The sequence below is a fragment of the Dasypus novemcinctus genome, unplaced genomic scaffold (assembly GCF_030445035.2).
Source record: "Dasypus novemcinctus isolate mDasNov1 unplaced genomic scaffold, mDasNov1.1.hap2 H_4, whole genome shotgun sequence".
NCBI classification, from domain to species: Eukaryota; Metazoa; Chordata; class Mammalia; order Cingulata; family Dasypodidae; genus Dasypus; species Dasypus novemcinctus.
This window is the reverse complement of record NW_026688141.1, coordinates 75,552-219,730: the sequence shown is the minus strand read 5'-3', so window position 1 is coordinate 219,730 and position 144,179 is coordinate 75,552. Positions and strand designations below refer to the sequence as shown.

The following is a 144,179-nucleotide window of genomic DNA, read 5'->3' as shown; positions in this document are numbered from 1 at the left end:
GGAGAACTGCATTCCATTTTATAGCTGTACAGTTCTCTGTTGCCTATATATACCATTTAGTTTATTCATTCATTGATGGACATTGGAGTTGCTTTCACTTTTGGATATGGCAAATAAAGACACTAAAATAATTCCTGGATAACGTTTTGTTTGAATACCTATTTTGACCTTTCAGTATAAAAGTAGGAGTGTAACTGCTAGGTCGTATGGAAATTCTGTGGCTAACTAATTGAGGCATCAACAAACTGGAATCCAAGGTGGCTTCACCATTTTAACTTTCTCTCTGCTATGTGTGACAGTTTTGATTACGCTACATCTACTTCAGTAGTTATCCAACATTTTTGTTTTAAGATTTTATTTATTTATTTATTTCTCTCCCCTTCCCCCCCACCCCGGTTCTCTGTTCTCTGTGTCTATTTGCTGCCTCTTCTTTGTCCATGTCATCTTGTGTCATTTCTCCGTGTGGACTGTGCCATTCCTGGGCAGGCTGCACTTTCTTTCATGCTGGGTGGCTCTCCTTAGGGGACGCACTCCTTGTCCGTGGGACTCCCCTACACAGGGGACACCCCTGAGTGGCAGGGCACTCCTTGTGCGCATCAGCACTGCACACGGGCCAGCTGTACACGGATCAAGGAGGCCCAGGGTTTGAACCGCGGACCTCCCATGTGGTAGACGAATGCCCTTACCACTGGGCCAAGTCCGCCACCCTATCCAACATTTTTAAAGAAGCGGTAGCACTTCCTTTGTTATTTGTATTTCCCTGTTGTCTCAGGATGTTTAGTACCTTCTCATATGCTTATTTCTCATTAGTATATCTTCTTTGGAAAAGGTCCAGTCACCTGCCCCTATTTTAATGGTGGTATTTCTCCTTTTATTCTTGACTTTCAGTAGCTTATAGACTTGGCATATTAAACTCCCATCACACAGATGATGTTCAAGTGTTTTGGCCCTACTTCAGGAAATTTTCTTTTTCCTTTCTTAATAATGGACTTTCATGCAGAAAAGTTTTTAAATCTGATGAGTCTTTTCTTCTGATTTAGGGAAAAGTCTTTCCTTCTTGAGCAGGTCTTTTCATCTTAACAGCTGGTTTTTCATCAATACCCTTTATCATATGGACGAAGATGCCATCTCCTCCTACCTGAATGTTTCCTTAACATGAACTGGTGTGGGAATTTTTCAAAAGCATTTTCTGAGTCAATTGAGGGGATCATGTGGCTTGTATCTTTCATTCTATAAATGTGGTCAGTGCCATACTTGATTTTTTCCTTTTAATTGTGGAAAAACATTCATAGCATAAAAATCATTTTAATCATTGTAAGTGGGACACATGGTGACATTGATTGAGTTCATTGACAATATTTAGTAGCTTTCACCACTATATTCAGACCCTTTCCATCATCCCAACCAGACTTCATGCCCCTTTAGCAATAACTCCCAACTCCCTTCCTTTACAACTCCTCTTCTGAATGAGGCTGTTATGAATAATAGCATAGATGTATTTGGTTGAGACCCTACTTTCATTCCTTTGGTGTGTATACTTAGGAGTGGAATTGCCAGCTGCTATGGTAATTCTGTGTTTAACTTTTAGGCATCAGCATTTTAAATTCCCATTCATAGTGTTTAAGGGTTCCATTTTCCACAGCTTTTCAACCATTTTTTTCCCTAACAACAGCTTTCAAGAGTGTGTGTAGAAAGTAGTGCCTCATTTTTATCTTTGGTATCTTATTTGTATTTCTCTAATGGCTAATGATGTTGAGCATCTGTTTATGTACTTTTCAGTCATTTGTATGTATTCTAGGCAGATATGTCTATTCAGGTCCTTTTCCCATTTATTGCTGTGGCTCTTTGTGCTTTGGTAGAGTTACAGTAATTCTCCTTGTGTTCTATACATTACGCTATTAGCAGAAATAGGGATTCCAAATATTTTCTTTCTGTTTTTGGTTTTCTTTTTTACTTTATTTGAAAAGTAGTATAGTAGTAATATGTCACTAAGTAGAGATGAGGGTTCATGATTCAGGATTAGGTCCTTTTTCTGGTCCAGTGCTTACATTTCAGGTTCAAGCCACCTTCTCCCTCTGTGGTCCCCAGGAGCTTGCCTAAGAGGGTCAAGGTTGTGAGAGGAGCTGAAAATGAAAGAGTGGCAGGGCTGCTGGGGAAAAGCAGGGTTGCAGACTTGTCCAATGTCCTGTTGCTGGGGAGAGCTTGGATGTCTTGCTCAGGATGAAGTGCTCCCCCAAAGTGCTCTCACTCATAGAGCTCTTCCCCCCCTGGGAACACTGGACCCTTCTGGCAGAAGGCCTGGCCTTTTGGGAAGTTCTCTATGACCTACATCACTTCAGGTGGCAATCTGCAGACTAATTTTCAGCCAAAGTGCAAGAAGAGGCATGTGTAGGGAGGTCCCATCTGAATCCAACTCCATCACCTTCAGGAGTACATATTCCAAAGTAGGGCCCACTGGCAGGGCACTGAAGCTCAGAACCACCTGCCATCAATGTAGACCTGTGTGTCCCCACAGCCTTCAGGAGCACCTGTACCTGGGGCTTTATCTATTCAGCCGCTCGTCGGTGAGAAGGTAGTCTGCTTTAGTTTGGAAATCTTGGCAATATACATGTTGAATCGCCTACTATGGTGGCTTTGAACAACAAGCAGTAGGAAAATCACCTGGTTGCATTGCATGCTCTGGCCAAGCAAAATGTGCTTCCGGTTTTTATTTTATTTTATTTTTTCAGAAACTGATCATTATTACTCAAGTCAATGCCAAAGCAACACATACAACCACTTTTGACGGTCATGATGGCTTCTTATAATGTACCTTGTACACGGAACACAAGGACCTGTAATCCCACTTGACCGTAGTGACTCAAGTGAGCAGAAATTATTTCCACTGAAAAGTCTCACAACCAGATGTAAACAGCTTCGTTTTGGGTCCCCCAAACCTGGAGAAAAGAAAAATGTTCATTAATACTGTACCAAAAAGCAGGGTGAGAAGAGAAAAGGCAGGCTCATTTCTAACAGTCAGATAGGTCCTCAGGGGCCCCTCTCATCCCAGGAAAGAAACACAGAGAAAGAGAGGTAATTGACAAGGAACAGGAAAGTCCTGAGCCTCTCCTCTCTGGGGGACAGGCCTCTGGGGGTGGGGGTCAGGGTGGGGGGGGGTGGGGAGGGGCTGGCTGGCAGGGAGCCAAGGCAGGAGCCCTCAGGCAACCAGTGGAAAAGGCCAGGTTTTCAGTTAAAAAAGATGGAGGTGATACAATTGGAGACAGCATGTCTGTGACCATTGCCATGGGAGAGACCTGCAGGGCAATGCCAGCCCTAGGTAGGCCCATTTGACCAGGCCTTGGAACTTTGGTTGGCAAGGAATCCCCCTCTGAAAAGTGACCTGGCAGCCTGGCCCAACCCAGACTCTTGGCTTGGACCAGGTGAGCTATCTGATGGAGAGAGGTTCTCACATCAGTCACAGATCTGGCTCAGGGGTCCCCTACTGCCCCTTCTGCAAGGGTCCTTGCCCCTCTTCCTGCCTTCAAATCCAGCCCCTGCCCTCCAGGAAGTGTGAGGAAGGAACATTTCTTATCCAACGTGGCACCTAGTGGTGGCATTTGGCTCTGGCTTTCTGCAATGGAGTAGCTTTCTTGTTCATGTTTCTTCTTCTGTCTCTTTTGTTTCCATGATACATAGATTAGAAAACAACAGTACAAGACACAATAGAAGAGGTTCTCTTCAACCCCAGGCTCTACTCAACAGACTCCTTCCACGTCAGTGATCTCTTTTATCACTGTGGGGCCTACTCATGGCATGTGGTGAGTACATTTTGGAACACTGCTCCCCTGCAATGCATTAGTTTCCATGGCACTTGACACATTCCCCAGTCCATTCAGTGGGTTTCAGCAGGATGTATAATGGCCACATCTGTCCTAGAACTATCATGGGGGACAAGTCCAAGTCGAGAAAGCGCCCCCACATCGCAACTGTCTTGGCACTCCCTGCTGTAGGCAATGCCTGTGGCCAATGTTTCCAAAGCAAGGAGGTGGGATAGGGGTGGGGCAACTCTGATGTGTGCAGGGGCATGGAGGCCTACATGCCAGGGAGGAGGTGGGTACAGCCACCCCAGCTTGTGGGGCACTGGTGGCTTGGTCCAGGCTTGGCAGGCACCAGAGTGAAGGATAGCAGGAATGAGAGGAATTAATAGAACCAGTTCCTTTAAGTGAGTTCCAAGTCAGTGTCCTTTATCTGTGATTTGCTTGCAAATGTGCATTTCCAAATGCTGGCTTGGAGACTCAGATAAGAGGAATGTTCATGGGACCCTATCCTTCTTTAATACATGAGAGGTTTAAAGAGTTCGCTCCAATACCGTCTTGTGAATAATGGGATAAAAAAGCTGTAGGTGTTAAATGACTTACATTTCCAGGAGCCACCTGCATTGTCTGAATCTCTTTTGGCTGCCTGTCACAACTTTTCCACAATCAGAGCTGTCCCATATGAGCAGATTCCACTTCAGGTATTCCCAAGTTAGTGTTTTATCCATATCTTTCAATATATTCTTACCTGTCTTGCAGTAATCTTTGTAATACCTTCTGTGCAATCTATGCATAGAGGGTGATTTTCCACCTGTTTGACCTTGGCAGGAAGCCCCGAGCTCTTCTTTGATAAGCTCAACTGAGCAGTCTGTCCTTAACAGGAGCAAGCCCCTTATAATCTGTTGCCTTCATTTCCCTCCACTTGAACCAATTTTCATTATATGTAGAAGTTCGTTATTGTGATGAATTCCAAAAACCGATATCAGAATGTGTTTGCCATCTGATCCGAACCTGGGAAAGGCTAAGGTATGAGGAGGGCTTTGATTGGGCCACATCACTAGGACATGGAGGCCCCATCCTGTGGGCAGTGGTGACTGGCAGAGAAAAGACATGGCAAAGGACAGAGTTAAAGTTGGAGTTTGATACTGAAGCCTTAGCTGGAATCCCGGGAAGTCAGCTCAGAGAGGAAAGAGAAGCAAGCCTCAGGAAGACAGGACTTGAGGCAGGGGAAGAACACAGAGGAATAGAAACAGCTCCTTCGACGTGCCAGAATCCCCGCGGTGAGCGAGAAGCAGAGCCCTTCACCTGATTGTTTTCAGCTGACCTTGTGCAGCCAGGCAATGCCTAGAGAACCTCATAGCCTACAGCTGCCCTTGTGGAGCAAACAGGTGCTTAGCCCAGAGAGAAGCAAGACCTGGGAAGAGAGGAAGCCAGGAAGCCTGTGCCCTGGCTGATGTTGCCAGTCCTCTTGCTCCAACACGTGGGAGCAGACTTTGTCAAGGGAAGTATCTTAGGCATTACGGCCTGGTATCTGTAACCTCCTACTGGATATCAATACCCCTTGTGGGAACTAGCAGGCTTGTGGAATTGTGCATCAGCACCCCTTTGGCTGACTAGTACAGCACACAACACTGTCATCTTGTTAACTTTCACAATGCTGTGCTCTTTTCCCCTTCCACCATTACCAGACATGTCCCATCATGCAAAACGGAAATCCTTTACTGCCTGTCGCCTGTCCCAAGTCCGTGTGGTCATCGATATTTTGTCTTTGTGGAGTTCACCATTTACCCAGCTGCTTTCTGTGCAGTTCTGCAGTGCTTTTCCTTGCGCTTACTTCAGTTCGCACAGCGCTTTCACGGTTCGTCCATATTTCAGCTCTTTACAGAACTGCCTTCCTTTTTACAGCTCTAGAGTTCTCTGTTGCCTCTTCATACCATTTAGTTGATTCATTCTTTGATGGACATTTGAGTTGCTTCCACGTTTGACTATTGTGAGTAAAGACACTGACATCATTCTTGGGTAATATTTGGTTTGAATACCTCTTTTGATCTTTCCGTGTAAAAGTCGGAGTGCAACTGCTAAGTCCTGTGGAAATTCTATGTTTAACTAATTGAGGCATCACCAACTTGGAGTCCATGGTGGCTTCACCGTCGTTTCATCTTTCTCTCTGCAATGTGTGAGGGTTTTGATGACTCTTTATCCACTTCAGTGGTTATCCAACATGTTTTAAGGAAGCGGTAGCACTTCCTTTGTTATTTGTATTTCCCTGATGTCTCGGGATGTTTAGCACCTTCTCGGGTGCTTCTTTCTCAGTAGTGTATCTCCTTTGGAAAAGGTCCAGTCACCTGCCCCTATTTTTAATGGCAGCATTTCTCCTTTTATTTGTGACTTTCAGTAGCCTACAGGCTTGCCCTATTAAACTCTTACCACACACCTGATGATCAAGTGTTTTGTCCCTTCTTCAGGAAATTCCCTCTCTCCTTTCTTATAATGGACTTTCCTGCAGAAAAGCTGTTAGGTCTGCTGAGCCTGTTCTTGTGATCTCAGGGAAAAGTCTTTCCTTCTTGAGCATGTCTTTTCATCTTGACAGCTGGGGATCATGTGGCTTGTATCTTTCATTCTATAAATGTTGTCATGACCATACTTGATTTTTCCTTCCAATTGTGGAAAACATTCCTAGCATAAAAATCATTTTAATCCTTATGAGTGGGACACGTGGTGACATCATTTGAGTTCATTGAAAATATTGGGTAGCTTTGACTGCTCTATTCGGACTCCTTTCATCGTCCCACCCAGACCTCATGCCCCTTTAGCAATAACTCCCAGTTTCTTCCCTTTGCAACTCCTCTCCTGAATGATGCTGTCATGAATATTGGCATACAGATAGCTGGTTGAGGACCTGCCTTCAGTCTTTGGTGTGTATACCTAGGGGTGGAATTGCCAGCTCCCATGGTAATTCTGTGTGTAACTTTCTGGCTGCAGCATTTTAATTTCCCCACCTGTAGTGGCCAAGGGGCCCGTTTTTCCACACCTTCTCAGTCATTTTTCCCCTGACAGCAGCGTTCAAGCATGTGTGTAGTAAGTAGCACCTCATCTTTATCTTTGGTATCTTATTTGCATTTCTCTCATGGCTAATGATGGTGGGCATCTGTGTAAGTGCTTTTCAGTCATTTGTATGTGTTCTTGGCAGCTTTGTCTATTCAAGCCCTTTTCCCATTTATGGCTGCGGCTGTTTGTGCTTTCATGGAGTTACAGTCGTTCTCTTCATGGCCTGTACATTATGCTCTTAGCAGAAATAGGGTCTCCAAATACCTTCTTTCCCTCTTCAGTTTTCTTTTTCTACTTTATTGGAAAAGTAGTGTAGAAGTAACTTGTCATTAGGTAGAGATGAGGGTTCACGATTGGGGCTTAGGTCCTTTTTCTGGGCTAGGGCTTTTGTTTCAGAATAGAGCCACCTTCTGGCTCTGCGGTCACCATGAGCTTGCCTAAGAGGGTCCAGGTTGTGGGAGGAGCTGACAGTGAAGGGGTGGCGGGGTGTTGGGGAAGAGCGGGGTTGCAGACTTCTCCATGTCCTCTTGCTGGGCAGAGCATGGATGCCGTGCTCAAGATGGAGTGCTCCCACACAGTGCTTTTCATCGGAGAGCTCTTCCCCTCCTGGTGGAAGGCGTGGCCTTTTGGGAAGTGCTCTAGGCCTTTTCGTGGCTTCAGCTGGCAATCTGCTGATGAGGCCCCGGGAAACTTCTGTCACACTTCGAAAGCCATGACCTTCCAACCAGGTGGACTTTCCCATGCGATGTAGCCCAGTCCCCTTTTCTGTGGCCCTCAGCTGAGGGCATATGATACTGCCTGACATTTTCTAATGTTCACGTTGACTGATGGAAAATGCTCCAGTCTGGCCTGTTCTTCCCCGAGCTGGGCGGCAGGCCTTGTAGGGATTTTGGTTGCTGCTCCTTGGTTTTATGAACACCGCAGAACAAGGTCAAATCTTCTCAGTGCCTCAGGCTCTTAGCAACACGCCCAGAGCCTGGGGCAAGACATCCAGGTTTGCGTATGGGGAATTCCTGGGGTTGCTGGGTAGATTGCCTTTTGCAAGTTGTTAAAGTCCTGATCCAGTCACCTGGAACAGGCCCAGGGAACAGAAGGGGCAGGTGGAGGCCTTTCCAGGCACGGGCCTATGCTCCCTTTTCAGTGTGCCCTTGGGAAATGGCAGCAGCCCTTGGCAGGCAGGGAGGTGTAGCTAGGAGGGTCTTCTGGTCGCCAGCTGCTCATGACCCAGAAAACGGTGTCCTCACAGTTTCCCTCCTGCAGGTAGGTGAAATGGCTCACTTCAGTGCCCGGCATCTCGGTGAAGCTACCGTGAGAGGGGAATGGGCCGGGGGGCACGTAGACTCTGCATGTAGGAGGTTGTCGGCAGGGTGACAGTGCTCAGTGGACCTTTCCCAGGCCTCTGGGCTGTAGCAGACCCTGCAGAAGCTGGTGAGGAGGCCTTGCCCCCTTGGCTGTCCAGGCTTGGAGGAGATTCCTCCTCAGCAGCACACCCCTGGCTGGGTCAGTCTAGGGCAGGTGGTCCTGCACCATGTTGGCGAGGCCCTCCTGGGCTGCTCCCACCTCTTTGCAGGCAGCAACTCTTCTTCAGCCTCTTCTTACTACTTCCCCTCTGTCTGCGCAGGCCTCCCTTGTTCTAAGGGCTGTTGGCAAGGACAGCCAGCCTGAAGTGGTCACAGCATGTATGGGCTTGGTTGGAGCCCATCGGAAGGCCTGGCACTTGGGGCCGAAGGGCTGAACAGTGAGGAGCACAGGTCATCCAGCCGCTGACCTGCTGGGAGTTGGTAACCACGGAGTCTATTGGTGGGCTGAGGGACGGGGGTGACTGCTGTGCCAAAGGGAGAGAGAGGTTTAGTGCCCAGTGGCTGCAGGTGCTGGTGGTGCTTGCAGCCTCGGGGAATTATGGGAAGCCACTGTCGTGCTGCCCTGCTGCCCTGAGTGCTGAAGGGCTGACTGAGACAGAGCTGCCCCCATTTCTCTGGCAGTATCTGCCCTGAGGCCCAGGTCAGCCCAAGGTGTGCCCCGAGGCCTCCCACCTCACAAGGTGGAGCCTCCACACCTCTCCTCATCCTCATTGTTCTCCTTAGCCCCAGGCTGCTCCAGCCTGTCTGAGGGAGAGGGTTGGAGGTTTGGTGCCCTGAGGAGGCAGGTTCCAGGAACACTGGGACATGGAAGCAGGTGGGCAGCAGTGGTGCCAAGTGAACAGTTGGGAAGGTGGGGCTGCAGCACCGCCCTGGCAGTCACCACCGTGTGGCTCACCCACCGAGGCTGAGGGACTTGGCTGATGGGGAGAGACAGAGCTCCCCTGGTTTCCCTGGCCATGGCCACCTGAGCATGCATAACAATGCAAGGCGGGGCCCTCCAGCCTCCCTGTTTATCAGTCAGATATCCATCCCTGACACCTCACATTCAGCATCTCTGTGCTTTCTCTCTGGATGCTTTCCTACCTTCGAATATACTCAGGATCCTGCCGCGTCCACCTGGGTCCAAGCCTCAGCTCTTTTTAGGTTATACCATCCTTTGAGTAGATGGCACACGGTGCCGAGTATTCAAATGTCAGCATTTTCAAAAAATATGATTTTGCCAGCAGGTACTACGTGAAATTAAAACATGAACCACAACATTTTTATTGACAAAAACTCAGATCTAATCATGAGAGCTGAGTATAATCCTTTGTATGACTGCGCTTATAATGGCAGGAGTGGATACCCGCCATTGCGCCCGAGCAAGCTTCTGAGTCAGTGTTCTTTATCTGCAAATTGCTTGCAAATATGCATCACCTAATGCTGGTTTGTTGCCTCAGAGGGCCAAATGGTCCTTTGTTTTAGTGCTCAATAAGTTTGTATTAATATATATCTTCCACATCTTAGATAAGCTTTTAGCATGGACTTCAAACTTTCCTGGTAAGCTTTTAGCACATAATGTTTTCATTTTCCCTGTATATTTAAAGTTTGTAGAGGTTGCATTGCTAAAATGTTTTTTGGACTACAGTTGTCAGTGTTTCCAAGGGTAGGGCTGCAGTTTTCATTGTCCCAAATCCATAGCTCAAGACACATACAACAGAGATTATATGTGAAGACATGAATAGACCCCCCCATTCATAGCCTACATCAGTATGAGTAAAAAGTTCATGTAAATACTTAAAGAGTGTATAGAATTCCTGCAAATTTAATAGTGTTTTACCATATTAGATAAAATTATAATGTGGTTAGTTATCATTTTAATTATTATTAAAAATAGTATGTGTCACCAAGCAACCTCTTATCATAAATTAAATAATACCACTGCTGTATGCCACAGCCCCAAATATTGTTAGTTTGTTTGAAGAAATTAATATTCACTTATATTATTATTACTTTTTTAAAAAACTTACTAATATCTTCTTAGGGAAATCAAGTCAGCCCACATTCTCCTATCTGCAGAAAAGTCAACAATGGTCTTTTGCAGTGCCTCCCCAAGGCTGTGTGCATAGCTCAACCATCTGTCCTGGCCTGGTAACAAAAAAACCTGAGAAGAGGCAAAGTGGTTCCACCAAAAAAGTGAACATCATGAGTACCAAACCTTCTGGTGCCTAGCCCAGCAGTTCCTATTGCCTGTTTCCTACCAACAACTCATAAACATAATCCATGAGTGTTCTTCATGCTCACTTCAGTGACTATGACGTTGGTTCCCTCCTGGTCTTGAAAGGGATGAGCCCTCAGCAGCATGCTACAAACCCTCTGGGGAATAATACAACAAGAAACCACCCAAGCTATATTCAGTACTTTGCAAAACCAAAGAGGGGGAAATATGTAGTTATGGTTGGAGGTTAAAATACTTCATTGAGAACTGTGGCAATTGGTAGCTGCCACACATCATATTATTCTCATTACAGATCCTGGAACTGCAAACTAGCAGTTTGAGCCTACTTACAGACTTCAGGCCTGTGTGCCTCCTTATGTTATTATAGAAGGAACTGTTAATATTACTGTTGGAGAAAAATGGCATTCACTGGGACATGGAGACTGATTGACCACAGGCAGAAAAATAATTTATTGAGAAGCTCTCCCAATGGAGGGGGTCTGAAAAACAGACTTCAGCCGCCCCCGACCAACATGGTGGGGGTCTGAAGAGAGGCTTCAGTGCAATTCTGGAAGGGGGGGGGACTTGAATTTATACAGAACTTTCCTAGGAGGGGAATTGATAGTTCATGGGAGGGGGATTGAGGGTCTAAGTGCAGTAGTGGGAAAGGGTTGAGGGAGTTTACGGCTTTTTGGAATGCTGCAGGAGCAGATTTTTTTTTTCATCTGTAGGGATTAAAAGATATGTAAATATTGAAGACTTCCATCTCCCTCTCCCTCTGATATGCAGGTAGAGATAGTAAAGATCTCCATCTACCTCTGATTTGCAGATGGTGAAGATCTCTATCTCCCTTTATTCCTGTCTCTATGAGATTTCTTTAACCTGTGGGAAAGTGCCATGCTATGCCCTCAGACCCAGGGGAGGGGGTTTGCCTTTTCCCAATGCATATCAGGGGAAATTGAGCTACAGCTTGTTAATTATTGCAAATCTCTAACATTCCTAATTCTTTGTTTATATATATATATGTTGTTATATATATATGGGAAGGATCAGAGGGTGAGGGGATTTGGGGTGTTGGTTCTGTCTGGCTACTTCCTGCTGTCAAGGGGCAGAGAAAAGAAGTTCTCATCCATCCTGTATAGTAGGCTGTGGTTTTAGGGCGCATAGGCATTGATATTGTTGTTCATGTAGCAGAGAGACACCATTTACATATTCCTGGGTTATTGACTGTATGATTTGGTGTATGAATTGGACAAGAAGCTGTAAGAGACAAGGATCAAAAAGAAGCAGCAGGGAAACGGACTTGGCCCAGTGTTTAGGGCGTCTGTCTAACACATGGGAGGTCCGCGGTTCAAACCCCAGGCCTCCTTGACTCATGTGGAGCTGGCCCATATGCAGTGCTAATGCACGCAAGAAGTGCCGCACCACGCAGGGGTGTACCCCACATAGGGGAGCCCCACGCGCAAGGAGTGCACCGGTAAGGAGAGCCGCCCAGCGTGAAAGAAAGTGCAGCCTGTCCAGGAATGGCACCACCCACACTTCCTGTGCCGCACACAACAACAGAAGTGGACAAAGAAACAAGACGCAGCAAATAGACACAGAGAACAGACAACCGGGGGAGGGGGGTGGAATTAAATAAAGAAAATAAATTAATTAAAAAAAAATCAGCAGCAGCAATACTGTTAATAATGATGTTATAAGGGTAAAAGGGTTGATTTTATGGGTGAAGAAAAATAAAAAAGGAATGAGGATAGCCGTGATTGATTTTCATAGTTATTATTTTGGGTTTTCTGAATGATTTCTATATTTTTCTTAGGATTTTAAGATTTTCTTTTACCTGACCAGTTCTGTTAATGTAAAAACAACAAGTTTCATTTATGATTGCACAGATACTAGTATATCCTGTTGAATCAAGGGCAGGGTGGGTGTTTGTTGTCATCTGTTATCTGTTTGGTATTGGGGCAGGGGAGGCCTGAAAATTACAAAAGTAGAAGGGTATTTTTATGTATACTGTTTGCATTGTAATTTAACTAATGTGTTATTACTGGTAATAAGAATGATGATCTTTTGATAGCTCATCAGCCTACTTTTGTTATGCCTCCTGCACACTTAATCAACCCTTGACTAAATGCTTTAGAGGAAACTGTTATCTCCCTGGATGGGAGGAGGTCATGGTCATTTGATCCTGAAGGCTGTTGCAAGCTCTAGACACTCCAGCTTGTAAAATTCTTCTTTAGTCTATTCTGAATCGTTCCTTTAATATATCATGTGTCAATTTAGTAACATTTATCTGGAATTTCAAGGGGAAATAAACAATGTCTTTATGAAAAACAAAAAAAGGAAAGCAATGAAAAGCACAAAGCAGTAAACATCCTTTAAAACACCAAAAACTGAAAACCAGAAACTTCCATCGCTAGAGTCACAGTAGTTCTATAGTAGAATACCAGTAAGTCCACTCTAACATATAATTTATTCCTCCATCCTGTGGACCCTGGGTTGATTATGTCCACTCCAAGTCTCAGTGAAGAGGGGGCTTTGACCCCACATGGTTGGGGGGTGTCATTCTCCTGCTTGCAGGTATAGATACTCTCACTTCCCTGGTGTGGTGGGTGACCATCTTCATCTTCCTCTTAGCTCACCTGAGTAAGTCCAATGAACTGGAGAGTAGGTTTTGTAACTCTGCTGAGGCTCAGGACCCAGCTGTCACATGGGCAGTCCAGAGATTCAAGACTCCTGAGTATACACAAACCCCAGTGCCAAACACAGCTTCAGTCAAAGTGACAGAAGAGGCATGTGTAGAAAGTCACATCTGAGTCCAACTCCATCACACTCAGGAGCACAAATTCCAAAGTAGGACCCACTGGCAGGGCACTGAAATCTGGAGTCATCAGATGTGAACATAGACTGTGTGTCTCCTTAGCACTCAGGAGTACCAGTACCTGTGGTTGTACCTACTCAGCTGGTCCTTGGCAAGAAGGTGTAGTAGCAGAGAAGTCAGGTGTATGCAGTATCAAAGGCCAGGACATGAGAACTCTGGGAAGCAAGGTGGTTTATTTCAACCAGCTGGACTTGGCAGACTCCTGTGCTACTAAAAACTGAATGCCTAGTAGAATTTTGGGTTCCTTTTATACAGAAGAAATAAGAGTGGGGGTCTAATGGTGGTTGTATGCAAAAGGACTTTTTGTTAGTTTCTTCAAGTGTTTTACATGAGTATTAGATAGGTTATTTCTTCCAGGTAAGCTTGATTTAACACATATCCCCCACATTCAGGTAGGCTTGCCACATTTGGCTTGCATCCTTTCTGAATATCCAAAGCTTATAGAATTTATACTTCTCAATTGGTTTTCTAGACATATTTGGATATGAAATAAGTTTGAATCTATGCACAGGCAATATTATTTCCCTCTTTTGATGCCTGCTTAAGGTTATTAAGCTTTGGCATCACTATTGTCAGAGTCTCTCTGGACTGACTGGTATGTATATACTGCCATGAGATGGGCAGCTGTCTGCCTGTTTACTATATCTTTTATTAGGGTGCACATTCTGTTTATGATGAAACGGAGGAGGCAAGGAAGTATGGTGCATCCTCCTATGATGAAGGCAATTATTCCCAGTAGAAACTTGAAATTGTTTACTATTGGCTTCCAGCTTCCAATGGGATTACTTAAATTCCACCCATTCCAGCTCTGGACTGGAACATGAACAATTTTTACCATTTTGCTTGTAATTTCATCAATAACCTTTCCAGTGCTGTCTAGTTCAATGTAGCAGTTAGAGAGATTGAATTTTCCACAAACTCCCCCTTTAGCTGCCAGGAGATAGTCTAGGGTGAGATGGTTTTGACAGATAGCATTTCTGAATTTAGTTTGCTGTTGGGCTAGTAGGTTTAGAGCATGGGCAGTTTCATTAGTTATTATTTCCACCATGGCTTGCAAGTGGATGTTTCAGTTTAGCATATAGATAAGGGTTCAATAAATTCACATGTCATCCTCTGCCTGAGATGCTGGCCCACATAGTACCAGATTACACATTCATGGGGCCATTCTTCACCTCTCCAGGTGACGACAGCCCTTTCTTATATTTTGATACACTGGCTGGCTTAGCTCTTTCCCTTCCATTAAGGGAATGAGGAAGAAGGAGGGTTTTATTGTACTGAGCATACAAGTACCACACCAGTTTTGGGGAAGTTCTCAGAATGCAACTTTCCCACAAATCCAGTACAGACCATTTGGGGCATTAAAGGGGCCTTTTGCAGTGGAGTTCCACACTGATTAATTTGGCCAAAGTACAATTTATGAGAGTGAGGTCAGATTCATTCCACGTTCCCCAAGGCTCTGTTGTATTGGTGGTATAATTTTGGAATTCTCCCCTGTACATGTTAGGTTTCCAACAGATAAAGAAGAGTTTAGGCAGGCCCTTGAAGCACAATATTTTCCTATGACAGAAGTTTACAAGGGCCACATGCTATCTCAGGGGACAGCTGAGAGGCCAGTTTCATTATATCTTTGGCTGTAATTGTGTTCTCTAGTTTCCCAGGGCCGTTCGTCTTCCATATTAGTACCTCTACATACATAGCACAAGGAGACATTTAAGCTGCCCCTACTACTTCAGCTAGGCTTATGAAGAGGTTTCTCACTCCTTGTAGAATGGAAAAGGGCTTTTCCATTTCTTCATAGAAGGAGTGGAACACAGAATGGGCTTTACTTGTGAGTGGGTATTCCCAATACGCAACCCAGATGTAGTCTCCTGGGTCTATTCCTCTACCATCAATGCAGAGACTCGTTTGGACTCCCTGAGTCTGTCGGGATTCAGGTTTAAGGATGGTGAGGTTTAAGTGGTTACAATGACAGCATAAATGGCCAGGGCCATTCCTTTGGTGAGGATGGCTGTTTAGTTGCATCTGTGTTCCATGTGGCCCAGGTGACACAGGACCAGTAGGGGCAGTAGTATGCACCTATGCATTTACACCAGAAGTCCCCCCTTGGACTGCACTTTTCACTTCTGGACCACACATATACTTATTGTATGAGTATATTTTTGCTCCCTGCTAAGCCCTCCACAATTGGTGTTCCATGGTATCCCAGAGTCTATAACTTGGCAAGCATCAAATAGGAGGGACACTCATTGGTTCTGACTAGTGGCTGGGGTAGAGCTAAGTAGCTCCCCATTTTGATTAAGCACCCTTATTTCCCATTTACAGGAAATTGTTGGAGGTTTGGGGTCATAGCAGATTATTTGACCAGATATGTTACAGACACTATAGGAGATTCCTTGAAACTGGCAGGCAGCTATATGGCCCTTGCAGGTGTAATGGTTATGATATATTAATGTGGTATTGACATGGGCCCCCATTCACACCTTTTGGATAATGGCTCACACTCTGTGATGCCAACCTGGGACCAGGGGAGGGTCAGGGCTAGGAGTAGGGAGAATAATCAAAGGGGCATTGTAACTGGGATTAAACTATTCTTTATCTGTACATAGACCTATCAGTTTCTGGGGTGTGATTGGAGCAGAGCTCGGTGTCCCATCCTCAACCTTCAGCCATGCACGGACCAGTCAGATTCTGGGGTGTGACTGGAGCAGGGCTTGGTGTTTTGTTCTTTTGCAAGATGAGTTTGGTTGAGTTGTGGGCATCTGGAATACAGGTCCAGGACTCTGGGGCAGCTTGCTTGACCCGGGTATGGTGTATCCATGGGGTGCTTTCAGCTACTTTAATTGCACTGGGGGTGGATAAAATGACAAGATAGCATCCCCACCATAGAGGGATTAGTGGAGCTGATTTCCAGTCTTTGACACAGACTGCATCTCCTGGCTTCACCAGGTGTATATAGTTGCTTAAGCTAATGGGGGCCCTTTCTTGGACCTAGTGTTGCAGATTTTGTAAGGTTTTTCATAAGCTGATCATTTGCTGAGCTATTGGTAAGTTTCCTCTTTCTCTGAGATCCCCTTCTATATTTTGGATTAAGGGGGTGGTTTCTGAAAGAGGATTTCAAAAGAGGTTAGGCTTGGCTTTCAGCTTGGGCTTGCCCAAACTTGGATAAGAGGACTCAGAAGTACTTGCACCCATTTTGGCCCAGTTTCTTGGCAAATCTTGGCAATATAAGTCTTTATTGTATGGTTCATTCACTCTACTTTCCTGAGCTTTGAGGATGGGAAGAGGTGTGCAGTTTCCATCAGATGCTCAGTGCTTTGGCAATTTTTGAGTGATTTCAGAGACGAAGGTGGGTCCATTGTCAGAGCCAATTGAGAGGGGTAGCCCATATCTAGGAATAATTTCCCTGAGAACTTTGGTTACTTCTTCAGCTCTTTATGTTCAAGTGGGAAAGGCTTCCACCCAGCCAGAAAAGGTGCAAACAAGGACTAGGAGATATTTATAACTTCCAGAGTGTGGCATTTCAGTGAAATCAACTACTAGATCTTCAAGAGGCATATTGTCAATTCTTTGGACTCCTGGGACTTCCATAGGCCCCCTGCCAAAGGTTTTATTTTTGCACTTGTGATGCACTACTGGCATATGGCATGGGTGATAGCAGCCAGACTTGGGATGTAGAAGAATCTTACTTTTTTTTTAAAAAAATTATTATTTATTTATTTCCCCTCCCCCATCCCACCCCGGTTGTCTGTTCTCTGTGTCTATTTGCTGCATCTTCTTTGTCCGCTTCTGTTGTTGTCAGCAGCACAGGAATCTGTGTTTCTTTTGGTTGTATCATCTTGTTGTGTCAGCTCTCCGTGTGGGCAGCACCATTCTTAGGCAGGCTGTACTTTCTTTCGCACTGGGTGGCTCTCCTTACTGGTTACATTCCTTGCACGTGGGGCTCCCTTATGCGGGGGACACCCCTGCATGGTAGGGCACTCCTTGCACGCATTAGCACTGTGCATCGGCCAACTGCACACGGGTGAAGGAGGCCCGGGGTTTGAACCACAGACCTCCCATGTGGTAGACGGATGCCCTCACCACTGGGCCAAGTCTGCCACCTGAAGAATCTTTCTAAAACTTCTTTAAGATGGGTTTTTCCCAAGAGTGTCTTCTCATGGTAGTGTTGAACTAATGTTGTGGCTAATATTTGTGGCACAACTATTGTGTGATCGGGCAATGTCCACCATCCATTTTCTCCTTATATCCCACCCTCAGAGAGTATCCACTCTCTCGGCTTGAGTGTATTGCAGCTCTTGTTGATTCAGAGGCTGTGGCAGGCAGTGTATACTGGAGTTTCTGATAATTAAAAAGGTTGAGGAATGAGAGCAGTGACCAGGTTTTTAGACAGGGATCCTTCCCATGCCACTCTTTTTGCTTCAGCATCTGCCCTCTGATTTCCCTGGGTGACAGGGCTGTGGCTTGTCTGGTGTCCCTTGCAGTGCATTACAGCCACTTTGGTAGGTTTCCAAACTGCTTCTAGTAGTTCCAGAATCTGTGTGCCATATTTAATGCTCTTTCCTCCTGAGTTAATGAGTTCTTTTTGTTTGTATAAGGCTCAGTGCATATGCTGGGTAAAGAAGGCATATTTGGAGCCTGTGTAGATATTAACCTTTGCTCCAGCTGCAAGTTGTAGGGCTTGGGTGAGGACAATGAGTTTGACTTTCTGTGCTGATTTGCTATCCAGGAGGCTCTGGGCCTCCTGATACCACAGCATATCCCACTCACTGATTGCTGTCCTGCATAAAGCTACTCCCATCCATGAAGAACTCCATGTCAGAATTTGCCAGTGGCTGGTCTTGGAGGTCTGGCCTGCTGGAATATACTTCTTGTGATGTTTTCAGGCAGTTATGGGCTAGAATCCCCAGCTCCACGGGTAGTAGAGTGGCAGGATTTAGGGTTTTTACAAGTTCCGGTTGAAGGGAAACCACATAATGGGGTTCGATATTTAACCAGGCAGCTGTTAGTTAGCTGGTGTGTTCCTTTGGCTTTGAAGACTATGATTACTGCATGCAGAACCAAGTTTATAGCTTCTAGTGTAAAAATGACTGCAGCTGCTACAGCTTGCAGACATGAGAGCCTGTCTTTGGGCTAGTGTCCAGTTGCTTGAATAGATAGCTATGGGTCTTTGCCAGGAACCGAGGTATTGAGTGAGTGCCCCTACTGTGATCCTTTGGCAGTTGTGAACATAGAGGTAGAATGGTTTACTGAGATCTGTGGCTCAGTGCTTCCATTAGAGCTTGTTTGAGAGCAATGAAAGCATTTTTCTGTGGGCTTTCCCAGAGCAGGGAATCATAATCTTTCCCCTTTGTGACTTCATATAAAGGGCACATGAGGACCCCAAAATTGGGGCTCCAACTGTGGCAGAATCCTGCCGCACTGAGGAACTGGCAGCTTCTGGTGGCTGTTGGGCTCAGGGAGACTACAGATTGCTTTCTTTCTTTCAAGTCCCAATTCACGGTGCCCCTGCATTATTTTTATAATCTAGATATTTGACCTGAGGCAGGCATATTTCGGCTTTTTTCTTAGACACTCGATAGCCTTTTTGCTGTAGATGCTTTAAATGACAGGTGATATATGACTGACAGGGAGCTGTACAGAACATATGTCCAGGGTGCATGGTAATGTTTGGATATACTCATAGTGGCAACAATTAAAAACCACAGTAGGGGGGGTACTGGGTTCCTGGCCAGTGGTGCTCTGTCGTGGTCCCTAGGGGAGCAGCGACAGTCTCCCAGGTACAGTGGTGGGGACCGGGAGGGAGTGAGGGTTCAACAGTGAGCCCCTGATACTAATGACTATGCTTGTGAGCTGATAAACCCAAAATAAGAACAAGGCCTAGAGCAACTTTGTGCCTGGGAATTTCCTTCTGTCAGCCTTCATGTTACTCAAATGTGGCCAGTCTCGAAGCCAAACTCAGCATGTAAATGCAATGCCTTCCCCCCAGCGTGGGACATGACACCCGGGGATGAGCCTCCCTGGCAACGAGGGACCACTATCAACTACCAACTGATGATGCAACTGGAAAATGACCTTATACGGAAGGTTCAATGCGGATCAGCAGAATATCCATGTCTACATAAAATACCATGACTTTAAAATGCTGTTTGACCTAAAGTAAGGGGGAAATGGAAAGGAGAAATGAGTTTATATGGCTACGAGTTTCTAAAAAAGAGTCTGGAGGCTGGCAGAAGGTTTGCCCTCATGCACAACTGAGCAGAGTCAGAGAGACAGATAAAGCAGATACAACCCCCAGATATTGGTTCCTTTGAGGGCTAAAGAGACCCATGGGAGTTATGGTCATGGCCGATGGGGTTAACTACCAGGGCAGATGGCCCCTCTTTGGAAATGGTGTTTATGTGTGATGAATCTGGACTCAGATGGGATCTCCCTTCATAAGACTTTCATGCTAATGTGCTGGAGGTGCAGTTAATGTTGGGGTTTAAGATATATTTAGGGGATTTGAATCTCTGGACTGACAATGTGATAGCCAGATCCTGAGCCTCAACAGACTCCAGCACCTACAATCTGATTTATTGGACTTACCACACTCAGCTAAGATGGAGGTGAAGAAGGACAACCACCACACCATGGAGCCTAGAGTGATTACAACTGAAAATGGGAGGATTGCATCCAGCATCCAGGTGGAATCTGAGCCTCCTCTTGAAATAAAGGTGCAATGGACACAACCAATCCAGTGTCCACATAGAAGAGGTGGCATTGGATTGGGAAAAGTGGACATAATGGACAAAGGGTATGGGGAAAGGCAGGAAGAGATGAGAGGTGGAGGCGTCTTCGGGACATGGAGCTGCCCTGGATGGTGCTTCAGAGGTAATCACCGGACATTGTAAATCCTCACAGGGCCTACATGATGGAATAGAGGAGAGTATGGGCCATGATGTGAACCAATGTATATGAGGTGCAGAGGTGCCCAAAGATGTACTTACCAAATCCAATGGATGTGTCATGATGATGGGAACGAGTGTTGTTGGGGGGGCGGAGAGGGGGGGTGGGGGGGGTGGGGTTGAATGGGACCTCACATATATATTTTTAATGTAATATTATTACAAAGTCAATAAAAAATAAAAAAATTATAAAAAAAAAAAAAAAGAGCATGGGTTCCACCGGCGCAGTCTTGGTAGGTGGGACTTCTGAGAATGAGGACATCTACATAATGGAGGAGAAAACAGTTATGGCTTTCTGGTTTAAAGGATTTGAGATCACTAGCCAGACCTTGTCCAAAAATAGTGGGGGCATTTTTAAACCCCTGAGGCAGTTGCGTCCATGTTAGCTTCTGCTTTTCATCTGGGTTCAGATTGTCCCACCTAAAAGTGGAAATTGGCTGGCTGCAGGGCACTACCCAAATGCAGAAGAAGGCATCCTTAAGATCTAGGCATGAAAACTAGATTGCCAATGAGGGTATTAAGCTGAGAAAAGTATATGGATTAGAAACTGCAGAATGAAGGGTTATTACTGCCGAATTAACTGCTAGTAAGTCCTGGACTGGGCGGTAATCCCCATCAGCTTTTTTAACTGGAAAGAGTGCGGTGTTCCATGGAGACTGGCATGGCTCAATATGCTTTCATTCAGTAATCTCTGAATAAGTAGCTGGACATTTGCTTGTGCTTCACGTGGTACTGGATATTGCTTTATGCTTATTGGACTGTCTGTGGCCTTTATTTCAATAATAATTGGAGGAATGTCATGTGCCATCCCCATTGGGTTACCCTCTGCCCATACTTCAGGTGCATCTTCAAAAGGGAGCTGCATGGGCATGGACTGGCCGGTTTCACTGAGGCAAAACAGTCTCCATTCCTCCTGCAGAGGAAGGGTTAGCACTATTCTCAGAGGGTCCTGTGGCCCCAGTGTCAGTGTGGATTGCCCCATGACATCAAAGGTAATTTGAGCTGCAGTTTAGACAGCAGGTCGCAACCCAGGAGGGGGACTGGGCACTCTGAAGATAAAGGAATTTGTGAGTGACCTCTTTTCTCCCAATGTTGCAGGTCCTGGCTTGCAGGAAGGGCCATTGGGTACTTTTGCCAGTTGCACCTATGACAGTGGCCTGTCTTTTTGAGAGAGGCCCAATTGGCTTGGTCATTAAAGAATGTTGAGCCCCAGCATCAACCATCATATGTATGGTGTGGCCCCCAATTTGGACTCTGACCATAGGCTCTGCAGGGCCGGGAGAATAGGAACCCAGTCTGTCCTAATAATCTCCATCAGAGTCCTCTATTCCTGCCAGCCCAATTATCTGATTTGCAGGGGTTTTTTCCTGAACTTTTTTGGACCCAGGTTTTGGTTTGTGATGCCCCACTAGCTTTCCTGGTTAATGTTTTAACTGCAGTGGCAGGGTTGAGTGGCCAGCTGGGACACTCTTGCTTCCAATGCCCATCTTCTTTGCAGTACACACACTAATTTTGCCCTAGCATAGGCCCTTCCCTCTCCTTGGGGCAGGGGATTCCAAGTTTACTCTCCTTGAGACAGGAATGGATTTTTCCATGATTGCCAGTCAGAAGATCTGCCTTCTTCTTCATCTTCTGACTTTCTTCCCTCCTTGTTTCTACATCATGGTTGGCATAGACTTTAGTAGCTACTTCCATGAGCTGAGAGATATTCATTCCAGCAAACCCATCCAACTTCTGCAGTTTTCTTTGGGTGTCAGCTTGTGATTGGGAAACGAATGCTGCGTTGACCATTGTTTGGCTCTCAGGAGCATCTGGGTTTGAAGGGTGTGCATACACAAAACATGCTGCACAGCCTCTCATAGAATTGAGCTGGACTCTCATCCAGAGCCTGTAGAATTTGAGTAGTTTTTGCCATATTTACTGTCTTGTGGCTCCCCACCATGAATCATTCAACTAAGGCCCTATGGAAAGTTTCTAGTCAGTTGAGCCTGGTTGTGCTCTTTGGATCCCACAGGGGTTCCTCCTCTGGGGACTGCAAGTAGGCACATTGGTCACTCTCCAAACTTTCCTCAGGTGGGTGCTAAGCCAGGTTACAGCTCCCTGCATGACACACATTCTTTCTTCAAAGTTTAATAAAGTCATTATAAATTGTTTACAATCAACCCAGGTGGGTTTGTGGGTCTGTATGATGGACTGGAAAATGTCCATCATGGCTTGAGGCTTCTCTGAGAATGGTGAGGTATGGCTTTTCCAGTTAAAAAGGTCCGTTGTGGTAAAGGGCTGATAGATGAATGTCCAGGTCCCCCCCAAACCTAGCCATGTGCATCATAAAAAATTGGGGTCCAGCCTTCATGGAAAGGTAGCTGGTAGGCAGGCTTTTTCTCTGCTTCCTCTGCCCCTAGGGGTTCCTGTGGTTTAAGTTGCTACCTCTCAGCATCTCCACCCTGACTGATTGGCAGCACTGCAGCAGCATTGCCAGGGGCAATGGGCTGTAAAAGCTGCAGATCTGTATTTTCCATTGCAGAAGGTATCAAAGACCACTGAGGAGATGGTAAAAGCTGCTACAGGGATGGCATAGGGCTCTCTGGTTCGATAAAGGCAACTGCAGGGATGGTATAGGTGCCCTCTCAGATGGTGATAAAATCAGTGGTGGGGGTGGTATGGGTGTCTCTTCCCTGTGTGGATGATGATAATGGGGCACTGCTTAGAGAGACTAGCTCATTTTCATTCCTTAGTATTTCTGGGGCAGGAGTCATTGCATACAGTGACAGAAATTCATGTTTGTATGGCCCTTCTAAAATGGGCAGATTGGCACTGGACTCAGGGTACACTTTCTCTGGGCCCTTTGCATGGTGATTGTTTGGTATGGTCCCTGGGACAGCACTCCTAGGTTTCTGTATTAGGCAAGTTCTAGCTTCCATATTCATACTCTACCCTAACCAAGGTGGATTTTGGCTTACAGCATTTTCCCAAGGATCAATGTAGGGGAATTGGGTGTCCTGGGTTTCCAGTTACTGCATCATGGACTTTATGGATGATCCAGGGATCTAAAATGCCATACTGGGGCCAGCCCATGCCAAAAGTTGGCCATTCTAATTCACAAAGCATCCTAAGCTTTCCTGGTTGGAACCTTATGCTGTATACATCTTCATGGAATGCATGGGGGAAGTTTTTCAGCATACAACTGAAGAGGATCCTACTTTGTGTGTTTCCCATGTTTCCACCCTGTGCTGATGGTACACAACAGTCACTCAAGCCATACACTTAGTCCATCTCTGGTCGCAACCCTCACGGAAACTTTCAGCACCTCTTAACCTTAGCAGATCTGTATAAGCCCCTGACTTGGAAGAGGGTCCCTTTGCAGGGACCCCCCAGACTGCCCTTGATCATATGAGGTCACCACAGAACCACAGATCAGGACTCTGCACTTGCCACACAGAAGTGACTTTCTGCATCTCACCCAGTTGCCACAATCACATGCACACAACCACCCCCCTTTCCTTTTCTCGGACCTGAAGAGGAGGTACCTTCCTCCTGTATTCTCAGGTGTACTGGGGCCTCCCCTTTTAGAGAGCTGATCAGTCTCCCTCCTTATTTTAGAATTAGGCTTTTCCTGCACTATGCCCCTGGGGGTCTTACCCATCTGATGTGTTGTGCTCCTTGCTTCATTCTCATTGTCTCTCAAATGCACTGGTGCTCTGGTTCTTCCAGGAGGGCTCTGGTGAAGACCACAACCTCTTTCTGGACTAAAAGGGGAGTCCAGGGGCACCCAGGGCTGGGTTTAACCTGGGCCCTCCCAGCCTCCTCAGAGACATCCAAAAGGGGCAAACAATTGTTGCCACCTCTGATCTTCTCAGCGCAATCCTGGACAAGCCCCCAGAATTGTAGTAGCAGAGAAGTCAGGTGTATGTGGTGTTGAAGGCCAGGACACAAGAACTCTGAGAAGGAATTTGACTTATTATTTTTTTAAAGATTTATTTATTTATTTATTTCTCTCCCCTCCCCCCACCCCAGTTGTCTGTTCTCTGTCTATTTGTTGCATCTTCTTTGTCCACTTCTGTTGTTGTCAGTGGCATGGGAATCTGTGTTTCTTTTTATTGCATCATCTTGTTGTGTCAGATCTCTGTGTGTGCAGCACCATTCCTGGGCAGGCTGCACTTCCTTTTGTGCTGGGTGGCTCTTCTTACAGGGTGTGCTCCTTTGTGTGGGGCTCCCCTATGTGGAGGACACCCCTGCATCGCACGGCACTCCTTGTGCACATCAGCACTGCACATGGGCCAGCTCCACATGGTCAAGGAGGCCCTGGGTTTGAACTGCAGACCTCCTATGTGGTAGGTGGACACCCTAACCACTGGGCCAAGTCCACCACCTGGAAGTTGATTTATTTAGACCAGCCAGAATTGTTGGACTCCTGTCATAATAAAAACTGAGCCCCAAATAGAATTTTTTGGGTCCCTTTTGTACAGAGGAAATAAGAGTGGGAAGAAAAATTGTGCTTGTATGTATGCAAAAATATTTTTGTTAGTTTCTTCAAGTGTTTTGTCTGAGTATTGGATTGGTTATTTCCCCCAGGTAAGCTTGAATTAATGCATATCCCCCACATTCCAAGTCAGCGTTTAGCACTAACCCCCCCCCCACATTCCAGCTTATATCCTCCCTGAATATCCAAAGCCTACAGAGTTTATACTTCTCAATTGGCTTTCTAGGCATATTTGGAAATAAGTTTGGATTTGTGCACAGGTTATATTACATCTGCTGCTTTCAGCCCTCCATTTATAAAGGACTCCAGCAAGAGGACCGATACCCACCCTAGACTTACTGAAGCAATCCAATCAAAGACCCCAAATTGAATCCATTTCAAGTTCTCAAGCCCACAGGAATGAATTAGCTCCAAGAATATGTGATCTTTCCTGGGCTCCACATAAAGTTTCAAAGTGCCCCAACATGAAGGTCAGTTTCTTTCTCTTGCCTATAGTATTTTTGTTGATTGGCTTTATATTAAAACTCTTCTCTGACACTTAGAATTGGCTGTATTTAATTGATCAAATTTTCCCAGTTCTTCATCTCATTCTAGCCCTGGATATTTGGTATAATTTTTAAGATTGTACTATGTGTGTAATTGTTTTACCCTAAGAAAAAAGATTCTTTCCTAGTTCTCTGAGAATATTGATCTGTTCTGGTGTTTTGTTTTTTTTTTTGTTTTTTTTTTACACACTCCTTTCATTGCCTCTAGCTGTTTTACATGATATGCAAAATCTTGGAGGATGGTCACCTCAGAAAGGACTTTCTGAAGTCAGTATTTCCAGTCAAATGAGGACCAGAGACTCACAAAAAGGGCTCAGACCAGCCCCAATGAGCCCTGGAGAAAGGTACAGGTAAGACACCAGAAGCCTTTTTCACAACTCGGTGAAGCTTGAATTCCTGGCCTGCCAAAAATAGGCACCCTTTAGAAAACTGTTCCCTGCAACCCTAAGGGGGTATTGTGCCTTTAAGCTTTAACTGCCTTCCTCCATGTCAGCAGTGGGGTTGAGTCAATGGCAGTGGCTGTCCTTGTCTGGGTTAGCTAAAACAGCAGTTCAGAACTGGAACTCAGTAATCAAAACTTGCTGATCAAAAGATATGCTCAACCCCACCATTCTCGGGGTAGACTTCCATGTTCCTCTCCACCCACAACAGCCAGCCAGGGACTAGATCCTAAGATAGCCCATATCATGAATGGGGGATGGGTGCCAGCTGTAAGTATAGACTGAGCTACGCAGTATTTTTTAAACTTGATAAAAATTGTAATTAGACTGTGTAGTGTTCTTTTTTAACAAATCAATTTTATTTATACATATTAATAAAGCTTACAATTCACACAAAGTAAAAAAACAGTGGAATTTGGTATGATCACATAGTTGTGCATGCTTCACTTCAATCATTATTGGAGTATTTCTATTATTTCAGTAATAATAAAAAACAAACAGGAAAATTGCTCACCTCTCAACCTCTCTATGATTCCCCTGCTGTTCGTAGTTGCTATTTCTGGCTACTCTTGCAAAATTATTTATTAGTTCATTAAGTTGTTTTTTTGAGATGTATTCACATACGCTATGATCTATCCAAAGTGTATAATCAATGGCTTTTATTATAATCATAATGTTGTACACACAGTTTTTAGCACAATTTCTCAGCCTTTTCTATACACCATTCTCTGGATGCTGTATAACGCTCCTTTGGCTTCCTGAGCTCCAGAACAGCTGTTACAGACAGTTTCTGACTCTTCACTAGCTCTTTTGGAAGAGAAGTGAGTCCTGAATCTCCCTGCTCTGCCATCTTCCTGGAAATTCCCTTGCTAGTGTAAATATCTTTGGTATACATGGAACAAGATAACCTAGTACACATCTTCCTGACCAAACATGGAGAAAAGTTTTATATATTTTCCCACATGGAAAATAAGCAATCCAATATGATCTAAAGTTAGGTTAAGATTAGATCCAGAAAACCATCTTGAGTGTCTCTCTATTTGTATTTTTTTACCCTTTAAGGAGGTCATATAAGCATCAGCACATTGCCATTTTACAAGAGTCCATTAGTCTGAGAAAGAAGAAAGCATTCCTATTTAAATGATGTAACAAATCATGTATATTACTCCCAATTAAGTATGTTGAGTTTCCATTTTAAATATAACCTGAATATTGACTAAATCATGTTATATAAGTTTATCGTATTGGGGAAAGAGATAATGCAGGCATTACACATGCAAGTGGGATACTTGTCATTGAATGAATATCTAATTTAGTGATTTTCTTTGTTACATCAGTAAAAGTATCATTATTGGAGTCACTTTTAAGCTCTCAGTCTTTGACTATGGGAGTCCCATCTCTATTGTCTGAATCTAACCTGATTGATTGGTTATATACAACCAATATATACAACCAGTCTTGTATACAGCCAATTTTGGCCCTGTCTTATTACAGTTTTCTTGCATAAAGAAGAGTTTATAGCCACCAAATTATAAGTTGTGAAAATGTAGTTAAAGCTTCAAATAAAGTGTCCCAATGCCAAATACATTTAACTTACTGATCTGTAACAAGGGCTGACTAATTTTTAACAGGATACCAAATCTTTTTATTAAACATTTACCTCTTTTTTTGGCCAGTGATCACTTTTGCCTGAATGGAACACTATTTTAGGTCCATATTTTTTTTTAAATGAAAATAAGCTTTATTACATCAAGTAATAAATACATACAAAGATGCAAACAGTTTCAGTCATTTTTTCCCAGACATTTTGATCAACTTACAGGAAACACAAAACTGAAAACTACACAGTCTCAGTATGAAAATTTTTGGGGATCCTTGTTCGGTATGATAGATTGCTCTTCTGTATTTATAACTTGTGCACTTTTTATTTGACTTCAAAGCACTAATAGTCATGCAAATGCTTAAGCAAAAAGTTATATTAAGCAGAATCTACACTGTATTGCCAAACTGGGACTGGCTACTAAGAAAAGCGTGCTGTCAGTATTTGCTAAAAACAGAATCCTTAGAGTTGTATTAGCTTATGAAAATAACAACTTAGGTAACATAAATATATTCAAGAGAAGATTAAAGTGAGATACTGGTATCTTGGAGGCAAACTATAGTTTGATGTAAGATAGGTAACTTTTCCATGTATTATTTTTTTAATCAATGCTTAAAAAAATACCCGGGTACTTCCTAACTACTTAAAACACAAATCCTAATCAACTGCAAAATCTTTTCTCAATCTTAGTCGGTAGGTTCAGAGCCTAATGAACCATGAAAACAAACTGTTAACATTTTGAAAACAAAAGAGTTACATCTGAACAGGTAGATGAACTGTAACTTCTCATCTTGTAAAGATGGAAAGCCTTCAAAACTAACGAGGTGGCTAGGATCTGGCATTCTGTTCTGTTTTGGCCAAGCACTCCCGAACCAGTCCTCTAGCATGAATGATGCCTCGTTTCAATCTCTTCATGGCGCTCTTGCTCCCTGCGTAGGTGGGTCTGATCTCTTTCCCCAGCTCTTTGATGATGGCCAGCAGCTCAGCATATTTGCTTTGGGGCACCTGGCTCTTCCCAGTTCCCTGGGTGTAGCCAAGGGATGGCTGCCATAGTCACTCAGCAGCTGGTGGTACTGCGAGGATGTCGCATACTGGTAGAAGGAGAGTGGACACTTCCAGCCGCGTTGAGGGAGGCGGCGGGCATGTGCGCATTCAAGTTCAGTTTGTAAGGCATCCCCGCGGGTGGCGGGGCGCAGGGCGTGCGGGGCCGGCCCGCGGTGGTGGCTGTGGCAGCAGTAAGGCGGTGAGGGGGCGCTGCGCCCGTGGCCCCTGCACCCTCTGTGCGCCCGCTGGGCTCCCGCGCACTTTTTGTTGGCAGCGGCTTGGGCCGCACCGGCAAATATCTAGGTCTGTCTTTATCATCTAGATTTTGGAAAACCCAGCAATCAGTTAAATTTATAATGCTAGAAACCCTATAAATAACTGGAGTTGAGCTAGATCTAACCTTAGGGAAGTAGCAGTGATTAATAGTGATATAGCCTGTGCATAAATTCAAAATTGTTTCCCAGTGTACCTGGTCCCCAAAATAGCCAAATAAGTAATATAGGCCCTACAGTCTTTGAATGATCAGATACGATGTGAGACTAAATGTGTATTTAGGGCTGCCTCCAGATGAGATATGGAAGATACGCTAATCCAAGCTGCCTTGGATGTGGAGAATATGTAACTCGCCTGGAGGAAATAACCTATCTGATACTAAGATCAAACACTGAAGAACCTAACCAGAGGTCTGTTTGCCATCACTGTTAGTCTCCCTAATCCTATATCCTCTGTATAAAAGGGTCTGAAAAAAGCTATTCGGGCCTCGGTTTTTATTAGGACAAGAGTCCACTGAGCCCAGCCGGTTGAAATAAACCAACTTCCTTCTCGGTACTCTCGTGTCCTGGCCTTCGATACCTCGCACACCTGATTTCTCTACAACAATAGCATTGCTTTTTAAATTTTTAAAATCACTTAATAAGTTGTTTCTTTGTAAATCAATCAATAATATTTTACACCATGCTTTAAAATTTAGGTAATCAAGACCACATTAATAATCCATAGGCATTTAGAATGAGATTCCATTTGCTCAGTTTTGCATTGTAAGCAGCATAATCACTGCAAAGATATACTCTGAATGTATATTTAATTATCTCATTTATACTAACTCTTCTAAGAAAGGATGTATTCTGTTTAGCTCTAGCTGGAGGTATCAAATTAAAAATTAATTAAGCTTTACTGTATTTGAGAATAGCTTTGGCTTAATTACCAATACCTTCAGCCATTTGTTTTATATTTACATACGTATACATGGGTAAGTCATATGTGGATGTGTTTATTGTTTTTATGAAGTCTATCTATAACAATCTACTGCTAATAACAGACACACTATTGACCCGACCCGCGGATCAGTAGAACCAAGACCTGAGGGAGGGATTGGGAATGAAAAGGGACAAGAGACACAAAGAATGGAGACAAGACAGGATTCTGATCAAGTCTTGTTTATTGAGGGTCAATCAGGGGTATTTATAGCTAGGGATGAATGAGGTGGTACATACTGATGACAACACATGTGTCAGTAAGTGATTGATTAACTAGATTTTGATTCTCCTGCCACACGCATGTGCAGATGGTTATTTGGCAACGTCAGCGGAAAGACTTTCGTGCTCTTTAGGGAGTGCCCAATTGGAGCCCGGGGGAGTGGTGTAAGAACAGAAACTTAATTGCTTCAGCGAGGGTGGGGAAATGGAAACTTAACCCAGTTAGTATCTAAAAATAGCACTTAGCAACAAGATGGCCAATACAACACCTGTGCCAGAGGCAGCTTCCCACACACTATGTTGCTGTTTAAAATTGGCCCTCAGTTCTGTTCTAAACTCATAGTTCAGTTTATTTTATTGCCCTCAACCTGTCATAACCAGAAGCAAAACACTGGAACTTTAAATTAAAACTCAACTCCACTTATCTAAAGGTTTGTTTATTCATACTATTTTGCTGAAGGACTCATACATATATATAAATCAATAAGTTAATCTATGCAGTTTGACAGCAATATTAGAATCCCATGACCCTGTAATTAATTCTTGAAGTGATGTATATTTTCTGGATAATTTAGAGAAATGTTGACCTTTCCAGCTATTTTTTAAAAAATGAACAGTTCTTCCTTTTAACTAATTTATGGATTAATCCTTCTGAATTCACTTGTTTCTGAAACTGGTCTTAAGTAAAGTTCTGATGTCTAGGCAATTAATAGAGACTGTGTAATCCTGTCTAAGAAGACACTTCAAAGTGAATTAAACTGGTTTTCACTTGAGAGAAACAAACAATTCCCACCAAATCCTGAAAATGTCACATTGGACCTCCCAGGACAACTCCGCATTTTACTGCAGAGCTTTAAAAAAGTTGTATTGGCTCTTCTGAAAGACTCTCAATGGACAATATCATCACCACCTATACCTGGAGAACAAGTAGTACATTTTTTACTTCAGTAGCAGAGAATATAACTACCAATTTCTATTTATCTGTAAAGAATATCTTTTAAAGATTTTTTTCTCTGCCCTTCCCGCCCCCCGCCCCCAGTCATTTGTTCTCTGTGTCCATTTGCTGTGTTCTTGTTTTTGTCTGCTTCTGTTGTCAGCGGCTTGGGAATCTGTGTCTCTTTTTGTTGCATCATCTTGCTGCATCAGCTCTCCATGTGTGTGATGCCATCCCTGGGCAGGCTGCACATTCTTTCACGCTGGGCAGCTCTCCTTATGGGGCACACTCCTTGCACATGGGGCTCCCCTACACAGGGGACACTCCTGTGTGGCACAGCACTCCTTGTGCACATCAGCACTGCACGTGGGCCAGCTCCACACAGGTCAAGGAGGTCCGGGGTTTGAACTGTGGACCTCCCATGTGGTAGACAGACACCCTAGCCACTGGGCCAAGTCTGCTTCCCTGTAAAGAATATTTTAAGAGACTCTGAAAGAGCAGAGTAAGGATGAGAAGATGTAAGAGTATCTAAAATTTAAATAATAAATCTCTCTCACAAAATTTATCTCCTTAAAAGAAATGTACTAAATAATGTATATGTGAATACCCTACTTATATTTTGAAAAATCAGTTATTTTTATTTAAGTGAAGGTAGAAATGAATTAAAATATGAAGGATAGAGTTAAAAAACCAGCTATATAACCAATTCAAATTACATTAAAACCCAAACATGAACTATAAACAGAAGTGAAATTTTCTTAAAAGTAAGTGAATATTCACTAAACCCATCCCCTGCCCTAGTAGGTAAATTATATTGAGAAGAATTCTACATGAACTGAGATACTTTTAAGCTTAAATATGTATGAAAACATAAAAATAAATTTAATGTTGCCAAAATAACAAGCTATATAGCCAATTCAAATTACATTAAAACCCAAATATGAACTATAAAGAGAAGTGAAATTTTCCTAAAATGAAATGAATATTCACTAAACCATATCCCCTCCCCAAGTAGGTAAATTACATTAAGGCGAAGAATTCTACATGGACTGAGATACTTTTACACTTCAATATGTATAAAAACATAAAAATAAATTTAATGTTGCAAAAATAACTATCTGAGTTTTTAGAGTTACATAGTTAGAAATATATAATTCTACTCTTACAAACAAGTCAATTAGGAGAAATAAGTTAGCATAATCATTTGAACTAGCTGCCTACATATTGGGCAGGCCTTATTTTGTTTTTTGTGGGTTTTTTTTTAGCTTTTTTGAACATGTAAAACAAGCCATAAGATGTCCTTTTTTGTCATGGATGATACAGTCAATTTTAGGTCACAAGGTTCAATGGCACAAAGATGGAAACTAGATTCCATGCATTTTTCTTTATCTTGTGATTCATTCCTCTCAAACTCTTGGACAGCTTTAATTTTTTTTAATTTTTAAAGAAGCTTTAGATTATATAAATGTTTAATAAAAAATATAGGGGATTCCCATATTCCCCAACCCCTCACCCTAACCCTCCCACACTTTCCCACATTGACATCTTTCATTAGTGTGGTAAATTTGCTACAATTGATAAACACATATTGAAGCATTGTTATTAACAATGTACTATAGTTTCTATTATAGCTTACACTCTGCCTTACCCAATTTTATAGGTTATGACCAAATGTAATGGCCTATACCTGTCATTGCAATGTCATGCAGGACAATTCCAATGCCCCAAATGTCCCCATATTATATCTATTCTTCCCTCTCCCTCACCTCAGAACCTCTGGTGGCCACTACCTTTACATCAATGATAAAAGTTCTTCCATTGCTAGAATAATATTAAATCTATAATAGAATAATACTAAGTCTACTTTAGTCCATTGTTCACTCCCCAGTCTTGAGAATTTCAGGATGGTGATCCCACTGCTTCTACTTGAGAGGGGGCTTAAATCCCAATGGGCAGATGGCTGACATCTTCTTACTGGTATAAATGTTGCTACTAGAAATTGATGGCTGAGAATAGCCCTCATTTTCTTGGGATTGGGAGGCTTGTGTGATTTTATTCTTTTCCTCTATGTCATTTTTCTGAAATCAGGAACATTAAAGTCCTCTTCTACATGTGTTGAGTTTTCTAGTATGGCTTTCCCAGGTATTTTCCCTTTATCATTTCCTTTATCTTCAGGAAGCCAATTCTCACATCTGTTGTAATGCATTTCCACAAGGGGAGGATACATTTCATTGCATGAAGTACATTTCCCACAGAGAGCTAAGGAAATTTCAGGATCTTCTTCAGATGAGTCTGTATCACTCTCCCCTGCTTGATATACAGTAACTTGATAAACCTGATCATCTTCATATGAGAGTTCTTGTCCTTCTTCACTAATCTTCTGAATCAAGAGATTCAACTTCAAATTATACACTGAATTGATCTGAAACTGAATCCTGATTCAACCAATCACCAGAATGTTCACTTAAACCAGTATCAACATCCAGATTTGATAGTCTCCATTGATTCACTCCTACAGAATCTTTTACACCTTATCTTCCTTATTATAGAGCAAGACTTTCATCAGAGGAAAGGTAAATGCTAGCAGATTTGTGGTGCTTTCTCTGTTGTCCACCAGCTAAGTCTTCTGAATTTTCTGTCTCACTAATTACTCTCCTTTTAGATGAAGGTCTAAAAATCAAATTTGAGGATGAAGGTTTCTCCTCCTACACCTCTTGCACAGGGTCCCTTTGATGGCTGCCATCTTTTTTTTTTAAGATTTATTTTATTTATTTCTCTCCCCTTCCCCCTCCCCTGCCCCAGTTGTCTGTTCTCTGTGTCCATTTGCTGTGTGTTCTTTGTCTGCATCTGTTGTTTTCAGTGGCATGGGAATCTGTGTCTCTTTTTTGTTGCATCATCTTGTTGTGTCAGCTCTCCGTGCATGTGGCACCATTACTGGGCAGGCTGAACTTTCACACTGGTCGGCTTTCCTTATGGGGTGCTCTCCTTGTGATGGGGCTCCCCTATGCAGGGGCACCCCTGCGTGGGGCAGCACTCCTTGTGTGCATCAGTGCTGCACATGGGCCAGCTCCACATGGGTCAAGGAGGCCCGGGGTTTGAACCGCAGACCTCCCATGTGGTAGACGGACACCCTATCCACTGGACCAAGTCTGCTTCCTGATGGTTGCCATCTTGAAGGTGACGCCTGTTTTCACTTAGAGATGCACCTGAATCTGATGGTTCCTGCTGGTTGACTACTACCAACTTTCTGTAGACATTTTCCTGTGTTCTTTCACAGAGGAGCTTGGCACTACAAACAACTCCCCTAGAAGATAATTTAAACAATATATAATATATTATTGTTTCTCATCACTTGGTCATAATATAGTGACCAAGATAAAATATAATGTCTTTCATTGTGTGTGTTTTTGTGCACCAACAGACTTTAGCAACTTCAGTAATGATTGTTTTGTTCTAACCAGGGTCTCTGGTTCTGAAACAGGAATCTGTGAGGTGCTCATAGCATACCAGTAGATAGATAATTGTTGATATTGCACATTTGCCATGCAGGGTTTTTCATGCTTACAGTGGGATCTTTTGAGGCTCCCCAGTTCTGTTCATGGGGCACATGGAAGCCTGCGTGCCAATTTCACACCACTATTGTATTCCAACACATTAGGTTGGGAATAGGAGATCCCTTGAGGCAAAAGCATCAGAACCTGAGTCAGAGGCTCTGACCAGAAAAAGGCTCAGCTTCTTGCTCCATCCCCCTTCCAGTCACACAGGGCAACACAAGCCCCAAACAAAAGGAACAAAGGTTGCTAATAGCCATGCTCCCCCCTCTTCCCATCTGTCCTTTTGATAGTGGGAGGCCACTGGGGCTGGGAAGATAAGTATGGAGGCCCCCCCAAACTCCTGAGAGCCCATATGGATCAGAGCATTCTGCTTTGATGCCTTGAGAGACATGCTTGTTGTCTCTGCTAACTAAAAGGGAAGAAGATTAGAGCTCTTCTGTTTTACTTAAGCTCTTAGATGCTCTTATCTTTTTAAACAAAAGAAGCAGCATTTGGAAATGTACACACTCATCTTGTCTATTCTCCTGTATGTAGCCAGAAATGAAGCAGTTGCTTACAGATAATAAACTGCTTCTCAGTTTTACTACTGTGTGGTTAGACTGGTAAGAGGATGTGTCTGTCCCCTTGAAGCTGGCACATGGTCTGTATGAATGCCCAGAGCCTGGAGAAGCCCTGGGCTCCCACCCAGCTCTTCAGGATGACAGTGGCCCTCCATCCTGCCATCCTCCCCAGCCCAAGGCTGTGCTACTTATATGTCACCAGGTCCTTGTCTGGTCAGCACCAATGTGAAACACCCTTCTCCATTCTAAAAGATTCTAAAAAGGAATCTTGTGGCTCTTTTAATACTATTACTATGTAGCAAAAGTTTTCTCTTCCTTTCTAGCATGGTACTTTTTGTTTGGGTTTTGTTTTTGTGCTGAAATGACAGTTCTCTTTCTTGCTCAGTCAGCCTCACATCTGTTCTGTATAATATACCATGGCCAGACTCGGTACAGGCTCAGCACACCAGTGTCTTCCCAGCTCATGCCCATGATAAAACAGCCCACTCCCCTAATTGGCTGACAACCTTGTGGGTTTAAATTATGTGACACAGACAATTTTTCCAAATTGAGTACATTCAGTTGTTCATATGACCCTCATGGTATTCACGATATATGTAGGTTCACAACAGAAGATGATACATTATCAATATGATACCTAAATCATAGACTGCATATGTCATCATTTATAACAATGTAACTTCATCAAGAACTTCCCTCTGAAAGTTCTTTTTATCAGATTTGTGCTAACATGGGGTCAGGGACTGATTCCACAGGCATCATGTAGACCTCAGACAAGGTTGTTTTCAAGTACCATTTTTTAAAAGAAAATATTTATTTTGCCCCATAATGATAGCAATGTATGTAATCTCAGCCCAAGTTTAAATATTTTTAAGGTACTATGAACTTAGGGCAGCACTGGGCAGTTTAGCACTTGCTGAAATGTGTTCAGTGTTCAATTATATTTGTGCACATTTCTTTACTGTACAATAAGGAAAACAACATTTAATTTTCTAATTATCCAGAGAAAGTAATGTAAAACAACATTTTACTGAGAAATAAGACATTTTTCTTGTTGTTTTTCAGGGGGTTAGGATTGTTTTCTTTGCTCTATTTATTTTTAAAGTTCTTTTGCATTCTCCTTTTCATATATTTCCTTCATTTTACTGAAAGTTGTCCTTTATTCTTTAACCTTGATCTTTTTGTCTTCTAAAAATGCCATATTTGCTTAATGAAACCTCAGGGAAATGATAATGCCTCATACACACTGGATGTGTCACTTGTCTTTATTTTATTTGGTCATTAAATTTTTGTTTGGGGGAAGAGACATGCATGACAACTGCATGGCATATTCCACTTACTAGCTGCCTTCTCCACAAGTATGTCTGAAACATTTCTATAATTGTACAGAAGATGCAAGGAGTACATAGCTTCATTTATATCACAAAATCAAAGATTGGGTTATTTTTCTTTTAATGTTTACAACCTATTTTCTCCATTTATGGAGTGCTGCTTCAAGAACTATGTGGTATTACAGAAAAAGTTGGAGATTAGTTTGAGGACTGTTTATTGTTATACTCCTTGTCAATCCCCCACTGATTGAAAGAAAAATTGTTCCAGATAGCTTATCTTATCTTAGGATGTGGTCTTAGTTGGTATTTAAGAAAACCAGTCCATTCTTAGCTTTAAGCTTTCAATTTTATGAATAAATGCATACAGCAGGAATTTAGAAACTTAAATATGTGCTTAACTTATTGCAGTCATAGTTTCCTCATAAATTCTTTATCAGCTATTTCATGTGCATTAGAAATAACAAGCTGGGCTCCAGTCTTGTGAAGCTGCTGCTGGTTATAGAAGGATGTGCAGATGCTACCAAGTGTGGCATCTGGACTTCACACTGTCATGAAGCCTGAGACAGGGGAAAGGAACTGAAATAAAATCATTGCCTTTGTAAACATGGGAACCTTTACTCAGCCTTATAAGGTGGGAAGGGAAAGCTAATATTAAAAATCAGCCTTGAAGGGTGGGTGCAACACCATGTGCTTTGTTAGGTGGTTTGGTGAACATTTTTGCATGTGGGTCTTTCTCTTTTTACAGAGTAGATCAAGGTCCAGCCAAGTTGACTATAAAGGAAGTTAGATATCCCATTAAATTGCTATGAATTAGGAATGTCACATTGGAGATCGCATCCACCCTACATTATTCAGAGCAGCAGCAGCTGTTTGCTGAGGGAGAAGGTTCTGTGGTGTCCTCATCACCTGCCACCTTGAAAGGCTGCTGCCTGCTCCTCTTTCGACAAAACTGCCACATCCAGCCCTTCCATTCCTCCCCAGTGTGCTTTGCTTTTAGAGTAGAAATTCACAGAATGAATTCCAGCTCTTCATTTGCATGGTTGTGGCATTGACTGAGCCTCAACTTCAGGGTCACAGTGGTCAGGAGGCACTGGTGGCTGTCCTGAGTGCAGTGGCCCTCACTGAGCACCTGCCATCCAGTCTTCAGTCCCTAAGTGTTGCTGCTGGTGAACCAGAGCTGAGTCTAAGCACTTCACTCATCACACTGCATAGGACAGACACAGGATTTGAGTCCACATCTGGGAGCCCAGTGTCTGGAATTTCCCTTCCTGGGTGTTTCTCAGTCAGCTAATTAAAGTATTTAGAGCAAGCATGCCTATTTTAAATAAGCAGCATTTCTAATATTCATTGTGCTCTTCTAGTATACATAGTATTAACTATAGTCCTTTGAGAAACATGTATCTGCTGTTCACATCTTTTTACAGCTACTTAAAAAGATAATCAGCTGTGCCAAAAATAGGGTGTTTTTGCTTTCACTTATTTTTTTTAGAAGTTTAGGTATTGTTTGTTTAGTTTTTTAGTCAAAAGTGTATTCAAATCAAGTTCTGGAAATATAAAATTACTGCCTTATATTACCTAATATAAAGGCATTCCATGAAGTTTGAAACAAGCTAAAAGGACACTGAAGTTCTTCCTTATAAAACTTCAATAATTTTCCTGATGAAATTAAAGAGTGTGGTTGAAAACAGTTGTTCATCCAACTTTTTCTTTCTGGGGAAATGTGGTCTCTTCCCTTTACACGTTTAGAAAAAGGGTCATATTTAAGTAGGTTGGTAACGTTGTGGCTGTGGTTAGGAGACACCAGTGCATGAGCCTGCCTGTCAGCCTGCAATAAACATAGCCTTGCTCCTTTCTGAGTGATTTAAACTACACAGAAGTCCATTAGAAGGCTCTCTGCAACCACTGGGCTTCTGCCTTCTCTTCTAAAACTGCATGACCCTGTATAAATAGCACTTATTTTGTTTGTCACTGACATAAGGGAGGTTGAATGGGAGGCTGGGTCATGACAAGACTGGGAATCTTAGGGCACAGAATATGCAGAGAGCTTTGTGGTGATCATGGTGTTTGTATGTCAGGGGCACTGTGGACCTCTGTTTAGGCAAGAGGTTCCTGGGAACCTGAGTCCTGCACCCTCTCCCCCATCACTTCCACCTGCACACACATCTGTGGCTCAGTGACACCCCGCAAGTGGGGTCTGGGGTTGGTGTGCTGCTCTGCCAGCTACTTCAGGGGTAACTCCTCTCCTGTCTGCCTCTCCTTCACACAGAGAACCTGCAATTTTGGAGGATTTGACCTGACAAACCATTCTCTGCACATGGGCAGTAGTAATGCCTCCCCAGTGGTGAGTGCAGTCAGAAAGAGACCATTGGTTTATACCGGAGGGATGTGGTTCGCAAGGGCTTGAGCTTGGTGCTTAGAGAATAGAGGCCCTGTGAGCAGGTGGTCCTTTATGGCCCTCAGGCTCTTCCCTGCTCCATGGGGGAAAATGAGAGCTCCCCCAGCCTGGTCTTCTCCCTGGAGGCAGCCACTTCCCCAGGTGCTTTTATCACTCTCCTTACACAGTGGATCCAGGTGCCTTTGGTTTGTGCAGAGAACACCAAATGGAGCATGGCTGAATGGAGACTGAGATTTCCCACCAAGTCTCTGGGCTCCTGTGGCCTCTCTGCTGCCTTTATGGTCCAGTCCCCACTCACAGGGGGTTCTGCTTCTGGACCTCAGCCCCAGAGGCTGCTGGGTGCCCAGCTTGCTCCCTAAAGGCCACTCTCTCAGGGCCCAAGTGTTTAGGTGAGCTTTCTGTGCAGCTTTGGAAAAACATGCATTTTGTCACAAAACTGAAATTTAGATTACCTGCTTTATATTTGTTAGCATCATATATGACACAAGAAGAGTTTGAGAAATTCCTGGGAGAAAAACTATTTTATTTGGATGTCAAATTTTATTACTTTGTAAACCCATAATTTTATGTAGTGATGCTTTTAAAAAATGAGAGAAAGTATGATTTTTTGTTCCTTTCTCAGGAGAAAGTTTTTTTTTAAAGGAAAACAAAATGAGTGCTGAACACAGTCTGCCTTTTCAGACTAGGAAATTCAAACCTAGAAGAGCCAATACCCTTGGTCACCTGATGCTGGCTTTGCTGACTTGCTTTTTGTTCTCCTAGGAAGGGTTACCTGGATATTATTCCATATAAACCACTGTTTATATGACTGATGAAGTGCAGTCCCCTTGGGATTTTTGTTGTTGTTTTTGTTGTCTGTTTGAGGTACCAAGGCCAGGGTTTGAACCAGAGACCTCATATGTGGGAAGCTGGAGCTCAAACATTGAGCCACATAGGCTTCACTGAATTGATTTTTTCTTTTGTTTTTCTTGTTTGTTTTTCTTAATTTTTTAGGAGGCATGAGGCAACTGAATCCAGGATCTCCAATGTGAGAAGTGGACACTCAACCACCTGAGCCACATCTGCTCCTAATAGTGTTATTTAAACTAAGGGTTTTATCTTGATGTCTAGAGAAAGTATGGAAAATCGGCTTTTGAGGAAGATAACAAAAGCATAAAAACAAAATTGTAAATATAGATAAAAGCACAAGGGTGTCAATTAAACAAAGGAATTTTGGTGTAATGAAATAAATTATTTTGACACATCTTCACCTTGTCCTGACTTAGTCATTTTGAGCAACCACCTGAGTTAACACTTCCCTGGGTATAACCACAACTAGCAACACCTGCACCTTCACAGGTATGGATGATAAGAGCTAACCTCAGCTTCTATGATCAGCCTCTGCCACTTCTTTTGAATTGCCCCCTTGCCACTGCAGCTCTTTCCTGCTGCATAATTTATTTGCAAGACATCAATTTCCATATGGCTTGGATGATAAGAAGCTGCTCCCAGCTTCTCCACATGGCCTTAGTCACATCTGCTTTTTGTACCATATATTGTGAAACTGCCAGGCCCAGGATCCATTGGATCCTTCCCATCTGGGTCACAGTAAAGACAAGTGCCTGGAATAAACATGTGCTCCAACCTGCCTTACCATGAACCCTCACAGGAACCTAGGCTAGGTAAGCTGGGACCTGCCATGCCAAGATTCTCCATTCTCCCCCTCCAGATTCTTTGATGTTATGAACCTCTCATTTCATGCAATCTTGCTGGGTATCTGTGTTTGTACCTCATCACTGAAAAAACTTCCCCATAATCTACAAAACACTTGGCTGAATGGGTTCTTGTTCCATGATCTTGGCAGTACCTGTCCACATCAGATACACACACAGTGTCAACTGCTTCTGGATTATTTTGGTTAATTTTAATTTTGAATCATGTACCATTTCATATACCCACCTTGGAAGTGACATTAGTTTTAGCTGCATGTGTTGTACTCAAGTCTCATTTCCTTCTAATTTGACAGCTATATGTGAAGTTATTAACACCTGATAAGTTTATTTCAAGTAGGTCAGAGATTGGTTTTTCATTGTTTTCTTTTCCAGAATATAATGTCATCAGTTTGCAGGTGGTGGGATGTTGTCGTTAGGTGGTAGAGGGTCAGTAAATCTTCAGTAACTTAAAAAAAAAAATCCCTGAGGATATTCCACTGATTTCCTACAATACTGAAAAAACCTCAATTCACTATCATTGGATCCTGTTTTAGTTAACCGAGGCTGATGAAAACAGTATTTCCCCAAATGAGTTGGCTTTTCCAAAGGGAGTTTATTGACTTGCAAGCTTACAGTTGTGAAGCTGAAAAAAGAGTCCAAATCAAGACATCTTCTGGCAATGCTCTCTCCTCAAAGATCAGCTGTGGGTGATCCTGGACTCTTCTGTCATATGGTAGATGGTGTCATCTGTCAGTCTCTGCTTTCTCCTCTGAACTCTGTTGCTTTCAGTTTCTGGTTTCTCTCTTAGCTTCTGAGCATTTCACTCTGAGCACCTGTGTCTGTCTCTTTCCATATGGACTCTAGTAAGAGGATTAAGTCCCACCCTGGGGCATGCCTTACAGAAGTAATCTAATCAAAGAGTCCCATTTACAATAGGTCCACTCCCACAGGAATGGATTGGCTCTAAGGACATGATTCTCTGGGCTCCATCCAGCATCAAACTGTTACAGATCCTCTCTAGTGAACTGTTCGCCATACATGGGCTGCCCTATAATTACCTCTTGTGGGATCAGTGGTGTTGCCTGATGGCATAGACCTCAGAGCCATGAGGACCAAAGGGAATGTTTTGGCCAAGACAGAACCAGTGAGTCAATATTTAAGCTTTAATTTGTATATCTCATGGATTTATTCTACCTTACCATAGGTGTTGGATGGTATGGGCAGTGGGTGATTTGCTGGATGGGAACCACTTGACACAAACTTTAAATATATATATATACATTTTTAAAAAGATACTTAGATTACATAAATGTTTATTGACACACTTTTTTATAACCTTTCCAGTGAAGTGAGTTTGAAGCTTGCTTGAGAGTTCAAAGGGTACTCCCTGCTTTGGAAAACCATTTTCTTTTTTTCCCCTACAGTTAAAGCATTCTTATTTTGACAAGAGAATGCCTCAACCCATTCTTAATACCTGTAAGCCATAAACTATATATAATTAAAATCCATTGAAAGAACTGGCTGGTAAAGCCCTTCAGCTGATGTTCAAATAGTCCAGGTGTGGGGGTTAAGGTTATGGAGATACATACATTAATAAATTTTGCCTAGTTTACAAGCCTGTCATGTATGAATCTGGTTACAGATTTTTTAAAGTACCTTATCAAAGACTGCCCACCAATATATTTCCTTGTCCTTTTTCATTTTTTGCATTCTGTAATGGGTAATTTCATGGAGTGCTCACATGTAGTTTCTTCTAGGGACTCTAGGGCAAACAGGGCACCATCCAGCACTTCCTAGATTCTATCCCCAGAATTTAATTGGTGACCCTACTGACTCTATTTTTCTTTTTCAAATACAAAAACACTTTCCTAACTGTGAGCTAACTCATTTGGAGAGGGCTTATGAGGGACATTGTATAAGGAAACTGTTTTGTTGTCTCCACATATTGTTGAGCTGCTAGGTTGGCATTTTTCTTCTAAGTTTTGTGAGTGTGAGCTTCCACTTTTATCACAGCATTTTTTCTTTGTTTTACCTTTTCCTTAGGTGATAGAAATACATCTATTATTTCAGATATTTACCATTTTTTATTTGTTTCCTAATGGCTTCAGGGAGTCCATTTGTTTTCATAAACTTCCCAAATCATGAATTACTCCAAACACATACCTACGGTCAGTATAAATATTGTGATTTCCTTTTAGCTAAATGACTGCCTCTATTTAAAAGTTTTACCACAGCTCACTAGGGCATGGTGAGGCTAGGGGCTTGTTGACCAGTAATTGCTTCTACTGTAGTGGTTACTTCATAGTCTGCCTCATAATTATCTGTTTCTGTTTATGGTAAGACACATCTTAAAATTTGATCTAACCCAGGTTTAGCAAGGATTTTTATGTTGTTGTTTGTTTTGTTTTGTGTGTGTGTGTTTTGCTTTGTTTTGCCTTATTTTTGGTAAATCTGGCCCTGGGGATAATAATTGAGAAACAGGAACCTCACAATCTTGAGAATCATCTTTTTCAGGCATGGACAACAGAGTACTGGATTTAAAGTATCACAGTAGAGGATTTGGATATTTTAAGGAGTGAGCAGTATGATTTCAAAAAAGGTCAGTCTGTGAGTTGACATATGCTAGGTTTTTCTTGAGATTAGCAACCAGCAAATCATGAGCTCTATTAACTAAAAAGTACGCCCCCTGCCCAAGTCAGCTGACACCTCATGTAATGTTGCAACCGCAGCTACTATCCTTTCATGGCTGAGTATGGTATAACTTCTGCATCCAATTACAGACTGGAATATTTTATAGCTTTTTCCCTTTGGAAACTGTGGCACAGAGGTCTCACAAGGAGAGACATACTCTTTCCATGGCTATGCTTGCAACCGAAGGAATGTGGTAATAAAGAGTTCCCAGTAAACAGGAGGAAGCTGTTAAAGACTAAAAGAAAAGATGAGCACATACGTTTTGTAGTAAATTGAACACTTAGACTTTGTACCTTGAGATAAGATTTTTTTAAGTTCCTTAGACTATGAGTAATGCTGATAGTTAACTGCATGTTGCTGCTTGTTCTCATGTAGACGGGTATATATAGAGTGTCTTGTAAACAAAAAGTTGTCTGATGAGTCTCTACTCACAGACCCCCTGATCCCAGCTCTCTCTCTCTTTCTTTCATTCTTCTTTTTCTCTTTCTTTCATTCCCAATAACATTCAGGCCCAAATCTCCAACAAATGGTGCCCAATGCAGAGCCCAAAGAAGTGAGTCTTCCAAAACAGTATTGGGACCCACGGAAAGGACTCCTATGAGGGTTGTAAATGACGTCCAAAGCAGTGTGACTCAAGTCTTCTTTTAGGTAAGTAACATTTCCACGAAGTCATCAGGGTAATGGGTATTCAAATGGGAAGTGTGGAAGAATATTTGCAAGTGTTAAAAACTTTGTTGAAAGCTAGTGGGGTGTCTGTAAAAAGTTGTGAGTTAATTGAATTGTTTGCTTTAATACAAAAGCATTGTGGTTGGTTTCAGCCTCAGGGGCATAATGTTTTAAATTTGAAACAGTGGAGATGTGTAATGAAAGCTTTACAGAGAGCATATCAAAGAGGGGAATCCATTCCTTTTATCTGTGTGAGCTTTGTGCCAGCAAATTACTGCCACCTTAGATCCTTTACAATCAGAGGAAGATGACAAAGAAGAAATTACTATATTTTCAAAACCCATAGACAAACAGAAAGTGGAGGGCCATTTGAAAGAAAGAAATTCTGAGCCAAAAGGCAGAGGAGAGTCTCCTGGCTTTATGCCTAGTCCTAGTACTAACCCTTTTATAGTTAAGAAAATACCTGTCTACTCTAATGAAATATGCAGTCTCCATATATCATCCAGGTCTTTATCCTAGCTTATATCCAGTTCAACCTAATGCACCTGTTGAGCCAGCAATTATGGCTGCCCCAGCATCAACACCTGGAATCTTTTCAGATATGGCAGATGCTTTACCCTATGTTAAAAAGATAGTTGTGGGTAGGAGGCAAGATGGTGTCTGAGTGAGTGCACCTTATAATCTCTCCTGCAAAGAAGCGGCTGAGTAGGGTTGGAGTCCTGCTAGACCAGGCTGTTTTGGGTGTTTGAAGGGAAGGAGGTGTCTGGATGTTGATTTGGTGGGATGGTGACAGAGGAGATTCTTGGAAGAGGTAGAATTTTGGGTCTCTTTCACGGAGGTTGCGGTTGTGAGTGGGACCCTTCCCCCTGGGGCTGGCTGCCCGGTGGTGGTGATTCCTGGAGGCTTTGCTTTGCTGGGGAGTTCCCAAGCCCTGAGCAGGCTGTTTTGGGGGCTTTCAGGGTGGGAGGTGTCTGGAAGTTGATTTGGTGAGACAGTGATGGAGGAGATTCTTGCAAGAGGTGGAATTTTGGGTTTCCGATTCAGAGGTCAGATGTTCTGGCTGGAGCCCCTCCCCCTAGGGCTGGCGGCTGGGCCATGGTGATCCCTGGGATCTTTGTTGTGTGGGGTGTTCCTAAACCTGAGCAGGCTGTTTCGGGGGCTTGCAGGGCAGGAGGTGACTGGATGTCAATTTGGTGAGACAGTGACAGAAGAGATTCTTGCAAGAGGTGGAACTTGCAGTTTCTGACATGGAGGTCAGAAGTTTTAGGAGGAACCCTTTCACCTAGGGCTGGCAGCCTGTCTGGGGTGGTCCCTGAACTCTTTGTAGTGCAGCAGCACACCCAGCAGGCTGTTTCAGGGGCTTGCAGGGCAGGAGGTGTCTGGATGTCGATTTGGTGAGACAGTAACAGAAGAGATTCTTGTAAGAGGTGGAATTTTGGATTTCTGACACAGAGGTCAGAGTTTGCAGGTGGGGCCCCTCTCCCTAGGGCTGTGCCCAGCTGCAGGGATCCCTGAAGGCTGTGTTGCACTGCAGTGCTCCCAGGCCCCCTGTTAACTGGATGCATGGTTCCCAGGTCTGTGTCCCCTAAACCCTGGTGGCCCACACTCCAGAGACTCACACACCTTAAGTCTGCAATATCACAGACTTCCCATCCCTGAATCCACCATGCAATGAGGTCCACTGAGGTCTTTGATTATCCTAGCCCTCAGCGTTTCTGTTTTTTTTCTTTTTCTTTTTTCTTCTTTTTTTGTCTTGGTTGCTAATATTGCATTATCTCCTGGTCTTTTCTCCCATTTTATCCCCCAAGGTCCTTTTTTGTTTATTTAGTTTTTTTTCTCCTTTTCTTTTTCTTGCTTGTTTCCCTCCCTTTTCTTTGCCCACCCTCTTTTTTCTTCTCTTTTTTTTCTTTTCTCTCTTTTTCTTCTTATTTTATTATATTTAATTTATATAATAGGAGCTGCAGGGAGCGCTTCACATTTGCTGTGTTTCCTCATCCTCCATTTCCTCTTTTCTGTGTGAATTGATTTTGGCCACCTACACTATCCCCTTTCCCCCACATCTTGTTATTCTCCATCATCTACTGTCTCCCTTACTTTACACCTCCCTTTCTTTGGCCCCCAAATTGCCTGACTTTTAATTTCTAATACCTTTGTTCTGTTTTCTGTCTTTTATCCACTCTTGATATTATTGTCTTTCTTTTCTCTTTCCCTCTCTCATTAAAACACTGCTTTTTAATTCATACTCTATTTCTCCAATATTCAGTTGACTGTCTCATTATAGGTACTCTATTTACTGCTATAACTCAACACAACTTACGTGAGTCTAATATCCATTCTCCCAGATCTCACATTTTTGCTCTGTTAACAGTTATTACCAATACTACATTACACACTTTCTTTTCTTACTCATTTTGCTTTCCCTGGCCCTAATATTTTCCTTCAAAGTGAACTTAGCCAGCAACAAGAACATAGAATAAGAAGAACAAAGTGACAAAGAGAAGACATAACACTTATGCAAGAACAACTAATTAATCCCCAAGAATAGACAAAGAAGCTAAGGAACTAATTAAACCCATCAAGATAAAGTGATGACCAGACAGCAACAAAAAACTACAAACCAAACCAATAATCAGGAAAACATGGCTGAATCCAATGAACAAACTAAAAGCTGGGAAGGGGAGCAGAACATTGGACAAGTAATTAAAGATCTCAAAACATATATTAGAGATTAACAATATGAAGAAAACACTTGGAGAGGAAATTGCAGACCTATGCAAAAAGATAACAAATATGATGGAGATGAACAGCACAGTTCAAGAAATGAAAAATGCACTTGCTGCAAATAGCAGCAGATTAGAAGAGGCAGAGCAGAGAATTAGTGACATGGAAGACATTACATCTGAAATCAAACAGATAATAGAACTGATTGATAAAAAGATAGAAAAAATCCAACTAGGACTTAGGGACCTGAATGACAATGCAGAATGCACAAACATATGTATTATAGGCATCACAGAAGGAGAACAGAAGGGAAAGGGGACAGAAGGGCTGTTGGAGGAAATAATGACTGAAAACTTCCCAAATCTACAGAGAGAGATGGATGTACATGTCTAGGAAGCACAACACACCCCAAACATCATAAATCCCAACATTCCCACCCCAAGACATATATGTGTCAAATTATCCAATGCTCAAGACAAAGACAAAATTCTAAAAGCAAGAGAAAAGAAAACCATCACATACAAGGGAAGCTCCATAAAATTAAGTGCTGCTTTCTCATCTGAAACCATGGAGGCAAGAAGGCAGTGGTATAATATAGTCAAGGTACTAAAAGAAAAAAAAATCCAACCAAGAATACTCTACCCAGCTAAACTAGCATTCAAAAATGATGGAGAGTTCAAAATATTCACAGATAAACAGAAATTGAAAGAGAATGCCAACAAGAACCCTGCCCTTCAAGAAATACTAAAAGGAGTTCTTCAGGAAGAAAGGAAAAAACAGGAGAGGCAGAGTTGGAGGAGAGTGTAAGAGCAACAAAAAAGACAAAAAGAGAAGGAAAAAAACAAACAAAATATGACAAACACAAGTCCAATCAAAATATGGCTAACATAATTCCTTGAAAGTAATAACACTGAATGTCAATGGATTAAACTCACTTATCAAAAGATTCAGACTTGGAGATTGGATAAGGAAATATGACCCATCTATATGCTGTCTACAAGAAACACATCTTAGACCCAGGGATTCATGGAGGTTGAAAGTGAATGGTTGGAAAACAATCTTACAAGCAAACAATAACCAAAAAAGACAGGAGTAGCTATATTAATATCAGACAAAATAGACTTTAAATGTGAAAAAATTGTGAGAGACAAAGAAGGCTACTACATATTAGTGAAAGGGACAATCTCTCAAGAAGAACAAATAATCATAAATATTTATGCTCCTAACAAGGGCACCTCCAAATACATGAGGCAAACACTGGAAAAACTAAGTGAAAGAGTAGATGACTCTACAATTATAGTGGGAGATTTTAATACACCACTATCAACTTTGGATAGAACATCTCAAAAGAGAAACACTAAAGAAATAAAAAACTTTAAACAGTATATTAGAGGAGTTGGATCTAATAGACATTTACAGATCATTACACCCGAATACAGCAGGATATACATTTTTCTCAAGTGCACATGGATCATTCTCCAAGATGGACCATATGCTAGCCACAAAGAAAGGCTCAGTGAATTCAGAAAGATCAAAATCATAAAAAATAATATCTCTGACCACAGTGGAGTGAAGCCAGATTTCACACCAAGATATGGAAATTAAACAGCATGCTCTTAGAAAACAGTGGGTCAAAGAGGAAATCTCAAAAGAAATTAATAACTACCTTGAAACTCATGAAAATGATAACACAACATACAAAACTTATGGGATGCAGCAAAAGCAGTACTGAGAGAGAAATTTATAGCCATAAATTCATACATCCAAAAAGAAGAAAGAGCAAAAATTGAAGAACTACCTGCACATTTGGAGGAATTAGTAAAAAAACAACAAAGTAACCCCACAGGAAGAAGAAAGAAAGAAAGAACAAAGATAAGAGCAGAACTAAATGAAATAGAAAATAGGAAAGCACTTGAAAAGATAAACAAAACCAAGAAGCTGGTTCTTTGGGAAGATCAATAAAATTGACAAACCCTTAGCTAGACTAACAAAGAAAAAGAGAGATAAGATGCAAATACACAAAATAAGAAACAAGAAGGGAGATGTCATCACTGACCCCACAGAAATAAAGATTATCATGAGAGGATACTTTGAAAAACTATATTCCAACAAAAATGACAATTCAGAGGAAATGGACAAATTCCTAGAAACACATAAGCAGCCTATATTGATGAAAGAAGAAATTGATGATCTCAACAAGCCAATCACAAGTAAAGAGATAGAATCAGTCATTAAAAACCTCCCAACTAAGAAGAACCCAGGGCCAGACGGCTTCACTGGTGAATTCTACAAAACATTCCAGAAAGAACTAACACCAATCCTGCTGAAACTCTTCCAAAAAATCGAAGCAGAAGGAACATTACCTAACTCCTTCTATGATGCCAACATTATCCTAGTACCAAAGCCAAACAAAGACACCACAAGAAAGGAAAATTACAGATCAATTTCTCTAATGAACCTAGATGCAAAAATCCTCAACAAAATAGTTGCTAACTGTATTCAACAATACATTAAGCAAATTATATACCATAACCAAGTGGGATTCATTCTGGGTATGCAAGGATGGTTCAACATAAGCAAATCAATCAATGTTATACACCATATAAGCAGATTAAAGGGAAAAAATCATGATTATATCTATAGATGCAGAAAAAGAATTGGACAAAATACAGCACCCTTTCTTGATAAAAACACTGCAAAAGATCAGAATGCAAGGAAAATTTTTTAACATAATAAAGAGTATATATGAAAAACCCACAGCCAACATCTTTTACAATGGTGAAATCCTAAAATCCTTCCCTCTAAGATCAGGAACAAGACAAGGATGCCTACTCTCACCCCTTCTATTTAACATTGTCTTAGAAGTACTTGCTCGAGCACTGAGGCAAGAAGCAGATACAAAAAGCATTCAAATTGGAAAGGAAGAAGTCAAAATTTCATTATTTGCAGATGACATGATCCTATACATAGAAAACCCTAAGAGGTCTACAACAAGGCTTCTAGAACTCATAAATGAGTTTAGTGAAGTTGCAGGTTATAAGATGAATGCACAAAAATCAGTAGCATTTCTATATACAAATAATGAGCAAGCTCAGGAGGAAATCAAGAAACAAATATCATTTACAATAGTAAATTAAAAAATCAAATACCTGGGAATAAATTTAACTAAAGATGTGAAAAACTTATACACAGAGAAATACACAAGACTGTTCAAGGAAATCAAAGAAGACCTAAATAAATGGAAGAATATTCCCTGTTCATGGATAGGAAGACTAAATATTATCAAGATGTCTATCCTACCAAAACTGATCTACACATTCAATGCAATCCCAATAAAAATCAACACAGCATTCTTTAAGGAATTAGAAAAACTCACTATGAAATTTATTTGGAAAGGAAAGAGGCCCCGAATAGCTAAAGACATATTGAAAAAGAAAAATAAGTCAGGCCTCTGCAGCTCTGCCACCAACCACCCTCTGGCAGCAGTTCTGGTGCCTCCTTGGGCCAGCAGTCCTCCAGCGGGAGGGAGCGAGGTGGGCGGTGGTGGTGGCAGCATTGCGGGCTGCAGGACCTCCTCGGGGTGTGGCCCTGGCACCCAAGTGCTAGGAGAACATTTCCACTGCTGCATCAAGGGCACAAGTCTTATAATTCAGCAAGATTTGGAATTCCTGGAGAATTGCCTTCCTGAAAAGTTGAAAGAAATCTCTTTAAATTCTGTCTCTTAGTTTTCCATTTTGTTGTGTTTCAGTGGAACATCAAGAAACCATGAACAACTTCAGTAATGAGGAGTTTGACTGCCATTTCCTAATGAAGGTTTTACTGCCAAGGACATTCTGGGCCAAAAAATTAATGAAGTTTCTTCTGATGATGATAAAGATGCCTTCTATGTTGCAGACCTTGGAGACATTCTAAAGCAACATCTGAGATGGTTAAAAGTTCTTCCTCGTGTCACCCCCTTCTTTGCAGTCAAATGTAATGACAGTAAAGCCATAGTGAAGACCCTGGCTTCCATAGGGACAGGATTTGATTGTGCTAGCAAGACTGAAATCCAGTTGGTGCAGAGTCTCAGGGTGCCGCCAGAGAGGATAATCTATGCAAACCCTTGTAAACAAGTGTCTCAAATTAACTATGCCGCCAATAATGGAGTTGAGATGATGACTTTTGACAGCGAGGTTGAGTTGATGAAAGTGGCCAGGGCATATCCAAAGGCAAAAGTTGGTTTTGTGGATTGCCACTGATGACTCCAAAGCAGTCTGCCACCTCAGTGTTAAATTTGGAGCCACACAGAAAACCAGCAAGCTTCTTTTGGAATGGGCTAAAGAGCTCGATATTGATGTCATTGATGTCAGCTTCCATGTGGGAAGTGGCTATACTGATCCTGAAACTTTTGTGCAGGCCATCTATGATGCCCGCTGTGTCTTTGACATGGGAGCTGAGGTTAGTTTCAGCATGTATCTACTTGATATTGGTGGTGGCTTTCCCAGATCTGATGATGTGAAGCTTAAATTTGAAGAGATAACCAGTGTCATTAATCCAGCATTAGACAAGTATTTCCCATTAGATTCTGGAGTGAGAATCATAGCTGAAACAGGCTGATATTATGTTGCTTCAGCTTTCACACTTGCAGTGAATATCATTGCCAAAATAAATTGTATTTAAGGAACAGACAGGCTCTGATGATGAAGATGAATCGAGTGAACAAACCTTTATGCATTATGTGAATGATGGAGTATATGGATCATTTAATTGTATCCTTTATGATCATGAGCATGTAAAGCTTCTTCTGCAGAAGAGATGCAAACCAGATGAGAAGTATTACTCATCTAGCATATGGGGACCCACGTGTGATGGCCTTGATCGGATCGTTGAGCACTGTGGCCTGCCGGAAATGCACGTGGGCGACTGGATGCTGTTTGACTGGATGCTGGGGGCTTACACTGTGGCTACTGCTTCCACTTTCAATGGGTTCCAGAGGCCAACCATCTACTATGTGATGTCAGGGCCTGCATGGCAAGTCATGCAACAAATTGAGAGCCGGGGGTTTCCACCTGAAGTAGAGGAGCAAGACGCCAGTGCTCTGCCTTTTTCCTGTGCTTGGGAAAGTGGGATGAAGTGCCACCCGGCCACTTGTGCTCCAGCTAGTATTAATGTGTAAATACCATTTTTGTAGCTGCTAACTGTGAGTTTACCTTGAATGGAGGGATTTGGGGGGGGGGATCATTTAACTTAATTACTGCTAGTTTTGAAATGTCCTTCTAAGAGTAGGGTTGGCACAGACACAGCAATAAGGAAGACTAGGAGATGGGGTTACACTTATCTGTGTTCCTATGGAAACTACTTGATTATTTTGTTTTATATGGATTTTTATTCACTTTCAAACATCCTTCTAAGGGATGCCTTTCACCTGCTGAGCAAGCATTTGTAGCTTGTATAACCGCAGAATGGGCCAAAAGCTTAATGTTTTAAAAATAAAAGTATCTTGAAATAAAAAAAAAAGAAAAAAGAAAAACGAAATTGGAGGAATCACACTACCTGACTTCAAAACATACTACAAAGCTACAGTAGAGAAAAAAGCATGGTATTGGCACAAGGAGAGACACACAGACTAATGGAACTGAACTGAGAGCTGATAGAGATCCTCATATATATAGTCATATAAAATTCAATGAAGCCACCAAACCCTCTCAACTGGGAAAGAATGGCCTATTCAAAAAATGGTGCCTGGAGAACTGGATATCCATATGTAAAAGAATGAAAGACGATTACCATCTCACACCTTATACAAAAATCAACTCAAAATGGATCAAAGACCTAAATATAAGAGCCAAGACCATAAAGACTTTGGAAAGCAGTGTAGGGAAACATATACAAGATCTTGTAATAGGAAATGGCTTCATGATCTTCACACCAAAAGCATGAGCAGCACAAGAACAAATAGATAAATGGGACCTCCTCAAAATTAAAGCCTTCTGCACCTCAAAGGAGTTTGTCAAGAAAGTGAAAAGAGAGCCTACACAATGGGAGAAAATATTTGGTAACCATATATCTGATAGGAGACTTATAACCTGCATATATAAAGAACTCCTATATCTTGAAAATAAAAAGATAAACAACCCATTTTAAAAATGGGGAAAAGATTTAAACAGACACTTCTCCAAAGAAGAAATACAAAGCACATGAAAAAATTCTCCAAATCTCTAGCTATCAGGGAAATGCACATCAAAACTACAATGAGATACCATCTTACTCCCATAAGATTGGCAGCTATGAAAAAAACAGAAGACTGCAAATGCTGGAGAGGATGTGGAGGAATGGGAACACTCATCCACTTTTGGTGGGAATGCAGAAGGATCCAACCATTCTGGAGGACAGTTTGTCAGTTTCTTAAAAAACTCGCCATAGATTTGCCATATGACCTAACAATTCCACTGCTGGGGATATACCCAATAGAACTGAAAACAAGGACAAAAACTGATATATGCACACTAATCTTCATAGCAGCATTGTTTACTATTGCCAAAAGTTGGAATCAACCCAAATGCCCATCAACAGATGATTGGATAAATAAAATGTGGTATACACATACAATGGAATACTACTCGGCTTTAAAAGCAAATACACTACAAACACACATGATAACATTGATGAATCTTGAGAACCTTATTTTGAGTGAAGCAGCCCAGACATTGAAGGACAAATACTACATGACCTCAATGGTATGAAATAAGTAAACCAAGCTGCCTCAGAGAGCTAGAGCCTGGGTGATAGGCTTACAGGAAATTGGGGGGTAGAGGAAGGTTGCGAGCTGACACATACATGGGTGAAATCTATGATAAGCTGGGGGTAAGTATTTGTACAAGGAAGGGATAAAATGGGGGCATAGTGTTAACCTTTGGGTGGGGCTTTGTGGTCTTGAGGGGGTTTAGGGGTGGGAGGATGGGTAGTATTGCCCAAGAAATTGGGGAGAGGGTGGGGAAACATACGAACATAGGAGATTGTCAAGTATTTGGTTGAGAGTAATGCTGAGAAAACCTTTTCAAATATATAATAAGGAAAGTTACCTTCAAGATGCTTAAAGGGGATAATCTGACACAGGACAGGCTCCTAGGGAATATGTGAATGCTCATTTTGCCATAGTGGGTTATATCATTGGATAGAGACCCATATAATGAGAGTGAAGGTATACCCACATCCTGGGGAGGACTGAGGCCATCAAATAGAGGGAACTGTATCTCTCAAGAGAAATGGTGGTTCCCAGGGCATTAGGGCAGTTTAGCATGTCAAGCCCTCAACACTATTGCAAGTATCTCTGAACATGGCCCTTCAAGCAATGAAGATTGACAGTCACTGTGGGCACTGAGGGGAGGGGGAAGAGGTATTGAATAGATGGAACCAATGTAACTGTGTGGGCAATAGAATTGTTTCACAAGAGTATGCAAGGATGGATATAAGACATGTAAAATTACACCAAAAATATATAGGGACTAAAATGTAAACCATAATGTAAAACATAAGATAACTAAAAATTTAGAAAATCGTATCATCTAAAATATAAACCACAATGAAAACACAGATGTTACCTTGTTTGAAAGCTATTGTCTCAATATCTGTACATCAGTTTCAGTAAATATAGTATGAATATGTAAAAAGATTATTGCTGTGGAAGGGAAAAGGTTTTATGTTGGCTATGTGAGAGTACTGTATATTGTATATATGAATTACTGTGATCTAAAACTCTTGTGAAGATAAGCTTAATAATTAGAAAAAAGAAAAGAAAAAGATAGGACGTAGACACTGAGGAAATGATGGAAGTAGTTGCCTTGACAATTTGCATAGAGGACAACACTTATTGCAGTGATGGAAGGCAAAACATCAAAAACAACACTTTTGCATTTTTAAATTTTTTGATACCCCAATTTATTTTTACCATAATTTTTCCAAATTAATATGTATTCTATATCAATCCTTTAAACTCATTGCTATATTCCATTTTACTATTAAGGCAACCTGGCAATATATTGGGCTTCACTTTTTAGGAAGCTTTGGATCACAGAGAAGTTCAACAATGGCAGCAGAGAAATACTGGTGTGGGATGTTATTGACAGGGGACACATGGTTGGCAGGGAGTTCTACAGGGCATATATCCAGGGTACATAAAAATGTTTGGATATTTTCATAGTGGATATGATTAAAAACAACAACTGCAGGAGTGCTGAGTTCCTAGCCAGGGGAGCCCTATCACAATCCCTAAAGGAACAGCAACAATCCCCCAAGTGCAACGGCAAAGACCAAAACAGAATGGAGGTCCAACAATGAGCCCTTGATACTAATGACTATGCTTATGAGCCTGTGCACCTGAAATAAGAACAAGGCCTAGACCTGCAGGGTGCCTAAGAGTTATCTCCTGAGAGCCTCCGTGTTACTCAAATGTGGCCAGTCTTGAAGCCAAAATCAGCATGTAAATGCATTGCCTTACCCCCAGCATGGGACATGACTCCCGGGGATGAGCCTCCCTGGTGTCGATGGATTACTACCAAGTACCAGCTGATGATATAACTAGAAAATGACCTTGAATAAAAGGGTCAACTCGGACCAGCAGAATATCTCAGTCTACATATAGTACCAGGAGTTAAAAATGCTTTTTGACCTGAATCAAGGGGGAAATGGAAAGGACAAGTGAGTTTATATGGCTATGAGTCTCCAAAAAAGAGCTGGGAGGTTATCAGAGGGTTTGCCTTTATGCACACCTCAGCAGAGTCCCAGAGACAAAGTAGATACAACCCCGGGTATTGGTTCTTCTGAGGGCTACAGAGACCCACAGGTTCTATGGTCATGGCAGATGGAGTTTAGTGCCATGTCATTTGGCCCTTTTTTGGAGTTTGTGTTTCTGTGTGATGGAGCTGGACTCAGATGTGATCTTTTTTTCACAAGCCTTTCCTGTTACTTTTACCAGAACTGTAGTTGATGCTGGGGTTTAAAATATACCCAGGGGATCTGAATCTCTGGACTGACCATATGATAGCCAGGCCCTGAGCCTCAACAGACTTCAGCTCCTACACTCTGGTTTATTGGACTTACCTCACTCAGCTAACATGGAGTTGAAGAAGGTCAACCACACACCATGGAGTCAAGAGTGCCTACAACTGAAAGCAGGAGGATTGCATCCAGCATCCATGTGAAATCTAAGCCCACTCTGGATATAGATGTGGAGTGGGCACAACCATTCCAAGGTCTACAGGATGCTGGAATAGAATATGGATTAGAATGGCCTTACTGATATTCTATTCATGAACTATTGTGATTAGTAATCTAAGAAAATGTGGCATTGGTGTGGAGAAAGTGGCCATGGTGGCTGCTGGGTGTGGGGATTGGGAGGAAGAGATGAGATGTGTAGGCATTTTCAGGACTTGGAGTTGTTCTGGGTGATGCTTCAGGGACAGTTACCAGACATTGTATGTCCTCCCATGGCCTACTGAATGGGAAGTGGTTGAGTGTGGGCTATGATGTGGACCTTTGACCATGAGGTGCAGCAGTGCTCAGAGATGTATTCACCAAATGCAATGAATGTCTCATGATGATGGAGGAGATTGTTCCTATGGGGGGATGGAGTGGGCTGAGGGGGTGGGGGGTATATGGGGACCTCATATTTTTTTAATGTAACATTAAAAATAAAGACAAAAAAATAAACCATTGCTGTATGATAAAAAAAAAAAAGATAGTTGTTTCCAACCTCACTCCTCAAACAACTTTCATATACTGTTTATTGCAAGGATCTTGACAAGGGGATCTGGAGGCCATGCAATTCTTATCAGCTTTTCTGGTTATATCATGACCAACTCCATCAGATGCTAATAATCCTCAAGGAGGTGCTGAGTTCCATCATGGGAAAATTTAAAACAGGTAAAAATACTAAATAAAGTCCTTTTTAGTGAAATCAGGCTTGTAAGAAAACTCTCTGTTAAAGTGTTAACTAAGATAAGGAAATTATTCAGGCTGCAACTCTGTAAACCCCTGCTGTCTACATAATAATGTAGTTGTGGGCTAGTTGGTGTTAATAGAATTAAACTCTTGGAGAAGGAGATAAACATAGCAACATTAGTGTTCTCTTTTGTTTCCATGCTAATTCTGATTGGGCCTATTTAACCAAAATAATAAAACTAGTACAAAATTTTTATCAAGGTGATAAAAGGAATTTTTGGTTTTAAATCAATAGTTTACTCCTGAATTTCAAGTCTCAGTATAGTCTTACAGAGTAGTAATCCAAGAAATGTGTGTTCTAAACTGCTAAATAAGAGCTTAACTACATTTATGCTGCTCAAATTATCTTAACTGATTGCTGATAAGTAATAAAAATGTTTCCAAGCACAAGCTTGCATGTTACAGACAACATGGATTCCAGAAAAAAATCTTAAAAACAGTAAAATCTAAGATGTGCTATGATGGAGAACTTAAAAACAGCTATACCAAAAAAGTAAGAAAGTAAGAATTATGAGTCAATTGTAAACTGTATGTTCCTATTAATGTGTTGTAATTGTTTTGTGTTTGTTTGTTCAATGTCAGTTTATGTTTTGATACCTCTGGATGGTGATATAAATTAATAAATAAAAATTTCTAGAGTTCTATTCAAATGGCCAAAAATTAAATAAGTGCTTATATTAATACTTAAGTTTAAATGTTAATGGGATCTCTACAATGATAAAAAAAAAATGTAAGTCTTAAGTAATGAAATTACTATGTCTCTTCATAAAAAAATGGTTCTTGCTTAAGTTGAAATGAATAGTTTATTTTTATTCACAAAATAAAGAATGTAAAACTTGAATAAATATTTTGAAAAGTAAAATTTTGTAGAAGTGCTAACTAAAAGTTGATACATTTGTTTAAAAAAGTGTATTTTGTCCTAAAATAAGACAGCTGGTCTTCATAAAATCAGAAAGAACATATGCAGAACAGAACTTGAATGCATGTGGTAAGTTATAAAGGGTATTGTAGTAACTTTGGGTAAGGGAATGTGTCCTGTGAAGGTAAAATTTGTCTTAAAATAATATAATTATAGTCTATATGGTTACAAATAATTATGAGAATTTTAACAAAGCATTGTTTAAATTAAGGTACTTAAATGGATAATTGCAAAAAGTCATTATTAAACAAAACCTGAATTGATAATAATAATAATAAAAGGTAATTTTATAACAAGAAAACTTGTTGGCAGCCAGCCTCCCCTGCCAACCTGCTTCTAAAAGACTATTTCTGGTATTACATGCTGCTAAGTATTTAAAATGAAGAAAAGTTCATTATTTTAACAAGTTTGTTTAGTGTTGATAGTAATTATATTTTGGAAAAAGGTTGCCTGAAAAGTTTCCAAAATTGTTTTGGTAACTTATGTATGTGGGATATATGGAATGTGTTTTTATTGTTAAGGAAACAGGAGATGATTTTGTCCTAAGAAAAATGATTATTAAGAAAGAAAAAATGTGTGACAAAACCTGAATGAATACTGAAAGTGTAGAAGGTTAATGGAAAATAAATTTTTATGGTTAAAGTTAAGCAAGATTTGATGGGTCTGTCTATAAAGTTTTAAATAGTTTAGTATCAAGAAGTATACTAATGCAAAGTTAAAATTTTCTTCTTTCTCAAAGTCTCTCAAATCATTAGCCTGTTTTGGCACAAGTTTATAAAAAGTTTTCATCTTGAATAATCAGTATACAAAGAAAGTCTGTTTTATCAAAATAGCTTCTTGTGCTTTAACCTCATCATTTCCTCAGTGTTCAAAGAAAAAAAGGTCTCATCTCTTTTAAAGGAAATTAATTTTCAAACCTGCTTTCTCAAAATCAAATCCTGAAAAGTAGCTTTTTATTCCAAACTAATTACCTTGAAAGAAAAATTAAATAGTTGAGTTCATTTAATATGTTATAAATTGAATGGAAGGTCTTTAAAAGTGTTATAAAATTAACCAGATTTTTAAACCCTGTTAACTAAAGTTGTATGAGTAAAAGGTTCATATGAATGCTTAAGAGTGTATAAATTTACCAATATTTCAACATAATACTAAACAAAAGTACAATATGATTAATTATGGATTTAATTAATATAAAAAGGTGTGTGTCATAGAAACAACTTCTTATCATAAATTGCAGTAATACCATTGTAGTATGGAGCTGTACCAAATATTGCTAGCTTGTTGCAAAAAATTAATATCCAACTATGCCACTATCACTTTGTTTTAAAATGTGCTAAGACTTTCTTTAGTATTTCCTTAGGCAAGTCAAGCCAGCCTGCACTCTCCTACCTGTAGAAAAGTCAACAATAGACTTTTGCAGTGCCTCCCCAAGGCTGTGTATATAGCCCAACCATCTGCCCTGGCCTTGTGGCAAAGAATCTGGCTGTGCAGAAGAAATCTGTGGCTAAAAAAAATGCTACTGATGACATTATGTTAATAAGTAATCCTTTTTTCAAAATTAAAAGAAACAGCAGAAACAGTGGTATCTTATCTTGAGAGCCTGGGGTGGGCAGACAGTTGGGGTGGACTGTGAGGTCCCTGCTCCTCTAATGAATTCTTCAATATTGTTTAGTTGGGCAAAACAAAACTATAACCTCTGCTGTGATTGATAAAGTACAATGTTTTCTCATGTTAATGTAGTTTGTAATATGGTTGGAATACTGAAAATCTTTCATCCCTCACTTAGCTCAAATATTACAACCATTGTATGTATTAATAGGGAAAAGTCCTTCATGGAAGTAGGAAAACCTCCAGCAAGCTGCTTTAAATAATAATAAAAGGAAAGTAAACTGTGGACATTAACTTAGCCTATGAATTGGATGTGGCAAGCACCAATATTGGCTTTGGGTGGAGTTTGTGGCAAAAGCAAAATTCTAAACAAGTATCCCTTGGATTTTAATCACAATTCTGGAAAGAGACCAAAAGTGCAATATAAAAAAGCAATTGTGTGCAGCATGGGAGGTCCTGCTAAAAGTGAAAGATTTAAACCAATAGTGTCTGGTTACTCTAAAGACTGCCATCCCTATCCAGGGGTGGATTGCAAATACTAAAAGCAAGACAGAAATGATGGACTGTTGTAAATCACCCTCAGATTATGAAAAAGCACCTGGGATACCTGCTAGTAGTAACAGGTGGCTGTCATGTCCCTGCCCACTCCACTAACACCCCTTTTAGGACTGTTGACACAGATGCCTTTGTAAAGATCCAGGGCCCTACCACTGAAACCTGAGAAAAGGCTCCACTGTAAAGGTGAATATCAATGAAGAAACTATAGTGATGGCCAGAAGAAGAAAAGGCATCTGGATACCTGTGAGAATGATGTGGAATTTGGCAGTCATTTCCTGAAAGTCAGTTATTGCTACATATGGCACAAGAATTCTTGAAATGGACTAGATGCTTTCTTTGACTGCTTATTATAAGCATTTTGGGGATGATTGGTATCATTACAGTTGCTGCTATTGCTGTAATAACTTTACATGAAAGTATGAACAGAACAATATGTACATAACTGGCATAAAAATGTGTTGCTGAGCGGGGGTGTCTCAGTCTCGCTCAGGCCCAAGAGTCGGGGGGCTCAGCTCCTACCGGACCGCTGGCGGGGGGTGCTCCAGGGAGAGAGCACCGGGGCTCTCCAGGCGTGGGGGACGCGCGGTTAGGAAAGAACCACGGAGACCACCTGAGCGCAGGAACAGGTCTGCTTTATTACGGAAGTACACTTAGCTATATAGGGTTGGGTAGAGGGAGGGGCGTGATGAAGGGAGGGTTGGCTAAGGGGCGGCTGTGGACAGGCTGAAGCTGATGGATAGACCTGAGGTAAGCAGTTACTGGGGAAGAGGGCAGATTGTAGGTTGGCAATATGGGCGGGACTGGCGGGAAGGATGGCGGGGCTGAAAGGGGAGGAGGGGTGGAGAGAGGCGGTAACAATTGCTCCTTTTGTTTTAAAAGGAAATAGAAGCAACAAGTTTTGGCATGCACGGTGGGTGTGAATGGCTCGGCGTGCGCAGCAACAAAGACAAGGATTATGAGGAGGAGGAGGAGGAAAAGGAGGTCATAGGGACGGGCACTGGGATAAGATGAGGGGTGGGGGGAGACCACGAGGACCGGCTGGTCGTGAGCAGACAACATAGCATCTGGCCAGGACGTATGTGCCCGCCATTAGGGTCGGCGCACGCCGGCGCCTGGCGTGCGCCGAGCCTTGCCAGCGAAACGGGCTCGTGATGTCCCCGGACCCCCCGCCCGAGGGGGAGGAACAGTTGGGGAGAAGTGAGGGGAGGAAGACAAGAAGCTATAGGCGTGTGGTCTGGAGTAGGTGGTGCGGGCGGAAGGGGCGAGGTGGACGGCTGGGGGGGGGACTCAGCGGTGGCGAGGCATTGGTAGTGGACTTGTACAAAGGAGCTGAACACTGCATTGGCTTGATCTTTGGCAAGGTGGACTATCCTTCTGATGGCCCAGGGGCCCACAGTGAGGGCTAAAAGGATAATGATAAGGGGGCCTAGGAATGGGAGCAGGTACGGGAGAAGAGAGTGAAAGAGTGTAGAGGAGTAGCTCGCGTTGTTGCGTTCTCTTTGGCATCGCTCCAGGCCTTCGCGGACTTTTTGTAGGCTATCTTCTGCGAGGCCGGTGGTATTGGCATATACACAACATTCTTCTCCAAGGGCGGCGCAGAGCCCCCCTTCTTTGAGCAGGAGGAGGTCAAGGCCTCAACGGTTCTGGAGAACGACCTCAGAGAGAGAGTTAAGGAAGTTTTTTAGATGCTCAACAGCTTCTTGGAGATAGGTAATATCTTGATCGACCGCCTGCCGGAGGGAGGAGAGGGAGGCGGATTGCGTAGCAAGGGCGGCGATCCCTGTGCCTGCTCCAGCGAGACCTAAAAGGGTGGCGATGGTAAGGACAGCAGTAACAGGCTCCCTTTTTTGAAAGTGGGAAGAGAGGTGGCGGGTGTGAAGAGAGAGAAAGAATTCATCATCTCCATGGAAAAGGACTCGTGGGGCGAGGAAAATAAGCAGACAGGTTTCATTAGTGGCGTTGAGGGTGGCGACGTTGAGACAGGGGGTTAATCCCGTGGAGGTACAAAGCCACTGGGAGGTGTTATGGGGGATTAAGAATTTGGCGGAAGCGCCGGGAGAGGAGTAGTTAGAGCAGGCGTGCATAAGGGGATGGGAACCTTGGCGGGAATGAACGCAGCGCCCTGTGGAGGAAACAGATTGGAAGGTTAGGGGAGAACCGCTCCAGGCGCCACTGCTGCAGAGCGGCGCTAACTTGCCGGACGACTTCTCGAGCCTCAGGAGTGATGATGATGCTGCGAGTGGTCGCCGTTGGAGGGCTGTCCCTTGTCTGCAAAAGCTCGAAGAGAGGCTGCATTTGCGCTGTTGTGATGGGAAGCGCCGAGCGAAGCCAATTGATTTGCCCGCAGAGCTGTTGGAGCTCAGTTAATGTCATCTTCGGAGAGAGGTGGATTTTTGGGCTTGTGGGCTGGATAAACCGATGAAAATGAAAGCCTAAAAATTGGAAAGGAGGCTGGAGGTTTATTTTGTCAGACTGCACAGTAAGCCCGAGGCTGGAGAGGTTTGTTATTATTGCCGAGAGCAGATCATTGAGGAGCGCACTGGAGCTCGCTGCTAAAAGGAGGTCATCCATGTAGTGGAGGATGTATGTGTGCTCTGGATTGAACTTGGAGCGCAGTGGCTCAACATCATGGTTGACATACAGTTGGCACATAGTCGGGCTGTTGCGCATGCCTTGGGGCAATACGCGCCACTGAATTCGCTGAGCTGCGCCTTGGTAGTTGATGCGTGGAACCGTGAATGCGAATCTTGGACAGTCCCAGGGGTGAAGAGGAATAGAGAAAAAGCAGTCCTTGATGTCGATGGCTGCCTCATGAAAATGCTGGGGGACTGCGGTGGGGTGCGGGCATCCTGGTTGAGGTGACCCCATAGGCTTAATATGTTGGTTGATCTCACAGAGGTCGTGGAGAAGGTGGTATTTGCCGGTGTTCTTTTTGCTAATGACAAAGACTGGTGAATTGTAGGGACTAGTGGATGGCTCTATATGCCCTGCTTGTAGCTGCTCTTCAACGAGGGCAGAGAGAGCCTGCAGTTTGTGAGCTGGCAAGGGCCACTTCTCGACCCAGATGGGCTCCTCTGTGTCCCATTCCAGAGGGATAGGGTCAGGTTTTGAGATGGGAGCAGTGGCCCCTAGAAGGGGGGGGGGCAGCACAGCTGAGAAGGCTTCTGTGGTGATTCGGGCCTTTAGCTGGCTGAGGACATCTCTCCCCCATAAGATGGTCTGGACTGACGAGAGGATGAGTGGACGAATTTGGCCTTCGTGGCCTTCCCGGTTGCTCCAATGCAGAGGCTGGGATGTTTTCCAGGAGGCAGCGGCTCCTGTGGCGCCGATGACTTGAGGGCCGGTTTTGAGGGGCCAGTGATTGAATGCGGCGATCTCGAAGGGAACACAGGAGACTTCAGCGCCTGAATCCAGAAGCCCATCAAGCCATTGCCCATTAATCTTAAGCTCTAATGAGGGTTTCTGGTGGCGTGTGATGGGCATTGTCCACATTATGGCTTGGGAATTCTCCTGGGGGCCTCTTGAGGGTGGGGCTGAGGCCTGCCCCGCTGGGAGTTTAAAGGCTGCTGGGAACCTTGGGCGGCACGGCAGTCGCGGGCCCAGTGATATCCTTTCCCACAACGCGGACATGGCGTAGGAGGGCCCCTTGGCCGTCGCAATGGCGGGTCTGAGCGAGGCGCTGGGCCTGGCTGGGAGCACTTGTGGATGAAGTGGCCGGGCTGGCCGCACCGAAAGCAGACAGAAGTGGGGCCGGATGAAACAGCCATGGCAGAGGCAAAGGCAGTGGTGAGTGTTTTGACTTGTGGGTCGATGTCACGGCAAGCAAGGACCCATTCGTGCAGAGCTTTGTCGTGTATGGGAAGGACTACGGCCTGGAACGGCGCAAGGCACCCATCTATAATAAGTTCTTTGGCCAGCGCAAACTGGGCATCCTCGCTGGAAATCTTCCACTGACAAGCTTCCAGGACGCGGGCGACAAACACTGGGAAAATTTCATTGGGGTCCTGAAGCAGCTGCGTGAGCTTGGTGAGCTGCTTGGTGGAAACTAGAGAGAATGACCGCTGGACGAGGACTTTTACCCAATGCCAAAACCCTGGTCAATTTCGAGATAAGAACGAGGGTTTGCATAATTGTTGGTACCCGTGTATGCGTCGGAGGGATCGAGGATGCCAGCTTGGGCATTCTCCACGATTTGCCGGTCAACAGCCGCTTGGTAATGGGCGCGCCATTCAATAAATTGACCCGGCATCAGGATGGCACGGGCTAGTGCAATCCAGTAATATGGGAGAACAAGTTGGGTCCCCAACTCCTCAAGTAGTTGTTGCGCATAAGGGCTGCCAATCCCGTCTTCCTTCACAGCTTTGCGGAGGGTCCTGACCTCTTCTGCTGTAAAGGGTAGCCAAGTTTGGGGTCGCTGCGGCGTGGGCTGCAGATTTAGCGGATACAGCTGAGGGGTTTGAGGAGGCGTGGCACCGGGGGCCGATGGAGCAGCCAAGGCAGGTGAAGGGCTATTGCCGTACGGCGGCGGCAAGGGATAAGCGGAACACGGGTGAGAAAATGGCGGCTTAGCGGCTTCCAGACGACAACAAAATGGCGGCAGGACCCTTCCGGGTGCCGGCCAAGATGGCGGAGCAGCTACATCCGGCGGTGGACAAAATGGTGCGGGGGGTGCTTCCGGTTTAGCAGAAGATGGTGACCCTGCAGTGTCCGGGCCCGAACCGGATGCTGACTGGGCAGGAAGAGGCAGGTAGAGGCGGGAGGAGGAGGATACTGGCGGAGAAGAAGCCGGATGTGCGCCATCTTGGGCAGAAGTGGGGGAAGAAGGCGGAAGTCTGCCATCTTGGGGAGCGGCAGGAGTGGTTCCTGTCGGCTGCGGGGAGCTTGGGCGGGGAGGTTCGCGCTTGAGAGCAGCAGCAAGTTGGTCAGACAGAGAGTCATTGTCGGCGGGCTCATCGGGATCACAGTCTAGAGGCCGTTTGGGAGAAGCTTCATAAACGGCCTCGGTCGGAGCACCGAGGAGACAAGCGCGAATGGCAACGAGAATGGGTAAGAGGCCTGCTGGGAAGGTGCATTTCTCATGCTCCATGGCGGATGTGACTCAACCTATGAGTCGCGAGTATGTGTCCGGGCTCCAGAGTTGGCAGGTGGCGAGCCACGGATTAAAGGGGAGTAAGAGGTCCCAGTACTTTTGGAGTTGCCGCAAAGAGACGCGGACTCCATTGGCATCTAGCAGGGCAGCGAGGGCCCTGACTTGTGGCACCTGACGCAGTGACAAAGAGGCGCCCATGACGGGATAGGAACGGGACAACAGCGAGGGGTCCCTACCTGGAGAGGAGGATGATCGCCGATTACAGCAGCAGCAGCAGCAGAGAGGGGCCGGGGGAGGAGCTGCCCCACGTTGGGAGTGCCAGTTGTTGCTGAGTGGGGGTGTCTCAGTCTCGCTCAGGCCCAAGAGTCGGGGGGGTCAGCTCCTACCGGACCGCTGGCGGGGGGTGCTCCAGGGAGAGAGCACCGGGGCTCTCCAGGCATGGGGGACGTGCGGTTAGGAAAGAACCACGGAGACCGCCTGAGCGCAGGAACAGGTCTGCTTTATTATGGAAGTACACTTAGCTATATAGGGTTGGGTAGAGGGAGGGGCGTGATGAAGGGAGGGTTGGCTAAGGGGCGGCTGTGGACAGGCTGAAGCTGATGGATAGACCTGAGGTAAGCAGTTGCTGGGGAAGAGGGCAGATTGTAGGTTGGCAATATGGGCGGGACTGGCGGGAAGGACGGCGGGGCTGAAAGGGGAGGAGGGGTGGAGAGAGGCGGTAACAAAAATGCTAGTGATTTGTGCCATAGTCAAGAGCATATAGATTCTGGGCAGTTAAATAATTGAGCTAATGATTTGAAATCAGCTATGTTACATATTAGAAATCAATAGTATAATTTGAATTTGTTAAGGGGGTTGAGATGTGGTTGGAATGAAAGTAATTTCTGTTAACTCTGCTTGCATATAATACATCAAATATAGTATGGAAAAAGTAAGAATCATTTATTAGGCCATAAAAGTAATATCTCTCTGGAAATAATTGAATTACAAAGGAAAATATTAGAGATGTCTCATAATCAAATTCATGTAGCAAATGATAAGGATATTTTCTCAGATATGATTTCACATATTACAAAATTTAACCCAGTTAATTGGTGGAAAGCACAGCATTTCCTGTCAGCTTTAGGAATAGGGCTAAACATATTTGTTCTATTGCTCATGATTCTTGCCTGTGCCGGACAGTGCTTTCAAAGAAAATTGCAAAGTGTAACAGCCATGGGACATGCAAATAATCTGGTGCTAGCTGAAGCACTTCAATAATCTCCCCAAGTCAAAGAGCTTGGCGGGTAGTCAATGATGAGTAAGACTTTTGAGAGGAGGGTAACCTAAGACAGGCATGGTCACCTCAAGTAAAACAAAAGGGGGGGGGGAGGTGGACTTGGTCCACTGGTTAGGGTGTCCATCTACTACATGGGAGGTCTGCAGTTCAAGTCCCGGGCCCCCTTGACCCGAGTGGAGCTGGCCCTTGTGCAGTGCTGATGTGTGCAAGGAGTGCCATGCCTTGCAGGGGTATCCCCCACATAGGGCAGCCCCATGTGCAAGGAGTGCACCCCATAAGGAGAGCCGCCCAGTGTGAAAGAAAGTACAGCCTGCCCAGAAATGGTGCCACACACATGGAAAGCTGACACAACAAGAGGACACAACAAAAAGAAACACAGATTCCTGATGCCACTGACAACAACAGAAGTGGACAAAGAAGATGCAGCAAATAGACACTGAGAACAGACAAATGGGTGGGAGAAGGGGAGAGAAATAAATAACTAAACAAACAAACAAAACAAAAAGGGAAAGTTTGGAAACTGAGACACAGAGGTCTCACAAGGAGAGACATGCTGTTTCCATGGCTATGCTTGCAACCTAAGGAATTCAGTAATAAATAGTTCCCAGCAAACAGGAGGAAGCTGTTAAAGGCTGAAAGATGAGCACATACCTTTTGTAGTAAATTGAACACTTAGACTTTGTACCTTGAGATAAGATTTTTTTAATTCCTTAGACTATGAGTAATGCTGATAGTTAACTGCATGTTGCTGCTTGTTCTCATGTAGACTGAGGTATATATAGAGCTCCTTGTAAACAATAAAGTTGTCTGATGAGTCTCTACTCATGGACCCCCTGATCCCAGCTTTCTCACATTCTTCCTCTTTCTTTCATTCTTCTTTTTCTTCCATTCCTGATACCCTTCGGGCCCAAATCTCCAACACTCTCCATGTCTCCAGTGATGGCTTTTAATAGTTTTATTTTGATTTTCATAAACTTGAAATGATAAGTTTAATTGTAATTGGGTATAAGGTTAAAGTTGGAGGTGGTAGAGATTGTATAAAATCCATTTAAAGATGTTTAAAGGGTCCTTTTTTGCAAGGTATTTGACACCTCTTGAACTTTCAGTTTTACAAGCGTTGTGAAGTTGACAGATGGAGCAAGGTAAATATGCTAACCTTCTCATTTAAAGTTTGTTTGTTTATTTATTTATTTGTTGTTGTTGAAGTTAAAAAAAGCACCAGAAGAATACAATGTAAATGACCAGGCAACTTGGTTATTTTGTGGAATGGAGCATTTTATAAAGAATAACTTGACTGACTAATAAGACCTCACTCTTGTACAATACCTTACAAATCTGCACCAGTGCCTGTCATGAGCAGTAAAGATCTTGACAACTCTCTAAGTAACTTCATATAATTTCTGAAATGTTTATATGAATAACTTTTTTGCCCACTCAAATTTAACCAACAGAAAATTAGATAATTCTTTTTAATTTGACAACACATCCCATGCAAGTCCCAACATATCAAATAATCCTAACAACTTTTAAAATTTCTCTTCTATTAAGGTAAAAAATTAACAATTTTTTTCAGAGTCACGGACCCAAAGGGTATCGGGAATGAAAGAAAAAGAGAGATTGGGATCAGGGGATGTGAGAGCATTGAAGCCTCAAGTTCATCAGACAAGTTTATTAATCTCAGGGGCTTCTTTATATACCCCAAGCAATCGTGAGAACTAGCAACTATTCTTGCTAACTATTCCCATTACTTCAACCTGTGTAACACAATGGATCTAAATCTATGATTATAAATCAAAGTTCAAAATTTCAATGTTCTATTATATTGTTGAGAAAACATAGCCATAAATCTTGTTGCCCAGGTTGTTCCATTCTACCAAGTCCTCATTCCACCTGAATGTACACATCTCCTGCTAGATTTATGACCTGCATGTATAGCTATGGAGACAGCATGACTCAGTGGTCAAGGAAGTAACTTGCTTCCATGGAAACAACATACCTTTGTTTCCCACAATTTTTTATTTTCTGGGACCCCTGTAGAAATCTTTGATCAAGGAGACATACTTAGGATTTGGTTGAGGGAATGCAAGATGTCAAAATTGCCAGGAGGTTTGTAATGTATATGAAATAAGATCATAGGTCACCATGAACAAGACTCAGCTCCTTATTTAACCAAAGTGACAACGAAAAATTAAAACAATATTCTGGCAGTAGTATGATCCTTTACAAAAATAGATATATTAAAAGGGAGGTGAGGGGAAGCAGATGTGCCTCAAGTCATAGGGCTTCCACCTACCATATAGGAGGACCTGGGTTTGATCCCTGGGACCTCCTGGTGAAAAATAAGAAGAGGAAGCATGCCCCACATGATGAGCCAGTGACACATTGAGTCAGTGCCTGTAGAGTGAGCCAGTACCCATGGAAGTGAGTACCACAGCAAGATGATGATGCAACAAAAGAATGATGAAGGGGAGAGTCAAAGTGAAGCACAGTGGAGACCAGGAACGGAGGTGGCACAATTGACATCAAACCTCTCTCCACATCAGTGGTCCCCAGGAACAAATACTGTTAAGTCCTAGAGGAGAAAAACATGAGAAGAGAAAACCAAAAGAGAAATAGATGCAGAAGATCACACAGTAAATGTACATACACAGCAAAAATAGCAGAGTGGTGGGAGAGGAAGATGATTAAATAAATAAATGTTTTTTTAAAAAAGAAAGATGACTTGATTCTCTTAAAAAATGCATTCATATTAAAGACTACATGCAGGGCAGTGAATTGTTGTGATAAGAAACATAATAAATGCCTTCTAGGCCAATTACTCATAAGGCAAATAAAACTTCTTTCAATCACCTACTGAAAGCAGAACAATAATCCCAGAAAATGCTGTCATTTTAATGGGAAAAACCAAATTTCAAATTTGCATGCATATGCTGTTTATAAAAATCTTATTGGAAAACCCATTATGTCTTATCCAGCAATAACCATGAAAAACAAAATTCTTTTTCTGCAAATCCTTTGCAACTTTCCTATTCTTTCAGGTTTTATCCTGTATTTTTTCTCTTTAAAATTTTTCAATAGCCAATGATTTTGCTTTAAGAAAGAACTATTCTCTTATTTTTCTCTACAAAACCATATCCTGCATACCATGTGTATTAGTCAGCCAAAGGGGTGCTGATGCAAAATACCAGAAACTGGTTGGCTTTTATAAAAGGTATTTATTTGGGGTAGGAGCTTGCAGATACCAGGCCATAAGCATAAGTTAATTCCATCACCAAAGTGTATTTGGAGCAAGATGGCTGCTGATGGCTGCAAGGGTTCAGGCTTCCTGGGTTCCTCCCTTTCAGAGTCTTGCTTCTCTCTGGGTTCAAGGCTCCTTTCTTCCAAGTGCTTGCTTCTTCCTGGGCTCAGCATTCCTCTCTTCCCTGTGCTGGCTTCCCTTTTCTCTGTGAGTTTACTTGCCAGGGCTCCTGCTTAAGGCTTCAGCATCAAACTCCAACATAAAAACCCTCATGAGGGAAACAAAGGCATGTTGTTTCCATGGAAGCAAGCTACTTCCTTGACCACTGAGTCATGCTGTCTCCATAGCTATATGCACAGATCATAAATCTAGCAAGGAGATGTGTACATTCAGGTGGAATGAGGACTAGGTAGAATGGAACAACCTGGGCAACAAGATTTATGGCTATGTTTTCTCAACAATATAACAGAACATTGAAATTTTGTACTTTGAATTATAATCATAGCATTTGTGTTACACAAGTTAAGGTAATGTGTTACACAAGTTAAGGTAATGGGAATAGTTAGCAAGAATAGTTGCTGGTTCTCATGATTGCTTGGGGTAGATAATGAAATCCCTGAGATTAATAAACTTGTCTGATGAGCTTGAGGCTTCAATGCTCTCACATCCCCTGATCCCAATCTCTCTTTGTCTTTCACTCCCAACACCCTTCGGGTCCATGACTCTGACATCTGGCACCCAATGTGGGGCCCAAAGCAGTGACTGCAGCAGAGATTCTTCCATGGCAGTATTGGGAACATGGAAACTGAAAACCTTCCTGAAAGGTTGAGGTGTCCATTGAAAGGTGACTCAAGTCTGACAATACAGTGGTGAGAATCTTAAATTAATTTTGTTTTCCACTAGCATCAGGGTATGGGGAATCAACGAGGATGTCTGGAAGAATATTCACAGGACAAAAATCTCTTTTAAATACTGTTGGAGTCTCAGTGAAAACTGCTGATTTACTTGAATTTTTGCTCTAGTACAAAAACACTGTTATTGGTTTCAGCCACAAGGAAAAAATCTTTTAAATCTTAAACAGTGGAAACAGGTAATGAAGGTGCTACATAGAGCATACCAAAAAGGAGAGACTATATCACTGTTGGTGTGGGCTTTAGGGCAACAGATTGCAGCAGCCTTAGATCCACTGCAGTCTGAAGCAGAGGAGGAAGAAATTACCATCTTTTCCAGGGAGTCCCATGACACAGGCCCTCAGAGTGAGGACAGGGAGGAAATAGAGGACAAGGACAAGGATGAGCCCCCCAATGAGAAAGAAACTAACCTCTTTCTGCCTCAGCAGGTGTATAAATTGAATATTTCTAAAGCCAGCATTTACCATAATTTGTGTAATGTAGCCCCTAAAGTCTCACCAGTTACAATGCCGACAGCCCCGGGAATATTTACTGATGCCATTGACTCCAGGCCCTACACTAACAACGTGTTTGTACCAAATCCAGTTCCAACTACTCCCTTAATGCATTGTTTGCTGCAAGGATCTTGACGGGGGATCCTGAAGGAATGCAATTACTAACAGCTTTCCTGGTAAATATTCAACAAGTTTCCCCAGAGGCAAACAACCCTCAAGGAGGATATAATTTTCATCATGAACCCCTGCCACTTTAAATTCTGCAAGAACTTAAACAAGCCTGTGCACAATTTGGAACTAATAGTCCTTACACTTTTGGCTTAGTGCAGGGGCTGACTCAAGCTGACCAACTTATCCCCTGGGATTGGGACATGCTGACTAGAACTGTTTTAAGCTCGGCTGAGTTTTTGCAATTTAAACCTGGTGGACAGATGAAGCCAATATGATTGCGCACTGTAACACAGTACAGAATCCTCCCATTCTTACTGCTGCTGAACAATTATTGGGTATTGGTGATTGGTCTGGAATTCAAAGACAGCTCCAATACAATGATCAGGCCATAACACAAGTGCACAATTCATGTTTGGCAGCTTGGAAACGGATTTGTGTACCTGGAAAACCTACTCAATCTTTTGCCAAAGTGATCCAGGGAGTTAACCATATGTGGAATTTGTAGCCCAACTAACTGACATTTTGATTCAAAGAATTGAGATACCAGAAGCAAGAGAGTTAATTTTGTTAACGTTTGCTTTTGATCAGGCTAACAGTGAATGTAAAAAGGTGGTCTTGGCTGTAGCCTTTAAAGGTAGCTTGAAGGAGGACAGAAAGAAAGGAAATTGTTTTGAATGTGGGAAGCCTAGTCACTATCAGAAAGAATGTAGATCTTTCTAGCCCTAGAACATTGTCTGTAGAGGCTGAAAAAGAACTGGCATTGACAGAGGATCAAATCTCTCAAGGGCAATTAACACAAATAGAACCTGACAAATCTGTTGATTTATTTTCTCAACCCCTTAATCTCCTACAGCTTTATTTTGGCAAGAAGGTATACTGGAATGGGTTTTTGGTTTTTTTTTTTAACCTAATAATAAACAAAAAAGATTGCAGACATATCTCCAAAAAATAATTTCCATCCTAGCAAAAGACTGTGTTAGACTGTTACAATTAAAGTGGTCTGATCCAGACAGGATTATTTGTGATCTTTCACATGAAGAAATTCAACACTTATATATCTAATCCTCAATGGCAAATTGCTATTAGTAATTTTCAAGGCATTATTGATAATCATTATTCTACTTCTAAATTGTTAACGTTCTTATGAAGAACCACTTGAATTTTACCAAAAAAAAATGTGAAAACCGTTCCTATTGAAAATGCATGTACAGTATTTACTGATGATAGTAGTATTGGTAAAGCGTCATATGTTACCTCTTAAAAGGAACAGGTTTGGCAGACTCCTTATTCATCTGCTCAATTCACAGAACTTTCAGTCATCATTAAGGTTTTACAAACTTTTCAGGAGCCCTTGAATATTGTCTCTGATTCTGAATATGTGTGTTTAACTGTAGCTCATATTGAAACAGCTCATATTTTTATTACCGATGAATTGTCTCAACTCTTTGCTGACCTTACCAAGCCTTCATTCGACAAAGAAGCCAGTCCATATATATTACTCATATCTGGTCTCCTTCTTCCTTCCTGGTCCTCTAGCTACCCAAAATGCCCAAGATGATCTGTTAGTGGGATGTTTGCAGGATGCAACTAAATATCATGCATTAATTCATATTAATACTAAGGGACTTAGACATAAATTTCCTCAATTGACAAAACATCAAGGTCAAGAGATTATTCACACCCATCCCACCTGTGGACCTTTGGCCACAGTGCCTTTTCAGGCTGAAACTAATCCCAGAGGCCTGGCTCCTAATCAACTGTGGCAGATGGATGTTACTCACATACCATCATTTGGTAAATTACAATATGTCCATGTCTGTACTGACACTCTCATTTTTTTCTGGGCTACTGCACAAAGTGGTGAATGTTTTCATCACGTTCATTCCCATTCGTGATCTGCTTTTGCTGTGATGGGATGCCCCTTGAAAATTAAAACTGATAATGGCCCGTCTTACGCCAGTAAGCCTTTTGCTTCCTTTTGTTCTATGTATGCTGTTGAACATGTTACTAGTATTCCTTACAATCCTACAGGTCAAGCCATAGTTGAACACAGCCATCATACCCTAAAAACTATGCTTTTAAAACAAAAAGGGGGAGATGATGGTATTATAACACCAGAAGATCAATTATTATTATTATTATTATTTACTTTAAATTTTCTTATTGTTTATAATTCACTGACACCTGCAGAATGTCACTTTGGAAAATGTCAAACATCTACAGTGGACACTGGAAATGAAGATCAACCAATATTCTGGAAAGATATTTTAAGCAATGAATGGAAAAAAGGCAGGATTAAAGTATGGGGGGGTGAGGCTATGCTCTTTTATTTCATAAAATGGAGAGCAAATTTGGCTACCTGCGAAGAGGATTAAACCATGGAATGAAGAGATGGGATCTCCTACAACTTCTGATCATGGTGATCATAAATAATGAGGAAGCCATGGGTAATTACACCTATTGGGTCTATATACCTAACCCCCCATTACTCAAAGTGTTAACCTGGAAAGATCCATCCTTGCCTATTTATCTGAATAAGACCCATATATTCCCTGGACCAATTGATGATAGGTTACCAATTAAGTCCCATGAGGAAGGATGAAGAATCTATAATCTCATATTACCATTTGATTCTCGACCCCTATGCATTGGTAACCATCCTCCATGTATGTATGTTAAAAATTGCACTATGGTTATCTTCAAAAATAATAATACTAAATATTTAGTGATGTTATTTCCTTCTTATAATTATATGGTGACTAAAAAACCTACCTATAACTGTCTGCAAAGAGATATTGGGGATAAAGAAGGATGGCAAGAATGCCATATAGGAAGAGGATCTGTCGTTTTTAATGATTCCTATGGAATAGTGTGGGAAAGTGCCCCTATGAGGAGTCCCACCAAATATAATGGCAGATTTATTTGGTATGGTCTAAATAGTAAAGAACAGCCAATTAGTAAAATATGCAATATCTGTTTCATGAATCCCTTGAATTGGATGAAAAAATAATTTTTACCAAAAATAATAGTGTTTGGAAATATAAAGGAAAAGGGATCCCTTCTCCATGGTGTAATATTACATCTATGCATAGTCAAAAGAATTTGTGGAAAGGTTTTCTGGGAATAGCACCTACTATAGAATGGATTGGGAATAATAGAATGGTCAATATTTGTGTTTAGATCGAACTCATCATTTTCAATCTTGTGTAAGAGATCCTTATGTGTTTGTGGTTGGAAAACTAACTATAACTGAGAATGCTCTGTTTTATAAAAGTGGGGTGTTGTATACCTGTTTGTCTGAGAATGTTTTACAGAATGGAAATTTCATTACAATGACTTGAAGGTGGTGGGGAGTGTGGATTCCAGTGCGACTGAACTGAATTTGGCAATCATCACCTGAGAGTCAACTGCTGTTCCATATGGCTCAAGAAATCCTGAAGCGCTCAAAGTGATTTGTGGGACTGTTAATAGCTGGCATATTGGGACTGATTGGTGTTATTGCAGCTGCTGCTACAGCTACCATGGCCTTGCATGAGACTGTGCAGACTCAGCAATATGTGCATGATGGGCATAAGAATGCTAGTGACTTATGGCATAGTCAAGAGCACATAGATGAAGAATTAAACAATAGAGTTAATGATCTAGAATCAGCAGTTTTATCTCTTGGAGATCAAGTATACAACTTAAATTTACTTAGAGGTTTAAAATGTGATTGGGAGAGGTGGAGGCATCTTTGGGACATGGAGCTGCCCTGGATGGTGCTTCAGGGGTAATCACTGGACATTGTAAATCCTCACAGGGCCCACTGGATGGAATGGGGGAGAGTATGGGCCATGATGTGGACCATTGACCATGAGGTGCAGAGGTGCCCAAAGATGTACTTGCCAAATGCAATGGGTGTGTCATGATGATGGGAAGGAGTGTTGCTGGGGGGGGAGAGGTGGGGTGGGGGTGGTAGGGTTCAATGGGACCTCATATATATATTTTTTTAATGTAATATTATTATAAAGTCAATAAAAAAAAGTGCAAAAAATAAAAAAATTTAAAAAAATGTGATTGGAAAGAGTAATTTTTGTATTACTCTGCTTGCTTATAATAATTCTACTTTTGATTGGGAAAAGATTAGAAATCATTTGATAGGTCATAAGAAATAGAAATTAGAAATTACAGAAATAGAAATAGAAGAATTACAGAAAACGATATTGGAAATATCTCAATCAGATTTATGTAGCTGATGATAAGGATATCTTTAATGATTTGATTTCTCATTTCAATAAGTTTAATCCAGTAAATTGGTGGAAGTCTCAACATTTTTTATCAGCATTAGGAATAGGACTTTGTGTGTTAATCTTGTTGCTTATTGTTGTTCCCTCCCTGGGACGAGGCGTTTGCTGAAGACTGCACCATGTGAATGCTATGGGACAAGCCAATAATTTGGTACTTGCAAGAACCTTGCAATGAGTTCCCCATGGTCAGTGTGCTTGACTGGTAGTCAATGATGGGTAAGCCTCTCAGAGGAGGGCAACCTAAGACAGGCACAGCCATTCTGACTAAAACAAAAAGAGGGAAATGTGGGAAACAAAGGCATGTTTTTTCCATGGAAGCAAGTTACTTCCTTGACCACTGAGTCATGCTGTCTCTACAGCTATGCATGCAGGTCATAAATCTAGCAAGGAGATGTGTATATTCAGGTGGAACAAGGACTAGGTAGAATGGAACAACTTGGGCAACAAGATTTATGGGTATGTTTTCTCAACAATATAATAGAACATTGAAATTTTGTACTTTGAATTAATTGTAGCATTTGATTCGTTGTGTTACACAGGTTGAGGTAATGGGAATAGTTATCAAGAATAGTTGCTGGTTCTCACGATTGCTTGGGATATATAAAGAAGCCCCTGAGATTAATAAACTTGTCTGATGAGCTTGAGGCTTCAATGCTTTCAGATCCCCTGATCCCAGGCTCTCTTTGTCTTTCATTCCCGGTACCTTTTGGGTCCGTGACTCTGACACCCTCATAGCAAAACTCCAACTCTGTCCTTTGCCATGCCCTTTATCTGTGAATCCCCACCCACCAAGGGGTGGGGACCCAATGCCATAATGATGTGGCTCAATCAAAGCCCTAATCATAACTCAATCATGCCCAGGTACAGATCAGATTACAAGCATAATCCAATATTTCTTTTTTGAATTCATCAATTAAATCAAACTGCTACACCATGCAAGCTCAATTTAGCATAAGCCTAAGGTTTTAAGGGATCAACAGATCTTAGGCTCTATCTTAAAGTTGACAATTCATACAAAACTCAAGTACTGTTGAAATCAAAGTTTGATTCCCTTTCATTAGGTTAAAACTTATTTTTTTCTACCATAAACATCTAAGAGCATGTTATAAGGAATCTTTTAAAGATGCTATTTTTGAATCATTAAGCCTTTTAGAACTTCTGAATATCAATCAAATATGCACTCCCTAATTTGTTAAAGACAAGGAGTTTCTTTTTCAAGTGCACATCTCAAATGGTTGTCCTTGGTTAATTCAAACATTTCCCAAGTAGCCACTGCAAACTCAAGTCATCCTTGGTGAGATTCACCCATGTATTCAGAAAAAAATATGAACTGATACCACAGTGAGAAAAGAGATATTAGAGAATTTTTCAGGAAAGAATAAAAGAGATTTAGATTATGAAGTCCCCATGTTTAAGAAAAGGTTCCAAAAATGAAAATTGTATAGGCCTGTATTAGTCAGATTCTCTAGGGAAACGAAACCAACAGAGGATATCTGTAAATAGTTTGAGGTTTTATAGAATTGCCTCATGCAACCATGGCAATGCATAAGCCCAAACTCTTCAGGGCAGGCAGCAAACCAGGGGTTCCAGTGAAGGTCTTTGATGAGTTCCCAGGAGATGTTAAAAAAGAGATTGGACATGCCTTAAACCAGTAACACTTCCTTATTATATTTTCTAAAGAACATTATAGTTTCAACCACATACCCGACAGTCTCCTGTGTTCACCTGCTATCCCTTAATCCTTCCCCCAATTCCATGGACCATCTGACCCATCCTCCCAACCCTAGCCCCCCTGAAGCCTGCAAAGCCCAACCCAGTAGTATCCCTATGCCCATGTCTTATTCCTTCGTTGCACAACTATGTACCTCCACTTTATCATAGATTTTGCCTGTGTGGGCATTGGCTCACAACCTTTCTCTCTCCCCATATTTTCTATAAGCCTATCTTCCAGTCTCTAGCTATCTGAGACAGCTTAATTTGCTTAATTCTTATCAGGGAGGTCATGTAGTATTTGTCCTTCATTGCCTGGCTTGCTTCACTTAACATAAGGTCCTCAGGATTCATCCATGTTATCCCATGCGTTAGTACTGTATTCCTCCTTACAGCTGAGTAGTATTCCATTGTACATATATACCACATTTTGTTTATCCACTCATCTGTTGATGGGCATTTGGGTTGATTCCAACTTTTGGCAGTAGTGAATAATGCCACTTTGAACACTGGTGTGCATGCATCAGTTCATGTCTTTGTTTTCAGTTCTAGGTATATACCCAGCAATGGAATTACTGGGTCATATGGCAAATCTATAGCTAGTTTTTTGAGTAACTACCAAACTGTCTTCCAGAATGGCTGGATCCTTCTACATTCCCACCAGTAGTGGATGAGGGTTTCCATTCCTCCACATCCTCTCCAGCATTTACAGTCTTCTGTTTTTTTAATAGCTGCCAGTCTAATGAGTGCAAGATGGTGTCTCATTGTACTTTTGATTTGCATTTCCCTAACAGCTAGTGATGTTGAGCATCTTTTCATGTGCTTTTTAGCCATTTGTATTTCTTCTTTGTTGAAATGTCTGTTCAAATCTGTTGCCCATTTTTAAAATGGGTTGTCTTTTTATTTTCAAGATACAGGATTTCTTTATATATGCTTGATAAGGGCAACTGGCACAGGGTTCACCTGGGGCAGGCTTCTAGGGAGTATATGAGTGCTTATTTTGCCATACTATGTTATATCAGTGGGTGGAGACCAGTACAATGAATGGAAAGGTGTTATAACCCCATCCTGGGTAGGCCTGATATTCTCAAACAGAGGGGAGGGTGTCTCTTGAGAGCATGGGTGGCTCCCAGTGGGGGAGGACAGACTAGTGTGTCAAGCCCTCAGCATTGGTGCAAGTATCTATCAATCTTGTCTTTCAAGCAGTGAAGATTGGTTGTCACTGTGGGCCCCAGTGGAAAGGGAGAGAGGAATATAATGGATGGAAGAGGGGGTAACTGGTGGCAATGGAAGTATTCTGCATGATCCTGCAATGATGGATACAGGCCATGTTAAATGTCACTAAAAATTTATAACAGTGTATAGTCTAAAACGTAAACCATAATGAAACCATGGTTAGTAACTATGTATCAATATTTGTACATCAGTTGCAGCAAATGTGACATCCATGTGTAAAAAGATCATTGCAAGGGAAGGGGGAAAAGGGTTTGATGTTGTGTATATGGGAGTCCTATATATTCTAAATGTGACTTTACTGTGATCTAAAACTTTTTTGAAAACATCATTTTAAAAAAGGATGCAGACACAGGAATAAATGGAAAAGATTGCCTTGCCACTGTACATACAGGGCAACACCTAATACAGTGATGAAAGGCAAAAAGTTAAAAAAAGTTTTGAATCACAGAGGGGTTCAACTATGGCAGAGGAGGAACACTATGTAGGATGCCATTTAAGGAGGATGCATGGGTGGGAGGGAGTTTTCCAGGGCATGCATATAAGTTGTAAACATATGTTTGGATGTTTGTTCAGTATTGACATAGTGGGTAGAGTTTCACATGATAACAGAAGGAGTGCTGCCCATTTTAATTGTTCTAAAGTGACCCTGCTGCTATATACTACTGGGATACAAGATATCAAGAAGTACAAGAATGAAATGAAACCACTGTCTATGATCTGAGCTTCCTGCCACTCTGAAAAGGTCCATAGAGTTTTCTTGTTTATTTCCGTTGGTTAAAATAATATATTTTGCATGATTTCAATCACTTACAATTTTTGAAATTTGTCTTATGACTCAGAATATACTCTTTTCAAATATTTCATACACACATGCAGACATTTTATTCTGCAGTTCTTTGGTAGAGTGTTTTATAAATATCTTTTCGTTATGCTGTTGATTAGATAGGTCAAGTCTTTTCTATATTTTTAATGACTTTCTGCTTACATTCTATTATTTTTTAGGGTGGGTTTTGAAATAGCCAAATAAAATTGTTGATTTTTCTGTTTTCCCATTCAGTAGTAGCAACATTTTTTTCATGTAGTTTGAATTAAACAATATATACTCTTGATGAATTGAACTCTTTATTATATTGAAATGTTGCTCTTTATCCCTTGTAATTTTCTTTGCTCCAAAATATTTTTCTAATGTTAACACAGTCATTCCAAATTTCTGTTTGTAGATCTCTACATGATAACCTGTGTTTATAAATATAAAGTGGGTTTCTTATGGAAATAATATAATTGGTTCTGCTCTTTAAAATAAAATCAACCTCTTCCTTTTACCTGAATTGTTTAGACAATTTTTGTTTAATACAAAAATTGGTATGGTTGGGTTTAAATCTATTCTTTTGGTGTTTGTTCTTTTTTCCTATCATTTTATTTATAGAATGACCATTTTTTTCTTTATTAGAGAAGTTATGGGTACAGAGAACAATCCTGCATAAAATGCAGGATTATCATATACCACCCCACCACCACCTTGAAATGGCATGCAACATCAGTTACAATTCATGATAGCATACTTTTACAATTGTACTATTAAAGACCATGATTTCACTTAGGGTTCACTGTACAGTGTAGTTCCTTAGATTTTTTAAAAATATTTTTTATCTCTGGACTGACAATGTGATAGCCAGATCCTGAGCCTCATCAGACTCCAGCACCTACAATCTGATTTATTGGACTTACCACACTCAGCTAAGATGGAGTTGAAGAAGGACAACCACCACACCATGGAGCCTAGAGTGATTACAACTGAAAATGGGAGGATTGCATCCAGCATCCAGGTGGAATCTGAGCCTCCTCTTGACATAGAGGTGCAATGGACACAACCAATCCAATGTCCACATAGAAGAGGTGGCATTGGATTGGGAAAAGTGGACATAATGGACAAAGGGTATGGGGAAAGGCAGGAAGAGATGAGAGGTGGAGGCGTCTTCGGGACATGGAGCTGCCCTGGATGGTGCTTCAGAGGTAATCACCAGACATTGTGAATCCTCACAGGGCCCACTTGATGGAATAGAGGAGAGTGTGGGCCATCATGTGAACCAATGTATATGAGGTGCAGAGGTGCCCAAAGATGTACTTACCAAATCCAATGGATGTGTCATGATGATGGGAATGAGTGTTGTTGGGGGGGGGGAGAGGGGGGGTGGGGGGGTGGGGTTGAATGGGACCTCACATATATATTTTTAATGTAATATTATTACAAAGTCAATAAAAAATAAAAAAATTAAAAAAAAATATTTTTTAAAAAATTTATTTCTCTCCCCTTCCCCGCCCCCCACCCTGGTTGTCTGTTCTCTGTGTCTATTTGCTGCATCTTCTTCTTTGTGCACTTCTGTTGTTGTCAGTGGCATGGGAATCTGTGTTTCTTTTTGTTGCATTATCTTGTGTGTCAGCTCTCCATGTGTGCAGCACCATTCCTGGGCAGGCTGAACTTTCTTTCACACTGGGTGGCTCTCCTTACAGGGCACACTCCTTGTGTGTGGGGTTCCCCTATGCGGGGGACACCCTGCATGGCAGGGCACTCCTTGCGTGCATCAGCACTAACTGTGGACCAGCTCCACATGGGTCAGGGAGGCCTGGAGTTTGATCCTTGGACCTCCCATGTGGTAGACGGATGCCCTATCCACTGGGCCAAGTCTGCTTCCCTCCTTAGATTTTTAAAATAAATTTTCTTCTGTTACCATAGATACAATCTAACAGTTCCCCTTTTAATCATATTCTTATACATGTATCAGTGCTGTTAATTGCATTCACATCATTGTGCTACCATCTCCACTATGCATTACCAAAACATTTCCATCATTCCAAATAGGAACCCTGTACAGTTTAAGCCTTAACTTCCCATTCCCTATTACATTCCATCCCCTGGTAAACTATATTCTAGATTCTGACTCTAGGAGCTTTCTAATTCTGGTGATTTCAAATCAGATAGCTCATACAATATTTTGGCCTTTAAGTCTGACTTATATCATTCAATGTGAGGTCTTCAAGGCTAACCCATGTCGACACATGTATCAAGACTTCATTCTTTTTAGCAGCTGAATTATATTCCATTGTATGTATATACAACATTTTATTTATCCGTTCATCAGTTAATGGTAACTTGGGTAGCTTCAGTCTTTTGGCAATTGTGAATAATACCTCTAAGAACATATTGTTTGCAAATATCTGTTCAAATCCCAGTTTTCAATTCTTTCAGAAATATATCTAGTACTGGGATTGCCAGTTCTTGTGGCAGTTCTATATTTAGTTTTATGAGGAACTGCCAAATTGTGTTCCACAGCAGCTGCACCATTTTACATTGCTACCAATCATGAATGTCTGTTCCTGTTCCTCTGCATACTCTTCAATACTTATTCCCATTTTTTTTTAAAAGTAGTCATTCCAATGTTGCTGAAATAGTATCTTATGGGTTTGATTTGCATTTCTCTGAGGGTTAATGATGTTGAGCATCTTGTCATATGCTTTCTGATCATTTTAATATCTTCTTTAGAGAGTATTTAGCCCATTTTTAAATTGGGTTGTTAGTCTTTTTGTTGTTAAGTTGAAGGATTTCTTTATACATACTATATATGAATCCTTTATCAAATATATGGTTCAAATATTTTCTACCATTGTGTAGCTTGTCTTCTTTTATGATAAAATTCTTTGAGAGACAAAAGGCTTTATTTTAATAAGTCCCATATATCAATTTTTTTTTCTTTTTGTTGCTTGTGTGTGCTTTGGGTACAGTCTAAGAAAACATTGCCTAACACAAGATCCTAAAGATGCTACCTTTCCTTTTCTTCTAGGAGTTTCATAGCTGTAGCTTTTATATTTAGGTCTTTGATCTATTTTAATTTGATTTTTGCATATGGTGTGAGGTAGGGGTTCTCCTCCTCCTTCTTTTTAATTTTTTTTTCATTTTTGAAGAAAGTGTGTTCTTTCCCAATTGAATGTTTTTGCCCTATCTCAAAAATAATTTAGCCATGAATATGAGGGTTGATTTCTGAACTCTCAATTCTATTCCATTGGTTTATATGCCTATCCTTATGCCAGTACCAGGATATTTTGATTACTGTGGTTTTGTGATATATTTTAGGTCAGGAAATGGGGCTCCTCCAAGTTCATTCTTCTTTTTCAAGATGGCATTATCTATTTAGGACACATATCCTTCCATATAAATTTGATGATTGACTTTTCCATTTCTGCAAATAAAGTTATAGGAAGTTTATTGGGATTTCATGGAATCCACAAGTTGCTATGGGTAGTCTTGGCAACATAACTTATTTAGTCTTCAAATCCATAAACACTTCCATTTATTTAGGTTTTCTTTCATTTCTTTTAACCTTTATAGTTTTCTGCATGCAAGTCCTTTATATGTTTGTTAAGTTTAATTCGTAGATATTTAATTCTTTTAGTTGCTACTATGAATGGGGTTTTCTCTTGATTTCTTCTGATTTTTCATTGCTAGTGTATAAAAACACTACTGATTTTGAGTGTTGTACCCCACCAGTTTGTTGAATTCATTTATTTGCACTAGGAGCTTTACTGTGGTTTTTTTCAGGAATTTCTGTATATAAGATCACAGCATTTGCATATAGGGAAAGATTTACTCCTTCTTTTCCAGTTTAGATGATTTTTGTTGCTTTTTCTTGCCTAATTGCTCTAGCAAGAACTTCCAGTACAATATTAAGTAACAACAGTAACAGTGATCATCCTTGTTTTTTCCTCATCTTAGAGGGAAAGCTATCAGTCTTTTAAACTATTAAGCAGGATGTTGGTTCTCAGCTTTTCATATATGTCCTATATCATGCTGGGGAAGTTTCCTCCTATTCTTATTGTCTTAAATAGTTTTATCAAGAAAAGGTACTGGATTTTGGTCAAATGCCTTTTCTTCATCAATTGAGATAATCATGTGTTTTTCCCTTCATTTTTTAATGTGGTATATTACATTACTTGAATTTTTTATGTTAAACCAACCTTGCATATCAGGCATAAATCCTACTTGATCGTGGTGTATAATTCTTTTTAATATGCTGTTGGACTCAGTTTGCTAGTATATTCTTGAGGATTTTTGCATCTATATTCATAAGACATATTCTTTAGTTTTCTTTTCTTGTGGTATCTTTATCTGGCTTCAGTATGAGGGTGAGGTTTGCCTTGTAGAATGAGTTAAGAACTGTTCTCTCTTCAATTTCTTGAAAGAATTTGTGCATAATGGGTATTAAATCTTCTTGGAATCTTTGGTAGAATTCCCCTGTGAAGCCATCTGGTTCTGGGCTCTTCTTTGTTGAGGGGTTTACTGTTTCAGTCACTTTACTAATTACTGATTTGTTGAGATTTTCTATTTCTTCTTAAGTCAATGTAGGTAATATACATGTTTCTAAGAATTTTCCATTTCATCTATTGTATTTAACTTATTGGCATACAGTTATTTATAGTATCCACTTATAGTCCTTTTTTTATTTCAATGGGGTTGGAAGCGCTGTTTGCCTTTTCATTTCTGACTTCCATTATTTGTATCCTCTCCCTTTTTTTCTTTATTGATATTTTCAAAGAACCAACTTTTTTTGTTAGTAAAAAGAATTCATTGGGAAATGGGAGAAAAGAACAGAGCTTGCTGAGAATTGGAAAAGAAGGATGAAATACTCATCAAGATTTGATGCAGGGTCTTCTAGGCAGGGAGTGGGTTTTGACATGTGTGGTCACCTTTTAAGCTATTAATTATTCCTCCCTTGCTAATGCTAAGGGGAGGGGCCTCAGATGTTATTGACTACCTCACCAGTAGTGGGGGTCAATGGTGTGACCTGTTTGGAATATCCAGGACCCCTCTCAATTCTCGGATCATAAGGTCAAGATCAAGGTGTTGGCAGGTTCTCACTGCCATGTTGTCTGTCAGCCAGGTTGTCTGCTGGGCCTGCTGCCTTTGCCCTTTCACTATACTAACTTGCCTCAACTCCTTCCTCAGCGAGTTCATGCCCTTATTCCTAAGGGAACTCTGAGGAGCATTGGTTATTCTTCTGTAGCTACTTCTTTTTGAAGAACCAACTTTTGATTTTGTTGATTCTATCTCTTATTGTTTTCTGTTTCATTTATTTCTGTTCTCATATTTAGTTCCTTTCTTCTGCTTTCTTTGGGTTTAGTTTGCTTTTTTCCCCTACTTCTTCTACTTTTGAGGTTAGGTTACGGATTTGAAGTATTTTTTTCTTTTTCAATGTAAGCATTTAAATTTAGAGTGTGAGGTTTATGTCACTAAAATTTCTTGAGCCTGATAACTGCACTTAAGGTGATTAAATAAGTGAATATCCTTCCTAAGAAACACAAAAGGAAGCATTGTGTTTGAGGATTACATGTACAACCTGCTTTCAAATGTTCAGATGGTAGACAGATAGATAGATAGATAGATGAATAGATAGATAATATAATGATATGACCAAAATGGAAAAAATGTTAAAATTTTTGGATTTGGGTATCTGGGTCCTTTGAGTGTGGGATTATGTTGGATTTCTCTGTATGGGGTTTTTATTATTTCTGCAACCATCCTGTAGATTTGAAATTATGTCAAAATAAAAAGGTTAAAAAAATAGTATGTTGCTAAAGAGTCAGATGCCAGCTAGCAATCCTTGTGATCAATGCAGCCCTTTTGTGAACGGTCAAGAGAAAGATGAGAATGAATCCAAAGATCACACAGACGGAGTGTACATCCTTGAAATCTAAAGACTTTAGTATTCCAGTATTTCTAAGTTAGTTTTTAAAGATGAAATTAGTAAAGTGAGTTGAATCTCTGTGCAGGGCCTGTCATAACCTCTCTCATACTCATAACACACATTCAAGGCCAGGCTGACACAAATTAAGGAGGGCACTGACAGTTGGAGGCTCATCTGATCACCATGGGTTGGCTTAGGTGTCCTAGGCCACAAAATGAAAAGTTTATGTGGCCAGCATTGGGGGTCTGCAAGTCCTCTACCATGAAACCTCCCAACAGATAATTCAGATGGTTACAGGTATGGGAAGACACTTACCTCTTTCTTTTCTAAGGCAGTCGGGAAAAATCTAGGGTGGCCATCCCTGCCAGCCTACAGAGCTTAGTCCATATCCCCTGGGTCATGACATGCGATCACTGATTTGTGGGTCAAGGTGTGGGAAAGATGGAGGTATTGATTTTCTATACCCCTAACCCCACCTCCACTAAGGTTTGCCTTGGTTGCCAGGCAGTTGGAGGTTCTGGGCAGGATGCTCACCATGGGGTTCTATCTTTTGTTGTGGGAACAGGTTCCTGGCAACCTGAGGTGACTCAGCAGAGGCCTTAAGAGCATTGTATGGTCTGCTGATAGTCATGATGCTCTGTGCAATCCTGATCTTGGTAACCTTGTGCCTGGTGTTGGCAGCTCTGCTAAAGGACTTTATACAAAGCCTAGATGTCCAGGGAATGCTGTGGAAATTGGTGGCTTGGATAGTTATAGTGGGGATTTTTATTATTAAATCTTATTATAATGGGAGGAGAGACAAAAAACTGGCCACTGACATTTCTGCTCTTCTAGAGGGAACACAACAAGTTGTTGATGTTTCACTACATTGAAAAATAATTTGGAGACCTTAACTCAGTTATAACATAAGACAAATTCAAGAACGAAGTATCAGAAATTGTCTACGTGAAACTCATGAATAAAGAACTGGAAATCTACAACTCTTCACTTGGACTTAAAGTAGATGAGTCTAGAAAGTCATGGAAAGGAGAGACATCTAAATGTTTACAAGAAGTTCACCTGATAGTTGACACTATAAGCAAAACTCTCACCTTAGAAGACTTAACAAGGCAAATCCAACATCAAGTAGTTCCAACCAAATCATCCTTCAAAATCTCTCAGGCAAATATAGAACAGCTTCCCACATCCATGACAGGAGCTTTGGAGGAAAATTCCAGGTTTGAAAGAAGCATAAAATTCTATCAGAGGAATCTCAAAAACCACAGTGTAAGCTGGGCACATTTACTAAAGAGAGAAAAACCTCAGGAAACTCTAAACTACCTATGGAACCAGTTCTTAGTAATAAAGTGGGTCAAATCAAACCTCCAGATGAGCATTTGCTTAAGATTTGTGATGCAGCTGCTGTTCTTGAGGAAAATAATATCGATCTTGGGAACATGGAATTGGATATACTGAAGACATCAGAAAATGGAGACCTCATAGTGGGAGAATCCAAAGGAATGTTGATTGATGCTGTGGAGTTAAATACTTACTTACAAAGTCTTAAGGAAAAAGAAAAGAAATGCATGCAAAATTAGAAGAAGAAATTAAAATAATCAGTGAACTTGAAAGTCATGTTGGAAGATTCCAAACTGAAAAAGCTTTGCTCGCTCCAGGTAGAACTCTCCTAACTGGAAGGGAGAGGCAAAAGCTCCAACAGAAACTTCAAGTCCATCTGCATCAAGAAAAGGAGACAAGTTTTAATCAAATTGTCAAGTTAAAGAGAATTTACCACATAAAGATGTAGGAATATTTTTCCAAAGCAAATAAAGACATCAGCAATGGATGTGAAAAGCTGAAAACTTATAAAATTCAAGCAGAAATCATTGCAGAAAAAGTTGATAGAATCACTGGGTATTATGAAAGCCTTATTTCCCAGAGGCATAAAGCTCATGATATGGAAATAAGAGCTGTGATACCTGGGAGAAACCTATTTCAACTGAGAAAATAAAACACATCCATGGCACAAAAACTAATCAAGGAAAAACATGAAGTTTCTGAAAATTATCATTCCACCTCTCGTGTTTCAAATGGAGCACTTGGCAGAGTCCTGGAACCACAACCAGGAACCCTCTGGATCAACAGTTTCCCAAGGAAGGAGGAACATCAGGCTGAAATGGTAAAGCCATGCCCTGTGTAAACCAGTTACCACACCCTGGGGTCCCTGAAGTTGGGTCCACCCCATCCAGTCAGCAGGTGCCACAGGAGGTCAAGACAGATCTTGTCTTGTAGCTCCTCTCACAAGCAGAAGCAGCTCAATAGAATCTTCTTCAACCCTCTCACATGATAGGGGAGCAGTCAACCCAGCCTCTGTACTTCCACATTGCTCTCCTGTCAAATGTCAGAGGTTAAGAAGGAGTCCCAGGAGGAATGTTCTGAGAAGATGATATGCTGTGCTTCCCCCTATTCTGGAAAGTGAGGAGGAAACTCCCCAAGAGTCCATTTACTAAGAGAATTCCTTGGCTCAACATTAATCTCCACTGGTAACAACAATGTATCAACACCAATCTTTTGACTCCAGCTTCTTTTTATATAACCTGGAAACAAATGTAGCACCTGCTCTGTGGATCCTGATTCCAACGAGTCTACTTTGAAGACCCACAACAGCAAGACCTTTTTGTGTCAACTGATACATTTTATTTTTTCTCATTTAGTCTTATTCTATTAAGAGTATAAAAATGGCATAATTGGATATTTGATAAGTTATAGCTGTTAGTATATTTCATAACTGTATTATATAATATGAATCTATAAATTTATTCTATTCTATTTAAATATTGTTTAGACTAATTATTCTATTTAATTTTATTTCTCGGTAAATTTAGCTTGTCATTTGTAACATCAGCTGTAGTAGAGTTTCATATGAGAATGTTTATTTCTGTATATCAAGGAGTCAATACCCTCTGGTTATAACATTAATGAAATTTACCATTATAAACTTTGTATAATTAATAAAACAAAGTTCATATAGCTTCTGTGTGCTGTTTTGATTAAACATCAGAACATGGGATGTGTTTATCAATAATATGCAACTTAATCCATTTTACTTACTAGAAAGACCTATGTTTCCTGAACAGTAATTCATCATGTGGTGACCTTTATTTATTTGTCATATTTCTGTATGTCTGCATTTCTTTAAAGGTACTCTGAAAGAAGTCTATCAGGCACATGAAAAATGCTTCCACATGGACAACATATTTATCCTGTATTTAGGTCCCATGATTTCAGGGAAGCACCTGCCTTATTTATCCTTGTTTACCCAGCATCAAGAGTAGTTCCTGATAGGAACAAGGACCCATAAATAATTGTTAAATAAATGACAGGAATCAGTTTTTTAAGTGTGCAATACTTTCACTCATCTTTCTGAACCCATTCATTTCCTTTCTCTAAAATATGTATAACAGCTTTATTGTTATTTATTTTTTATTTATGATTCACATACTGTCATAGATTGAATTATCTACCCCAGAAAAACAAAACCACATTCCTAATACCAGTCCTGTTGGCCTGAACCTATTGTAAATAGCACCTTTTGAAGATGTTATTTTTTATTAAGATGTGGCCAACTGAATCAGGATGGGTCTTAATCCTATTTTTGAAGGCCTTATAAAGACAAAGTCATGGGGAGAAGCAGGAAGTCAGCAGGAACACCCAGATATGAAAAGAGAGAATATACCTTTGGGCTTGGAAAGCCAAGGATCCCAAGAATTTTCAGATTGCCAGCCAGCCAGAATGCTACAAACTCTCAGAGGAGGTAAGCCTTCCAACCGCTGAAACGTTCAGCCAGTAAATTCCTGTTGTCAAGCCAACCTATTCTGTGGTATTTGTCATAGCAGCTGTGAAAACTAAGACACATATCATACAATTCATTTAAATTGTAAAATTCATTCTTTTTAATACAGTCACAGAGGTGTGCAACCATTATCACTGTCAATTTTAGAAAATTCTCATTACTAAAAGAAACTCTATAAATTAGCAGTCCCTCCCCATTTCTCTCCAAGTCCCCTAGTCCTGTGTAAACTTTAGTGCTTTCTATCCCCATAACTACACCTCTTTTGGACAATTCATATGAATAAAATAATACAACATGAGGTATTTGGTAGAAAAATATTTATAAAATTATAGGGCATGAGTTGAATGATTTTAAGACAGCTCTTAAAAGGCAGAGGAGTGTGTGGATATGGGCAGAAATTATTTAGATTGGGGAGTGTAGCAAGGACACTTTCTTGAAGAGAGTCTTGACGGGCAAGCTCTTTGTCTTGATTCTTAAGCCATTTAGATTTTTCACAGTTTTAATTTCCAAGAGCAAGTATTCATGGAGCATCCATTTACACTACTTTGGCTTGGTCTCAGTATTGTTTAACATAAGAGAATTATCTTGGCTTTAGTTATTAAGCCCTTTAATTTTTTTCCAACAAGATATCATTTTTATTTGTGTTATCTATATTAATTAGTGCCTCCTCATAATATACGACAAGGATGTGTTGTTTCTGATTTTAAAATAAATGCTTCCAGTAATTCCCTATTATACTCTTGGGTTTATTTAAGGGTTCTATAATTAGTGAGTTTTCTTTTCTATTATACTTTTTATCTTTATTTTTATTACATATTTATTTTTATTACTACATGCATATTGTGTTATTTGGAATATTCAATTAAATATTCATTATGGATTGCATCCTTTATCATTATAAAGTATGCATCATCATTTCTTGGCTTTTTTTTTTTTTTGTCTTTTGGTTTTCCCTTTTTGTATTGCCCTATATTCATCTTTTGGGAGCACCCCCTCCAACTCTAAATTGACATGGCTTAAGTCAGTTTATTCCACATGTGGCTCCAGGATGGTGATACCTTCCAAGTGTGACTGGTCAAAGTATGTGTAACTGCAGCAGGGATACAAATAGAAACAAAACCATAAAAGTGAGCAAGAGCACAGGGGAATTTGATCAAAGAGAAATAGACTCACCAATTTTTTTTGTTGCTAAACTGGAAATTGATACTCTTAGAACCGATGGTGTTGGGTACTTCCTGCCTTAGAAAGAAACCAATATAGATGTAAGCGTCAGAGAGAAGTAGATAGATCCTTACAACATTCCTGAGGAACTAGATCAAGTCACAACTTCAGTTATCAGTACCTTTTGACATTTAATCAATGTGATCCAATAATTACACTGCTTTGGGGTTGATTTGTGTTATTTACCACTAAAACTACCCATTCCAATACAAGCAGCAGTTTTTCTAGGATCCTACTTTCCCCTTCAGTGTCAAAGATGTCTTCCACAGAACACATATCATTTTAAAACTCATTGAAAGTCTTTGGTTAACTTCCAGAATTCTAAAAGTGTTGACTCTGACAACTTTTGCTGGGCTTTTTTTTAGCTTTTATGGTGGGGTAAATTTTCAGAGGCTCTTAATCCACCATTTTGCTGATATCCTATACAAGATTGTTTATCATAGCATTGTTTATAATACAAAAAAGAAGAAACATACAAATGCTAGTCAACTTATTAAACAACATATGAAGCCTTTAAAATAATCATATATGGAAATATTTGTGATATTTTTATCATGACTCAAGATTCAAGAAAATAACTTAAGCAGCAATTATTGCTCACTTTCACATGTCAAACATGTAATACATGCTTTGCATGCATAATCCCATTTTATTTTCACAACAATGCCATGAGGAAGATATTAAGACATCTATTTTACAGGTGATGAGACTGAAGCTTAAGGTTAAGTAGCTTTTCCAAGGTCAGAAAGGGAGCTAATGTCGGATCAAGTATCCAAACTGAGGTATGTATGACTCTAACAATGTTTCAATGACTAAAACTCTAATCCTCTAGATCACCCCCACTCCTTTCTTCCATGCAGCCCTAGAGACCCTTGCATTTCCCTCACAAGGTAGATATATCCATTTATCATAACTATTTAACTGTTAGACCTCCCATTAAAATATGGGCTTCCTGAAGAGATGAGCTCTCTATCTTGATCATTACTATGTCTCACAGATCAGGCACTCAACATGAATATAATAATTATTTTTCAGTTATCAACACCAAATAAGTAAATGAGTTAAAGGGTATGTAAAATTTTTATTAGTTTTGTAGTTGGTAGCATCATCAAAATTGTATTCAATGATAAAATGCACTACTGGCAGATGAGAAGAAAAAGCATTTGAATTGTCTACATGATATTATTACCATGAAACATTCTTCAAGATTCCTAATAAAATAGGAAGTCTTAAGAGAGACTATTTGAGAGACAGATATACATTATAATAAGTGCGGTTTAGGGTGCAAACTATAAGGTGAGTTAATATCTAAGAGACAGAAAATGCCTCTCTGGTGAAAAGATGATGTTAAAATTGTGACCTAAATATAAATCGCCAAGGCAGCAAAAGAGAAAATTACCAACTGAGACAATAGCACATGCAGTTCTACTGGGGTATGAGAAAATGTAATAAACTTGAGGTACAAAAAAGAAGGGGATATAAGAGGTGGAAAAGAAAACTGAAGTCTGAGGAGTAAGAAATGGCTCCCAAGGTTACATGGGGTCTTTATATGTTATTTTAAGTATTTTGGATATGCTTATAAAGACAGTGGAAGTCACTGAATGGGTTTAAACAGATAATTAACATTCCTAGAATTACATTTTTAAAAGAGAAACCTGGCTGCACTGATACTGTAGAAATAAAAGAGATCACAAGAGGATACTATGAATAACTACACCAAAAAACTAGATAATGTAGGTGAGATGGAAAAATTCCTAGAAACACACAACCTATAATGACCCTAGAAGAAATAAAGTACCTCAGCAAGCCACAAGTGAAGAGACTGAAACAGATATCAAAAACCTCCCAAAGTTGGGACTGGATGGCTTCATAGGAGAATTCTACCAATCATTCAATCTAAAACCAATCTTTCATAAGCTCTTCCAAAACGTTGAACAGGAAAGAATACTACCAAAGTTGTTCTATGAAGTCAACATCACTCTAATACCAAAACCAGATAAAGATACTACAAGCAAAGAAATTTACAGACCAATATCTTTAATGAATATAGATGCAAAATACTTGCAAACAGAATCCAAAGGCACATTAAAATAATTATACACCCTGATCAAGTAGGTTTTATCCAAGGTATACAAGGGTGGTTCAACACAAAAAAATCAGTTAATATAATAAATAACAATGATAAAATTGAAGAAAAATCACATGACAATCTGAATTGATACATAAAAGGCATTAGACAAAATACAACATCCTTTTTGATAAAAATATTTCACAAGTTAAGAATAGAAGGAAGCATTTTCAATATGGTAAAGTACATATATAAAAAGGCTACAGCTAGCATTGTACTCAATGATGGAAGACTGAAGGCTTTCTCACTGACCAGGAGCAAGACAAGGATGCCCAGTGTCACAACTGTTAGTCAATATTTTGCTAGAAGCTCTAGCTAAAGCAATTAGGCTAGATAAAGAAATTAAAGAATCCCAAATAGAAAAAGAAGTTAAACCCTCCCTATTCACTGATGATATGATCCTATATTTAGAAAACCCTTAAAAGTCCATAAAAAAGTGACTAGAACTAATAGATGAGTTCAGCAAAGTTGTGGGATACAATATTACTATGCAAAAAATAATAGAATTTCTATACAATACTGATGAGCAAACAAGAAAATCAGAAAAAAGTTTCTGTTTACAACAGCAACTAAAAGAACAAATATTTAAGAGTAAACTTAACTGAGGACATAAAGGACATATATTCAGAAAATTACAAAACATCACTTAAAGTTACTGAAGAAAACTTAAATGGAGATTCCATGTTCATGGACTGGAAGACTAAATATTAAGATGTTAATTCTACCCAAACATATTTACAGATGCAAGGCAATCCCAATAAAAATACTAACAGACTTGTTTGCAGAAATGGAAAAGCCAACTATCAAATTTATTTGGAAGGATAAGGGACCCCAAATAGACAGAAATGTCTTTTAAAAAAAGAAGAATGAAGTTGGAAGATTCTCACTTTCCAACTTTAAAACATTTTACTTACCTACAATGGTAAAAGTAGCATGGTACTGGCATAGAGACAGAGAGATTGACCAGTGAAACCAAACTGAGGACACAGAAATCACCCTCACATCTACAGTGAAGTGATTTTTGAAAAGACTGTCAACCCCTCCCAGCTGAGTCAGAACAGTCTATTCAATAAATGGTTCTGGGAGACCATTCTGGGTATCTGTAATCAAAAGAAAGAAAGAAGACCCCTCTCCCACACCTTATACAAAAATTAACTCAAAATGGATCATGAACCTAAATATAAAATTGATAACCATAAATTCCTACATGAAAATTTAGGAAAACATCTTCAAAACTTTGTGGTAGGCAACAGTTTCTTAAACCTTATAATCAAAGCATGAGCAACAAAAGAAAAAATAGATAAACGGGTCTTCCTTAAAATTAAGCAATTTTGCACCTCAGAGAACTTTGCCAAAGGTTGAAAAAGCAATCCACTTAATGGGAGAAAATATTTGGAAATCACATATCCAATAAGGGATTAATATCCATGATATACAAAGAGATGCTAAAATTCAGTATTAGAAAGACAAACTACCTGATTAAAAAATGGCAAAAGACCTGAATAGACAATTATCCAAAGAAGAATCACAAATGGTGAAAAAAACATGAAAAAATGTTCAACTTCACTAGTTGTAGCAGTTTGATACAGTTATGAATTCCAAAAATAGATATTGGATTATGTTTGTAAACTGGTTTGTACCTAGGCATGATAAAATTATGATTAGGGCTTTGATTGGACCATGTCAGTAGGGCATTGGCATGGCAAAGGACAGAGTTGGAGCATTTTGATGTTGAGGTTTTTAATGTTGGAGTTTGATGCTGAAGTCTTTTTCATTTATTTATTATTATTTTACACTTTTTAAAATAAAGTTAATAGATCACAAAGACTGTTACATTAAAAAACATAAAAAACATAAGAGCTTCCCATATACCTCACTCCCCACCACTCAGCCCATTATTTTTGTAATTTGTATTTTTTTGAAAATAAATGCATCACAAAAAAAGTTACATTAAAAAATATAAGAGGTTCCCATATACCCCAACCCCCCATAACACTTCTCTCCCACCAACAACCTCCTCCATCATTGTGGCACTCTCATCGCACTTGGTAAACACATTTTGGAACACTGCTGCTTCACATAGATAATAATTTACTCTGTAGTTCACACTCTACCCCAGTATATTCAGTGGGTTATGGCAAGATATAAAAAAACTAGCATCTGACCCTGTAATATCATTTAGGACAACTCCAAGTCCCAAAAATGACCCCACATTGCATCTCTTCTACCCTTTCCCTGCCCCAGCAACTACTGTGGCCACTTTATCCACCTGAATACTACAATTTCTTCTATTACTAGTCACAATAGTTTTATACTAGAATATCAGTAAGTCCTCTCTAATCCATATTTTTTTCCTCCAATCTGTGGACCCTGGGATGGTGATGTCCCACTCCACCTCTAGATCAAGAGGGGGCTTAGAATTCACATGGATGATGGATGCAATTCCTCTGCTTGTAGTTGTTGGCATTCTTAATTCCCTGGCGTGGTGGTTCACCATCTTCACCTCCCTGATAGCTGACCTGGGCAAGCCCAATGAACCAGAGAGTAGGAGTTGCAACTCTGCTGAGGCTCAGGGCCCAGAAAGCACATGGGCAGTCCAGAGATTCACTTCCTCAGAGTATGCACCATCCCTAGCACCAACCACAGGTTCAGTAAAAGTGACAGAAGACGCATGTGTAGGAAGGTCACATCTGAGTCCAGCTCCATCACACAGAGCACAAATTCCAAAGTAGGGCCCTCTGACATGGCACAGAACTCCAAATCCATCTGCCATGACCATATACCCTGTGCATCCCCATAGCTTTCAGGAGAACCAGAACCTAGGGTTGTATCTACTTTGGCTTTCTCTGGGGTCCTCCTGAGGTGTGCATAAGCATGACTCCTCTGACCCCAGCTCTTTTTGGAAGATTCTTAGACATTTAAACTCATTTGTCTTTGCCATTTCCCACTTTTATTCTAGGTCAAAAAACAGTTTTTAACTCTTGATCCAACATGTAGGCTGAGATATTCTGCTGGTCAGTGTTGACCCTTTTATTCAAGGTTTCTTTCTGATTGGAACACCAGTTAGTGATTGGTAGTAATCCCTCGGCACTAGGGAGGCTCATCCCTGGGAGTCATGCTCATGCTGGGGGTAAGGTAATGCATTTACATGCTGAGTTCGGATTAGAGAGTGGCCACATTTGAACAACATGGAGGCTTTGAGTAACTCTTAGACACCCTGCAGCTCTAGGCCTAGTTCATATTTCAGGTACGCAGGCTCATAAGCATAGTCATCAGTATCAAGAGCTCATTATTGGACCATCCTTCATTGTTGGTCTTTGCCAATCCACTTGGGAGATTATTGTTTTTCCATTGGGGAATGTGACAGAGCTCTCCAGGTAGGAACTCAGCACTCCCTCAATTGGAGTTTGTAATTGTAACTACTATTAAAAAACCCCAAATATATCAGAACATTTTTATGTCCCTTATGTTCATGCCCTGGAGAACTCCCCCAAATCGGGTGACCCCCATCAATAACACCCCACACCAGTGTTCCTCTCCTGCCAATAGTCGAACCTCTCTGTGGTCCAAACCTTCTTCAACAATGAAGTTTAATGTATTGCCAAATTCAATTAATAGGAAATTTAAATATAGTGATGGGTTTAAAAGTTTAGAAATAGAATAATTTAGAAATACTAAAATAAAGTAAAAATAAATTGGTGTATTAATAAAATGAAAAATATTATAAAGCTTTGTTTCAAACATTTTGCCTTTCATCACTGTAATAGGTGTTGCCATGTATGTACAGTGGCAAGGCACTTTCTTTCATTTCTTCCTCAGTATCTACATCCTTTCTTTCTTTTTTTCCCCCTAATGTTTAATTTTGTCTTCAAAAAAGGTTTAGATCACAGCAATTCACATACACAATATAGGGAACTCCCATATATTTAACATCAAACCCTTTTTCTCTTTACTCAGCAATGATCTTTTTACATGTTCATGTTATATTTGCTGCAGCTGAGGTACAGATTTTGAAACATAGCTATCAAACATGGTTTCATTTTGGTTTACATTATGGTTTTTATTTTAGACTGCACAAATTTCTAAATTTTTAAATTTAAAACATTATGGTTTACATTTTAGCATATAGACTTTTATACATGTTTGGTGTAAGTTAACATGTCCTATATCCATCATTGCATGATCTTGTGGAGTGCTTCTATTGCCCCTCAGTTACCCTGCTTCCATCTGTTCTATAACTCTCTCCCCCTTCCCTCAGGGCCCACAGTGATAATCAATTTTCACTACTTGAGGGACAAGATTTACAGATACTACAACAATGCTGAGGGCTTGGCATACTAGATGGTCCTAACTAATTGGGAGCCACCAATTCTCTCGAGAGACATAATTCTCTCTATTTGGGAACACCAGGTCTCCCCAGGTTATGGGTATACCTCCACACTCAATGATATAATACACTATGACAAAATGAGCACTCACACTCTCCCTAGAAGCTTGCCCCTGTACGAGATGCCCCCCTTAAGCACCTTAAACACATAATCCCTCCTTATTATATTTTCTAAAGAGTTTTCTCAACATTATAGTTTCAAACATATACCTGACATTCTCCCATATTCAACTGTTCCCCCAAGCCTTCCCCCAAATCTCTTGGGCCATCTGATCCTTCCTCCCAATCCTAGCCCCACCCAAAGTTATCCCTATGCCCCATTTTTTCCCTTCCCTGTACAAATACTTACCTCCAACTTATCATAGACTTCACCCATGTAGGCATCAGCTTGCAACCTTCCTCTCCCCCACAAATTCCTTTAGCCTACCTTCCAGTCTCTAGCTCTCTGAGACCACTCAGTTTGCTGGTTTCATATCAGAGAATTCATATAGTATTTGACCTTCAATGTCTGGCTTGCTTCACTCAACATATTGTCCTCAAGATTCATCCATGTGCTTGTACTGTATTCCTTCTTAAAACTGAGTAGTATTCTATTGTACATATATTCCACATTTATTTGTCCATTCATCTGTTGATGGGCTTTTGGGTTGATTCCAAGTTTTGGCAATAGTGAATAATGCTGCTATGAACATTGATATGCATATATTAGTTTGTATTCTTATCTTCAGTTCTTCAGTGGAATTGCTGGGTCATATGGAAAATCTACAGCTAACTTTTTGAGAAACCACCAATCTGTCCTCCAGAATGGCTGGACCCTTCTGCATTCCAACCAGCAGTGGATGAGTGCTCCCATTCCTCCACATTCTCTCCAGCACTTGTAGTCTTCTGTTTTTTTGATAGCTGCCAGTCATATGTTAGTAAGATTGTATTTCATTGTAGCTTTGATTTAGACCCTAAGTCCCTGCTGGATTTTTTCTTTTTATCAATCAATTCTATTATCTGTTTGATTTCAGATGTGCTGTGTTCCACATCACTAATTTTTGCCTCTACCTCTTCAAATCTACTGTTATTTGCTGAGTTTGTATTTTTTTATTTCTTGGATTGTGCTGTTCATCCCCATCGTTCCATTATCTTTTTGTGCATGATTACAATTTCTTCTGTATGCTCTGTAAGTGTTTTTTTTTTAAGATTTACTTTTTATTTATTTCTGTCTCCTTCCCTCCCCCACCCCAGATATCTGTTAACTCTGTCCATTTGCTGTGTGTTCTTCTTTTTGTCTGCTTATGTTGTTGTCAGCAGCATGGGAATCTGTGTTTCTTTTTGTTGTGTCATCTTGCTGTGCCAGCTCTCCATGTGTGTGGTGTCACTCCTGGACAGGCTGCACTTTCTTTTGCATGGGCTTCCTTATAGGGCACACTCCTTGCATGTGGGGCTCCCCTATGTGGGGGATGCCCCTGCATGACAGGGCACTCCTTGTGTGCACCAGCACTGCACATGGGCCAGCTCCACATGGGTCAAGGAGGCCTGGGGTTTGAACCATGGACCTCCCATGTGGTAGGCGGATGCCCTATCCACTGGGCCAAGTCTGCTTCCCAAGTGTTTTCTTAATATGCTGAATCTCTTCCTTCACTTCATTGAATTGGTCCATGATGAGCTTGAGAGCTTTAATTATTTGTTTGGTTTTCCACTTTTCTTCCTGGTTTTTAGTTTGTTCATTGGATTGGGCCATGTTTTCCTGATTATTGGTATGGTCTGTAGGTTTTTTTTTGTTTTTTTTTGTTTTGTTTTTTTGCTGTCTGGTCATCATTTTATCTTGTTGGGCTTATTCAGTTGATTAGTTTCTTCATCTCTGGATTTAATTAGTTGTTTTTTGTGTGCGTGCTAAGTTTTTGTCTTTGCCACTTTGTTCTTCTTATTCTGTTTCCTTGTTGTTGGCTAAGTTCCCTTGAAGGAAAATATTAGGGTCAGAGAAAGTAAATGGGGTAAGAAAATAAAATGTAATAGTATTGCTAGTGAATGTCAGCAGAAGAACCACGTGAGATCTAGGAGGATGGATATTTAACTCACATAAGCTGTGTATAGTTATAATCTAAAAAAGTGGAGCACCTATAATGAGATAATAAACTGAATATGGGGAGGAATATAGTATGAATTAAAAGGCCAGTGTGGTGAGGAGAGAGGGAAAGAGAAAAGAAAGGATAGTAATGTAAAGAGTGAATAAATGATAGAAAACAAATTAGAGATATTAGATATAAAATGTCAGAAATATTGGGGGGCTAAACAAAGAGAGGTGGAATGTAACAGAAACAATAAAGGATGGAGGATAGAATGCGGTAAAGGAAAGGGGATACTGTTAGTATCCAAAATCAGTACACAGAGAATAGAGAAAATTAAAGATGAGGAAGCACAGCAAATAAGAAATGTTGCCTGCAGCACTTAATATAAAAAAAGAAAAAAGTTTCAAAAAAGCAATAAAAAAAAGGAGAAAGGAAAAAAAGAGGGGCCATGGGGTGATAAAGAGGAAAGAAAAACAAGAAAACAACCGAAAAGACCAGCTAAGGCCTCAGGCAAGGAATCCTCTTTGCAATTGAATAAACTGCTTAGGAGTCTGACCTTCCCCTTTTCTCCCTTCCTCACTTCCCTCTCTCCCAGGGCAATATGAAGGGTATGTGAGGGCTCCTGTAGGAAATTCAAATGGGTCCCTGGTGAACCAACTCACCTCAGAAAATAATTTTTCTTAATTTCTTGAGAGAGAGCACCCACCCCTTGCCAGGAACCCTAAATATGCTATTGGAAGCCTGCATAGTACATCCTACTGTCCCTCTCCCTTAGGTGTACTACGGGGGGCTAGTTAATTTTCTGACTACTCCTTCTCCTACACCAAGTTTCCTATCCCAGGGCAGTTAGGTAAATCAGGGTCTCTCAGCAGATTCACCTCTTTTTTCTTCTTAGGCTCTCCCTAAGTCAACTGATATGCTCCTCCAAACAATAAAAGGGGGAGACCAGAAAATTGAACCTACATTCTTTGGGTCCCTCTGAACCTCCTGCTTACACCCTCCCACTCCTGGAGTTAGTCTCAGACCAGAGAGGTAGGATAATGCCAGATTTCTGGGAGTGCTGGGCTCAGAAAACAAAGGCCTGGGAGAATGTGAACTTGGGGTATGTAGGTATGTGAAGTGTGGGTTGTGGGGGTTCAGGGATCATGGGCTTGGGGTTCATGCATTTGGGGAACATGGGGCTTGGGAATGCTGGCACATGACTCCAGCTTTCCTGGAGTGCTATGCCCTCAGCCCTAGGGGGCTTCCCTAGGGGGAAGAGATTTACCTTCCCAGGGCTTCCAAGTTCAGTGTTAGAAACTCACAATTCTACCTTGAGCAAGCACTAATTATGCTGCAGTCTCTCCAGATCAATGCCCAGACAACCCCTGCCATGTAGGTTCCTGAAACAGCCTGCTCCAGCAGAATTGTCACCATACAGCCTGTCCTTTACAGGAGAGATGATGACAGTGTACTTATTCAGATGTCATCTTGCCCTGCCTCCTGATGCTGAAGTCTCAAGCTGGAGCCCCAGGAAGTAAGCACACAGAGGAAAGAGAAGCAAGCCCCAAGCAGAGAAGTACACTGAGTCCAGAAAGAACCAAGCCCTGGGAAGAGAGGAACCCAGGAAAGCTGAACCCTGGCAGACATCAGCAGCCATATTGCTCCAACACGTGGAAATAGACTTTCGTGAGGGAAGTAACTTATGCTTTATGGCTTGGTGTCTGTAAATTCCTATGCAAAACAAATACCCTTTATAAAAACCAGCAGATTTCTTATATTTTGCATTAGCACCCCTTTGGCTGACTAATACACTAGTGATTAGGAAAATGGACATCAAAACTACAATGAGATATCATTTCACACCTATTAGAATGGCCATTATTAAAAAGTTGGAAAACTAAAAGTATTGGAAAGAATGAGGCTAGATAGGAAAGCTTATTCTTTGTTAGTGGGCATGTAGAATGGTACAGCCACTCTGGAGGACTGTTTGGCATTTTCCAAGGAAGTTGAATATAGACTTGCCATGTGACCCAACAATATCACTACTAGGTATAGACTCAGAAGAATTGAGAGAAGTGACATGAACAGAAGTCTGCACACTGATGATCATAGTGTTACTATTCACAGTTGTCAAAAGATGGAAACATCCCAGGTGTCCATCAACCAATAAATGGTTAAATTGTGTATACACACATTGGACTATTATGCAGCTGTAAGAAGAAATGAAGTCATGAAGTGTACTTACAACATAAATGAACCTGGAGGACATTATGTCGAGTGAGGTGAGCCAAACAAAAAAGGACAAATACTATATGATTGTGCTATTATGACCTAAATATATTATGTAATCTCGTGGAGTTAATAATTAGAATATGGGTCACAAGAAACTAGAATAATGGTAGAGAATGGAAAGCTGGATGTTAATCTGTGCAGAATTGGTAAAAAGGTAGTTTGCAAATTTTTAGAAATGAATAGAAATGTTGAAAGCACATCATAGTGTTTTTAACTAGCATAGATAAGGGCATGACAGGAGTTGAAAGAGAAAGTCTAAGGACAAGTATATTAGTAGCAGGAAAAAAACTTAATATGGAACTTTTTTCTTTCTTTCTTTACATTAAAATGTCCCTATAGTCTTGGCAGATGGCTCTGGTGTTCAGTGCCTTGTCGGTGGGACCTACTTTGGAATTTGTGTTCCTCAGTGTCATGAAGTTGGACTCAGATGTGAACTTTCTACACATGCCTCTTCTATCACTTTTACTGAACCTGTGGTTGGTGCTAGGGTTGGTGTATACTCAGGAGACTTGAATCTCTGGACTCTCCATGTGGCAGCTGGGCACTGAGCCTCAGCAGAGTTGCAACTCCTACTCTCTGGTTTGTTGGACTTACCCAGGTCAGCTAACAGGGAGGTGAAGATGGTCAACCACCACACCAAGGAATCAAGAATGCCTACAACTGCAAGCAGAAGAATTGCATCCATCATCCATGTAAGATCTAAGCCCCTTCTCAATACAGAGTTGGAGTGGACATCACCATCCCAGGGTCCACAGGATGGAGGAATAAAATATGGATTAGAATGAATTTACTGATATTCTACTATAGAACTCTTGTGACTAGTAATGGAAAAAATTGTAGCATAGATGTGGAGAAAGTGGCCATGGTAGTTGCTGAGGGCAGAGAGAGGGAAGAAGAGATGTGAGGTGAGGGCTTTTTTGGGACTTGGAGTTGTCCTAAATGATATTGCAGGGATGGATGCTGAACATTATATATCTTGGTACAACCCACTGAATGTACTGGGGGAGAGTGTAACCTGCAATATTATCCTTGTGGTACAGCAGTGCTCAAAAATGTATTCACCAAATGCAAAGAATGTGCCACAATGATGAAAGAGGTTGTTGATGTGGGAGAAGTCAGGTGAGGGGATGGGATATATAGGAACCTCTTATTTTTTTAATGTAACATTTTTTGAACTCTATGTATCTTCAAAAATACAATTAAAATTGATGGGGGTGGGGGGTGGAGAGTGGGATATATGGGAACCTCATGTTTTTTAATGTAACATTTTCTGTGATCTAATAAACTTGAAAAAAGATAATGAAAAAATTAAATTAATTTTTAAAAAATTGTAGTGTAAACTATAGACGATGCTTAGTAGTGATATTTCAATATTTATTCACCAATTGTAACAAATGTACCACAGTAATGAAAAATGTTATTAATAGGGGAAATTGAGATAGAGAAATGGGGTGGGGTATATGGGAATCCCTTATATATTTACTTTTTAAGATTTATTTTATTTATTTCTCTCCCCTTCCCACCCCCCTGCCCACCCGCCCACCCCAGTTGTCTGTTCTCTGTGTCCATTTGCTGCATGTTCTTCTTTTTGTCTGCTTCTGTTGTTGTCAGCAACATGGGAATCTGTGTTTCTTTTTGTTGCATCATCTTGTTGTGCCAACTTTCCATGTGTATGGTGCCATTCCTGGGCAGGCTGCACTTTCTTTCATGCTGGGTGGCACTCCTTGCACATGGGGCTACCCTATGCACAGCATGGCACTCCTTGCATGGCATGGCACTCCTTGCGTGCATCAGCACTGCACATGGGCCAGCTCCACATGGGTCAAGGAGGCCTGAGGTTTGAACCGTGGACCTCCCATGTGGTAGATAGATGCCCTATCCACTGGGCCAAGTCCACTTCCCCCCTATATATTTGATGTAAATTTCATGTAACCTATACCTTCTTTAAAAATAAAAGAAAATTGTCAGAAGAAAAAATTGTCATTCCATTATTTTCTGGCTTGCAAATGTCATTATCAGAAGATATTTTCACCCTTAAGTTTTTATTCAGTTGATAATATGTCTTTCATTTTACATTGCTGTGTATAAGATTTTTATCTTTATCATTGTTTTCTTGTGAATTTGATTGTGATGTGCATTGGTATTATTTTATGGTTTTCTGCTTGAAAACATTTTTTCATCAAATTTAGAAAAATTTGTTTTTGTTCTTCCTGTATATTTCCTTTCTATGTCCATCCTATTTCTTTCTAAGTACACAAAAACATATACTTAATATTTTATTACATTTCTTTAAGTTATTTTTCTTTTGATGATTCTTTTTAGGGATCATATCTATTACTACATACTCATGTTCACTTATCTTTTCTTCTTTGGTCCTATTTTCCATTTTAGATACTGTATTTTCATTTCTAGATTATTTTTTAATATTTTATATTTCTCTTATCATGATTTTTTCCTCTGCCTTTTTAATCCTATGAATTCTTTCATCTCTGTCATTTATGTGTCCCTTTCTAATAATTAATTTATTTAACTCTCAGAAATGTTTATTTTCATGCCTAGTAATTTTTATCTGATACTGGATATTTTCAATTTTATGATGCTTAATGTTAGATGTTAGACTTCTTGTATTCTTTTAAAAATTGATGGTCTTTCTCTGTGATTTAGTTAAATTAACTGAGTTAATTAGACCTTTTCAATTCTTGTTTTATGCTTTGTTAGGATTGGCACAGAGCAGTCTTTATTGCAGAGCTAATTTTATTGCAGAGCTAATTAAGTGACCTCAAGTATTTCTTAAGAGTTTCACTAGTGGCTCAGACTTGGGAGGCAAGGCAGATCCAAAAATCTTTTCTTCCTGGGGAACATCCTAATATATTATAGTAGGAGGAAGAACAGGTAAAGCAGAGAGTACCTGAAAAGGATTGAAATTCTGATTATTCTCTTTTCTTTGGTTCAATCCAAGACCTAATCTCAATTCTACTGACTTTCCAATCCCTTGTTTTTGTTAACACTAGTTTGACATTGTGTAAAAATTTCAATTAAAAGGAGCAAAACACTGAAACAATAGACTTATCCAGAAACAAGATTATTCACACTTTACTACTCCATTCACATGAAATTCTAGAGAGGCAAAAGTAACATATGGTTGGCAGATATCACATCAGTTGTTAAATGAAAAGGTTCACATGGGAATTCTCTGGAGATGATAAGACAATTGACTAGGGGAGGTGGTAACATGGATGTATGTATTTTTCAAAATTCATTTGTCTATACACTGGAAATGGGTGCATTTGAAATATAAAATTACCTCAACTGAGTTGGCTTAAATTGAAAAAAAATGAATACATAAGGAATATCAAAATTAGAGATGTCTACCTCAATTGAGTTGGCTAAGAATGAAAAAAAATGAATACATAAGGAGTGTTAGAATTACAGAGATGAAAGTAATATACTCAGGTTTGTCAGACATTCCAGCTGCCAATTAAACAAATTTTACTTTATGAAATTGGAAGCATATTTAGAATTAGAGGTTTCCATTTAGGATATGGAACATTTAAAGAAGGGATTTTAGCCAATAACTGCACCTTAGAATTGATAGTGGAGATATTGAATAGACTAAGATCTGCCTGGGCTCAATCCCCAGAGAGACTGATGCAATATTTCTGGTGAGGAAATCAGGATATAGTATTTATTAAAAACAGTCAAGTAATTCTCATGACCACCCAGAATTGGCACTTCTAATATGAAAAATAGTTGATGTTATGGCAGTAGATAAGAACTCTTCCAGATTGCTCATAAAATGAAATAAAGAACAGGAGAAACTATCATAGCCTGGAGATAACATTAAGATCTTAGTTTAAATATTAGGATGATGTGGCAATGAACAAAGCCTTTAAAGTGATAATAAGATAACACTATGAACAATTCTATGCCAATAATTTTTACAACTTGAAATGGACAAATTTTTGACAATACAATTTATCAAATCAACACAGGAAAGAACAACCCTATACCTATTAAAGAAATTAAAATTTGCATGAAGATTCCCAAAAAGAAAACTCCAGGCCTGGCTAATTTCACTGGTATGTTTTATCAAAAATATCCAATCAGGAAATAGTGACAATCTTACAAAAATGATTTAGAGAAAGAAGGATCACTGCCCAAGTCATTTCATGAGGCAAATATAATGCTAATAATAAATTCTGATAAGTGTGTTACAAAAAAGTATATACCACACTGATATACATGATGTCAATAGATGCAAAAGTCCTTAACAAAATATTAGCAGATCACATGAAATAATTCATAATTCATGATATATTATCTCTGGAGTACAGGGATTAATTATCCCAGAAGAACCACATAGAAAAAGGGGTAGCTCCCAGGAGGAAGATGGGAATTTGACAAAAATAAAAAACTAAAAAAGCAAAAACAATTAATGTCTACTACAAATGGTGAAACTTCTGAATATTTTTAATGAAATTATGCACATTTTTGCTATGGGTCATTAACCCAGAGTTAAGAGAGAAAAAGCAAAAACCAACAACAATGTTATGTTGCCCCAAGGGAATGAATGTGCTTTGTTTTCTCAATTTTACTGAGAATGTTACCAAGATAGAGAAAAGATTATGACTCATTAATGAGAATCCTAAAGCATTAGAGTGTGGTAGAAACAGGAGCTTTAACTCTTCATCTTCATTTCAGCACACTCCCTGAGTTAAAAATTAAATTAACAAAAATTATTTCTAAGTCTTTCATATCCTCTCCTTTTAAAGTGCAGTTAATATACTCATTATAAATCTGTTCATCGTGACTTAATTACTACACAATATATTGTCCCTCAAGCAAAACACATTTAGATGCTTTTTGTCTTGTCTGTTGGCTGTAATCATCATAAAACTTTCTTAGCTGTGGAATATGTTGCTTATCTGTACTGTCTATGTGGTGCAGTGGTGCTCCAGAATGTATTCACCAGGTGCAGTGGATGTGCCGCGATGATGGAAGAGGTTGTTGATATGGGTGGGGTGGGGGGGTATATGGGGACCTCATATTTTTTTAATGTAACATTTAAAAGAAAATAAAGAAGAAAAAACCCCTATCATAATCATGACCTCTAAATATAGCAGTATATAGCTAATTCAGCCTACCGTACATAGAACGTGTGAAGTTTCAAGAAGCATGATCTTTATGTCATTTCAATTAGACTTCAGTTCATACATCCTGTGATCTGTCATCCACTTCCCTATTTATCCTTTGTGTTCTTGGCTTGTATAGTAGAAATTTAAATTAAAACCATTTTTTATTTGCTCAGCAATTATCAGATTTAATCTAGTAACAAAATTATACAGTAGTGACTTCTTTATGTGCCAACCTTCAATCTTACCAGAAAATTAGAAAAGAAATGGAGAACAATTTCAGAAACTGGACAGAGCACTTGGCTGGTTAAATTTACAGCTTCAACATGTGCTAAGTAGAGGAAAGGTAGAACTGCTATAGCTTGTGCTATCTTAGTCCATAGCTCAGAGGAAGTAACTTTTATTTACCTCAGTGCTAATGATGGAGCTATATATTTTCCCAGGTTCTATTCTGTTGGAAAGAGATAAGGGAGAAAAGCAGGGGAAATTTAATGAAAGGAAAGATAAAGGAAAAGGAAACAGGAGGCATAAGGAAAAATATGATTAAAAATATAAGGACAACTCCAAGTCCTGAAAATGTCCCAATATTACACCTCTTTTTCCCTCTCCCTGCCTTCAACAACTCCCATGGCCACTGTTTCCACACTAATGATATAATTTCTCCATTGCTAGAGTCACAATAATTCTATAGTAGAATACCAGTAAGTCCACTGTAATCCATATTTTATTCCTTCATCCTGAGGATCCTGGGATGGTGATGTCCACCCCACCTCTAAATTGAGTGGGGGCTTAGATCCCACATGGCTGATGGATGGAGTTCTCCTGCTTGCAGCTGTAGTAGACTCTCTTGATTCCCTGGTGTAATGGTTGACCATCCTCACCTCCTTTTTAGCTGGCCTGGATAAGTCCAAAGAGCCAGAGAGTAAGTGTTGCAACTCAAGGACAGATGCTGGGCATTATATATCCTGTCATAACCCACTGAATGGACTGGGAGAGAAGGTAAACTACACTGTAAACTATAATCCATGCTGTGTGTCAATGTTCCAAAATGTGCTCATCAAATACAATGAAAGTACCACACTAATGAAAGAAGTTGTTGATGTAGGGGGTATGGGGAGTGGTATATATGGGAACCTCTTATATTTTTTAGTGTAACATTTTGTCTAATTTATGTATCTTTAAAACAGGTAATAAAAATATGATAAGGAAATAGAAATAACCAGACACTCTATAGAAGCTAGTGCTAGAAGACAACTGTAGTGGTAGGCTAGATAATGCTGTAGTAGCAAATAACCCCAAACTTCTGTGGCTTACTGTATGTTATGTGTCTGTCATGAATTAGCAGAGGGCTTCAACTCATTGCCATCATTCAGGCCCCAGGCTGGTGAAGCAGCAACCTTTGGGAATATCACTAGATCCATTCCAGAGTGGAAAATTCAACACTTGCTCTTAGTTTTTCCAGGGAATGATCTATATCACTTATTTCAATGTTACTGGCCAAATTAAGAAGCATGATCCACATCTAATTTCAAGGAGGTAGAGAAATACCATCCTGCAATGTGGGAATCTTAAATTTTTGGCCAAGTAACACATGATACTATTAGTGTCACAGTGCAGATAATGAAGTTTATATGCCATATAGAGCACTGTACTCAATTAGCTACTGGAAATCCAATCTCTCTTTATCCCTTACAAGAAATACTATTTTCCCTGAGATAGCAATCTGAACACTTGAAAACTGCATTTTAAAATTCTTCTTCTGTAGATAGAGGTAGCAATTGACACAGGGCTGGCCATACATATCAGTGGACCCCATTAGGTGGGGCTTCTAAGAATGCTCTGTAAAACAGACACAGCCTCAGCTGACTTTCCTCTGCCATAGTTGTGATGCCAGGGGAGTTTGGGAAGAGACATCTTGTGGCATGAGAACAGGAGTTATGCCCTATTGTGTTATACTGTAAGCCAGGGGCACTAATGGGACTGTTGTGCTGATGCACCAGGTTTGGATTACCAACTTTCAAATTCCCCATTGTGTGAGAAAAAAATTAAAATTTTAAAAATCTGTTTTTTAAGCTACTTCAAGTATAGTTTTCTTTTATATGCTGTTGGACCTATTCCTGAGTGACAAAACTTTGAAATCAGTGAGGTGATGATACAAATAGCAGATACTAAACTTTAGAATTGACTTATTGAAGACCTTAGAAGAGTAGGAATTATGAATCCACCCATTTTCCTCCTACATCCTATTCATTACTATGGCAGCAAAAGAATATTTTTTCTCTCTTTTGAGTATCTAGGATCACTTTCCACATTGTATTTTCATGACTCTGTGTTTCTTTGCACTAAGGAAAGTAGAGAAAAGGAGGATAGCCACAGTTTCTGACTAGAACCTTATTCTGAGATATTAATCTCCTTAAACTGATTGATGTAATTAAATGAGTTTTATCAGTTAGTCTTGGGTAGTTTATCCTTTAAACTTCCTCCCTCTTTGGAACCTCACATCTCTGAATCTCTCCATTTATGCTGCCCAATGTGACCCCAATCTCTTTAAAAGCCTTTGGTGTGCTTTCTAGTCATTATTCAAAAGACAGGGATGAATACAATGACATTAGGATGGGTTTCTAAAGGTGGAAGCAAATTCTCAAGACTAGAGGGATAAAGGTAAGAAGGCAGGAAAGGAGATGGAAGTTCTATTTCTAGAGCTACCACTGGGAGCATTTCACAATTGCAATTAGATTTATCAACTTTTGTATATTCAACCTTTTAAAAATATTCCCAAGGTTTTCTTCCAATCATATAAATATTGCCACAGTTTGGCCTTTGGAAAAGCTTTCTTAGTAAAAGGTTCTTTAGTTATTTATTATATGTGAATCCCATCTGTGAGATATTCCTCTCATGTAGATAACAGTGTTACACAGAGTAAACATTAAAGGATGGCTCTATATGGAGGTACATTTTCAGAAAACCAAAGAAAAAGTAATGACCCAGTAAGAACTGAATTCAGTTTTTCTGTTGGAAGTAGAGGTAACTGTATGCCTTTCTCTCTTGAGTTCCTTAATCATTCAGCACTCTCTAGCATAAACATATTATAAAGAATGTCAAGTGGATGTGGGCTATGGGTGGAAGGGCTCTTTGTCTCTTCAGAAATAACCTTAAACTAAACTGTCTCTCCTGACTTGTGGGTGTGGAACTGTAAGAGGCTGCAGTCCTGCCTTGGTAACCATGGCAACGACTCCAGTCCCAGGAAACAGTTTAACAATGCAAAGTCTATAAACTTTAAATATTCAGGAAAAATGCAAACCAAATGTGCTAAAAGCTTATCTAGAATGTCTGAAGTCCATGCTAAAAGCTTACCTAGGATGTGGAAGATATATGCTAATTCAAGCCTATTGAGAACTGAAACAAAAGGACAATTTGGCCTTTCCTCTCTGTATAAAAGGGATTCAAAAATCTTGTTCAGTGCTCGGGATTGAAACAGAAAGCTCCCAAGTCTGGCCTGCTGCATCAATAAACCATTTTTCTTCTCAAAATCATTCCTGAGTCCTGGCCTCTCTATATGCAAATAATTGAACCTCTCTCAAATTCTACAACAAGGAGTCAGTTCAGAAAGTTTCTACTAAAAATATGTTGATTTAGAATTGTCTTAGGGGAAAACATAAAAAGCATTCACAAACTGTGTTTGCCCTTACCCATCCTGTAAGACACTCTGAAGGAGGCCTGATTACACCAGTTTTAGGAAGATGAAACTTTCTCAAATCAAGTTTCCTTAAATAAAATCTTCATTTAAACAACAATATTGTACTTCTATTTGCAGTGGTATGTACCCTTTCTTAAAATGAAAACAATTTAAAATGCTGGAGTAAAATGTTTTCAGAATCACATTTTAAAAGTATTGTTGATCTCCTAAAAAATAGATAGGTACAGAGACAAACAGAAGTGGTCCTAAAAGAAAGAAAACTTCAAAGTGGAAGCAGATATTCTGTGAAGATTAAAAATAACTCAAGTTCAACATCACATCAAAATCAGTTATGGCTGTGATCTCTCCTGAGGCAAAATCCCTCTCCATCTGTGGACCTGAGAAACCTGGAAAATAAGTTATGTGCTTCCAAAGCACAATGGTAGAACATGCAGAGGATAGGCATGCTTATTCTGTAACAAGAAACTGGAAGGAAAAGGGGGTCACAGGTTCCAAGCAGGGCCAAAGCCCAGCAGAGCAAACTTCATTAGATTTCAAGGTCATCTCTGGATTGAGGCTTTGTCCTCTGAGCCTGCTGGAGGGGCAGCCCCACCCTTTCCAAGAGCTTGTGAGAGCAGCCATGCTCTCCCCAGTGCTGGAGCCCAGGTCACACTGAGTCTGAGGACAGCAGTGGCAATCTCACTCTGCCTGAGCACTGCTGTGTGTGCTCCAGTTTCTCCAAGCATTGGTGCCACCCCAATGCTGACTGGACCCATGCTCACCCACAGCCTCTTTAGCAAAGAATTTCCTAGCCATACCCTCATCAGGAGTCCCATTCTCTGGGAATGCACTCTCAATAGTTCATGGAGGACCCTGATAGAGTCACTTCTCGCCCTGGTCTCAGAGAACACTATCTGGATAGAATGAGAATTTTCCACATTATCAGTTGCTGGTTCCTATGAGTGTAAGAAATCAGTTCTCATTTTATCCCTTTCTGCTCTCATTTTACTGTAAGTTACAAGGAGAAACAAGTCCGTAGCTTCCACACTTAGCTTGAAAATCTCCTCAGCTAAACATCCAGGTTCATTGCCTGTAAGTTCTGCCTTCCATTGAACATGAGAACACAATTTCAGCAAGTTATCTGCTGTGTTATAACAAGAACCACATTCATCATTTCTTTCTAAGTTCTCAATGGAAGTATCTTTAACATCCATATTTCTACCGACAGACTGCAAAGCAACTTGGTCTTCTTATCAAGCACCTCAGATTCTTCCAGCTTTACTCATTACCTAATTTCCAAGCCTGTTCCACATACTTAGATGTTTGTTAGAGCAGCATTCCACTCTCAGTACTACAATCTGTATTCATCAAGATTCTACAGAGAAACAGATCTGGCAGGAATAATTCATATACACATACATACCTACATATATATGTATGAATGTATGTCTGTATATACATGCACATGTGTGTGACATAAATAAAGGATTTATTATAGGAATTGGCACGTGTGCCTGTGGAGAGTGTCAACAAGTTGCAATTCCATAGGACAGGCTGCAAGTTGGAAACTACAATGAAGTTGAAGTGAAATTCTCCAGGTGAAGCTGGCTGGCTGAAGCAGAGATAAAGTCTTCTTTTTGACTTCTGAAATCCTGAGTTCTGGTTCTTAGACCTCCAACTGATTGATGAGGAGACTCCCCTTATGCTGCGGGCAGTCTTCTTTCTTGGTTGTAGATGTAATCAGCTATAGATGCAATCCACTGACAATATGTGTAAATCTCTCAGGAAATATCCACACAGTAACAATCAGGCCAGAGCTTGTTTGACCAAACAACTGGACATTGTAATGTAGCCATGTTGACACATGAACTTAACTGTCCCACAAGCTCATGAGAAATAAACCCCTTACGTAGAAAATGACAGTGAGAAAACTAGCCAGTATTAAATGATCATGCTAGCAAAAGGAACAAAGAAATATTACATGAAAATCTGAGCCATCATAAGACCCTCATGTGTGTTTTCATGCAGGCCACACATGTGGTGGTAAATCCTCAATCAAGTATGTTTAATTAAATGGTATTAGGATTTGGGTACTTTCAGGCAACTGAGAGAAGAATGTAACTTTCTTCTGTGGGAAGGTATTTTTATCTCAGGCCTCAAAGGATTGCTGAGAGACAGTGCCAAGGATTGTGTGCTCTAGTTAACAATGACAAGGCACACAGGAACAAGTAATAAGCAAGTGAAGACCTCAGAGGCCAAGATCCCAGGGACACAGAGGAGTGTGATCAATACTTGGTGGCTCTTTCCTTCTTAAAGTAGAGAAGCTTGTGACAACCTCATAGGACAGGGCCAAAGAAGACTAGATTGGGGATCACTCCAGGATTTCAGAAGAGAGCAGGAAGATCCTCCAATCTTCTGAAATTTGGTACTAGTTATGACTGTTGTAAGTTTATCTCTTTCAAGGTACTACACTGAGCACTGGGGGGAAGAAGGAAGATAAATAAGATGTAGTTCCAATTTCAAAGAATTTAAAGTCCAGGAGGGGATTGGAGGGCCCTATAATATATCTAGGCTTTGGCTACCTTAGTAAAACCTTTTGGGATTTCTTCCCAAGTTACAATTACCCTTTTTTTTGAGAACTTACCTCCAGTCCAGTTAAGGTTGATCACCATCAGACATGTTTATACTCATAACCCTGTCACCACAGTTCACTAGGCCAGGAGTAATCACATAGTCCCTGGTGGGCCCATCAGCACGTGTAAGCTCCAAATTTGGAATCATAACCACAACCAGTTAGTACCCGTGGTTGGCTGGAAATATAATTTGTAATTTCAGTGGTTGCAGGATGGTCAAATTCAGTCTTGTCATGAATATAAGCATCTGATCTAAAGAGCAAAAGAACAATGCCTAACATTGTTTTCCAGCAGTATTCATTCCTTATCAACATCCACATTTTCCTTTTGAACAAGAAAAGAATTATGTTTTGTTTGTATCTTCCTCTGGTCTCTCTCCATTCTCCCTCCACCAAACTTTGCCATTGAGACACATAATATAGTAGTTAATAGCACTACCAGGAACTTACTGCTTGGGAATAATCCCTCGATCCACAGCTGTTAGAATTATGATCTCAAATGAATTAAATCTCTATATCTCAGTTTTCTCATCTATAAATTGGAAATAATAATATTACCTACCTAAATGAATTAATATCTGTAGGTCAGCTAATGCTTGATAAATAATAAACATTTTAAAAAATAAATACATACTAATATTTATGAATCAAAATTGTCTGGAATATTAAATGCAGATTTCCATGGCTAAACACTTTTGCTATTGCTAATTTTGAAAATGATCATTATTAAACCCTTTATTTATTCTTACATCCCATAGCACAAAACTTTACCATAAATTAATTTCCTTTCTCAGTGGAGTACTTCACCTCAGATTTCTTTCAAAGAGTATCTGTATGGTAAATATATTTCATAGTTTAGTTTGAATTTTTTCATCTAATTGGATTTCAAAGTGTATTTAAAAACAGTAAAACTATATATCCTGCCATAACACACTGAATGTACTGGGGGGAGATTATAAACTTCAATGTAACTATTATTCATGTGGTGCAGCAGTGCTCCAAAATGTATTCATCAAATGCAATGAATGTGCCATACTGATGAAAAAGGTTGTTGATGGAGGAGTGGGGTAGAGGGGTGTGGGGTATATGGGAACCTCTTATATTTCTTAATGTAACATTTTTATGATCTATGTATCTTCAAAGAATACAATTTTAAAATGATGGGGGTGGGGTGGTGAGGATTGGGGCTTATGGGAACCTCATGGTTTTTTTTAGAGATTATTTACTTCTCTCCCCTTCTCCCCCCACCCAGGTTGTCTGTTCTCTGTATGTATTTGCTGCGTCTTCTTCTTTGTCTGCTTCTGTTGTTGTCAGCTGCACCAGGAATCTGTGTTTCTTTTTTTGTTGTGTCATCCTGTTGTGTCAGCTCTCCATGTGGGCAGTGTCATTCTTAGGCAGACTGCACTTTCTTTCACACTGGGTGGCTTTCCTTATGGGGCACACTCCTTGTGCGTGGAGCTTCCCTATGTGGGGGACACCCCTGCATGGCATGGCACTCATGTGCATCAGCACTGTGCATGGGCCAGCTCCACACAGGTCAAGGAGGCCCAGGGTTTGAACAGTAGACCTCCCATGTGGTAGACAGATGCCCTAACCACTGGGCCAAGTCTGCTTCCCTTTTATGTTTTTTAATGTAACATTTTATGTCATCTATTAACTTTAAAAAAAGAAAATTAAAAAGTAAAAAGAGTAAAAATGACTAAATAGGATGTATTATAGGAGTTTAAGGACATTCCACATCAAAAAGATATAGTAATGTAACTCCCATATTGAGTGAATAAAAAGAAAGATTCCATGCAACCATCTCAATATAACCAGAAAAATTAATTTACCATTGTGCCAGATTGTCAGATATCAGCTTTGCATTACAATCATCCTCTTCTATGGTCTCCTCTGCACTGGGAAATTCATTTTCCAGAAGACTCTTCTCTGTATAGTTTCAGGCTAAAGTTTGCCAATGAGAGGAACTTACACAGTATTTGGAAAGTGAACTGGTTAGTGGAGAAGTCATCATTCCAGGGTGGCTGTGGCAACCAGATGAAAAGGCTTCACAGATTTCTCCACAAGTCCCTGCTTAGCTGCTGCAGACCAAGGCCTTGACCTTTCCCAGGGGCTTGACAATTGCAGCAATGTCCAGAAAAACTTGAATCAAGCTGAAGTCATCAATGACTGTTTCCTTGACTTTTTTCTTTTTTAAGATTTATTTTATTTATTTTTCTACCCTTCCCCCCACCTGTGCCCCAGTTGTCTGTTCTCTATGTCCATTCACTGTGTGTCCTTTTTGTCTGCTTCTGTTGTTGTCAGTGGCACCAGGAATCTGTGTTTCTTTTTGTTGTGTCATCTTGCTGCAACAACTCTCTGTTGTGCGGCACCATTCCTGGGCAGGCTGCACTTCCTTTTGTGCTGGGTGGCTCTCCTTATGGGGTGCACTCCTTTCATGTGGGGCTCCCCTATGTGGGGGACACCCCAGCATGGCATGGCACTCCTTGCATGCATCAGCACTGTATGTGGGCCAGCTCCACATGGGTCAAGGAGGCCCGGGGTTTGAACTGCAGACCTCCCATGTGGTAGACGGATGCCATATCCACTGGGCCAAGTCTGCTTCCCTTCCTTGACTTTCTGTCACTCTTCCTGACCTTCGCTCATCCAGCTCTTGTTATGTTCAAGTACGACCTGTTTCCTTTATTAAATACCTGTATTCAATAATATTCAGAGTCATTCTGTTTTACTGACCAAACCAAGACTGAAAAAATATTCAAAAATTAGGAATTTAGGAATAGATGAGAGTTGCTTTGTGTTGACAAAGGCTTTTAACTTGAATCTATAAATACACTGTAACAAAAGAATAAGCTCTTGAACTGACTGCAGCCATCACTCATTCAAGTACCTAAGTCACCCCCCATAGAATAATTTTATTTCTTCCAGAATTCATATGGAAAATTGGACAAATAATTAATGAAAACTCTCTCAATAGAAAGCCTGCAGAAATAAATTAATTAGCCAGAACTTTTGTCCAAAATTTAGTTTCTTATTTCATTTTCATACTAGGAGAATCTTTACTGTTTAGTCAAGTCAAGCTCTATCTGCTTGACTGCTTAAAAGTAATTGTTTGTGGAAAATTAATAAATTGGCATTCTGGTTTCAAATATTTATCAAGCTTGAGGCTTTGCTTAGGGTGAATTTGCTTTCTAGGGCCTGATTAGCTCTGAATCCTGATTAAATCTAGATTGTGATTAGGCAAAGAAATTATATAAAAATATAAAATACCAAACTTATGCCTATTTGCTTCAGTAACATTCTACATTTGAAGGGTTTGTAGAAGACTAAATGAGATAAATGAAAAGCACCTGGAATAGGGGCTCTGTTTATATAAATGACCACTACTATTTTTGGGAGGGCTAGGGTATGAGGGAAGGTAAAATGGATGAACCTTGAGAATCTTATGTTGAGTGAAGCAACCCAGGCATTGAAGGACAGTTACTAAATGACCTCAATGATATGAAATAAGCAAACTGCCTCAGAGAGCTAGAGTCTGGAAAAGAGGCTTACAGGAAATCGGGGGGTGGAGGAAGGATATGAGTTAATGTCTGCAGGGGTGGAATCTGTGATGAGCTGGCGGTAAGTATGAGCACAAAGAAGGGGCAAAATGGGGGCAAGGGGTTGCCTTCGGATGGGGCTTTGTGGGTTTGAGGGGGGCTGGGGATGGGCAGAGGGGAAATATTGTCCAAAAATTGGGGGGAGGGAGGGGCAACATACGAACATGGGAGAGTGTCAGGTGTTCATTGAGAACACAATGTTGAGAAAATCGTATCAAAGTATAAGTAGGAGGGTTACCTGTTTAGGGTGTTCAGGGGGTATGGTCTGATGCGGGACGGACTCCAGGGGAATAGCTGAAGGCTCATTTTGCCAAGGTGGGTTGTACCATTGGGAAGAGACCCAAGAAGTGAGAGTTGGGGTGGACCCACATCCTGGGGAGGACTAATGCTGTCAAATAGAGAGAACTGTATCTCTCGTCAGAAAGGATGGCTCCCAGGGCATTAGGGCAGTTGAGCAAGTCAGGCCCTGAATACTGCTGCAAGTATCTCTGGACATGGCTTCTTGGGAAATGGAGACTGGCTGGTGTTGTGGGCCCCAAGGGGAGGGGAAAATGGATGTGGAATGGATGGAACCAAGGTAAATATGGGGGCAAGAGAGGAGTTTTGTGAGAGTACACGAGGATGAATATAAAACATGTAATATTACACGAAAAACATATAGGGGACGACAGACTAATAATGTAAACCATAAGGCAAAACATAGGATAACTAAAAAATTTAGAAAACTGTACAACCTAAAGTATGGACCACATAGTAAGCACAGATGTCACCTTGTTTGAAAGCTATTGTCTCAGAATCTGTACATCAGTTTCAGGAAATATGATATGAATAAGTTAAAAGATTATCGCTGTGGAAAGGAAAGGTTTTATGGTGGATCTGGGGAAGTACTGTATATTGTATATATGAATTTCAGTGATCTAAGACTCTTGTGAAGCTGACATTATGTTGGGATTCACTTTACAGGAAGTTTTGGATCACAGAGTGGTTCAACAATGGCAGCGGAGGAATACTGATATAGGATGTTATTGACAGGATATATATGGTTGACAGGGAGTTATACAGGGCATATGCCCAGGGTATATAGTAATGTCTAGATATACTCATAGTGGAAACAATTAAAAACAACAGCTGGGGGGGTACTGGGCCCCTGGCCAGGGGGTCACTGTCATGGACCATGGGGGAGAAGTGGCAGTCCGCCAGGGGCAACAGCAAGAACCGGGAAGGAAGGAGGGCCCAACAGTGGGCTCCTGATACTAATGGCTATGCTTTTGAGCCCATACACATGCAATAAGAACAAGGCCTAGAGGAGCACTGTGCCTGGGAGTTTCCTCCTGACAGCCTTCATGTTACTCAAATATTGCCACTCTCACAGCCAAACTCAGCATGTAGATGCAGTGCATTCCCCCAGCGAGGGACATGACACCCGGGGATGAGCCTCCCTGGCACTGAGGGATCACCTACCACATACCAGCTGAAGATGCAACTAGAAAATGACCTTGAATTAAAGGTTCAATATGGATCAGCAGAATATCCCTGTCTACATATAATAACATGACTTCAAAATGCTGTTTGACCTAATGTAAGGGGGAAATGGAAAGGAGAAATGAGATTATAAGGCTATGAGTCTCTAAAAAAGAGTCTGGAGGTTGTCAGAAGGAATGCCCTTATGCACAACTGAGCAGAGCCTAAGAGACAGATAAAGTAGATACAACCCCAGGTATTGGTTCTTTTGAGGGATAAAGAGACCCATGGGTTCTATGGTCATGGCAGATGGGGTTCACCGCCATGGCAGATGGCCTTTCTTTGGAGCTGGTGTTTCTGTATGATGGAATTGGACTCAGAGGGGATCTCTTTTCACAAGACTTGCATGCTACTTTATTGGAATTGTAGTTGGTGCTGGGGTTTAAGATATATTTAGGGGATTTGAATCTCTGGACTGATAATATGACACCCAGGCCCAGAGCCTCAACAGACTTCAGCTCCTACACTTTGATTTATTGGACTTACCCCACTCAGCTAACATCGAGTTGAAGAAGGTCAACCACCACAACATGGAGCCTAGAGTGTCTACAACTGAAAGCAGGAGGAGTGCATCCAGTATCCATGTGGAATCTAAGCCCCCACTTGACATAGATGTGCAATGGACACAACCAATCCAATGTCCACAGAGAAAATGTGGAATGTGTGTGGGAAGGGTAGCCATGGTGGCTGCTGGGTTTGGGGAATGGGAGGGAGAGATGAGATGTGGAGGCGTTTTTGGGACATGGAGTTGTCCTGGGTGGTGCTTCACGGACAAGTACGGGACATTGTACATCCCCCCAGGGCCCACTGGATGGAACGTGGGAGAGTGTGTGCTATGATGTGGACCATTGACTATGGGGTGCAGTGATGCTCAGAGATGTACTTACCAGGTGCAATGGATGTGTCACAATGATGGGAGAGAGAGTTGCTGTGGGAGGAGTGGGGGGTGGGGGTGGTGTGGTTGAATGGGACCTCATATTTTTTGAATGTAATTTTTAAAAATAAATAATTAAAAAAAAAAGGATAGTGCCACATGAACTTTTATTGCTCTCATGCACACAATCGGTATTCACGGATATAGATTAGCAATCAATTTTGAAGATAGGGAACACTTACCCATAAGCTCAGTGATCACACTGAGCACAGTATCCAGATTTATCACCCCACTCTTGAACCTCTATAAGTAGCCATTATTCAAAACCTGGCAGTCTCTCAGGAAAAATCCAGCCTAAAAAGGCAGGGCACACTTCTCTTTTCCAAAATAGGCCAGAGTAGACAGAAGTTTTCTGAGCCCAACATCCAGACCAGACAGTGAATTCTGTTGTGCAGAGAGAAGCAGCTTGCAAGCTCAACAATGTGATAGGTACTCTTGGATTTATTTCCAGAATGACTGGACCAGAATTGAACATTTTAAAAAATATATATATTTTTAGAGAAGTTGTGAGTTTACAAAAATTCATGCATCATGTGCAGAATTCCCATACATTTCCCATCCACCAGCACCTGGCATTGTTTTGGAATATTTGTTACAGATTATTTTAAAAATCATCAAAATATGACTAGTAATATGGTCTATTGCTTACATTTGGTATAGCTTCCCATTGATCTGGGGGTTCTTTCAGAGGATTATGTTGGTGGACAGTCCCCTGCAGATACAGAGTAGGGTTTCAGTCCACCACCAAGTGACTCAGTGCTTAGTGGTTGCTTTTCCAAGCATATTCAATGATGCCCAGTTTGAAGGACTCCCACTGGCTGCCTGCAAGAAGAAAAATGCACCAGGCCCCTTGAGATACAGTGCAATGAAACATTGGTTACCCAGCTATTGTAACTGGCAACCTCAACATTACTCATATCCATTCTTAAATGACCTGATGGGCTTTATGAAAGTTTTCTCTGAAATTAAGGAGTTATGCTCATTTTCAAACCCATGTTAATCTTTAAATCTCTGCTAAATGCATCATGACTCTCTTACCCAAAACTGCTCTCTAATGATCCTGATTAAATGCTTGTTACATTTCTATTGCTTGCCTTACCTTTATTGGTTTTTCTTCACTTTATTCCCTTTTCTTCACATGTCTAGGTACTTATCTGCACATGATTACTATGAAGGGAGGATTCACAGAGATGGCCTGAAACCATTTCACATCCATCAACCTGCAGTGCCATAATTAGGCATGGATGGGAGAACATATGGCTAACCCTTAAACAACTTCTACTTTTTGGGGGGCTTGCTTGTTTCTTCCTAGCCAACAAAGTTCTTGATTGCAATGTATTTTTAATTTTATATTCCTGATATGTAGTGTAGGACCTCAAACACAATATTCATTAAATAAATAAGGATGGATACATGAACTGATTTCATGTCCAAAGACAAATAATTAAGTAATATTATTTCTCTAAGAGGTATAATGTGCTCTTAAAAAGTTGTTTATAAATGAATGGAGCCGAATGTGAAAATTAAGTAGAGTATAAAATATAATCTCAAAAATTAATAAGCTCTTCATGTATTCATTCATATATATAAATATATCCATTTAAAAAATTTATTGAAGATATCCATTCATATATAAACATACATATATAAACAATAAGAGTATAGTAATAATTGTGAACTTACAAAACAAACATGTACAACATTATACAGGGCTCTCATACTTCATACTACCCTAAATACCTCACATTGTTGTGAAATATTTTTAACTAATGATTAAAGCACATCCTCAAAATATTACTACTAGCCAAAGTATTTTACATTTGGTGTATCTTTCCCCCAACACACCCCATTATTATTTTATATCATTTACACGTGACCATACATAAGCAATTAACATATAGTAAAGGTTTGAACTTACAAAGCAAACATACATAACATCATACAGTGGTCCCATCTACCAACTGACCACCACCACCTTGCTTTGTTGTGAGACATTTGTTACAAATTATTTTTTTAAAGATTTATTTATTTACTTATTTATCTCCTCCCCCCCGGTTGTCTGTTCTCTGTGTCTATTTGCTGTGTCGTCTTTGTCCGCTTCTGTTATTGTCAGCGGCACAGGAATCTGTGTTTCTTTTTGTTGCATCATCTTGTGTCAGCTCTCCGTGTGTGTGGTGCCATTCCTGGGCAGGCTGCACTTTCTTTCATGCTGGGCGGCTCTCCTTATGGGGTGCACTCCTTGCGCGTGGGGCTCCCCTATGGGGGGGACACTCCTCTGTGGCACAGCACTCCTCGTGTGCATCAGCACTGTGCATGGGCCAGCTCCACACAGGTCAAGGAGGCCCGGGGTTTGAACTGCGGACCTTCCATGTGGTAGATGGATGCCCTAACCACTGGGCCAAGTCCACCGCCCTGTTACAAATTATTAAAGAATATTGTCAAAATCTTATTACTAATTATATTCCTTATCTTACATTTGGTATATTTTCCCCTAACCCATCCTATTAATTTTTTTAAATACATTTTTTATGACAGAAGTAAATTTACAAAACAATCATGCACATGTGTAGTATTCCCATTTACAACACCCCTCTATCAACACACCACACTGTGGTGGAACATTTTTTACGGATGAGATAATATCATCAGATTATTACCAGGACCATAGTGTACATTTGGCACACTTTTTCCATACTCCCCCATTATCAACACAGTACATCTTTGGCATAGATGTATGAATATTACATTATTACTGTTAAGCACATTACATAGGTCACTCCATTTGTATTTTTCCCATGTTTCTCCACATTTCCACCCCCACAAATAGTGATGTACATCTCTTTAGCTCACAAAGAACAGTCTTGAATCTGTCCCATCAACTACAATTCTCACCCACCTCTGGGTTTACTGTATTATTCACTCCCTAAATTATTCTCTAGCTTTCTTTAGTTGGCATTTACATTCCTAGATTACCCTTTTCAGCCACATTCCTATTTATAAACCAGCTGTTACTCACTAAAATGTGTTACCATCAACTTTATACATGTCCACACTTTTACACTAGTTAATTAAAACCTCCACATACATTAAATATCAGTAGTCCATCTCAGTCCTCCTCTTATTTCCTTTAAGAATCCACCACCTACCACCAGGTCTTAAAGATATTTTCCCATATTTTCTTCTAGAAGCTTTATTGTTCTTGTTTTTATATTTAGGTTTAATCCATTTTGAGCTAATGTTTATATAAGATGTGCAATAGGGGTTCTCTTTCCTTCTTTTGGTTATGGATATCCCGTTCTCCCAGCACTATTTGTTGACTGGACTGTTCTGCTCAAGTTGGGTGGGTTTGATAGGCTAGTTAAAAATCATTTGACCCTAGATGTGAACGTCTCTTTCTGAATCATCAATTCTCTTCCTTTGGTCTATGTGTCTGTCTTTATGCCAGTACCATCTGTTTTTACCACTGTAGCTAGGTAATGTGATTTAAAGCCCAGAAGTGAGAGTCCCCCAACTTTGTTTTTTCCTTTTTAAGATGTCTCTGGCTATTCAGGACCCCTCAACCTTCCAAATAAATTTGATAAATATGTTTTCCATTTATTTAAAAAGTAGTGGTGGAATTTTTGTCAGGATTCCATTGAATCTGTGTATCAATTTGAGTGAAACACCTTTTTAAAATTTTTACTTTTATTTAAGAATTGACATCTTAATGATATTAAGTCTTCCAATCTGTGACATTGGAATGTTCTTCTAATTAATTTGTTTTTTTTTTTAACCAATGAGTTGCTTTACATCATTGGTTAAGTTTATTCCTAAATATTTGGGTTTTATCTGTCATATATTATTTTCATCACTCTCTTGACACTTTTAATTACATTTACTGATATAATCTTCATGTCTAGACTCTCTTCCAAGTCTCCCTCTCCTGACTTTTCTTTTCAGGTTATAGCACACCCTCTAGTATTTCCTGCAAAGCAGGTCTCTTGTTTACAAACTCTTTCAGTTTCTGTTTATTTGTGAATATTCTAAACTAGTCCTCATTTTTGAAAAACAATAATGCTGGATATTAGATTCTTGGCTGGAGGTTTTTCTCTGCTGTATCTTAAATATATCAGACCAGTGTCTTCTTACCTCCATGGTTTCTGTTGAGAAATCAGCATTTAAACTTATTGAGTGTCCCTTATGTTATGCATTACTTTTCTCTTGCTGCTCTCAGAATCCCCTTTGTCTTTGGTATTTGAAATTCTGATTAGCATGTGTCTCAGAGTTGGTCTATTCAGATTTATTCAGATAGGAGTACATTGTGTTTCTTGGACATGGCTACCTATGTCCTTCAATAGGGTTGGGTAATTTTTTACCATATTTCTTCAAATATCCTTCTGTCCCTTTTCCCTTCTTTTCTCCTTCTGGGACACCCATGACATGTATGTTTTCATGTCTCTTACTGTTGTTCGGTTTCCTGAGAATTTGTTCTATTTTTTCCTTTCTTTTCTTCAGCCGTTCTTTTGTATGTTCACTTTCAGAGGCCATTTCTTTAAGCTCAACAATCCTTTATTCTGCCTCATCAAATCTGCTATTATATGATTCCAATGTATTTTTAATTTCATTTACTACCCTTTTCATTCCCATAAGATCTGCTATTTTTCTATGTAAGCTTTCAAATTCTTCTTTGTGCTCATTCAATATCTTCTTAATATCCTTAATCTCTCTAGCCATCCCATTGAATTTATTAAGAAGATTTGTTTGAACATCTATGATTAGTTGTCTGAACTACTTTATGTCATCTGGAAGCTTATCTTGATCCTTTAACTGAGCTATATTTTCCTGTTTTTTGGTGTGGATTGTAATTTTTTGTTGGTGTATTGGCATGTGGCTTAATAGATGCATTTATTCTGGGTGCAGTTTCTCTCTTTAGTTTAGGGCTTCTTGCCCTTTCTCCCTTGCTGGTTGTGTAGTAGGTGCCAAGAATATAGTTGATGCTGTTAAGCTGTAGAAGCTCATGCTTCTCTCATTGCCCCAGGGACCAATGAAGCTTCTCCCAACTTTCTCCTTTGCCAGGGGTAGTGACAGAGCCACAGCCAAGTGTAGTAATCCAAGTCATGCAGGCCTAGACTATAGTTGCCTGAGAGACTGATGAAGCTTCATGTCTCTTTCTCCCCTGCCTGAGATGTGGATGGGGCTACAGGTGTGGGCAGCAATCTATGCTGTGTGGGTCTAAACTGATCACATTTGCCCAGGTAGACTTCCAACTCTGTCCAGCCAAATATGCCTGCAGTTAACAGGAGAGGCTGGCACAGGTCTCCCCTGCTTCCTCCCTGCTGGAGGTGGGGCTGGGGCTTAGGATACAACTGCAATCTGATCTGGATAGAAAGAAGGCTTCCCTTGCCAGCACTAAGATTTTCAGTGCACCCTGCTTCCCCTTATGGCAGGGGAAGAGTCTGGCCTCTTTCTGACTTGGACATGTTCAAATTTTATCTGTTCTTAGGGTTATAATTTAGCCTGCCAAATTTACTAATCAGTAGCTGAAGTTGGTGCCCAACTATCTCTTCCTCCCCTGTTTTTTTGGGAAGTGGAGCCTCCAATTCTAGCCACAGATTAGCTCCTAAGGTGGGTTGAAATGCCAGTGGAGGATTGTCACCGGCCTCCAGGACATGGAGTACTTTACTCATGAATCTTCTCTGCAGGTGGGTAGTCTCCTTCCATTCTTTCCAGGATACTGGAGGATGTTCTTCTGGTCTCCTGGAGCTCCCAAACAGGAGCTTCAGATAGCTCTGGGTGATTACTAACTGCCCTGTTGCATTAGCTGACTCTAGGCTCCTTACTCTCCTGTCATCTTGCTGGTTGTCTATCCATTTATTTTTTTTAACATCATTTCTGGATTAAAGTGGTTTCTGTTTTAAATTTTACTACATTGTTTAGACACACATCTTTAAAAAGAAAATTCAAACAAAGCCACATCCCTCTTATGAAGACTTTCCTTTTACTTGATGAATAATATACAAATAAGGTTTACTGACCTTTAAGGTCTTTGAAAAATTGACTCAAACTTACCTTTAATTACCATATCCTGCTATTTGATTTAGTCAATATATACAGCAATGTCCCCACAAATTTATTTATTTTTTAAATCTTGTTTATTAGAGTATTTGTGAGTTTACAGAACAACCATGCAAAAAATACAGGGTTCCTATACACCACTCTGCCACCAATGCCTTGTATTGGTGTGGAATGTTTTTTACAAGTGATAACACGATATTTTTACAATTTTACCATTAACTAGAGTCCATTGTTTAACATAGCAGTCACTGTGTAGTATAGTTCCATGGACTTTTTAAAAATTTTTCTGTTACCAGCTATACAGTCTAGCATTTCCCCTTTTAATCACATTCAGAAATGTATTTCAGTGGTGTTAATTGCATTCACAATGTTGTGCTACCATCAACACCATTCATTACCAAAACCTTTCCATCATTCCAAATAGGAACCCTTAAACTTTGTATATTCTAGCTTTATAATCACAATGACCTTTTGTTTTGTCTCAAGGTAGTTGGAAAACCTATAGCCAGTAGACTGTGTTCACACACACTAATATTTTCTAGTGTGGCCTTTTTCTTCATCTATTTCCAAGGCTTGATTTCCCAGCACAAAATCTTTTTTTTTTTTTACCTATTAAGTTACTTCATTCATTGCAGAGAGGGTAGACCTACATTTCCTTTTTTAACTTTATTCCATTAAACATGGATTTAGAACTTTCAGCATCTTAAAGGTTTAATAAATATAATATTAATTTATTTAATTGATACTCCATAAACGTAGGGAGATTACATTTAAGCTAAATAAAATTGAAACCATTATATTTTATTCCAGAAATGTTCTTTTTGCTTCTTTTATAGGAGGTTTAATGGATTTCTCTTGAATAAAATTCTAAACCTGTGAATAATCATAAAAGCATACTGAATGCTAGTTTTGTAATATATTACAATTGTTTAATTTTTTAAAATTACAATTTAGGAAAGATCATTCCATACATTCAAGGAATTTTCCTTTACTTATTGATATTTGATAATAGGGAAGGGATATAACCACTCATATTTTAGGCAGCACTAAATCTTTTTCCTTTTTTGCTTGGGCCCTTTTTATTTTCTTTCTTTATTTTTTTAATGTTACATTAAAAAAATATGAGGTTCTTATATACCCCCAACCCCGTCACCCAACTCCTCCCCCAATAACAAAAACCTCCTCCAACATCATGAGACATTCACTGCACTTCGTGGATACATCTCTGAGTACTGCTGCACCTCATGGTCAATGGTCCACACCATAGCACACACTCTCCCACAGTCCACTCTGTGGGCTATGGGAGGACATACAATGTCTGGTAAATGTCCCCGCAGCACCACTCAGGACAACTCCAAGTCCCAAAAACGTCCCCACATCACATCTCTTCTTTACACTCCCTACCACCAGCAGCCACCGTAGCCACTTTCTCCACACCAATGCCACATTTTTTTTTATTACTAACCACAATAGTTCATGAATAGATTATCAGTAAGTCCACTCTAATCCATACTCTAATCCTCCATCCTGTGGACCTGGAATAGTTGTGTCCACTCCATATCTATATCAAGAGAGGGCTTAGATTCCACATGGATGCTGCTTGCAATTCTCCTGCTTTCAGGTGAAGGCACTCTTGGCTCCATGGTGTGGTGGTTGACCTTCTTTATCTCCATATTAGCTGAGGGGGGATAAGTCCAATAAATCAGAGTGTAGGAATTGCAAGTCTATTGAGGCTCAGGGCCTGGCTATCACATGGTCAGTCCAGAGATTCAAGTCCCCTGGGTATACATTAAACCCCAGCACCAACTACAGATCCAGTAAAAGTAACAGGAGAGGTTTGTGAACAAAGATCATATCTGAATCCAGCTCCAGCATACAGAAACACAAACTGCAAAGTAGGGCCAACTGACATGGGACTGAACTCCATCTGCCATGACCATAGAAACTGGGTCTCTGGCCCTCAGAAGAACCAATATCTGAGGTTGTATCTACTTTATCTGTCTTTAGGACTCTGCTGACCTGATAACCTCCTGGCTCTTTTTGGAGACTCATAGCCATATAAACTCATTTGTCCTTTCCATTTCCCCCTTTTATTCAGGTCAAAAAGCATTTTTTAACTCCGGGTATTATATGTAGACTGAGATGTTCTGCTGGTCTGAGTTGACCCTTTTATTCAAGGTCATTTTCTAGTTACATCATCAGCTGGTACTTAGTAGTGATCCCTCAGCACCAGAGAGGCTCATCCCCGGGAGTCATGCTGGGGGGAAGGCAACGCATTTACATGCTGAGTTTGGCTTTGAGACTGGCCACATTTGAGCAACACGGAGGCTCTCAGGAGGTAACTCTTAGGCACCCTGCAGCTCTAGGCCTTGTTCTTATTTCAGGTGCACAGGTTCACAAGCATAGTCGTTAGTCAAGGTCTCATTGTTGGATCTTCCTGTTTTAGTCTTTGCCATTGCATTTGGGGGGTTCTTGCTGTTCCTTTAGGGAATGTGATAGAGCTCCCCTGGCTAGGAACTCAGCACTCCCTCAGTTGTTTTTAATTGTAACCACTATGAAAATATCCGTTTTTATGTACCCTGGATATATACCCAGAGAACTCCCTGCCAACCATGTGTGCCCTGTTAATAACACCCCACACCAGTATTCCTCGCCTGCCATTGTTGAACCTCTCTGTGATCCAAAACTTCTTCAAAAATGAAGCCTAATATATTGCCAGGTTCCATTAATAGTAAAATGGAATATAGTGATGAGTTTAAAGGTTAGATATAGAATACATATTAATTTTTAGAAAAATTAAGGTAAAAATAAATTGGGGTATCAAAAAATTAAAAGATGTAAAAGCTTTGTTTTTAATATTTTGCCTTCCATCACTGCAATAAATGTGCAAATTGGCAAGGCAACTTCTTCCATCTTTTCCTCAGTGTCTATATCCTTTGACCTTTTTTCCCTAATTATTAAGCTTGTCTTCACAGAAGTTTTAGATCACAGTAATTCATTGAGGTCATTTAGTATTTGTCCTTAATGCCTGGGTTGCTTTACTCAAAATAAGGTTCTCAAGATTCAACCATGTTATCCCATGTGTTTTAGTGTATTTGTTCTTAAAGTCGAGTAGTATTCCATTGTATGTATATACCACATTTTATTTATCCATTCATCTGTTGATGGACATTTGGGTGATTCCAACTTTTGGCAATAGTGAATAATGCTGCTATGAACATTGGTGTGCATATATCAGTTTGTGTCCTTGTTTTCTGTTCAACTGGGTATATACCCAGCAGTGGAATTGCTGGGTCATGTGGCAGATCTATAGCTCGTTTTTGGAGAAACTGCCAAACTGTCCTCCAGAAGGGCTGGATTCTTCTGCATTCCCACCAGCAGTGGATGAATGTTCCCATTCCTCCACATCCTCTCCAGCATTTGTAGTCTTCTGTTTTTTTCATAGCTGGCAATCTTATGGGAGTAAGATGGTATCTCATTGTAGTTTTGATTTGCATTTCCCTAATAGCTGGAGATCTGGAGCATTTTTTCATGTGCTTTTTGGTTATTTGTATTTCTTCCTTGGAGAAGTGTCTGTTTAAATCTTTTCCCCATTTTTAAAATGGGTTGTTTGTCTTTTTATTTTTGAGATATAGGAGTTCTTTATATGTGCAGGTTATAAGTCTCCTATCAGATATATGGTTATGAAATATTTTCTCCCATTGTGTTGTCTCTCTTTTCACTTTCTTGACAAGCTCCTTTGAGGTACAGAAGGCTTTAATTTTGAGGAAGTCCCTTTTATCTATTTGTTCTTTTGCTGCTCGTGCTTTTGGTGTGAAGTTCATGAAGTGATTTCCTATTACAAGGTCCTGTGGCTGCTTTCCTACACTGCTTTACAAAGTCTTTATGGTCTTGACACTTATATTTAGGTCTTTGATCCATCTTGAGTTGATTTTTTTATAAGGTGTGAGTTGGTAATCCTCTTAAATTCTTTTACATATGGATATCCAGTTCTCCAGGCACCAATTGTTGAATAGGCCATTCTCTCCCAGTTGAGAGGATTTGGTGGCTTTATCAAATATTATATGACTATATATATGAGGATCTCTATCAGAACTCTTACTTTGGTTCCATTGGTCTTTGCGTCTCTCCTTGTGCCAATACCATGCTGTTTTCACTATTGTAGCTTTGTAGTATGTTTTGAAGTCAGGTACTGTTATTCCTCCTATTTCATTTTTCTTTTTCAATATGTCTTTGGCTATTCAGGGCCTCTTTCCTTTCCAAATAAATTTCATAGTTAGTCTCTCTAGTTCCTTAAAGAATGATGTGTTGATTTTTATTGGGATTGCATTGAATTTGTACATCAGTTTTGTTAAGATAGACATCTAATATTTAGTCTTCCTATCCATGAACAGGGAATATTCTTCCATTTCTTTAGGTCTTCTTTGATTTCCTTGAACAGTGTTGTGTAGTTCTGTGTATAAGTCTTTTACCTCTTTAGTTAAATTTATTCCTGGGTATTTAATTTATTTATTTACTATTGTGAATGGTATTTGGTTCTTGCTTTCATCAAAAGATTGCTCATTATTGGTGTACAGAAATGCTACTGATTTTTGTACATTTATCTTGTAACCTGTGACTTTACTGAACTTATTTATGAGTTAGAAGCTTTCTTGTAGACTTCTCAGGGTTTTCTATGTATAGGATCATGTCATCTGCAAATAATGAAATTTTGACTTCTTCCTTCCCAATTTGAATGCCTTTTATGTCTGGTTCTTGCCTCAGTGCTCGACCAAGTACTTCTAAGACAATGTTAAATAAAAGAGGTGACAGTGGGCATCCTTGTCTTGTTCCTGATCTTACATGGAAAGATTTTAGGACTTCACCATTGTAAACAATGTTGGCTGTGGGTTTTTCATATATACTCTTTATCATGTTCAGAAAATTTCCTTGTATTCCAAACATTTGCAGTGTTTTTATCAAGAAGTTTGCTGTATTTTGTCAAATGCTTTTTCTGCATGAGTAGATATAATCATGTGACTTTTTCCTCCAATCTGTTTATATGGTGTATTACATTGATTGATTTTCTTACGTTGAACCATCCTTGCATAACCAGAATGAATCCCATTGGTCATGGTGTATAATTCATTTAATGTGTTGTTGGATATGGTTAGCAAGTATTCTGTTGAGCATTTTGGTCTCATTAGAGAAATTGGTCTGTAATTTCCCTTTCTTGTGATGCCTTTGTTTGACTTGTTACCAGGGTAATGTTGGCATCATAGAATGAGTTAGGCAATATTTCTTCTCTTTCAATTTTTTGGAAGAGTTTCAGCAAGAGTGGCATTAGTTCTTTCCAGAATGTTTTGTAGAATTCACCAGTGAAGCTGTCTGGCCCAGGGCTCTTCTTAGTTGGGAGGTTTTTAATGACTGATTCTATCTCTTTCTTTGTGATGGTTTGTTGAGATCATCAATTTCTTCTTTCATCAATACAGGCTGCTTATGTGTTTCTAGGAATTTGTCCATTTCCTCTGAATTGTCATTTTTGTTGGAATATAGTTTTTCAAAGTATCCTCCCATGATTGTCTTTATTTCTGTGGGATCTTATTTTGTGTATTTTCATCTTCTCTCTTTTTTTGTTAGTCTAGCTAAGGTTTTGTCAATTTTATTAATCTTCTCAAAGAACCAGCTCTTGGTTTTGTTTATCTTTTCAAGTGCTTCCTTATTTTCTATTTCATTTAGTTCTGCTCTTATCTTCTTTTCTTTCTTTCTTTCTTTCTTTCTTTCTTTCTTTCTTTCTTTCTTTCTTTCTTTCTTTCTTTCTTTCTTTCTTTCTTCTTTCTTTCTTTCTTTCTTTCTTTCTTTCTTTTCTTCTTACTGTGGGGTTGCTTTTTTATTTCCTTTTTTACTAATTTCTCCAAATGTGCAGTTAGTTCTTCAATTTTTGCTTTTTCTTCTTTTTGATGTATGAATTTGTTGCTATAAATTTCCCTCTCAGTACTGCTTTTGCTGCATCCCATTAGTTTTGGTAGGTTGTGTTATCATTTTCATTAGTTTCAAGGTAGTTATTAATTTCTTTTGAAATTTCCTCCTTCTCCAACTGTTTTTCTAAGAGTGTGCTGTTTAATGTCCATATCTTGGTGTGAAATCTGGGTCTGGTCCTTGTAGATTTCCAGTTTCACTCCCCTGTGATCAGAGAAATTATTTTTTATGATTTTGATCTTTCTGAATTCCTTGAGCCTTTCTTCGTGGCCTAGCATATGGTCTATCTTGGACAATAATCCATGTGCACTTGAGAAAAATGTATACCCTGCTGTATTCAGGTGTAATGATCTGTATATGTCTATTAAGTCCAGCTCCTCTAATATGCTGTTCAGAGTTTTTGTTTATTGATTCTCTTTTGAGATGTTCTGTCCAAAATTGATAGTGGTGTATTAAAGTCCCCCAGTATAATTATGGAGGCATCTATTATTTCACTTAGCTTTTCCAATGTTTGCCTCATGTATTTGGAGGCTCCCTTGTTAGGAGCATAAATATATATGATTGTTCATCCTTCTTGAAAGATTATCCCTTTCACTAATATGTAGTGTCCATCTTTGCCTCTCACAATTGTTTTGCATTTAAAGTCTATTTTGTCTGATATTAATATAGCTACTCCTGACTTTTTTTGGTTATTGTTTGCTTGTAAGATTGTTTTCCAGCCATTCACTTTCAACCTCCTTGAATCCCGGGGTCTATCTAAGATGTGTTTCTTGTAGACAGCATATAGATGGGTCTTATTTCCTTATCCAATCTTCCAGTCTGAATCTTTTTACAGGTGAATTTAATCCATTGACATTCAGTGTTATTACTTTCAAAGAATTATTTATGTTAGCCATATTTTCTTTGGACTTGTGTTTGTCTAAAATTTTTTTCTTCTCTTTTTGTCTTTTTTGTTGCTTGTACACTCTCCTCCAACTCTGCCTCTCCTGTTTTTTTCTTTGTTCCTGCAGAACTCCCTTTAGTATTTCTTGAAGGGCAGGGTTCTTGTTGGCATACTCTTTTAATTTTGGTTTATCTGTGAATATTTTGAACTCTCCATCATTTTTGAATGCTAGTTTAGCTGGGTAGAGTATTCTTGGTTGGAAATTTTTTTGTTTTATTATCTTGACTATATCATACCACTGCCTTCTTGACTCCATGGTTTCAGATGAGAAATCAGCACTTAATCTTATGGAGCCTCCCTTGTATGTGATGGTTTTCTTTTCTCTTGCTGCTTTTAGAATTTTCTCTGTCTTGAGCATTGGATAATTTGACAAGTATATGTCTTGGGGTGGGTCTGCTGGGATTTATGGTGTTTGGGGTGCATTGTACCTCCTGGACATGTACATCCATCTCCCTCAGTAGATTTGGGAACTTTTCAGTCATTATTTCCTCCAACACCCCTTCTGTCCTCTTTCCCTTCTCTTCTCCTTCTGGGATGTCTATAATACATATGTTTGTGCATTTTGCATTGTCATTCAGGTCCCTAAGTCCCAGCTGCGTTTTTTTCTACCTTTTTATTGATCAGTTCTACTCTCTGATTTCAGATGTACTGTCTTCCACATCACTAATTCTGTCCTCTGCCTCTTCTAATCTGGTGCTCTTTGCTGAGAGGGTAGTTTTGATTTCTTGAACTGTGGTGTTCATCACCATCATATCTGTTATCTTTTTGTGTGACTGCAATTTCTTCTGTATTCTCTCCAAGTGTTTTCTTCATATTGTTAATCTCTTCCTTTACTTCATTAAGTTGGTCTCTAATATATATGTTTTGAGAGCTCCTCTTCCTGGTTTTTAGTTTGTTCATTGGATTCAGCCACATTTTCCTGATTATTGGTTTGGTTTGTAGTTTTTTGTTGCTGTCTGGTCATCATTTTATCTTGACAGGTTTAATCAGTTCCTTAGCTTCTTTGTCTAGTCTTGGGGATTAATTAGTTGTTGTTCATGTGTAAGTGTCTTCTCTTCATCACTTTGTTCTTCTTACTCTATTTTCTTGTTGCTGGCTATGTTCACTTTGAAGGAAAATTTAGGGCCAGGGAAAGCAAAATGGGTAAGAAAAGAAAATGTATAAAGTAGTATTGGTAATAAATGTTAACAGAGAAACAATGTGAGATCTAGGAGAATGGATATTAGACTCATGTAAGTTGTGTAGAGTCATAGCAGTAAGTAGAGTACCTATAATGAGACAGTCAACTGAATATGGGGAGGAATATAGTATGAATTAAAAGGCCAGTATTTTCATGAGAGAGGGAAAGAGAAAAGAAAGACAATAATATCAAGAGTGGATAAAAGAAAACAGAACAAAGATATGAGAAATTAAAAAATCAGACAATTTGGGGGCCAAAGAAAGGGAGGTGGAATGCAAGAGAAACAGTAGATGATGGAGGATAGAAAAATGTAGAGGAAAGGGAGAATGTAGGTGGCCAAAATCAATACACACAGAAAAGAGGAAATGGAGGATGAGGAAACACAGCAAATGTGAAGTGCTCCCTGCAGCACCTATTAAATAAAGAAAATAAAATTAAAAAAGAAGAAAAAGAGAGAAAAAAAGAGAGAAAAGGGGGGAACATAAAAGGGGATGAAACAAGCAAGATAAACAGAAAAAAAAACTAAATAAATGAAAAAGAACCTTGTGGGATAAAATAGGAGATAAGACCAGGAGACAATGCAACAGTAGCAACCATGATAAAAAAAAAAAAGGAATCAAAGTTTCAAGCTAGGAATCCTCTTTGCAGTTAAATAAAATGCTTAGGGATCTTACCTTCCCTCTTTCTCCCATCCTCACTTCTGTCTCTCCCAGGTCAGCTGGAAAGCTGCCTGAGAGGTCTGGTAGGAGATTTAAGTGGGTTCTTGTTGAACCAACTCAACACAGAAGACAGTGACTCTTTATTTCCAGCATGAGAGCACTTACACCTCACCAGCAACCCCAAATATGGGGTAGCATGTCCTACAGTCTCTTCCCCTTAGGTGTGCTAGGGGAGGTCTAAATGATTTTCTGATCCACCTCCTCCCAGACCAAGTTTCCTATCCTAGGACATTTAGGTAAATTGGGCTTTCTCAGCAGATTCACCTCTGCTTTCTTCCCAGACTCTCCCCAAGTCAGCTGGTACACTCCTCAAAGCTCAAAGAAAAGAAAAAAACGTGGAGTGCTAGGGTAATCAAGGACCTCAGACGGGCTCAGGGTGCTGGATTTGGGGATGGGAAGTCCGGGATATTGCAGACTCAAGGTATGTAAGTCTGTGGAGTTTGGGCTACCAGGTTTTAGGGTATACAGACCTGGGAACCATGCATCGAGTAAACATGGGGTTTGGGAATGCTGTAGCACAACAAAGATTTCAGGGATCCCTGTGGCTGGGCTGCCAGCCTTAGGGGGAGGGGTCCCACCCACAACTTCTGAGCTTTGTGTCAGAAACCCAAAATTCCACCTCTCACAAGAATCTGTCACTGTCTCACCAAATTGACATCCAGTCACCTCCTGCCCTGCAAGCCCCTGAAACAGCCTGCTCAGGGTCTGGGAACACCTCAGCACAACAAAGTTTTCAGGGATTGCCACATCTGGGCTGCCAGCCCTAGGGGGAAGAATCCCACCCACAACTTCTGACCTCTATGTCAGAGACCCAAAATTCTACCTCTTGCAAGAATCTCTTCTGTCACTGTCTCACCAAATCAATGTCCAGACACATCCTGCCCTGCAAGCCCCCAAAACAGCCTGGTCCAGCAGAACTCTGATCGTACTCACCTGCTTCTTTGCAGGAGAGATTAAGAGATGCACTCACTCAGACACCATCTTGCCCCTAGCACTAAATGTTTATTGTCATTGATTTGTCATAAAATCCCTGAGGTTAATACATGATATGACTTCATCTTTCAGAAGTGAAAGGTCAAAGTAAGAGTAATTCAGGGGACCAATGAGAGTGCCTCCTCTGGATTTATTCTGATAGGTTTTTCAGACAAGTCTCAGTTAGAGCTGGTTCTCTTTGGAATAATCTTGTTCCTTTACCTCATGACCTTTCTAGGCAACACTGCTATCATCTTGGTGTCCATCTTGGACTCTAAACTCCACACTCCTATGTATTTTTTTCCTCTCCCATTTCTCCTTCCTGGACCTCTGCTTCCTCAGCAGTATCATTCCCCAGCTTCTAGTCAACCTCAAGTGTTCAGATAAGTCCATCACATATGTAGACTGCATGATTCAACTCTATGTCTCCCTTGTAATGGGCTACACTGAGTGTATCCACCTGGCTGTGATGACCTATGATCACTATGTTGCTGTTTGCCATCCTTTACATTATATTTTTTCATGCATCTTTGGCTCTGCCATGTCTTGGCCTCTATGGAATGGCTCAGTGGGGTGGCCACTACATTGATTCAGTCCACACTCTCCCTTCAGCTGCCCTTCTGTGGTCACTGCCAGGTGGATCATTTCTTCTGTGAGGTCCCTGTACTCATCAGGTTGGCATGTGTGGACACCACCTTCAACCAGGCTGAGCTCTTTGTGGCTAGTGTATTATTCCTGGTGGTGCCTTTGTCACTCATCCTAATCTCCTATGGGTACATTGCTCAAGCAATTTTGAAGATCAAGTCAGCCATTGGAAGACATAAAGCATTTGGGACCTGCTCTTCCCACCTGATGGTAGTCATCTTCTATGGAACCATCATTTTTATGTATTTGCAGTCAGCCAAAAGTAGATCCAAGGGCCAAGGAAAGTTTGCTTCCCTCTTCTACATTGTGGTGATCCCCATGCTTAACTCACTCATCTATACCCTGAGGAACAAGAAGTAAAGGTAGCACTGAAAAAAAAATTTTGGAAACTCTATGACTGAGTGGGACATGATTATCAAGAAACATTTAGGAGAGACTTACTAAGGGTGAATCACTTAATGAAGGGTGACTAAATAACTAATTTTTTTTATGTTCCTGACCCTGTCAATGGGATTCAGTAGAAGAGAATAAATTAGAGCTTGAATTTCAGAATCTGAACAATCTGAGTTTGAGTGCCCATTTCACCACAGAAGAGCTGTGGGACTTGGCCAATTTGCACAACTACCATTACATTATTTCTAAACTGGGCTGTATACTAGGACCTGAAATGCAATAGACCCAATTAAAACAGATCACTGTTCTAAGGATTTTATTGTTTTTAAAGTTAGTTTTTATAATATTTATTCTCTTTAATAGCCACAGCCATATTTTTAGATGGCTATAAACTACTGAATTATTATAAAGTTTTCACAATTTTTCTTTCACAAAAATTAAAATACTTTGACCAGTTGCTCAGAACAGAAAGAGAAAACACTAAACTTCAGTGATATTCTTTTATCAACTCTAAGTATGGGTTCCTAAGCCCCTTAAGTCCCATTTGTAGGCTCTCTGAATTCACCTCTAGTGCTGCACCCCACACCCAGTCCTGTATTATAAGTTTCTGATTTTTTGTATTTCTTCCCTTAGTAGTTTTTTAAAAAAATCCCCCCTTGTGGCTTTTTGTTTGCCATCTGCTCTCTGTGTCTATTCTCTGTGCATTCTTTTGTGTCTGTATTTTTTTACTTTTATTTATCTCCCCGCCCTTGTGGCTTGCTTGCTGTCTGCTCGCTGTGTCCACTTGCTGCATGCTCTTCTGCCTTTTTTTTTTTTGCTTGTCTCCCTTTTTTTGTTGTTGCATCACCTTGCTGAAGTGATTGTCCATGGTGCTTGTGGGCTCTCCGCAGCATGTGGGTGAGCCTGTCTTCACAATGAGGCTCTGGGATGTGAACCCAGGGCCTCCCATATTGTAGATGGGAGTCCAACTGATTAAGTCTTAGCCACTTCCCCCCTCACTAGGTTTTTGAGAACAGCAAGTACATTATGATTTAATCACAATTTAAAATAAAACCTTTGCATATGACTTTACAATGCCTCCCAGCTTTCTCTTTAAGCTCAAGTGTCTAATCTTCAAAACCTCATATTAAATTATGTATTTCTCTCTAACAGGCTGTTTTATTCCATTAAAAATTTATTGAAGTATGTTATACTTACATGAACAATCAGAAACAGTAAGTATATAGTAAAAGTTGTGAACTTAGAAAACAAACATGCATAACATCATACAGTTCCCATACATCACCCACAACCAATACCTTGCATTTTTGTGAAACATTTGTAACAAATTATGAAAGAGCATCATAGTATATTACTATTAATATATTACTACTAATTATAGCATATATCTTACATTTGGTGTATTTTTCCCCAAACTCACCATATTATTATATTAAAGTTTACAATCAATGACATTTGATATAATCACAGAGTTGTGCATTTATCATTTTAATCAATATTAGAGCATTTTTTCAAGACTTGAAAAAAGAAAAAAATTAACAAAAAACAAACCACTATAATGCTCATATGTTAGTGCTATAAATTATAAATCCTAAAATGTTCTTTGACATTTTTCATTCATTTCTAAACATTTAAAAACACATTTTTTACCAATTCTGCAAAGATTAAATTTCAGCTTTTCATTCTGTAACTAGGTTCTATTTTCTGGTGACATATTCTTGCTATTATTAACTCCATGATTTTTCTCATTTTATTTATTAATAGTTCATAATAGTGAAATCATGCAATATTCGTCCTTTTGTGCCTGGCTTGCTTCATTCAACATAAAGTTCTATAGGCTCATCCATGTTGTCATATGCTCCACGACTTCATTATTTCTTACTGCTGAATAAAATTCCATGTGATGGAATCCTGGGTTGATTCCATCTTTTGGCAATTGTGAATAATGTCACTATGAACATAGGTGTGTGGATGTCTGTCCATATCACTGCTCTAAGTTCTTCTGGGTTATATACCTAGTAGTGGTCTTGCAGATTCACATGGTAGATCTATATCTAACTTTCTTACGAACCACTAAACAGACTCACAGTGGGGATTCTACATTCCCACCAACAGTGAATAAGCATTCCTGCCCCTCCACATCCTCTCCAACACCTTCAGTTTTCTGTTTTGTTAATAATGGCCATTCTAGTAGGTGTGAAATTAAATCTCACTGTAGCTTTGATTTGCATTTCCCTAATAGCCAGTGATGTTGAACATTTTTTTTCATGTGTTTCTTCACCACTTGTAATTCTTTTTTAAGAAAAATACCTATTCAAGTTTTTTGGCCAATTTTTAATCAGGTCATTTGAATTTTTATTGTTGAGTTGCAGGATCTCTTTATATATAATGAATATTAGACCCTTGTCAGATGTATGATTACCAAATATTTTCTTCCATTGTGTAGGCTGCCTTTTTACCATCTTCACAAAGTCCTTTTTGCTGGAGAAGTGTTTAATTTTTAGGAGGTTCCATTTATCTATGTTCTCCTTAGTTGCTTAAGCTTTGGGTATAAGGTTTTGGAGACTGCCACCTACTGCAAGGGCTTGTAAATATTTCTCTACATTATCTTCTAGGAGTTTTATAGTCTTGGCTTTTATATTTAGGTCTTTGATCAATTTCGAGTTGATTCTTGTATAGGGGGTGATATAGGGCTCATGTTTCATTCTTTTTGTATGGATATCGAGTTGTCCCAGCACCATTTGTTGAAGAGACTGTTCTGGCCCAGAAAAGTGGATTTGGTAGGCTTATCAAAAACCATTTGACCTTAAAGGTGAGGGTCTATTTCTGAACTCTCATTTTCATTCTATTGATCAATGTATCTATCTTTATGCCAATACTCTGCTGTTTTTTTTAAAGATTTATTTTATTTATTTCTCTCCCCTCCCTCCCCCCCTCGTGTCTGTTCTCTGTGTCCATTTGCTGCATGTTCTTATTTGTCTGCTTCTGTTGTTGTCAGCAGCACAGGAATCTGTGTTTCTTTTTGTTGTGTCATCTTGCTGTGTCAGCCCTCTGTGTGTGTGGTGCCATTCCTGGGCAGGCTGAACTTTCTTTTGCACTGGGTGGCTCTCCTTATGGGGTGTACTCCTTGCACATGGGGCTCCCCTACACAGGGGTCACCCCTGCGTGGCAGGGCACTCTTTGCGTGCATCAGCACTGCACATGGGCCAGCTCCACACCAGTCAAGGAGGCCCGGGATTTGAACCTGAGACCTCCCATGTGGTAGATGGATGTCGTAATCACTGGGCCAAGTCAGCTTCCTTTACCCTACTGTTTTGACCACTGTAGCTATATACTACTCTTCAGTATCGGGAGGCATGCATCTTCTGATTTTGTTTTTCTTTTTTAGGATGTTTTTTATTATTAAGGAACACTTTCCCTTACAAATAAACTTGGTAATTGACTTTTTTTTTATATCTGTTAATTAGGCTGTTAGAATTTTGATTGGTATAGTGTTGAATATATAAATGGGTTTGAGTAGAATTGACATCTTCATGATGTTTGGTCTTCCAATGCATGAACACCAAATGTCCTTCCATTTGTTTAGGTCTTCTTTGATTATTTTTAGCAGTGTTTTGTAGTTTTTGGAATAAAGGTCCTTTACATTCTTGATTAAATTAATTTCTACATATTTGAATTTTTTGTTGCTATTATAAATAGAATTTTTTCTTTATTTCCTCCTTGATTTGCTCATTACTAGTACTTAGAAACACCACCTTTTTTTGGCATAGTGGTTTAGTTTCCTGCCACTTTGCTGAACTCATTTATTAGCTTAAAAGCTTTGTTGTAGATATGTCAGAATTTTCTAAATATAAGATCATGTCATCTGTAATAGAGTTTTATAAGTATTTTTTTATTTTTTAAAAGATACTTAGATTACACAAAATGTTACACACAAAAATATAAGGGACTCCCAAAATTTCCCCATCCCCACAATGTCCACTCTTCTCCACATTAACAAATTCTTTCTTTGGAGTGGAACATTCATTGCAATTGATGAGCACATCTGAAGAACTGACAAAAGCATGGATTATAGTTAACACTGTACTTTACACGCTTTCCCACTCAACTCTGTAGGTTATGACAGGATATATAATGGCCTGTATCTTTCATTGCAATGTTACTCAGGATAATTCTAAGTCCTGAAATGCACCTCTTTTTCCCTCTCCCAACCTTCATCACCTCCAGTGTCTCCACATCAATGAAATAATTTCTTCCATTACTAGAATCACAATAAGCCTATAGTAGAATACCAGCAAGTCCACTCTAGTCCATTCTTTATTCACCAATCCTGAGGATTCTGGGATGGTGATACAACCCCACATCTAATTGAGAAGGGACCTTGATCCCATATGGCTGATGGATGGGACTCTTGCTTGCAGTTGAAGACATTCTCAGTTACTTGCTATGGTGGCTGTCCATCCTCACCTCTTTGTCAGTTGTCCAGGGTGAGTCCAATGAACTAGAAAGTAGGTATTGCATCTCCACTGAGGCTCAGGGCCCAGCCAGCACATGGAAAGCCCAGAGATTCAAATCTCTTGGATGTACACCTACCAATGTCAGCACCAACTAAAGGTACAAATAGAAGGGACAGAGGAGGCATGTGTAGAGAAGTCACATCTAAGTCCAACTCTGTCACACTAGGTTGCACAAACTCCAAAGTAGGGCCCATTGGAGAGACACCAAACTCTGAAATCTACCTGCCATGACTCTAGGACCTGGGTGTCTCCAGAGCCCTCAGGAGCCCCACTATTTAGGGTAGAATATACTTTGGTAGTCTATGAGATTCGGCTGAGGCATACATGAGCATTACCTCTGGGATGACCTCCCAGCTAATTTTGAAGACTCTTAGCCATATAAACTCATTTGTCTTTACATTTCCCCCCTTTTATTCAAGGTCTTTTTCAAGTTGCATCACCAGCCAGTGCTTGGTAATAAACTCTCAGTGGCAGAGAAGCTTATCCCTGGGAGTCACATATGGTAATATATTTATATGCTGAGTTTGGCTTACAGAGAGGCCACATCTGAGTGACATGGAGGATATCAGGGGGTAACTCTTAGGCACCCTACAACACTAGGCTAAGTTTCAATTTCAAGAGCAAAGGCTTATAAGCATAGTCATCAATATCAGGGGTCCATCAATGGACTATCCTTCTCTAGTCATTGCCTCCATACTTGGGGAATGTTGATATTCCATTAGAGAATGTGGCAGAGCTTCACAGGATGGGAACTCAATATTCTTTCAGTTATTGCATGAATCTCCACTCACTGTGACAATGCCCCATGAACATTCCAGCACATGTATATACCTCACATGTATGTCCAGGTGAACTTCCTTCCATGTATCCCACATCACTGACACCCTACACCAATGATGCGCCTCCACCACAGTTGTAACCCTTCTGTGATACAAAACTTCTTCAAAATGAAGCCAATAATATCACCAAATGTAATTAATAGGAAAATGAAATAATAATAATGGGCTTAAACACAAGAAATAAAATATATAAACAGAAAAACAAAAACTAAAATAAAGTTTAAAAATTGGGGTATTCAAATAAAAAATATTTTTAAAAAATGAATACTTTTTTTTTGACATTTTGCCTTTCATCACTGTAATATCTGTTGTCCTGTATGTACAGTGGAATTTTCTTTCATTTCTTCCTCAATGTCTTACTTTTTTCATTTTCTCTTCAAATAACTTTTAGGTCACAGTAAAGTCACAAACAGAATATAGAGGATTCCCATATACCCCAAATCCTCCCCCTTTCCCCCCTTCCCTACATGTGGATTTTTACATGTGGATGGTACATTTGTTACAACTGATGTAGAAATATTGAAACATAGCTACTAACCATGGTCAATGGTTTACATTATGGTTTACACTTTAGACCACACATTTTTATAAATTTTTGATGAAATTTAACATGGCCTATATCCATCATTGCAAGATCATGCAGAACACTTCCATTGTCCCCTAAATATCCCCCTTCCATATATTCTATTCTTCCCTCCCTCTCCCCATGGGGTCCACTGCAACCACCAGACTTCACTCCTTGAAGGACAAGATTCATAGATACTTGCAACAATGCTGAGGGCTTGACACACTAGTCTGTCTTTCCCTATAAGAAACTGTGTGTGCTCTCAAGAGGCACCCTCCCCTTATTTTGAGAACTTATTGGGCCTCCCCAGGATGGGAGTCTATTTCCCACTCATTATGTGGTTCTTTCCCCAATGATACAACACACTATGATGAAATGATCATTTGCCCTTTCTCTAGAAGACTGTCCCAGGTGCACCCTGTCCCAAATGACCCCCATTCAACACCCTAAACTAGTAACCCTTTTCATATTGCCAAAAGAGCTTTCTCAACATTGTAATTTCAGCCACATACCTACCAATCCCCAGTGTTTACCTCCTCCCTCCCTCAACAATCCCTCCAGTTCAATGGAGCATCCAACACATCCTCCCCACCCTGTGAAGCTTGCACTGCCCAACCCAATAGTAGTAACCCTGTACCCCTGCCATATTCCTTCACTGCACAACTACTCATTTCCACCTTTTCATGGATTTCACATATATGGGCATTAGTTAACAAACTTCTCCCTTTCTATTTCATGTAACCCTATTTTTCAGACCCTTGCTCTCTGTCATCTTGATTTGCTAAATTCATATCAGAGAGGTCATGTAATATTTGTCCTTCAAGACTTGACTTGCTTCATGCAATGTAATGTCCTCAAGATTCATCAGTTTTCCCATGCGTTAGTACTGTATTCTTTCTTATGGCTGAGTAATATCCCATTGTATGTATATACCACATTTTATTTATCCATTCATCTCTTGATGGGCATTTGAGCTGATTCCAACTTTTGGTAACAGTGAATAATGCTGCTGTGAACATTGGTGTGCATATAACTGTTTCTGTCCGTACTATCAATTCTTTTGGTTATATACCCAGAAGTGGAGTTGCTAGGTCATATAGAAGATCTATAGTTTCTTTGAGGAATTGCCAAAGTATCTTTCACAATGGCTGGGCCATTCTACATTCCCACCAGCAATTGATGAAGTTTCCCATTCCTCCACATTCTCTATATCATTTGTAGTCCTCTGTTTTTTAATGGCCACCAGTTAAAATTATGTAAGATGGTATCTCATTGTAGTTTTGATTTGCATTCCCTAATAGCTAGTGATGTTGAGTATCTTTTCATGTGCTTTTTAGCCATTTGTATTTCTTCTTTTGAGAAGGGTCTGTTCAAATCACTTGCCCATTTTTAAAATGAGTTATATCTTTATTTTTGAGATACAGGATTTCTTTATATGTGCTCCATATTTGGCCCCTATATGGTTACCAAATACTTTTTCCCTTCGTGTGGGCTGTCTTTTCACTTTCTTGGCATACCCCTTTGTGATGCAAAAGGTTTTAATTTTGAGGAGATCCCATTTATCTATTTTTTCTTTTACTGCTCATGCTTTGGGTGTAAAGTTTATGAAGTCATTTCCTATTACAAAATCCTGTAGATGCTTCCTAATATTATCTTCCAAGGTCTTTATGGTCTTGGCTCTTGTATTTAGATCTTTATTCCATCTTGCATTGATTTTGTATAAGGTGTGACATGGTGGTCCTCTGTCATTCTTTGGTTATGGATATTGAGTTCCCTGCCTTCAGTTTTATTGAGTATATACCAAGAAGTGGGATTGCTGGTTTTATGGTAATTCTATTTTTAACTTTCTGTGGCATTTCCAAGCTGGTTTCCAAAGAGTCTGTGCCATTTTACAATGCTGCTAGCAATATATTAGGATTTGTATTTCTTTGTATCTTCACCAATATTTACTATTTTTTGTTTTGTTAGTGATAGCCATCTAGTGGATGTTAATTGGTATCTCACTGTGGTTAGGATCTGCATTTCTCTGATAACCAATGATTTTGAGTATCTTTTCAGGCTTTTTGTATATCTCCTTTGGAGAAATTCTACTTAAATCACTAGTGAAGACTTATTGTCCTTGACTTCACTGCATTGGGAGTTTTTTTTTTCCTTAAGCAATTTTATTAAGATATATTCACATATCATATAATCCAACTAAAGTATTCATTAAATGGCTTTTCTAAAAATGAATGCATTGTGCATTCATCTCTGCACTCAATTTTAGGGCATTTTCATTACTCCAAAAAGAAAAGTCTCTTACCCTTTAGCAGTCAGCAATCCCTCTGTCCTTCCCCTGCCATTCATAACCACTAATCTAATTCCATCTCTATAAATTTATTTTTATTTACATTTCATATAAATGAAGCCTAACAATATGTAGTACTTTGTGTTTGGTTATTTCAGTCAATTTTTTTTCCATTGATAGAAAAATATTAATATTTTACTATTCTCTACAGTCCATTGATTGCTTTAGGTGTATTTTCACCCAAATACCACCCTATTTTTTAATATCATGTGATATTAACATACATTTGTTCTGATTCAGGGAAGAATATGCTTAAATTTGTACTGTTTTTTTAATATACTTTAAAAAATTTTTTAAAGAAACGTAGATTACATAAATATTACATAAAAAATTTAGGGGACTCCCATATGTCCCAATCCCTAGCCCTCATTTCCCACATCAATAATATCCTTAATTAATGTGGTACAATTGCCACAATTGATGAACACATCTTGGAACATGCCACTAAGTGTTGATTATAATTTACATTATACTTTACACTCCCACATTTTTGTAAGTTATTTCAAGATATATGATGGCCTATACCTGTCACTGCAATGTCATTCATGACAATTCCCACGTCCCAAAAATATCCCTAAATTATACCTATTTTTCCTTCTCCCTCCCCTCAGAACCTCCAGTGGCCACTGCCTCCACGTCAATGATAAGAGTTCTTCCATTGCTAGGATCACAATAAGTCTATAATAGAATAACAGTAAGCCTCCTCTTGTCCATTGTTCATTCCCCAATTCTGAGGATTCTGGGATGGTGAGGACCACTCTGTCTCTAGTTGAAAAGAGGCTTAGATCCCATGGGGTCAATGGATGGGACTATCTTGGGTGCAGTTGCAGACTCTCTGTTCCTTGAGATGGCTGTTGTCAATTATCATCTGGTTAGTTATCCTGGGTGAGCCAATGAACTGGAGAGTAGCTTTTGCAAATCTGTTGAGATTCAGGGCCCACCTGGTACACGGACAACCCAGAGATTTGAGTCTTTAGCACTAACAACAGGTTCAAATGGAAGAGGCAAAACAGCCATGTTAGGAAAACCACCACTGAGCCCAACTCTGTCATATAGAGCATAAATTTGAAGTAGGGCCTGCTGGTAGGGTGCCA

The 144,179-nt window shown here is 40.2% G+C and overlaps 1 long non-coding RNA gene and 2 pseudogenes across 1 annotated transcript; all 3 read left to right on the top strand.

Annotated features, from left to right (window-relative positions):
• The first annotated feature begins 25,105 nt into the window (after nucleotides 1–25,105).
• Nucleotides 25,106–43,641, top strand: LOC139436176 (uncharacterized). The gene is made up of 3 exons (XR_011648179.1): nucleotides 25,106–25,172; nucleotides 25,456–25,597; nucleotides 43,472–43,641. It is a non-coding gene; the product is annotated as an uncharacterized lncRNA (long non-coding RNA).
• Nucleotides 43,642–49,952: 6,311 nt separating this feature from the next.
• On the top strand, nucleotides 49,953–51,504 carry LOC131277458 (ornithine decarboxylase pseudogene; annotated as a pseudogene).
• A 12,498-nt stretch (nucleotides 51,505–64,002) lies between these two features.
• On the top strand, nucleotides 64,003–134,784 carry LOC105746381 (olfactory receptor 2G2-like; annotated as a pseudogene).
• Nucleotides 134,785–144,179: the final 9,395 nt, after the last annotated feature.